General features: G+C 50.6%; 4 protein-coding genes across 7 annotated transcripts; 1 reads left to right on the top strand and 3 right to left on the bottom strand.

The window, feature by feature from the left end:
- Positions 1-24,645: 24,645 nt before the first annotated feature.
- Positions 24,646-37,186, bottom strand: CRYGS (crystallin gamma S). The gene is made up of 3 exons (XM_024206367.2): positions 37,104-37,186; positions 29,261-29,503; positions 24,646-24,975 (listed from the first exon to the last, which is right to left on the bottom strand). The coding sequence occupies exons 1-3, from the start codon at positions 37,116-37,118 to the stop codon at positions 24,703-24,705; spliced, it is 531 nt and encodes a 176-aa protein (XP_024062135.1). The 5' UTR covers positions 37,119-37,186; the 3' UTR covers positions 24,646-24,702.
- Positions 37,187-37,265: 79 nt separating this feature from the next.
- Positions 37,266-58,228, bottom strand: TBCCD1 (TBCC domain containing 1). Of its 4 annotated transcripts, none has more exons than XM_024206365.3 (8): positions 57,919-58,228; positions 56,879-57,269; positions 54,576-54,731; positions 52,441-52,807; positions 51,033-51,219; positions 50,377-50,874; positions 47,341-47,501; positions 37,266-37,348 (listed from the first exon to the last, which is right to left on the bottom strand). In XM_024206365.3, exons 2-7 carry the CDS (start codon positions 57,212-57,214, stop codon positions 47,372-47,374), a joined length of 1,674 nt encoding a protein of 557 aa, XP_024062133.1. In that variant the 5' UTR covers positions 57,215-57,269; positions 57,919-58,228; the 3' UTR covers positions 37,266-37,348; positions 47,341-47,371. The 4 variants fall into 4 exon arrangements, with proteins under 4 accessions (XP_024062133.1, XP_024062131.1, XP_024062132.1 ...); XM_024206363.3 differs by having other exon boundaries at positions 58,066-58,228; XM_024206364.3 differs by lacking the exon at positions 57,919-58,228 and adding an exon at positions 57,818-57,909.
- Positions 58,229-58,570: 342 nt separating this feature from the next.
- DNAJB11 (DnaJ heat shock protein family (Hsp40) member B11) lies at positions 58,571-79,549 on the top strand. The gene is made up of 10 exons (XM_024206362.3): positions 58,571-58,842; positions 59,968-60,124; positions 65,547-65,644; positions 67,023-67,155; positions 69,817-69,959; positions 70,551-70,633; positions 72,515-72,572; positions 74,160-74,271; positions 74,670-74,829; positions 79,170-79,549. The coding sequence occupies exons 1-10, from the start codon at positions 58,775-58,777 to the stop codon at positions 79,232-79,234; spliced, it is 1,077 nt and encodes a 358-aa protein (XP_024062130.2). The 5' UTR covers positions 58,571-58,774; the 3' UTR covers positions 79,235-79,549.
- Positions 79,550-89,345: 9,796 nt separating this feature from the next.
- Positions 89,346-92,733, bottom strand: PROCR (protein C receptor). The gene is made up of 4 exons (XM_024206361.3): positions 92,550-92,733; positions 91,577-91,816; positions 90,254-90,535; positions 89,346-89,958 (listed from the first exon to the last, which is right to left on the bottom strand). The coding sequence occupies exons 1-4, from the start codon at positions 92,602-92,604 to the stop codon at positions 89,798-89,800; spliced, it is 738 nt and encodes a 245-aa protein (XP_024062129.2). The 5' UTR covers positions 92,605-92,733; the 3' UTR covers positions 89,346-89,797.
- Positions 92,734-101,838: the final 9,105 nt, after the last annotated feature.

Genomic DNA, 101,838 nt, shown 5'->3' with positions numbered 1-101,838 from the left:
AGGTTGGCCACCACATTGGGTGGCAGCGGGATGACCTTGTCCAGGCCGTCCCTGGCCTGGGAGTACTGGGAGGCCAGCCAGAGTTGGAGGGGCCTCATCCTGAGTCTGGCGTGTCGCACCACGAAAGTGCATGCTGCCATATGGCCTAGGATTTGAAGGCACATTCGTGCTGTCGTCAGCAGGAAGGCCGTGACCAAGGCGATGAGACCTTTGAGCGTCTCGAACCTGTCCCGGGGGAGGGAGGCTGTGGCCACCAGCGTGTCTAACTGCGCCCCTATGAAATGTATGCGCTGAACCGGGACTAACGTGGATTTCTCCTCATTTACCACTAGGCCTAGACTCGTGCAGGTGTCTAGCAGGAATTCCATCTGCGCCTGCACCTAGGACCGAGACTTGCCCTTGAGCAGCCAGTTGTCCAGGTAGGGGAAGATCTGCAGCCCGTTCCTCCTGAGGTGGGCTGTGACCACCGCCGTGCATTTGGTGAAAACCCTGGGGGCCGTAGAAAGACCAAAGGGGAGGACCGTGAACTGGTAGTGGTCTGTTCCCACCAGGAAGCGAAGGAAGCGCCTGTGGCCCTCGAAAATATGGATATGTAAATAGGCATCCTGGAGGTCCAGGGCTGCGAACCAATCTCCCGGGTCCAGGGACGAGACAATAGAGGTCAGGGACACTATACGGAATTTGCAGCGAACCAGAAACTGGTTGAGATTCCGCAGGTCGAGGATGGGCCTGAGCCCACCTTTGGCCTTCGGGATCAGGAAGTACCGGGAATAGAACCCTTTGCCTTGGAATTCCTGAGGTACCCTCTCCACCGCACCTAGGGTGAGGAGGCATGTCACCTCCTGGTTTAGGAGGAGGGCGTGCTCCGGGTCCCCCGGGACATCCCGGGACGGAGGGTGGTGCGGTAGGGGTGAAACGAACTGCAGCCTGTACCCCTCGGAGACGGTACTGAGGACCCACCAGTCCGACGTTATACAGGACCAATGTACTCGGAAGGCTGATAAACGGTTGCCAAAAACCAACGTTATTAACTGGGGGGGGGTACACTGGCAACAGGCCGGGTGACCCCCCCGCAAATAGTCAAAAACGCCTCTTGCCCTGCCTCTTGCCCTTCAGGGGTCCGGGGCATGGGGCCGAGCGGGATTGACGTTGTGATCTGGCGCCTCTGGTCCCTAGGCCTTTTCGGTGGGGGCTCGTACCTGCCCCATGCAGGGCGAACCAAGGGCTGTGGTCTGGGCTTGTCCTTAGCTGGCGGGACATACAGACCAAGTGTCTGCAGGGTGGTGCGGGAGTCCTACATCCCGTGCAGACGGGTGTCTGTCTGGTCTGCAAATAATGCTTTGCCATCGAATGGCAGGTCCTGCATTAGAGACTGGGACTCTACCGACAGCCCCGACAGGGAAAGCCACGACGCCCGCCTCATGGAGATAGCCGTGGCCATCGAACAAGCCGCCATGTCAGCTGCGTCCGAGGCGGTCTGGAGAGCTGCTTTCGCTACTGTTGCACCCTCGTCAAGCAGCGCCCTAAACTCCTTCCTGTCCTGCTCTTGCAGGGATGGCTCGAACTTTGGCAAAGAGCCCCACAAGTTAAAGTCAAACCTCCTCAGGAGTGCTTGGTGGTTTGCCACCCTGAGCTGGAAACTGGCAGAAGAATAAACCTTTTTTCCAAAAGTGTCCAGTCTCCAAGAATTTTAGTTATAAGCTGGGGACGCATCGGTTGGAAGTAACGGAAGAGGAGAAGGACCTCGGAGTCCTGGTTGATCGCAGGATGACTATGAGTCGGCAATGTGACGTGGCCGTGAAAAAAGCTAATGCGGTCCTGGGATGCATTAGGCAAGGTATTTCTAGCAGAGATAAGGAGGTGCTGGTTCCGTTATACAAGGCACTGGTGAGACCTCATTTGGAGTACTGTGTGCAGTTCTGGTCTCCCATGTTTAAAAAGGATGAATACAAACTGGAACAGGTACAGAGAAGGGCCACTAGGATGATCCGAGGAATGGAAAACCTATCGTATAAAAGGAGACTCGAGGAGCTCGGTTTGTTCACCTTAACCAAAAGAAGGCTGAGGGGGGATATGATTGCTCTCTTTAAATATATCAGAGGGATAAATACCAGGGAGGGAGAGGAATTATTTCAGCTCAGTACTAATGTGGACACGAGAACAAATGGATATAAACTGGCCGTCGGGAAGTTTAGGCTTGAAATTAGACGAAGGTTTCTAACCATCAGAGGGGTGAAGTTCTGGAACAGCCTTCCGAGGGAAACAGTGGGGGCGAAAGACCTCTCTGGCTTTAAGATTAAGCTTGATAAGTTTATGGAGGGGATGGTTTGATGGGATAACGTGATTTTAGTCAATAGGTCAATAACGTGCCATCGCTGGTAATTAGTAACAATGGTCAATGATGGGATATTAAAAGTTACTACAGAGAACTTTTTTCCGGAGGGTCTGGCTGGAGAATCTTGCCCGCATGCTCGGGGTTCAGCTGATCGCCATATTTGGGGTCGGGAAGGAATTTTCCTCCAGGGTAGATTGGCAGAGGCCCTGGAGGTTTTTCGCCTTCCTCCGCAGCATGGGGCAGGGGTCGCTTGCTGGAGGATTCTCTGCGACTTGAAGTCTTTAAATCATGATTTGGGGACTTCAACAGCTGAGTCAAGGGAGAGAATTATTCCAGGAGTGGGTGGGTCAGCTTTTGTGGCCTGCATCATGCGGGAGGTCAGACTAGATGATCATAATGGTCCCTTCTGACCTTAAAGTCTATGAGTCTATGAGTCTCCTGGCCTCCCTGTCCTTAGGGGTTGGGGCGGGCTGACCGTGCCGTTCCCGGTGGTTAACTGACTCTACCACCACCGAGTTCAGGGTAGGGTGAGTATAAAGGTACTCATGCCCCTTTGTTGGCACGAAGTACTTCCTTTCCGCCTTTTTAGAGATGGGCGGTAGTGAGGACGGGCTTTGCCATAGACCAGTTGAGATGTTGGCCACCCTTGGTGAAGCGGCAGTGCCACCTGGCCCGGTGCCAAGGAGGAGAGGACGTTAAACAGATTGTCCGATGGCTCCTCCATCTCCTCCGCCTGCAGCTGGAGATTGGCAGCTACACGCCGGAGGAGCTCCTGGTGCGCCTTGAAATCCTCCTGAGAAGGAGGGGGCGGTGCCGCTATGGACTCATCCGGTGCCGATGGGACAACCGGGACGGCCAGGGCATCGGACGGTGATGGCAGGTCACACTCCGCGTCCGGGTCCGGGTGCGGTGCTGGTGGTGCGGCATCCGAGGACTGTTGTCGGTGCCGAGGCGGGGAAGCCGAGGGCGCTTGGGATGCCCCAGCTACGGAGCGGGGCCTCGTCGGAGCGGACGCCTGGGGCCACGGTGCCCACTGGCACCACTGGCCTTGCCATGGCGCCCCTTGCCACTGAGCTGCCTGGGGTCCTACCAGGGTTCTCTGCTCCTGGGGAACGGTGCGGCCCGGGGAAGGACGGCTGGGGTCCGAGGCAGAGGTGGCCGAGGAGCGCACGGTGCAGTAGGAACGGCTCGACCGGTGCTGTCCACGTCGGGTCCTGCCCTGGGATTTCGACCTCGATGACGACGAAAAGTAGACGTTGGAGGTCGTATCCCTGGAGCCCCGTCGGTGACTCTGGGCACGTGGCGCCGGTGACTGCCGGGATGCACTCCGAGCATGGCGCACGTCGTGATATGACCATCGGTGCCGGCGACGTCGAGACCTGCTATCACTGGACGCAGAGCGTCGACACTTTCCGTCCCGGCGCCTGCGGCCTCTATGGGTCGAGGAAGACTCAGGCGACTCGCTCCCAGGCGACCCCGACAACAGAGTGGATGTCTGTCAGGGGCTGCGGGAGAGCCCGGCGGATTGAATGGAGGCATCGATAACCGACCTGTCCGGTGAGGGCTGGTGAGCGCCCAACAGCGGCTTCCCTCGGGACCAGGGCCCCAGTTCTGGCGGCTCGCTCGGTACCGGCATGGCAAGGACATCGCACACCGCCTGGGCTGCCGCCGGTGTGGAAGGAACCCTTATCGGCGGGGATACATGCGTGGACGGGGCCGGACTACTCCGCTCCGCACGAGTCGGAGGTCTGGGCCCCGAGGGGGATCGCGGCCTGGCCAACTCCGGTCCGGCCTCACCCCTGTCCTTATCTCGACGTCGCTGGGACTTGCCCTGCTTCTTGGCTGGGGAGCGGTGCCGGCTGGTGGATGGGGCGTCGCTCCGCACCGAGGACGTGGTGCCCGGCGCCAGGTCGGGTCGGTGTGCCGGTGCCGGGGCCAATGTTGACTCCATAAGTAGGGCCCGGAGTCAGATCTCGCGTTCGCGTTTAGTCCGGGGTTTAAAAGACTTGCTGATTTTACACTGCTCACTTATGTGAGCCTCACCCAGACAGCGAAGACACTCGGAGTGTGGATCGCTTCTGGGCACGGAATTGCGACAGGAGTCGCATGACTTGAAGCCTGGGGCTCGGGGCATGCCCCGGGCCAGGCTACTGACTACAGAACTAGTAACGATCGAGGTACTACCAAGGATAGAAGCTACAGCAATTGCTGGAGCAGAAGTTCCAACTACCTTCACTGGCGGCAAGAAGGAACTGAGGGTAGGGGGAGCACGCAGCCTCCTTTATGGTGCGATATACAGGCATCACTCCAGGGGTCGCAGCAGGGCTCCCCCACTACGGGTACTGCTAAGGGAAAAACTTCTGGCACCGGTGCACGTGGCGAGCACGCACACCTCTAGTGGAATACACCTGAGCAATCACTCGAAGAACTTGAAATGCTCAGCACTAGCAAAGCCCAGGAAATATGCACACTACTATCCCAAATCTTTAACCAATGCCTCCCTAATCTACCTCTCCACCCGATCTCTCCACATCTGTTCAGACTCGCATCTGGCAAGCACCCGCTTTCTAAGACATTTTCTCTGGCTTTTCAGTCACCTGCCTCACAACCTTCCAGTCTGTCCAAAATGCAGCCCACATGGAAAAACTTACCTTCCTTGCCTGCTGCTCTGACCACATCACAACCCTTTCCAAGTCCCTTCACTAACTCTGGATCCGAATCTGCATTGACTACACAGCAGAGAAAACCCCCATGGCAGGCCCGTTCCAACAGACTCGGGCTCGTAGGGCTCGGGCTGCAGGGCTGTTTCACTGCTGTGTAGACTTCCGGGGTCGGGGTGGAGGCCGGGCTCTGGGATCCTAGGGGGAGCTGTGGCAAGCAGCCAGGGAGCTTGCTATCTGCCTTAATCTCTCTAATTAGAGTCAGTTCTCAAGGCAGTGTGTGAGTGGAGATGTCAGGGACAGGGGCTTACCTGCATGCTGCTTGTGACCACCTCTGTTCAAGGACTGGTGTGTACAGTGACAAATATACAAGTTGCACAAAGTAAATAGCCAGATCCCACATCAATGATTTCTTCTCTAACGAGACACCGACCAGCAAGGCCCCAACATCTGCAACTGCCCGGTAGAGGGAGACAATAGAACAACAACAAACCTGACTATGCTATTGCTAACAGCATGCACCCTGAAAGGGTGAGGAGAAGGGAAAACGGGCTGAGAAAGGCCTCTGCTTGCTGGTGCCACAAAGGAACTGAGCGGTCCTGTCCAGCCAGGGGAAAGTTGGGGACAGACCCCAAAAAGAGAGAGTTCTGTACTTCATCACCCTAAATACCTGAGATCTCAAGGAGCCTAACCAAGCCTTAGCTGTGGAAATATTCCCCCTCTCTGGAGTTTTCAGAGGAGTCTAATTAATAGGGCAACCAATTCCAGGGGTCAGAGAGCTGTCCAGGGAGCAGACAATCCAGCCACTTACCCCCATGAGCATGCCCATGTTCTGGCACTGTTGGCCATGTGCTCACCTGTACCACACAGTTTAGGCCAGGCGTTCAGACCATTCTCACGAGCACTACGCTACTGACCAGTGCCATCTGGTAGCTGCCCCATTGGTGCAGGCAGGCAGCTAGGACCTGATAGCTGTTTAAAGGTTCTTAAGGAAAAAGAAATTGTGAATGTCCCACTGGGGCCACGAAGCAATATCTAACAGTCCAGGCAGAAACCCAGAGCTATGATGCTCTGGCTCAGAGATAACCATGCCCCTTGCTGAGCTGCCACCAGCCATGAGAAGTAACAAATTGACAACATTCAGAGGAATATTCTTCATTTCCAACCATATCACTCATACCCTCTGGCATAAAGCGCCTGCTGTCTTATTAACGTCTTTTACAGTTTTTTAGTGCTGAATCCAAGGTGAGACAGGGGAGGGGGAAGAAGAGTGAGTGGAGACCAGTTTCTTTTAGGAACTGGGAGAACACAATGGCAGCAATTTATTGTAGTCTCAGAAACAGGATTTCTTTGTTTCATTATTTTTATTTTATGCAGGTAATCACAAGGGCTGATCATACCTATTTACCATCCCACTCCCTCCTGCATGGGCCCCACATAATACAGGAAAACCCATTTACAAGTTCTAACAAAAATAGGCTGGGACAATGTTTGGGATCCACTTTTGGCCCCGATCCTACAAGCTGTTCTGCATAGGCAGAACCCTGTAGTGGCACGGAGGCCCTTGGATGTCAGTGAGGCTCTGCATGGTACAGGGTTCTGCTCACAGGGAGTAGCTTGTAGGATCGGGGCCTTACTTACCATGAGTCCAACTGCACAGGGCTTAGAGGGAGCCATAAAAACCACTACAGCTGACGTTCAAGAGTGCTTATATGCATAACAATATCACAGTATAAATGGGAATCGCAGGACGTTACGTGGGTCCCATCAGGAAGCTGGGACTCTCCCCAGCCCAGCGCCATGCAGCTGACATTTCTAAACCTGACAGGTCGCCAGTGAGATTCATAGGTGTTAAGGCTAGAACCACTCCCGTGGCCTAGTTTGACCTCCTGCCAACCACAAATCTGTCCCTGGTCCAGGACTGAATATTGCCCATGCTGGGACTCAGAACAATGTGTGGTTTATAGGGAAATTCCAGATTTGGGAGCAAAAAGGAACTGTTTTGTAAGATTACTTTGTTTAAACGGCAGCTCTTTGTGGCTGTTGAGATGTTTAGTAGGTGATCCGTAGTCCCGGTGGAGGCAGATTAGTGGGCAGGGCAGATGAGGTGGCCAGAAGTCCAAATGCTCATTTATCCCACGGTGCTGCAGTTTGACACATGAATGCCACCTCTGTATTTATAACTACGAGAAGGGGAGGTGCGGGACAAGCTCTTTGTCCTGAGTCTGGGATTAGCTATGTTCTCAGTTATGCTAATTGTCCCAAATGAGAATCCATCACACTTCTACTCCACTCTCCCAACACCCTATATGCTGTATGTACTGCCTGTGGTGCACAAAAAAATTCACAGGGTTTCAGAGTTTTTAAAAGTGTTATTAAGACTATTTTTTGTGTCCCACCACCTGTCTAGTCAGGCTTCTTTCGTTACAACGAGTCCAGCTGCACAGGGCTCAGATGGAGCCATAACAATGTCTGAGAATGATGTAAAATAGCTTTTCTCTGTTCTGAAAATGTCACAATTCTAAGGGCTGCTGTCTCCGACCTTTCAGAGCTAGAATCAATGCTATGTGTTCCAGGGGGAGATGGGAATCTGCTCTTTATGGCAGTATAAATTTCACACACACACACACACACACACACACACACACACTACATTGGCCTAAGATTTAGGACGGGCAATAGTCAGTCCTGGAACAGTGACAGGTTTCAAGGCTGGGATCTCACAATCAGGACTAGAAATGGGAGCTGGGAAGGCAGGAGCCCCCTGCATCCCTTTTAATGGTAAAAACATGTTTGTAGCCCTACTCAATTAAAAGACATTACAGTGTTCTTAGGACCATAGGAGTTGCCATAATGGACCGGACCTGAGGTTTATCTAACCCAGTCTCCCATCTCTGAGAGTGGGCCAGGACCAGATGCGTCCGAGGAAGGTGTAGGAAACCTGCGATGGCAGAAGTGGGACTGTCTGCCTCCCACATTAGGTCCCATCCTGATCTCGAATAGCCAGAGATTGGCTTAAGCCGTGAAGCCGAGGGTTAGGCATAGAACAGCTTGTGTACACAACAGCTATGTCAGGCCATTTGCAATGTAATTATAGTTGGTCCTTTTGGAGAACAGAGCAGTTAGACTCCAGGTATTAAGGTAATCTGACCTTACAAATGGAGAGATGAGAAGTATCAGTATGCTATCCCATGTGAAGGTCATAAGGGCCCATTATGACCATCCAACCTCACTTCCTGCATAACACACGGCAGAGAACTTCACCCAGAGGAGGCTGCAATGGTGGGAGTTATTCTTCTCTGCCATGTAAGTGAAGCAGTTTTAGAAAGAGGGCCAGTCTCAATTTAAGAATCCCCGTCATGTCAAACGTACTGTAAAATGCCTGGCCTGGACAGAATGGCAGGGTGATGGGGTGGGGTGGAAAGGTTTTACTAACACTTATTTCACAAGATTTGATTGTGTGACTTTTGTCACTCGTACAGAGGTAATGCAATTAATCCTGATCATGCCATGAAAACCTTCCCCGCCGCCCAGGGTATGGCATATTAGCGGCAGACAGACGTGTTCTTGACAAGTCTGGTATTGTTCTCCTAAATATCAGAGGGCCAGGTTCAGGTTGTACTTTGGTGTGTGCTGCTGAGAAATCGGAGGTGTGCATTGTGCTGAATTGTCCAGTGGACTGACTACCTTTGCTTTCACAAAGATTAGGCAGCTATCAAAATAACCAAATTAGTCACTGACTGGGGCACACCTACACTGCAATGTAAGCCCAGGGTTTGAACTCAGGTTCAAGCCTAACCTACGTTCCATCTACACACAAATCACTCTAACCCAGGGCTTGGACCCAGGGTCCCAGGACCCACAAAGGTCTGAGCCTGAGTCAAGCCAGGACCCAGGGTTCAAGGCCTATTGCTTTGCAGTAGACGCAGCCCCACTGGACTCATGCTCTGGGAGTCCACCAAAAGTATCCCACAATCCCACAGGCCAACTTTCTTTGTCCGCTGGACAGTCCAGTTTGGTGGTTAGTCAAGCTTTCCCACACTGCACCATGAACAAAGGGCTAGAGTGGCCACTTTTTGGGAGGGCAGTAGGAAGTCAGGGATATAGGTAGTTGGACTCGAGCCCACATAATGCAGTGTAGACGCTGGAGCCCCAGGTTGGGTTCAACAATTCCTACTCAGCTGAGTGATGGAAACAAAGACTACTCTCACTTCTCAAAGTTCTCTGCCCTCCAAGGGGATATTGAGTGACAACCCACTCAGCTAATGGCATGCAAGATCAAACCATCAGAACAATTTTCACTGGCTGATCAGTGATCTTGAAAACAAGATGTTGTTTCCTAGCAACCCCTGAGATCAACTTAACCCTTTATTGATGTGATGGTGTAGCTGGAGATCATCAGCATTCTAGTGTGAATTTTAGCTGTGGTAATGTGCACACTGCACACACACACACGCGCGCTGCATGGAGACTCCATGAAACAGCTTGGTTTGTTCTAGTATCTGGCTATTGCACATATGTATAGCCCGGGGAGGCGGGGGGGACACTCCAGCTGTGTTCCAAGGGGAGAAGAGTTGATGCCTGTGGCTGACATATACATGACCTAAGCCAATGAGAGTTATCATTTAAGAACACACAGGAACAATAACAATTTAGACCAAACAGAGGCAACAAAGATGTGTTATGATTTCTGCCAGGCTATCAGAATGTCTCACATGCCCAGTGGATTAAGGATGATGGAAGAGAGAAATGCCTCATGCCAATTAATTCCAGAAGTGTAATTAACATGTGGGCCAGTTCTGGATGATCCCAAACTGTTAATGAACCATGGCACCACTTTAATTTCTACAATGCCCCACCATCTTATTATTAAAGCCAAGAGTGGGTTCTGTCAAAAATATCCCTTAAAGGGAAAAAAGGAAAGAGAGAGAGAAACAGGGATGGATTCATCTCAATGAAATATGCTAGATTAGAGTTTGTAGGATAAAGAAAGTAGGAGAGGGGAGAGGGTATGAAATATGAAATATATATATGTGCGTGTGAGTGTGAGTGTGTGCATGCATATATATATATATTCTCTTTTGAAATGACCTCCTTATGCCCCATCCATCAGCCTGGGGTTGGCTTATTCTAACTAGCAGATTCCTTTCTTCTGTATAACAGGCCCATCAGACACAATCTGCATGCCAATTATTGGAACAGACCCCCTGATACTGAAAAATGGAAATTAGCTGTCAAGTGAAGGCATCAGCAGCCCAGGTTTGGATTGCCTGCTCGCTTTCTTTCCCTCGGTCTGTGGCTCATATACATATGCACTCTGTTCTGTGGGCAGCCTTGACAAGGGAGCCCCCTGTGGAAAAAGTAATCTAAAATAAAATAATAACAAAAAAACCCTGAGCACATTTTATTGTTCTTGGTATGAGTTGCCAACATTTGGGGCACAATGCAAAATTCACCAGAGGGCAAGAGCCGTTCAGGGAAGGGGGGGGAAAGGCATTCTGATAATTGCATTTTGGTGGTGGGCAGACCAAGCGCTCCAATAAAAGGACATGCAAAGGAAATGTTAACGTAAGGGCAAATGGATGAGGCAAGCAAATGGTTTGCACACTGGAATCGGAGTCACCACATTCCCACTCAGCCATGCGAGAATCTCAGATCGTTCGGCATGCGTGGCGGGGAGCAGCTCTTGGGTGTTACAGGGGTGGCTTGTTACAGGCTGGCACTAGCCTGTTGGAACAGATTGCCACGGTCCTGGCTGCTCTGTCCCAATCAGCGGAACCATGGAGTGGCTCAAGCTGACTTGTTCGCAGTGTAGAGCAACGCCCTTGGAACGTTCTCTCTCCTGAGCGTGGGCTTCTGTCTAGGGGCATTTAACATCCACATCTCTGCTCCCAGACTCTCGGAAGGGCTCCCAAACATGGAGAAAAGATGAGACATCCCACTAGATTTGTATCAAGCCCTTCCCCCTCCCCTGCCTCCAGTTGCAGCAATCCTCCAGCACAAGAAGGCTGCCAACAGCTACTGTGTTGATTCCTATCTTGGCCAGAAGGGGGTGCTCCTTCAAGTGATTGGGCGTCCACCCCCCACTGGCAGAGAAGGGGTTAATCGAGCCCTAGGGAGGCTGTGCAGAAAGCAGCCAATAGGAGAGGGGCTGTGAGGAGCAGCCAATCAGGACCCAGCAGGCCCATATAAAAAGAGCTGCAGGGCCAGAAGCAGTCAGTCACTGTCTGGAGCTCAAGAAGTGAGGACTGTGTTTTCAGTAGGCTGAGAGACCTGCAGCATCTTGGACAGAGACCAGGGGAGTGAGAGGAGTTCCTGGCTGGCTGTTGGGAACAGGTAGTTGCAGGCCCTGAGGAAGGGTGAAGAAGGTGCTGGAGCCATGGGAAAGTGGCCCAGGGAGACATAGCAACGGTCAGAGGAATTTGAGGTGAAGCAGAAGGCTACAATCCTCAGGGTCCCTGGGCAGGGACCTGGAGTAGTGGATGGGCCTGGATCCCCACACACTCACCACTGGGCAAGTGGCAGGATAACTGACTACAGTCACCATTGGGAAGCGGCAGGACTACCCCCGGAAGGGGGGACATGGACAGTGACATGGTTCCTGAGGCTGCGAGAGGGGCTGCAGGCGGATGGCAGAGACACGACTGTGACACTTCCCCTGCACAACCCCCACAGCACTCCTTACTGTCCTGAGAGCAGCACAGTACCACACTTACAATGGCACAGTGGGGCCAGGCCCACACTCAGAAGGGGCCCTGGCGCCTGGACCCTGGCCCTGCCCCTGCTCGGCCTCTTCCCACTGAGGCCCTGCCTGTCACTCACTATTCTCTGCTCCCTCCTTGCCTTGCACGCTGCTCACTCCTCTCTGCCCTCTTCCTCCCCACCCACCTGCGGCTTGCTCCTCTCTGCCCCCTCCCCATCCATGCAAACCGCAGGCAGGGCCTTAGGGGGAAGAGGCTGAGCGGGGGCAGGGCCTCGGGGTGGAGCCGTGGGCGGGGCCACAGTCCATGCACCAGGGCAAGGTTAATCTGGCCCAGGAGAAGAAGTCGGGCAAACAACCAAAACTTAGACTCAGACACATGAGAACACATTGGTCTGTCCCTCTTGTGCTCTGAGCAAGGTCACAGTGAAGGAGCAGGGAAGTCAAACAGAATCCCCCCCATCCCCACTGGAGGAGCTGGAGTCTATCATTGATCAACCTGATAAACCAAATTCCAGCTTGGATTTGCACTGATTTTTAATGCTGTAAATCGATGGCTCTTTTATGATGTCTTAAACATATTGTGTTAGTGTCATGTAGGACAATGAGCTGCCATCATCATATCAACCAATGGGACAGATGTCCGCATCTGGAATACAGTGATCAGCTCTTCTCAAAAAGGATATGACACAAAAGGGGGTGAAAAGACAGGAGCCAAAACTGAGAGCTCTGGAATAATTCCCATATGAAGAAAGTAGGAGGGGCTCCGCAGATTATGTCTACGATTTTGAAAGGGGTCCGCACCTCTATTCAAAATTTTTTAGGTGTCTGCAAATAAAAAAAGGTTGAAATCCACTGGTGTAGCCTAAATCCCTTCCCATGCAACATGAGCTCAAGCCAAAAAAACAATCCAGTCTTGTACCAGAATAAAAGCGTTTAAATGAGGGGATTAGTCTGGTAGAACTGCATCAGTGTGAATTTAAATTAAAAAAAACTTCCCTATGTGGATGAGATCTAATAAGAATAAGCTGTCCCAACTAATGACTAGGAGGCAGGTTGGGCTCTGCTATGTACCCTTTCTTTTAAAACAAGGACACTCAATGAAAGTTAAAGGCAACTCATTTAAAATTGATACAAGGAAATACTTTTTTGCACAGTGCCCAAGTAGCCTCTGGAACTCATTGCCACCAGATTCCATTTGGGCCAAGAGCCTAATAGGATTCGTGAAAGAATTAGATATTTGGTATGGACACTGAGAACACCCACAGTCATGTTAGGATAACGAGGTGTTTTTTTAAGGAGGGGGTATATATATATATATTATATGCTAGGGGAATTTTAAATCCCATGCACTCTGCAATGCCAGATGCCATGTTTCCCAATGTGTGGGGCCCACCTTATTGATGGGTGCAAAGATCTAGCCAAGACTGGGAGACACAAACAGACTTTTCAATCGTTTTCCAGAGTCTTCCCTTTCACAACTAGATGATCTCCTTAGGTCCCTTCCAACCCTGATATTCTATGATTCTATGATTTTTAATAAAGTATGTCTCTAGCTATATCGGTTGCAAAGGAAACCTCCAAACCGTGAAACAAATGTAATGGATGTAGTTACGTCTGCTGAGTTTGCAGGGAGCCTGAAACTATAGCTCTGAGCTGCGAGCTGTCCTTTCCATCTCAGCGGCCCCTAACTCAGCTGCCAGTGATAGTACTTTTAGTGTCAACACTGTTAATTATCTGGCTGCTCACCTAACCACGTAAGAAAGGAGAGGAAGGGGCATATTATGAAGATCTGCACCATCTGCTCTGATTTGGCCACTCATTTCTGGTGCTGTTTGGGGCTAAAGTGGGGAAATGACTGGTTTCTTTTGCTGCAGAGAAAACCCAGCTTTCAAACTAGTGTTTAGGCATTTAAAATATTAACACAATACTATGTTTCCACAGGAGCTGTTCTCTTAATAATCATTCATGTCATCAGTTAGCAATGCAACATTTACATCATGGACTATTATCTGTAAGTAGGGCGAGCAACTGAAGAACAAGCTTTTAAAGAACTCTGTACATGCATCATTTTCTCAGCCCCCTGTTCAAGCAGTTTCAATGCTCTGTGATTACTTAGCTGAAAACTGGGCTTGAAAATGTGTCCCACAGCTCTTTCTCAAGTCTGAAAATAACCACTAAATATCACAACTAAAAAGAAAACTAAAGTATGATCTGCAATGTCCACATTTGGGTGATGAAAGGAAGGAGATAAATTGTGTGTGAAAAGCTAAAACGGTATTGCTGATTGTCCAGAGTCACAGGGAAGAGATTCCTAGAAGGGACTGTTGTGATCATCTCATCTGATCTCCTGTATGACACGGGCCAGATACCTGTCCCAAAATAATTCTTAGAGCAGAGCTTTTAGAAAAACAGCTCATCTGGATTTGAAAAGGATTTTTGGGCTGGGTATTGACATAGGGGCCAACTTTCTCCGGCGCCAGTGGGTGCGCGCGCCCCCCTGCCCCTTTCCCCGCCCCCCTGCTCCTTTCCCCACCCCTGGCCCAGCCCCCATTCCAACCTCATCCCAAAGTCCCTGCCCTAACTCCGCCCCCTCCCTGCCCCTATTGGATCCCTTCCCCAAATCCCCATCTCGGACCCGCCTCTTCCCCCAGCGCGCTGCGTTTCCCCTCCTCCCCCGTCCCTCCCTGCCCTGCGAATCAGCTGTTTCGCGGCGCAAGCACTGGGAGGGAGGGGGGAGAAGCAGGACATGGTGGCGCGCTCGTGGAGGAGGCAGAGGCAGAGGTAAGCTGGAGCAGGGGAGGCAGGGAGCTGCCGGTGGGTGCTGAACACCCATCAATTTTTTTCCATTGCTCCAGCCCCGGAGCACCCACGAAGTCGGCACCTATGGGTATGGAGGCACCTAACTGCCTCTTTCAGCACCTAAGTCCAATATTCAGGTGCCACTGACCCTCTCAAAAGCCCATTCAGCTGCTGCCTAGCCCTGGAGCCCAACTTCCCAGAGGTGCCTACGTTTCCGCCGGTGGGTGTTCACAAAGGTGTCAAAGTCCTGATGCCGCCCCACAGCTAGCGAGCATGTGCGAGAGCCCCAAAGGGATTCTCCAACCCAGTGTTCCCCTGCCTGCCTCAGCAGCGGGGCCCGATCCAGTAGGAGTGCTCAGAGCATGCCTTCAGACTTGGGCCTGACGCAACACAGGTTAGCACACCTGATAGCCCAGCGGTTAGGGCACTCGCAGGCACCCCAGCTGTGAAGCCCCACTCTGCCTGATGTGGAGCAGTGACTTGACCCCAGGTCTGCCACTCCCATGTGAGTGCACTACCACCAAGCTACTGGCTCCGCTGAGGGGAGGGACACCCTCAATCTCTCCTGTTGGTGCTCATCCACTTTGGATAGATAATTACATCTTGGAGAAAGGAGTTGACCCCGGTTCTCTCCCATCTCAGCTGAGTGCCCTGAAAGTTGCTCTCTCTCTCTCTCTCTCGGGCCCAGTCTCCCTCTGGCCCAATGTATAGCAGCAGTTGTGCAGGATGTGCGCTGGGCGAGGAGAGGGGTCATCCCGAGCTTCCAAGAAACGGACTTTGGCTGGCTAACAAAGTTTGGGCTCAGTGAAGGAAAAGGGCTTTGACTTGGGGTCAAGGAGCTGCTTCTTGCTCCCCCAACTGAAAATCCTGCACTGTGCATGATATGAAGATCGCTACGGCAAAGTTCAACTGGACAAGAGCTGCCGTCATACAGGCCTAGTGGGGCTGGCAGGATGGAGCAGACCTGGCCGCTGCGATACTGAGCCAGCTTTCCAGTGCTTTGGACTGCTGGATGCAGACCTGAAATCCCTGAACTGGCCCAACCAGCTGCACCTCAGAATAGGCCCTAGCGGAGCCATTCTGTCAGGACCAGGGCAGACCGGAGATGCCCCTTGCCTACCTGGGCAGACTGACTGGGTCAGTCATTGGGGATTTTGATTGGGGTGGGGGGAAGTTTGTGATGAGACAGCATTCTGGACAGTTTGCCACCTGTCTCAAATGCTATGATCAAACCCCTCCTGGAGGGATCTGGGTTGCTCAATTTCATACCTATATATAAAGGGTTTCCCCCACAGTTCTTTGGAGTGTTCACCTTTGTCCCTAAACAAAGAATATTCCGGTGTCCCATGTGCCCAAAGGACTTTGAATGCTTGCAGGGTGTGTGGGGGAGGGAACCGCCGGCAGAGGTAACCAGGAAAGTTGTATTTTTATTCCCCAAAGCCAGTGTGAGATTGGGGCTGTCAAGTGATTTAAAAAATTAATTGCAATTAATCGCACTGTTAAACAATAATAGAATACCATTTATTTAAATAGTTTTGGATGTTTTCTACATTTTCAAATATACTGATTTCAATTACACAGAATACAAAGTGTACAGTGCTCACTTTATTTTTGATTACAAGGGGAAAAAAACAAGAAATAGTATTTTTCAATTTACCTCATACAAGTACTGTAGTGCAATCTCTGTCATGACAGTTGAATTTACAAATGAAGAATTATGTACAGAAAAATAACTGCATTCAAAAATAAAACAATGCAAAACTTTAGAACCTACAAGTCCACTCAGTCCTACTTCTTGTTCAGCCAATCGCTCAGACAAACAAGGTTGATTACAGTTTGCAAGAGATAATGCTACCCACTTCTTGTTTACAATGTCACTTGAAAGTGAGAACAGCCATTCGCATGGCACTGTTGTAGCCGGCATCACAAGATATTTATGTGCCAGATGCACTAAAGATTCATATGTCCCTGCATGCTTCAACCACCATTCGAGAGGAGATGCGTCCATGCTTATAATGGGTTCTGCTCGATAACCATCCAAAGCAGTGTGGACCAACGCATGTTCATTTTCATCATCTGTGTCAGTCAGATGCCACCAGCAGAAGGTTGATTTTCTTTTTTGGCGGTTCAGTTTCTGTAATTTCCACATCAGAGTGTTGCTCTTTTAAGACTTCTGAAAGCATGCTCCACACCTCATCCCTCTCAAATTTTGGAAGGCACTTCAGATTCTTAAACCTTGGGTCAAGTGCTGTAGCTATCTTTAGAAATCTCACATTGGTGTTAAGTGTTCTTAAAACAAACATGTGCTGGGTCATCATCCAAGACTGCTATAACATGAAATATATGGCAGAATGCAGGTAAAACACAGTAGGAGACATACAATTCTCCCCCAAGAAGTTTAACCACAAATTTAATTAATGCATTAAATAACGAGCATCATCAGCATGGAAGTATGTCCTCTGGAATGGTGGCTGAAGCGTGAAGGGGCATACAAATGTTTAGCATATCTGGCATGTAAAGACATTGTAATGCTGGCTACAAAAGCGCCATGCTAACACTTGTTCTTGTTTTCAGGTGACATTATAATCAAGAAGCAGGCAGCATTATCTCCCGTAAATGTAAACAAACTTGTTTGTCTGAGCAATTGGCTGAACAAAAAGAGTGGACTTGTAGGCTCTAAAGTTTTACACTGTTTTGTTTTTGAGTGCAGTTATGTAACAAAAAAAATCTACATTTGTAAGTTGCACTTTCATGATAAAGAGATTGCACTTCAGTACTTGTATGAGGTGAATTGAAAAATACTATTTCTTTTGTTTGCCATTTTTACAGTGCAAATATTTGTAATCAAAAACAACAATATAAAGTGAGCGTTGTCTACTTTGTATACTGTGTTGTAATTGAAATCACTATATTTGAAAATGCAGAAAAACATCCAAAAATATTTAATACATTTCAGTTGGTATTGTATTGTTTAACAGTGCGATTAAAACTGCGATTAACCATGATTAATTTTTTAAATCACGATTATTTTTTTTAGTTCATTGCATGAGTTAACTGTGATTAATTGATAGGCCTACGTGAGATGTTTTATTTATTTTTCAGGAAGGTCCCCTACACATTTCAAACCGGCCCTTGTGGCTGGTCTTAGCACCTGGCAGAAGAGTTACACTCAAATCCACCCAGCCACCTCTCTCAGCTCTCCTGGTTCCCAGTTCTCTATCTGTGAAATGGGCTTAAGCGTGCTACTTTGCACGTGTTCATTTGTACATGCTCCAATGCTCTACAGAGGAGAGAATGGCTGGCTGGCCTCTTTTCAGACACAGGGTGACTGAGGCCCAGGAAGAATAAGCCACTTGCACAGAGCTAAGTGTGACGCTCCCATGTATAGGGCTGCCAACCCCCAGGATTGCAATGGAGTCTCCAGGAATTAAGATGTTGTCATGTGACGAAGCCTCCAGGAATATGTCCAACCAAAACTGGCAACCTTATCGATTTGCCCTGCACAGCATTCAGCACCATCACCATGAACACTGGTCAGAGATGCTAAAAAAAAATAAAAATAAAACCACACCAAATAAGGGACAGATCTGAGAGCTGATCACAGGTCTGTAGATTAAACAGCCAGCGCTTAACCTACTAGACAACACTGCCTCTAAGCCAGTTCATTGAACTTTTCTTTAGTTGCTCCATATGAAAAATGTGCCTAATAATGCTCTGTTATTGATTATGGTCACTGGATTAGGCCTGCTGTTTTAAACAGGGAGGAGGATTACAATTTTTTTTTCCTTTTCAATTTTGAAATGGGACATTTCAAATCAAAATTTTGACCAGCTCAGCAACTGGTGGAAAAATGAAAGAGGAGGGGGAAATCTGTGCAAACTTTGCCAAAGTCTTTTTTCTTTTTTTCCAATTTCAAAATTTCAGTGCAGCTTTCTGATTCCAAAATCTTTTGCCGAGCTCTATTTGAATGGTGCCCCCCAAGCATGGTAGGCGACTGACAAATCTAAAAAGATAGGTCTTTCCCTCAGTAATCAAAAGGGGGAAAGGAGAGGACACACCACTTTTAAAAATATATATTTCTGTTGATTTGCAAACTCAAAAGGTCTCTGCCTGTGGTGCACATGTTAGTCTCCTGAGGATTGAAATGCTTTAGTCAAAGTAGGTGTGTGTGGCCATCCCTCCCTGTCAATCTCCAAGGGAGGCCACACCTCCTCGCTGTCACACACTCAGAACGGTAATCTGTAAAAGGGGAAAACTAGCTGTCTCTAGAGCTCAGGCTCTCTCAACAGGGCCAAGCATTAATCTGCCATCGGGGCCCAGGCCTTCAGGCAGGGCAGAGTACCAGAGAAGTCTAAGGCTCCTGCCCTCAGGCAGGGCAGAGCAGTGACTGGTCTAGCAACCTAGCTCTGGTAGAAGGTAGACTAACACAGGCCTCCTGGCCTATGGTGGGGAGGCAAAGGTTAGGGGGACCCGGGCCCACCTGACTCCACCGGGTCCCAGCCCAAGGCAGAAAGTTCCACCACTGGGTCAGCAGGGAATCCAGCCACAACATGCTGTCCTGTGTTCAGGCAGCAACACAGCCAGACTAGAGTCAGCCATCCCTGAGCTACTTCCTCCCCTCCCCTCAGGGTGTACCTGAGTCCCAGGGTCATCCTCCATCTCCCTGGGGTACATCACCATTGGCAATCCCAGCAGCTCCTCAGCATCAGGCATGTCTGGCAGCTCTAGTAAGTCCTCAGGACAGCAGAGGTCTTCTGCAGGCTCCTGCTCCAGCAGCAGGTTGGAAGCATCTGTCTCCCTCAGCAGCTCCAGCTCAACTGAGTTGCAGGGACCACCTTTTGTATTTCCTGTTCCTGTCCTGCCCCTCTGCATTCGGAGGGGCGGACAAGGCCTCACAGGTTCCACCCACCAGGGGGCGTCCGGCCGTTCCTACCTCTCAATCTCCAAGGGAGGCCACACCTTCTTGCTACAATCGAACTCAATCATTGGGCTCAACCCAGGGGTGTTTGGGGTGGAATGCAATGGCCTGTGATGTGAAGGAGGTCAGACTAGATCAGGGGTGGGCAAACTTTTTGGCCCTAGGGCCACATCTGGGTGGGGAAATTGCATGCAGGGCTATGAATGTAGGGCTGGGCAGGAGGTTGGGGTGCAGGAGGGAGTGCGGGGTGTGGGAGGGGGTATGGTGTGCAGGAAGGGGCTCAGGGCAAGGGGTTGGGGTGCAGGAGGTGTGCAGGGTGTATGAGGGGGCTCAGGGCAGGGGGCTGGGGTGCAGAAGGGATGCAGGGTGCAGCAGGGGGCTCAGGGCAGGGGGTTGGGGGCTCAGGGCAGAGGATTGAGGTGCAGGAGGGGTGCAGAGGGCTCAAGGCAGCAGGTTGGAGTGTGGGGTGCAGGAGGGTTTCGGGGTGCAGGCTCCTGCCCAGTGCCACTTACCTTGAGCGCCTCCGGGGTGGCAGCGGTGCACAGCGGGACTAAGGCAGGTTCCCTCCCTGCCTTGGCCCCGCGCCACTCCTGGAAGCAGCCGGCACCATGTTCCTGCGGCCCCTGGGAGAGGGGGGGCAAAGGGCTTCTCGTGCTGCCCTTGCCTGTGGTTACTTCCCCCGAAGCTCCCATTGGCTGCAGTTCCCCGTTCCCGGCCAATGGGAGCTGCGGGGGGCAGTGCCTGCAGGCGAGGGCAGCGCACGGAGCCCTCTGCCTCCCCCAGGGGCCGCAGGGACATGGTGCTGGCTGCTTCTGGGAGCGGCACAGGGCCAGGGCAGGCAGGGAGCCTGCCTTAGCTGCGCTGCGCCGCGCCATGGGGCTGGTAATCCCGCAGGCCGGATCCAAAGCCCTGACAGGCTGGATCCAGCCCGTGGGCCGTAGTTTGCCCACCCCTGGACTAGATGATCTAATCATCCCTAAAATATCCTCAAATCTGCCTCAGTGGTTGCTGTTGTGCCAGGGTGAGGGACATCAGGTTGTGGGAACACACAGTGAGGGGGAGCCCCAACAAAGGTATTGAAAGCTGCCATCTGTGTGCACAGGAAGTGAGCTGCACTATGTGTGTGTTGAGGAGACAGCATACGTACAGGCTGGACCCTGCTGAGTGCATGGGAAGGGGATCGCACTGTGTGCATGGCAGGGCATCCTGTGCCTAGAGGCGAGTGTGCATAGAATGGACAGCACAGTGCTCCACTGCAGGGCCACGCTGCCTTTCTGGACCCACAAGCCCAGCTTGTCCTGGGGTGTTGGTGAAGAGGAATATGTGCTCCACCCCATGCACACAATGGTCCCCTTTCTGCACAAGGCGGAGCTCCACCACCACCTGCAAAGAGCCATGAGAGTGGCTGGGCAGAGAAGCCAAGGGACCAGGGCTGCTCTAGCTGTGTTTCTTGTCCTGTGAGAGAGATTGCCAGCCCCAAGGGAAGTATGCGCACTGCCTATGCCATAGCAGTGACCCAGGGAGGCCTGTGGGCAGGCAGTGGTGACAGAGGAGGGTGAGAGCAAAGGAGTACAGGATGGGAAGAGAATGAAAGGGGAGAGAAGATGGGGGTTGATGGGGAAGAGTGGACTGAAGGGCCGATGGCGTGGAAGGGGGAGACAACACAGGGGGAGAAGGGGACAGAGAAATGGAGAGAGGAGGAGAAATGAGACTGAATAGGAACACACTGGAAAAGCTGAGTGCAAAGGAGGAAAGCAGCAAAGGACTGTGCCAGAGGGACGGGGAATGTGCCACCCTTCCCTGGGAGCAACCCGCAGGAATTGTCCATGCAGCTGGCGAGGAGCAGCCCACAGAGCTCAGCAACCACTGGGCCCCCTCTGCATCCAGCACTCTGGGTTAAGGCTAAGGGCAGTGGATTGCGTGGCTTGGGCCTAGCTGGGCAGGACGTGTGAGCCGGAGGAAGCCCTGTACACTCCTGCTCCAGGACAGGGAGGAGGGGTTTCTTCGGCTCCCTTGCTGTCCAGGTGGGGGAAGAGGCTGTAGCTGCTTTGGGCAGCTGATTACTTTTCCAGCTGCAGCAGCTTCTCCCCACAGCCGCCTCTCTAAACACATTGTGCCCACGGCCGGGGCCATGCCACAGGCCTCCTTCCTCAGTTAAACTTGCCCACCAGGCCCTTCCCCTTACATCCAGCCCCTTACAACCAGGGCATGCAGCCTCCCCGCCCACCCCACCCCACCCCCACTTCCCTGTCTGTGCTGCAGCAGAGCCCCTCTCCTCTGGAGCAGGACCCTTTCCCACACGCCCCACCCCCAATTACTAATATACTCACAGGGGGCCGTATCCCTGCAGCGCCTGACAAGCATCACTTAACCTGCCTCACTGCCATGTAATAACCTCATCTATCAACCTGGACGAGACTGCAGGGCCATTGCAGGGAGGGGCTCTCTTTAAGCAGCAAATGTCATTATCCAAAGTCCCTGGTCCCCTTGCTTGATATGCAAAAAACTCGCTGGCTCCCCAGAGTCCCGTGCAGAGAAAATGCCCCGCAAAATGGACATTTGTCATGTTCTGCACGCTGATGCATTGCCCAGGAAATGGGAATGATTACACCAGCGGTGGTGGGCCCAGCAGAGCCAGCCTGACACCTGGTGGCACAGCGAGAAAACACACCTCTTCAGGAGAGAGGCCCAGACCAGGAACCAGGGAAAGCTGGACCCTCTGGCTGGGGAAAACCTGCTGCATCTGACAATTGTCCCTCGGGGGCTATTGGGTTTATTTACCTTCCAAGGAACAGTTCACTCTTCCCCCGTGGAGGCATTCACTGGGGTCGGCCTTACCCGCACGGCCGCTCTAGGCCGAGAATATTTCTATACCACCCCCAAAGGGTGGAAAGGCAAAATGCTGACAAGCGAATGCAAGTGTCGCCGGCAACTCTGGCCGCATAGGCTGCAATGTAAGTACATGGCCCCAGGCCTACAGAGATGGAGGGCATGTGCTCAGCTTTAAGGACGCGAGCAGGCCCATTTGGTCCGGGCACCCCTGGAGATCAGAGATAGGCGCTCCAGCAGTCGGCAGAGGCAGGGCCTAACGCTTATTGGGGGTGAGACTCTCTCAGTGCGTGTACGTGCAGCGCCCAGCACGATGGGGCCCTGATTTCGTTTGGGGCCTTTTGACACCATTGGAACACGGACCATTAACCATGAGCCATACGAATGATTTCCCACCACAGGCTCTGCATGGGCAGGCCCTTGCTTCCACCTGAGCTATGTCCTTTTCCTGCCATCCCCCCATTTCTTCCTTCCTTCCTCTTCCCATATTGTTCGTTTCTCTCACCCGTTTGCTCTCTCGCCTTCATCTCCCTCTTCCTCCAGCCCCTGTGCCTGTTTCCCCAACCCCACCTCTGTCTGGCTCTCCCTGGAGCCTGTCTCTCAGCTGAGTCTCCCTTCCTCTCGCCCCGGTGAGCAACAGCCACGTCTGCACAGAGCTGGGGGTGTTCTGAAAAGCAGGTACAAGGCGTCTCTTGGTCACAAAGAGGCTGAGCTACCAAAACTCCCTGGCTGCCCCCACAGAAAGTGGGGCGGCAGCTCTCTATCCCTTATTGGGATCCTTCCCCTCTTGCTCTCCCTTTCTCGGGTTCGCCTTGACTTCCCTCTCCTAGTTCCTCCACACTTCTCTGTCCCCTGTGGGCAGCTCTCTGCTTTAGCATGGCTGGCGCTGTAGTGAGGGCCCAATCCCAGCAGGTACCTGCTGGCGGGACGGGTGCACAGCGCTGGAGGAGGCTGGCACGACAGGCACAAGGCCCCACATGCTATCACTTTTGGTAGGTGGCCAGTCACCACTCTTTGGAAGCAGGGCAGGTGACTGAGGCCAGGACCTGAATACACAGGCCCCCAAAGGCCACCCCAAGGTGCATGGCCATGGAGAATCAGTCCTGGGGCACTGGGGGCCAGGGCTCCCAGCAGGGCTAGCCAGGCAGGGGCTGGGAAAGGCAGGGAATGGCACAGGGCAGAGAGGGGAGCACTGGTGCTATGGGGAGGGGAGGGGCTGGCACAGAGCAGGGAGGGGAGCACTGGTGCCATGGGGAGGGGAGAAGCTGGCACAGGGCATAGGGTTGCCAACTTTCTAATTGCACAAAACCGAACACCCTTGCCCCGCCCCCTGCCCTGCCCCTTCTCTGAGGCCCCACTCCTACTCACTCCAGCCCCCTCCCTCCGTCGCTTGCTCTCTCCCACCCTCAATCACTTTCACTGGGCTGGGGCAGGGGTGAAGGCTCTGGGGTGGGACCAGGGATAAGAGATTTGGGGTGCAGGAGGGGGCTCCAGGCTGGGGCCGAGGGATTTGGAGTACAGAAGGGGGAGCCAGGGGGTTGGGGTGCAGGAGGGGGGTCAGGGCTGGGGCAGGGGGTTGGGGTGCAGGAGGGGGCTTGGGGTGCAGGCTCTGGGAGTGGGGACGAGGTGCAGGCTCCAGGAGGGAGTTTGGGTGCGGGTTTCGACCTGGGGCAGGGGGTTGGGTTGCAGGTGGAGGTGCGGGGTCTGGGAGGGAGTTAGGGTGCAGGAGAGGGTTCCAATCTGGGGCAAGGAGGTTGGGGTGCAGGCTCTGGGCAGGTGGCGCTTACCTCAGGCGGCTCCCAGTTGGCAGCGCAGCGGGGCAAAGGCAGGCTCCCTGCCTGCCCTAGCCCTACACTGCTCCCGGAAGCGTCCAGCGTATCTGGCTCCTAGGCAGAGGCGCGGCCAGTCGGCCCTGTGCAGTGCCCGTGTGGCAGCTCCCATTGGATGCAATTCCCGGACAATGGGAGCTATGGAGCTGGCGCTTGAGGCAGGGGCAGCACGCTGAGCTTCCCTGGCTGTGCCTCTGCCTAGGGGTCATAGGGACATGCCGGCTGCTTCCAGGAGCTGCGTGAAGCCAGGGCAGGCAGGGAGCCTGCCTTAGCCCCGCTGCATCAGCGACCGGACTTTTAACAGCCTGGTCAGCAGTGCTGACTGGAGCTGCCAGGGTCCCTTTTAGACCAGGCATTCCGTTCGAAAGCCAGACACCTGGCAATGCTAACAGGGTGAGGAGGGGAGCACTGGTGCCATGGGGAGGGGAGGGGCTGGCACAGGGCAGGGAAGGGTGAATGGTAGCAAAGGTCTAGCCCCTAGCGTGAGTGAGGGGTGGCTGCGGGGTGCAGCCAGCCAGGGCCTGACCACCAGAGCGGAAATAAGCAGGACAGGCAGCATTGCATCAGCCACTTGCTTTATTCACAGACTCCACGCGGTTTCCCTGGCAAAGGGGGAGCTGCCCCACCCCTCACTCTACAATGCAGCGGAAGGACTGGACAGTGGGGGACACAGCCCCCCAGTCAACGGGCTTACGGTACTCCCCCTTCTCCAAGAGGTACTGCCTGCCCCGGAAGTTGGGGTGCTCATAGAATACCCAGGCCCCCTCCAGCACTTTGCAGGCATGGATTTCCCGGATGTGGAACTCGTCCATGACCGAAGGGCAGTCCTCCGTAGATTCGTACATCTGGCCACCAAAGTCCCCCTTCTCAAAGATCTGAATGCGGTGCTGGTCTCCACTGGACTGGAACAGGAGACAGAGAATCACACGTTGCTGGGCACAGCAGCACAGTTCAGGCTCATTCTCTCACTATACACAGGGAGCATAGGAACTGCCGGGCTGGATCAGACCTGAGTCCAGCTCATCCAGGATCCTGCCTCTGGCAATTGCCAGATGCTCCAGAGGAAGGTAAAGGACCCCACAACAGGCAGATGTACAGTAATCTACCTCCCACGGTTTTGTCCTAACCCCTGGTAGCTAGGGGTTGATTTACACAGTGGAGCAAGAGGTTTTGTTTCCCTCCCAGAACTCCGAGTAGCATCAGCTGTTATGCTACAAAACCCCTCGCTCATTGCGCTCCTGTGCAAGCGCCTTCATGTCCCAGTGGCTTTGGATGGTGGCTGCAGGAGGCCGCTGGCCATGGAGACCCTGGGTTTGCATGGGACTGTGCTGTTTATGAGCATCACAGGTGGACAATTAAAGTGGCCTCATTACTCTTGAGAGGTAAGAAACCTCCCCTTTCCCCCCAACCCTGGGGAATGCACTGATGATGGGAACATAGGGACTAGGAGAGGTTTGGGGGGAAGAGGTAGCTCCCAGGCGTATAAAAGGACAGGCCCGACCAAAACAATCGGCTGGCTTTCCAGTTCACCTGGGTTAGTTTGTTGCACCTCAAGGTGCCCTTAGGCTCCCCCAACCCCTGTCTGGATTTTTTTTTTTTTTTTTTTTTTTTTTGCTGTACCAGTATCGGCTCCTCCACTGCCCAGAGGCTTTAACACTTGAGCACACCCTGCAGGCTTAGAGGTCTGATTCTCCCCTGCTTTACACCTCATGTAGTCACTGGCCCATCTCCAGATGGTGCCAGATGCTGCCATCCTGCTATGCCAGCGTTAGGATCCCGGGGTGGAAAAGACTGGATGAGGGGCCGGGTAGGGCAAACCCAGGCTCAAGCGGGGAGAGGCCAGGGCACTGCTGGTGACGGATAAGAGATGCACTTTGGCTGGCTGCGCTTCAGTGTTTTAAACTGATTCCCATTGCTTTAACCCTTCGGTTGCTGCAGGTTTCAGAACTGGAGCCGCAGTGTGCCCCAGGGCAGTAAGGGGTCAATGAGATGGTGACAGCCTGTACTCACATTTCACATGTGCAAAACATTATATTGGCTGAGATTTCAAGCACTGAATAGCCATAAGCACTGCAAGGGTGTTAATCTGCAGCTTCCTGTGCAGCCTGGCCCACCTCATCCCTACCTCCCTGGTCTGTTACCACCACCAGCTCCAAGCTGAATGCCACTGTTTCCCTTCCTCAGGGCAGCTTGTTCCTCTTGCCCACCACACCAGAAAGGAACGCTTCACTGCTGCCCTGGATGAGCTGGAGTCCCATATGCCCACGGGGGGGAAGTTTCCCATAACTCACATTCATCTAATGACGCCCTAGCTGAGTGCCCCCATCAGTTGGCTCTTTCAAGCACTTATCACAGCTGAAGGCAGTCACATACCACTACGAGGCCTTGGCATTGGTGAAGGCAGCACGGGAGGCAAAAGACTCTAAACCAGGCACCAGCTGACTGGGTTAATAGTCAGAATTACAAGTTAAATACTTCCACCCACTGTTTAATTATAGAATATTAGCAGGGCTCCACCACTGTTAAAGCAACCAGAAGGGGCAGCTCTTTGAGACCAGTGGCAGGGGAGGTGGTGTCCTCAGAGGAAAGTCCTGCTGTTCCAGAGCCCCCTATGGGAAGGTATGCTCTGGCTGGAGGATGCTGGAGCAGCTGCTCATGCCCCAGGCCTGCCTCTGGAATATGGAGGCATGCAGTATTTAATGCGTTGGATTTCCCTCCTCTGGCAGGGGCAATGCTCTGGGCACTAGCTGGCTGGACACTGGTTTATCACCTCTTAGTTTACACTCCTTGGTTGCCACAGGCATCACTGTTAAGCACATTGATTGCCTCCAGCATTACACTGAGACTTGCCCCCCCCCTCCTTCCGCATGACCTGCATTTTTAGGGATGTTCTTTATTCCATATTTAATAGTTCATGGGGCAGCTGCACTACAGAGATACAAAAGCATTTGATCAGATAAAAACATTTCCAACCAACACATGAAGGACGATGCACAGGGTGCTGTATACCATCAGTGAAACACTGCTGAGCTGCATCCCTTTCAAAATCAGCTTTGGCCTGTACTTTTGATGCACCTGGCTTTTATTCCCTGCCAGTGGAGAGGGTCACATGAATGCCAGCAGCGGATGAAAGCTTCCCTGCTCTTCACAGCCTAGTCATGGCAACGGGTTCCTCACGCTGGCAGGCTGAGCACAAGCAGCAAAGCCTTCCTTTGAAAGAAGGGCAAAGAAAGCCAGCCAAGCACTGTGTTCTCCTTTGATAGCCACGGGAACTCCCAGCATAGACTAAGGAAGGGGGATGCCCTGGGAAAACTGCCTGCACTTCGCTCAGGGTCCCCTTTGCCTGTACTCAGGGATACACGCCTTGGTTACCCTGTCACACCCTGCCAGCCTCAATGCCAGGCTGCCCTACATTCCCTTCCTCTAAATTTTTGGAAGGGAACCAGCCTTCCCATCCACCTTATGCATCAGCTGTTTCTTTCACACCACTATTGAGCATTCGCTGCCCCTTGCTCACTCAGCAGGTTGCCCACGGGGTGAGCTGGTTGCCAGCGCAAGCTGCAGGACAGATCCAGATCCACTCCTGTGTAAGAGCAGGTAAGCATGGATTCCTCAGTGAAGCAGGTACACAGCCAGTATTTCTAAAGGCCAGGCCCTGCGCTCTGCGAGTGCTGGCAGGAGCTACTGAAATGCTTGAACGGAGCGATTTGCAACCATGGCAGAATGAGAAACCTTAGATCCAATGTTCCTGCACTTGGGGCAGGTGCCTGAAGTGATACGGGGCTTAAAATTCCCCTTTTGTGCTCTCTAGTCTTGGGCAGTTGAGGGATCTATCTGGCTCAGGGCTGCTCCCCCTCACGCTGCTCCCCGTACTCTGCTAATGATCCTGAGAAGCAAGAACAGCCCTCCATGAGTTGGGGTTGTTCTCACACACTTCACTGCCAGCATATGGCAAAGAGCCCTCTACTAAAGGTCTTGTATCAAAACGCCATTGGCTTTATTTAACATCCTCACTGTCCTTCCCAGCCCCTGCTGCAGACAGCGAGCAACTTCCACGCAGGCCGCACGCGTACAGTGAAGCAGCTGGAAGTTTGAGTGAAAGGGATGGAGCCTGTGGCCAGTTGAGTCAATGGGAAAAGCAGGCAGCACGCTGTCTCGCGTCTCCAACCATACTTGGAATCCCAGGGAAGAGGGGGCAAGTGGTTTTATTTTTAATTAACTTTAACTAGGCACCAGAGTACGCCTAGGGGAACCATCCCCCTACCTACACCCCACCTCTGGGGGTTGGGGGCTGAGCTACTGCCTGGCAGCCATCTCCTCTCTCTAGTGCCAGTTGCACTGAAACTGAACGACCGGGAGATCGGTTCTAGCAGGGAGCAGAGTGGGAAACAAGCTACAGAGGGTCAGACAAACCCAGGCTGGCACAGGCCATGCAGGGAAGATTCTCCAAAGCAACTGAGTGGGGAGTACAAATCCCAGGGATGGAAATTCCCAGGGGGCTTCTGCCCCTAACTGACATAGGTGCTTAGGGAAATGTCACCATGTGTACACACCAGCTGCTGCAAACTGCGTCTGCCAGGAAGAGGAGCAAAGAGAGTAGATGAGCAAACTAAGGAAAACAGGGTACAGAGTAACCACCTCCCCGTATAAATTCCAAACCCCAGCTGCCTAGAAGCGAACTGCAGCAATGTTATTTCCAAACAAAACTACACTGACACCCCAATTGTTAGAGGTACCCACTGAAACTTACCTACAACCTGCCCAAAGCAAACTGCTTTTCTCACTGAAATCAGTGGGGGAGTTTCTCTCTATCTGTTGACATCACATTTCTTTGCACCACTTCACCGGGTCATGGGGAAGCTCAGAGCATTTCCCTCTGTTGTGGGTTAGACTGAGCTGCAGCAGCGTTTCAATAGAACTACCGCCACGTTCTACGTGAAAACACTGAAGCTTTCCTGGGAAGATTTTCTTACTCTCTCTGCCTTCCCAGGGTTGTGGTTTGTTCACTTGCCCCTTAGATTGCAACCTTCTGATGATGCAGAAATTGTCCCATGTGACCTGTTGGGATTCTCTTAACCTCGTTCTCAAGTATATCTGGGAATATCCCAACCGTTGTGTTATGGAGGAGAAGCAGCAACACGTGTGCTTTGGGGGAGACTGGGGAGAGGAAGGGAAAGTCAGACTTACTAAGTGAATGGCTTTGCATGAGCTGAGGCGGTCATTAAGGCCCATCCAGCGCTGGTACTCGGGGTACTCGCCGTGGGTTAGAACGTACATGTTCCCTGCAAAGTTAGGCCGCTCATAGACAACCCAGGCACCCCCCTCCACTCGGATGGAGTTGCAGCGGCTTAGGTAGGTGTGAAAATCAGGGCAGTCACTGTCACACTCATAGCGACGGCCCTGGAAATGCTTGTCTTCGTAGAAAGTGATCTGAAACACAAGCAAAGCAGAGAGAGGGGAGGTTCCTTCTTTCAAACAGATGGTGACGGCTCAGTCGATGACTCTTGGGCAAAAGCAGCGAAGAGTCAGGCTGAGGGGGTGAGAACTGCAAGTGCTGTCACTGAAGTAAGCATGCGTTAGTTAAAACCGTACCATTTGAACAAGGCTGACTCCTTAGCTACTGCCTTTAACATAAAGGCACATCATTAACCGTGAGCAGTTAAAGGGACTGCCCTGGGAAGAAATGACAAAACCTAATATTATTAGAATGGTTTGAATGACATTCAAAGAAAGATGCAATAAAAAAAATTGGGGTGGGGGAGAGGGTTGCTTTGGTTTAAATTGCTTGCAGTGGGCCCAATCCTGTGAAGCCTCATACCAACCAATAGTCCCTAGAGGAGCGAGTAGCCCGAGGGAAAGCCAGTTTTGCAACAAGAACGGCAGGGTTGGCACCGCTGTTTGCAACCCAAACACCACAGTTCTGTTCTAATTTTGAAGAATGAAACTGTCTGTTTTCATTGGCCACGCTAAGGGAAATGCAAAAAGTAAACAAACCATCGAGAGGGAAAAGGCTAGTTTGGTTCACATCTCTTGTCATTTTAATTATTTCAGGAATGGTTTGTAACAGAGGTAAAGACATTTAGGCTCCAGTCCTCTAAATACTGTGTGAGAGAGCTACTCGCGTGCTTTAAAACTAAGTACGTGAATGTTTGCATGATCGGGCCTTATCTATTAACTGCATGATTTTCCCTTTCATAGTTCTCGGAGTCTCTATGTATAACATACATCAGCCTGTTTCCACTTCCTAAGCTATGATGCCTTAACATGACCATTTTGTTTTACCAGTGAAAAAAAGTTTCAAAAGTGAAATTTGTAAAATACATTTGACTTCCCTCCCCCATCCTCAATTTGCTTTAACCAAGCAAATCAAAGTTTTGTAGTCACAGAGAACAATTCGCTGCTCCTGTTTTCAGGCTGCTTCCCGTCCCCCTTTAAACATGACCACAAAGAGAACTGAGAACCCGTGAAGTTTATGTCCACAGAGCAAAGAATGGACTAACAATAAAGATCAGTATGTCTAGCCTTAGTGAGAAGAGCTCATGGGAATGTGTAAGGAACATGCTCCTCCCCACCAGCCCTCCACTAAGCTCCTTTCACACACACAGACTTCACTGCAGGTGGGCACAGATCCTTAGTTCAAGTGAGATGGCTCAGCTCAAACCCGCAGGGAAGTGACAGGTGAATTCTGGATTGCAGTTCTAAACTCCCGGCCCATCTCTGCAATGGCCTGACAACACACACAGTGCTTGGAGCTCAGCAGCCTGAAATAGCCGTCACATGTGACATTCCAACCCCTCAGTCAAACAACCAACCTCCTAGTATAACTCTACCCCATTAACTGCCAGAATGCCAAGGTAGGGGCTCCACAGCACATAATGCATTTGGGGTAATAGGTGCTTGTGTGGGCCCCATTACCATAGCATCTGAGCTTCTTACAATCAGTAACAACAGCCCATGAGGCAGGGCAGTGCTGGCGTCACTATTATACAGGTGCCAAGCTGAGGCAGAGAGAGGCTAAGTGACTTGCCCAAGGTCACACAGCAAGTCTGTGGGACAGCAGGTCTCCCGAGTCCTAGGCTAGTGCCCTAACCACTGGACCATCCTGCCTCTCGGAGGACACTGGAGCCTCCTGCTCCCCACAATTTAAGTTACATCAGCAACAAGAAAAGAAGTTAGTGAAGCAGCGAATGAACCTTTGTCCTTGATCTTTAGTCAGTTACTGTCCGCCAGCAGGCTCAGCCCCAACACCACCAGCTGTCAGACAAAGCACCTTTCCCCCTGCTTAGAAGATCTTAGGTCCCAGTAGTGAAGTAAGTTCTACATGAGCAGACCCTTGTGCCCACCTGATACTGGGGCAGGTCTCTGTCTGCCTGCAGCGCCCTGTTCTCATGCTGCGATGGGACTCGGAGACAGGAGCGGATGACAAGAATATTTTGCACGGCATGCCTGTGCAGTGTCATTGTGCCCATTTTACATACGGGCACACAGAGCAATGAAGGGTCACTCCAGTGTGTCCCCCAGTGGGAGTAGGAAGTTCAGAATTTGGCTGTATCTGCCCAGGGTCACTCAGCAAAGCAGCACCCGACTGGGAACCAGCACCTAGGCTCTCAGTCTCATGCACTTTGATCCATAGGCAGAATGTAGGGTTGTGAGCTATATCCCTGTCTGCTTTAAACCTGCTAGGAGTCCAAAGTGTAGGGCCTGCTCCCAGCCCCACTGAAGTCAGTGGGAAAGCTGCTCTCAACACCCCTGGGTACAGCCCTGGAGTCTGAGGGTATGTCTACCCAGCATTTTGGAGCACCAGACTTGGGCTTGCGGGGCTCACGTTGGTGCTCTAGAAATAGTGGTGTAGACAGCACTTTGAAGCCGCAGCTTGGGCTCTGAAGGCTAGGGAAGGGTGTGGGCTTCAGAGCCCTAGCTCCAGCCCAAGCAGCACCTTCAAAGCGCTGTCTGCACAGGTATTTTTAGAGTGCTGGCACAAGCCCTGCTAGCCCAAGTCTGTCACCCCAGGCTGGGAGGCTCACTCCAAAACGTTGGAGTAAACATATCCTGAAGCAGCTCAGGTGTCTGGGCAGTGCCCTCTTTGGCAGTATGATACACTTCACACAACTGGTCTCCCCCCCGCCTGTGATCAGAGAGTCAGGCATCAGCATCCCAGCAGTCACGCTGTACTTTCTCCTCGACAGCCTAACTATGGAGCATACACTGGTGCTGGCTGCTAGCTTTGGAACTCAGATGCTTTGCAGACAGACCGCGCATCTTCCCGCAAGCTTGCCACGCTCTCCATGGCACAGCAGTCCTCCCCAGTAAGACACCGAGGAGAGCATGAGGCACTAGGCACATTTGAAAGTCTCCCCAACAGCCACAGCATTCACCTCCCACCTCCGCTCTCCTGATGTACCATAGCAGAAAGAGAAATATCCAGTGTGAAGAAAAAGGGAGGAGAGACCATCTTTGTCACTCAAAATACAGCCCTGTATTTTAAAGTCATTTTATCTGCCTGAGGGAGCTTTCGGTTTGAAAAGCTCCTGTCCCCAGTGGAAAAGCCACGTACATTTTTGAAACACTTGCTTTTTATTAATTGATCTTCTTTCAGAGAAATAGACTCTCCTACCACTGTGCTAAATTCTGCTCCATTACCCTAAGCTCTTTCTGCACTTCTGCCATATTTGTAAACAAGAGCAGCTTCCTAAGTTGCATCTCTTCCCCTCGGAAAGATACACACACAAACTTACCCTGGTTCCTGTTTTGGACATTGTCCGTTCTAGGCACTACACCCTAGCTGCTGCAGGAATTCCAGGAGCACCTGCAAAGACCCAGAATCTGGGGGCCCCTTTTTATAAGGCTCCTTTTGTACCAGACATTCGCTTTGTCATGAGAATGGGATCCAAGAATTGAGTCAGTGATTCTAGGGCTAGGGATTGTTTCTAGAAAAGCAAACAGGATTAGGGAATAAAGGGAGGCTTCGCTATGCTCTTTATTTTTTTGCTGTTGCATCATCAGAGCTGAATGGTCTGCTGAGTCAGAACACCAAAACTCGGTCAAAAACATTCCAACTAAGAAGCCCCCTGCCTGGGGGGATGACACAGTTTGGTTGCTCTCTCTGCTTTGAACATGCTAAAAAAGATTGATCACCGACTAGAATCCAAGAATCTTAGGCCCTACACCCCTCTGTAAAAAGGGACCAAGCCTTGTGAGAGGACATTTTCCAACTGTTGCAAGGTGCTGTGGTGACAGGTTTCATAAACACACGCTCAGCAGAAGGGTGGGAAGAGAGCTGGAGAGAATGGCCTCTGCTTAGAGGAATGTTTGTGCAGCAGTGATAACACTGAACCGGGCAGTGTAGCCTAGTGGATAGTGCATTGGACTCTGACTCAGTAGACCTGCATTCTATACCTGGCTCTGCCAATAGTCTGCTGGGTGACCTTGGGCCAGTCACTTCTCTGTGCCTCAGTTTCTCCATCTATAAAATGGGGATAGCAATATTGACCTATGTAGAGTGCTTTGAGATCTAGGGCTCTCTAGATAAGACCTAGTTATTTCTATAGCACCCTCCATCTGAGGGGCTCAAACTGCTGTTAAGAACATTAACAGACATACCCGGGGAGGGATTTTTACCCCCATTTTACGATGAGGAACGTGAAGCACAGAGGGATTAAGTAAGCTGTCCACAGTCCCACAGGAAGTCCATGTCAGAGTCAGGGACAGAACTAAGATCACCTGTGATTTAACCATAAGACCATCTTTCTTAGGAACACCCTTATACTGACTCGATGCACTGGGCGAGGTAAATACTTAACACAATCAAAGCAGGGCACAAAACAAGGAACACAGGGGTGTAGATGTCTGTGCCCCCAGAAGTCACTCTGTTATAAACACCTCTCCAGCTATTGCCGGCACCACTCCAAAGGCTTAGAGAGACAAAGACAGCAGATGAATTTGGCAAGCAGCGCCTGAACCACTCAGCTGTTATTTCAAGTCTGTCAGAACGGATCCATTTCATCCCAATGATTCCGCATGCTTCTGTCTACACCAGCACACCTTTAAACCCTGCCAACTCCAGAGGCACCCTGAGGCCGATTGATCTAGATATCTGCCCAATGGCATCCCATTCTCCTTCCTGCCTAATCCTTTAAGTATCAGGGTCTGTGGCTTACACACACTGGTTTTCTACTAGATGTGAGGCCACTCACCACCATTAATCCAAGAGCTGTTTATGAAGATCCCAGCATCCAGCCTAGGACCCAGCTCCCACTGAAGGGTGCTATAGTGGCTCGGTATATTAATCCCAGAACTGGATTCCCTTTTGCTATCCCACGTCCCCTTTTAAATGCTGGGTAGGTGCAAGTCAGAGCCAACACCTCCATTTCTTCCCTGGGCCTAGGACAGACAGCCACTTGTGGAGGTCCGGGGGGGCAGGGGATGGGGGAAGAGGAGTTTGCATGAGTAAGTTGTCCTGTGGGGGGCAAAATTGTTACATTACAAAGCTATGAGGGTGTGTTGCCAAATTAGATTTTTATCATCATCCTGCAAATATGTAAGACAGATTCATCATCATCCACTTTGGATTGGGTAGTAACCCGAGGGTGTAGCTGGGTTTGTCCCACACCTCTAAGAGCCACGTCCAAGTCTTACCTTCACTTGTTACTCAGGCAAAACAAACACTCACTGTAACTTCAAAGTTACAAAAACAGGAATAAACCTCCCTCTTAGCATAGGGAAAATTCACAAGCTAAAACAAAAGAATCTAATGCATTTCCTTGCTATTATTTACAATTTCTGTAATTTTTAGATGTATCAGTTCAGGATCTTTTTAGAAGCTGGGTTACCTGCTTGGTCTCTCTCTTTGTCCTAAGAGGGAACCAACAAAGAGAACAAACCCAACCCCCCCCCCCAGATTTGAAAGTATCTTCTTTCCCCATTGGTCCTTCTGGTCAGGTGCCAACTAGATTAATTGAACTGATTAACCCCTTACAGGTAAGTGATTCTGTACCTCTGGCCAGGAGGGATTTCTGTTACTGCATACATAAACCTTATTACCCTTCCCTTTATATTTATGACACCCACTGATGGCTAGGAGAGTTTTGGCTGAACACCAGAAGACTAGATCACCAGCTGCTGTCAATCAGATGTCACTCCTCCACTGAAGTCAATGGAGCTATACCAATTTGCACTAGCTGAGCATGTGGCCCCACTGTCTCTCCTCAGACCATACCTCAACCCCCTTCTCTCTCCCACTTACTGGCTCCAGGAGCCCGCTGGAAATGCTGACTCATGCATGCATAGGTCCAGAAGATGTTGAGGCTAGAGCATCAGATCCCGTTATTTTCCTTGTGCTCCACACGTTTGGTTTCTCTGTTTCACATTTGCCAGTTGGGTGGTTCAAATAAACATCTCACTATGTTGTATGTAATCAACCACGCAGCAGCTTGCCTCACTAATTGTGAACTGGTCAATCAGATGTACCCCACGAGCCCTGCTCATGCCCTGGGTCAGCTGGCTCAAACTTGAGGGGCATCAGCTGAGGAGCTAAAAATTGCAGCGTAGACATTCAAGCTCAGGCTGGAGCCCAGGTTCTGGGACCCTCCACCCTCGCAGGGTCCCAGAGCTCAGGCTTCAGCCCAAGCCCAAATGCCAAGCTGACTCAGGCCAGCCGTGGGTAGTTTTTATCCCAATGTGGACATACACTTGGAGACTGGTTGTCTTGAGAGCAGATATTGAGGGTGAGACCCATTCCCGCTGATTTTCAACTGTGGGAAGCTGAAATATTGATGACAGGAAAAGCTGCTCAGATCAAACTACTGTTGTGACAGGGATGCCACAGCTGATACTAAACTCACTGACCTCCAGGACTGAGAGGTCTCACCCACTGTTCCTAAGGGAACTAATGTTCCCCCCCACATGGAATATGACCACATATTCCACACCGCAGGAGCTAGAACCGTAGGTGGCTGGTGAAAATATTCTTTGTGGTGGGAAGAAATGAGTCAAAACAGTCAGACACTGCTCTCCAGTGCACGTGTGCGGGTTGCTCTCTCCATCCCAGCCTGTGTGCAGGGGAGGGCAATAGGAGAGTGAGCCCACCTCACCCGCACAGGGCTGAGCCCAACTCTCCACTCTGGCCTGTTGACTCTCAGAATTCAGAGATTTACTGTGGCCGGCTCTTCTAAATGTGAGGGGGATGAGTGAGGGGCTGTAACAGGAGGTGGTTTTGTGAGGGTTGGGTTTATTTGGGGGCAGTAGGACGACATTGGGTGAGGGGTTATTTGGGGGCTGGATGGCGGTGTCTGGCTCCTTTCTCTGCAGCCCCTTCCCTCTGGCCCACTCCCTCCCTGTGTGGCACCAACCCCAGAGCCAGATCTGCTCCCAGGCAACAGCAGAGAAGGCCTTGCCCCCACCACACCAGCACGGGGCATGGCTGCACTTTGGAGGGACTCTGCACCATGCAGGGGCCTGGCACCCCCCTCTTGCGACTCTCCCTGCTTGTCCTGCTACTTGGCAGCCAGGCAGCTCTGTGCCAAGCCAGCCTTGGAACTGCCAGAGGCAGAGTTTCACCCACTGAGCTGGGCTGTTGCTCAGATCTGGGGGGCTGAGCCCCCCAATCCTTGGCCACCTCATTACTGAGAATTTTTTTCCTAGGAAAGATGCTTGACTTGGCTTAAAATTCCATTTATTGACATTTCACAGAAGCAAGGAGGAGGCAAAGAAAAAGACCTAGGCAATTTCATGAAACTTCATCCTTTAAGTGCTAACGCCATCTCCACATAGAAAAATACCTGAAGTTCATTTTACACACGGGAGAGGGGGGGGGGGAAAATAAATCAAACATTTTCTTTTCATTTATGAAAGGGAGCAACAAGCTCTTCCCCAGACAGGTACACATAACAGCCCCATGACCCTGCAGCCAGTGTCACACCAGCGAGAGTGCCTTCGCAGGATACATACATGCCCAGAATTTTAACTAGGCACCCACCCTGCCTAAGAGGCCCACAGCAAGGCGCAGGCTTGTCTTTGCACCACCTTTCCTTACCACGTAATCCTTCATCTGGTTTCCTCCTGAAGCCGGCTGGAGAGTTGATGTACCCCAAGTCCTGGAAAGGAGCAAGGTGATGCAGTGATGTCTTGAACAGGACAAAAAAAAGAGTCCAGCTCATGCTGATGCCGAGGTCCAGATATCCTAATTAATTTGCAACACCACAGGAGTGTCTAACCAGCATGGCCCCAAAGTATTCACTGGAAACCACCGTCAGTTTGTCACCATCCATCTTCACAACGCTGTAACAAAACACAACTTCACTCCAACCATGCAATCACCAACAATTCAGTGACTTCCCCTCCCCAGGCCAACAGCTTGTGGAGAAAAACCCAGAGCATGATCAGTTTGACCTAGCAAACTATTCCTCACCCTTTGAAATGTGTGGTGATTGTACCCATACCAGGGGCAAGTGTCTGGCTCCTTGTGCACCACCACTAGGAAATTCAAAAGATTATATGGGAAAGAATTCTTTGAGGCATCAAGGAAGTGGCCACTAAGGGCTTGTCTATAGAGGGATTAACCCGCAGAATTAACGCACAATACACCTCTACCCCGATATAATGCTGTCCTTGGGAGCCAAAAAAAAAATCTTACCGCGTTATAGGTGAAACCGCGTTATATCGAACTTGCTTTGATCCGCTGGAGCCCCCTCCCCCCCCCCGAGCACTGCTTTACTGCGTTATATCCGAATTAGTGTTATATCGGGTCGTGTTATATCGGGGTAGAGGTGTATTAACTCAATAATTAACCCAAGCTGCACTAATAGTGTACACATGGGCTGGCTGTGCCTTCTTTCAGTTTGCATCTCTGTGTCCAGGCGGCAAGGGCTTGCTGTGCACTAAGTGCATGGCATTCTCGGAGGGTATCCCATGGTCCTTTGCTTCAATGCTAAGCAGTGTGCATGCTGGGGTGGTTCTCGCTGCATGCGGTGGGATGCAATGAAGAAGCCAGTGGAATTCCAGGACTTGGAGTAAATACAAAAACATCCCATGCTTCAGCTCTCTCCAGCCCATCATTCCTCTCTTTCTGGAGAGGCAAGTGCCGTTTGCAAATTGCTGTCAGCCAGCATGGACCCAGCAATGCTCCACACCACTATGCTGGCAACTGCACATAGGTAGAGGCTGTTTGGGATGTAGTTCAGCTCTCGAAGCTGAGCGACTTGGCTTTGTCTTTGGACTTCGCCCACCGCATTACCAAGCGGATATGGCGGCTCCAGCAGCAGCTCCTTCAGCAGCAGGTTGGGCAGTGGTGGAGGAACAATGAAAGATGAGGATGAGGAAGACAAGGACAACACAGAGCAACTGCTACTACCAGAGCTGTTCCTGAAGCAGGGTCACACCGTGCAACACCTTTTCAGGGCTTGGGAAACGCCCCAGTGGGGATTGGTGGGAAAGGATTGTTCCATAGACCTGGGACGACCAGCAGTGATGAGAGAATTTCAGGATGGCAAGCCCCAGAGCTGCAGTGGTGGCATACCAACATGCGGTGCCCAAACCCAGAGAGACACTGGTCGCCAATGCCACGTGCAAGCCGGTCACCTCCTAATGCTACTGGTTCATAACCAGCCAATTCGTAATATTCAGGAGAAAGTTGATGGCTTTGCACGTGTGGGGTTCCCACATAGCACTGGGGCAACTGATGGGACCCACATGCCAACTGCTTGTCCCCCGCACCATGGCTCAGAGTGTATAACCACAGGGATATTTCTCCATGGTGTTCCAAGGGCTGGTTGACCACCGTGGCAGGTTCACAAACATAGGGTGGTCTGGAAAGACCCACAATGCTAGGCTCTTTCAACACTCAGCTCTAATTATCTGAATGAATAAAGGAGAATTTGCCCCCAGCATCATTCTGGACATTAATGATGTGGCAATTGCTCCAGTTATCGAGCGAGACTGCTGCTGCTGCCCTGGTTCATGATCCCATCGCCTCAGTAGCTGCAGAATGACAGCAGAGTGTGCATTTGGCCATCTGCAAGGAAGGTGGCACTGTTTGTGGAATAGGTTAGAAGCTGGAAAAAAAAACCCATGCTGTAGGTTACATTCTGCACAATATTTGAGATAGTAAGTGAGAAAGCCTTTCCGATGGGTGGGAGGCTGTGGTGCAGAGACTTGCTCAGGGGTTTGAGCAGCCAGCAAAATGTCCAATGGAAACAGCCAGTGCAGTATTGTCAGGGATGTCTATGGCTCCTGGAGTTTCAGGCCTGAAAATGCGCAGCTATACATCCAGCTGTTATCCCAACTGGGAATGGATTGTGAGCTGTGCAGTCTCTTTGATAGGTGGTAGATGTGGCAATCCTTATTTTATCTTGTCTGTGCCTTTACCCTTTTGTAAAAACCTCTGACTTAGTCAAAATGAATGGACTGCCTGTATAAAGTGCATCGCTGACTCTTTCTGAATGGATTTTTAAACCAGCAGAAATGAAGCTTTAAAGCTTTGCTTCATTGTTTAATTAAAGTGACAGTGCAGTGGACGGCAGACTACAACAAGGGATGAGTACACGCCTCGTTGTTGCCTCTTGTTCTTGGGGCGTCTGGTATTGAGTGGCAGGGCTCGAAGTTATCAGGTGCACTGGATGGCTCAAAAGCGCTGCGTTCCCAGGTGCAATTGCTCTCTCTGCCCTGAGCTTGGGCCAGTGAATGGCCTCTGAGAGCATGACTGCAGGGGTACAGCGGGGAACATATGCTGGTGTTCCCAGTACCCTGTGTTGTCCAGGGGCTGCAGAAAAAACGGTTACTCACCTCTCGTAACTGTTGTTCTTCGAGATGCGTTGCTCATATCCATTCCAATTAGGTGTGCGCGCACCACGTGCACAGTCATTTGAAAGTTTTTCCCCTAGCAGCACCGTCGGGTCAGCTGTGGAGCCCCCTGGAGTGGCACCTTCATGGAGCTCAATATATGACCCTGCCGACACGGCGCCTCCTCAGTTCCTTCTTGCCAGCTAGTCCGACAGAGAGGAAGGCCGGTGGGTTTGGAATGGATATGAGCAACACATTCCGAACAACAACAATTACGAGAGGTGAGTAACCAATTTTTCTTCGAGTGATTGCTCATATCGATTCCAATTAGGTGACTGCCCAACCTTACCTAGGTGGTGGGGTCAGAGTTAAGGAATGCTGATTGGCGCACCGCTCTGCTGAACGCCGCATTGTCTCTGGCATGCCGGACGATGGCATAGTGAGAGGTGAAGGTATGTACCGAGGACCAAGTCACTGCCCTGCAGATTTCTTGGATCAGGACCTGGGCCAGGAATGCTGCTGACGAGGCCTGGGCCCTAGTGGAGTATGCCGTGAGAGCCGGGATCGGCACTCTGGCCAGTTCATAGCACGTGCGGATGCAGGAGGATATTCTTTGAGATGAGACCGGGAGGCCTTTCATCTGGTCCGCCACCGCTATGAACTGGTTTGATTTTCTGAACAGCTTAGTGCGCTTGATGTAGAAAGCTAGTGCTCTTCGAACATCGCAGGAGTGCAGCCGCTGCTCGTGGTTACTGGCATGAGGCTTAGGGTAAAAGACAGGCAGGAAAATGTCCTGGTTGGTGTGGAAGTGCGACACCACCTTGGGGAGAAAGGCCGAGTGTGGCCTGAGTTGCACCTTATCCCTGTGGAAAACCGTGTAAGGTGGTTCAGAAGTGAGGGCCTTTAGAGCTCAGACACCCTCCTCGCAGAAGTAATGGCAACCAGAAAAGCTACCTTCCATGACAGATACAGGAGGGAGCAGGTCGCCAGTGGTTCAAATGGAGGCCCCATGAGCCTGGAGAGGACCAGGTTAAGGTCCCATGCAGGGACAGACTGCCTGATCTGGGGATGTAGGCAGTACAGACCTTTGAGGAAGCCACCAACCATAGGATTGGCGAAGACGTATCGACCAGACGCTCCAAGGTGGAAGTCCGAGATAACAGTGAGGTGTACCCTTATGGAGGACGCCACCAGGCCTTGCTGTTTCAGGTGTAGGAGGTACTCCAAGATGAAAGGTACCAGCGCCTCTAGAGGGGGTGTATGACACTGGTCACACCAGCACAAGAATCTCTTCTACTTCGCCAGATACGTGGCTCTAGTGGAGGGCTTTCTGCGGCCGAGGAGGACCTTCCTTACTTGTTCTGAGTACAGAAGTTCCATGGGGTTCAGCCATGAAGCTTCCAAGACGTGAGGTAGAGGGACCGTAGGTCAGGGTGACAGAGGCGACTGTAGCCCTGAGTGAGTGAGTAAGTCGAGGAGGAGAGGTAACGTGACCGGTGCGTCCACTGACTGCTCCAGTAGAGTAGTGCACTAGTGTTGTCGAGGCCACGCTGGAGCTATAAGAATTACCTTTGTCCCCTCCCTGCAGACCTTGAGCAGGACCTTGTGCACGAGAGGGAACAGGGGAAAGGCATAGAGCAGGTGACGTCTCCAGTGTAGCAGGAATACGTCCGTGAGGGAGCCTGGGCTGTGACTCTGGAAGGAGCAGAAGGTTGGGCACTTCCTGTTGCGTCAGGTGGCAAACAGGTTGATCTGGGAAACCTACACCTTTGGAAAATGAGGTGTATGACATCCGGTCGGAGAGACCACTCGTGTGCGCGGAAGGACCTACTGAGGCCGTCCACCAGCGTGTTCTGAACTCCTAGTAAAAAGGATGCTTCCAGGTGAATGGAGTGGGCTATGCAGAACTCCCACAGCTGGAGGGCCTCCTGGCATAGGGGAGAGGAACGGCTTCCCCTTGCTTGTTGATGTAAAACATGGTGGTGGTGTTCTCTGTTAGAACTGCTACACACTGGCCTTGTAGTCAGGCCCGAAAGGCCTGGCAGGCTAGGCACACCGCCCTCAGTTCCTTGATCTTGCTATGTAGGGACAGCTCATCCTGGGACCACAGGGCCTGTGTCTGGAGATCTCCCAGATGCACCCCCATCCCAGAGCTGGCGCGTCCGTGACCAGGGACAAGGAAGGTTGAGGGCTGTGGAAGGGGACTCCTTCGCACACAGCTTGAGGATTGAGCCACCAGAGGAGGGATGTAAGGACCTGCCCTGGCATCGTGACCACTGAATTCAAGCTGTTGTGCCCCAGGCGGTAGGCCGAAGCGAGCCATGCCTGCAAAAGTCTGAGCCGAATCATGCAAGTACAAGCAGCCATGTGGCTGAGGAGACTCAGGCACCCCCTTGCTGTTGTGGTTGGGAATTGCTGGAGGCTTTGAATTATGTCCGTGATGGCTTGGAATCAGGTCTCCAGCAGAAGGGCTCGCGCATGAACCGAGTAACACTGCCCCAATGAATTCTATTCTCTGGGTCGGTTCCAAGGTCAACTTCCCCATGTTGAGGAGAAGGAAGATCCAGTTGCTCAAACATGTACCTGACCAAACGGATTTGGGACTGCACCTGTCCCTTGGTGTGGCCCCTGAGCAGCCATTCGTCGAGGTAGGGGTATACCTGCACCTGCTGTCGATGGAGGAAAGCAGCCACGACCAGCATGCACTTGGTGAACACTTGGGGGGCTGTTGAGAGGCCTAATGGTAGGGCAGGCAGTGAATTAGTAATGCTTGTGGTTGACCACGAAGCGTAGGATGTGCCGATGTGCGGGACGAATCGCTGTATGGAAATACGCATCCTTCATCTCAAGGGCTGGAGAGCAGTGCCCCGACCTGGAGCAGTGCCCCGATCTGGAGCTGCGCGGGGTCACTAAGCGGCATTGGGACCAGAACCTGCTGCGTAATGGGGATTGACACGAGGATTGATGTCGCGAGCAGGAGCGCTGGCGCAATCTAGAGCAGCACCGGGACTTTATCAGCGGTGCCGAGGGCTGGAGCATCGCTAGTTTGCCTCGAAACAGTGCCATACGATGTGGTACTGGAGGCTTGGTGCAAGGAGTGGGTGACCTGGGCACTGTCATGGCAGTGAGGTCCCTCACGGTCTCAAAGGTGTCCGGGGTGAATGGAAGCTCCACCTCCTTGATGACCTGGGCCAGGGAGTCCAACGGCACCGGACTCGACGGTCCCCTTGCGGGAGGAAAGTCGACGGTGCCATCTCCGCATACTTCGGCATCGGGTGCTCCTCGTGAGGATGCGCCCCATTGGCCAGCCCCATTGGCGGACCCCTGGGACAGAGAGCTGCTCCTCCCTTGCTTCTGGTGCCGCTTCTGCACTGGGGAGTGGGAGCAGTGCTGGGTCAATCCAGACGGTTTCAGAGCTGGGGAGCGGCGGTGCTGCAGGTCTCTGCCAGAGTCCGTCCAGGGTGCCGCTTCCACCACTGCGCTATGCACCATATGAACTCAGCGCCAGGTCCCGCCGCGCCGGCAGAGGTCTAAGTGCCGCCTCCATAAGGAGTTGCTTGAGGCGAAAGTCTCGCTCCTTTTTGGTTCTGAGGCAAAACCCCTTGCAAATCCTGCACCAACTGGCTTGGTGAGCCTCCCCCAGACACTTTAGACAAGCGTTGTGGGGGTCACCCATTGGCATGGGCTTGCTACAGGACTTGCAGGGCTTGAACCCCTGGGACTTGGGCATGTAAGCCCTCCTAAGAAAAAGCGGTCAGGATAGAGGATAAACCCCCCCATCCCAACTGCTAACTACTAATACTAACTAACAATTAAACTAACTAATATGTATAGAGAACAAACAAAACAAACAAAGGTAGGGAAACGTGGCAGAACTTGCTGAGCAAGACGCCACAGTTCCAACAACCGTCACTGGCCGTAAGAAAGAACTGAGGAGGTGCCGGGTTGGCAGGGTCATATATTGAGCGCCATGAAGGCACCGCTCCAGGGGGCTCCACAGCCGACCCGATGGGTGCTCCTAAGGGAAAAACTTTCCAACAACTAAACACACCTAATTGGAATCAATATGAGCAATCACTCGAAGAAGAACATGGCTGGGTCCTGGCTGACGGCACTGGATTGTCTGTGTGCCCACTCGCAGCATGCGTTGCAGCAGAGCATTCTGAGCTTGTACAACCTCCTTGAGTCACCTACGCATGTGTCTTTCTTCCTCCACAGTGCCTTTTGCCATGGCAACGCTGTCCCTAGCCACTGTGACACTGTTTCTAGCCACTTCAACTCTCTTGTTCAATAGCTCCCTGTCTTCTTCCATCTCTGACCTCAAATACAACTACCAGCTCTTCACAGGTTTCTTTTTATTTGGGGGGAGGGGGTCTACAATGAAAGCTGGATATTTCATCCCAAATTCTCTGTTTCTTCCCCATCAGCCATGGATAAAGCCCCTGTCCTTGAAGGTCTGGCCACTGCAGGTGCCATTGCTGAGGGAGTAGGGAAAAAAAACCTAGCCAAGCAGATGTTAGTGGTATTCCAGACAGGCTAGGATATCCTTTTTAATATGTGTCTCTCATTCCCACCCCACCACCCCCGAGATTCTTGGGTCTTAGTGTGCCCACACAGCCAGTAGGTGGTGTATGCTCAGGAGGGCTAGATTGGCTTGAGTTGCAGCTGTGCCTCAGAGGCTGGGGGTGGGATTCGGAATTATATTCCCGCTCTGGCTTTGCAATTTGGCTGTGCCTTGGAGCTGTTTCTATGGTGTCAGAGGAGTTGGCGGGGAGCATATGGAATGAGCAGGATAGTAATCCGTGTCCTGACTCTCAGTGATGTTACACTGAGGTGGGTGACTAGGCGACAGAGAACGGCCTTATTAACAATGGCAAAGGGCAGACCAGTGAGATACACTGTGAAGTTCTTCACCAAGCTGGTCCCCCAGAAGTGTGGCAGGAGTGGAGGGCATGCCAGAGCAATGACTGTGCACCTATCCCAGATAAAGTGCAGATGGGGGGGTGGGGGGAGGGGGAAAATCAAGCAATTTCTCTGATTCTACTTTATCTCCCCTGCAGACATGCTTAAAGTGCAGAGAAAAACAGATCAGGTTCTTCACTGACTGTCCGAAGCATGAACTGCTCCAACCCTCTCTCTATGCAAGTCTGTGGAAAGACATTAAAAGCTGTATGCTATCCATAAGGTTGACCTCTTTCCGTGTATAAATGCATGTTTATACCTCAGCAGAGAGCTGTAGGCTTAGTGCTTTACAGGCATGCAATGCCCCTGTCATCTGAGACTACTAACCAAACCCTTTTTCCCAGAGCCACTGTCCCAAATGGCTTAAAGTTGCACAACTGAGTGTTTTCATTATTCAAATATGCTGCGGGAGGGGAGCGAGGGAGCGAGAGATGGAGTTGCAGGGGTCAGCAACCTTTCAGAAGTGGTGTGCCAAAGCGTCATTTATTCACTCTAATTTAAGGTTTTGCATGCCAGTAATACATTTTAACATTTTTAGAAGGTCTCTTTCTATAAGTCTATATATACTATTGTTGTATGTAAAGTAAATAAGGTTTTTAAAATGTTTAAGAAGCTACATTTAAAATTAAATTAAAATGCAGAGCCCCCCGGACTGGTGGCCAGGACCCGGGCAGTGTGAGTGCCACTGAAAATCAGCTCACGTGCTGCCTTCAGCATGCGTGCCATAGGTTGCTTACCCCTGGAGTAGAGATTGCAGCTGTGCCATGCTGCCAGCCACTATTTTGAGCAGATGGACAGGGGTTTTTGGGGGGTGGGGGGGAGAAGGGGGAGCTCACATTTGCCAGACAGGACAGATGCAGAAAGGAGAAAAGAAAATAAGGTAGATGGATACATGTCTTCCGTAGCATATGCTTGTAAAGAGTTGATGGTCGAGGTTTTCGCCTGAGACAGAAGCCAATTGCTCGGCTGGAGTAGACGCCATTTTGAAAACGTGGGCTAATAAAGGGAGGCAGGTGCTGGAGACTCAAAGGCTCCCAGCTCTCACCCGCCAAAAAAGGCTGTGGCCATGGGGCACTTGGCTCAGAAGCTAGCACAGTGGTGTCATAGAACAATAATACATTGTAAAGATAAATCCTATATGAAGGGCATGTAATCTGCCTCTCAGTCTCAGCCTGGTTTCTGGCTCACCCACATAGCCAGAATCAAGGTCCGGATTCCTGAGGAGATCCTGACTTTCTGGGGAGATCCCCTCACTGCCCTCCTCATGTTCCTCCTCTGATGACTCTTGCCACTTGTCTGCAGTCTACAGGGGGAGTATCAGGGTCCACAAGCTCCTCAGGCTTGGTAACGATGTAATTGATCAAAAGCCCATCCAGCTCCTCAAGAAATAGGTAGGATACAATTCCACTGCTGGACTTTTTCCTGGCACTCCTGGCTTTAATCTAAGTCCTCCTGAGCTGTTTGATCTTTATCCCACACTGGTCAGCATCCTGGTTGTGGCCCCTTATGGATCACTACTTAGCAATGTCCAAAAAGAGATCCTTCATCTGGTGGCTGGCCACAAGAACTTGCTGCACTGACCACCGGGTGGCGATGAGATCTGGGGCACAGCAAGACTCCAAGTGGGTGCTCAAGGCATGTTGTAAAGGCTGCTGGAGCCGTGAAGGAATGCCAATATATTCGAATCCAGGAGCAAATGGGCAAACTCTGTTCCCATGACAATTTTTAAACAGGGGAAGGAACATCCAGTCAACTTGATCCCAGAGTAGTGGAAGGCACACAGATGAAGAGACAGATCAATAATGGACACATGCACAGCAATGTGGGATACCAGCTGAATAACTGCCCAAGTACTGCATGGCAGCACTGTGTTCACACAGTCAACTGCACTAACACAATTTGCATCAAACATAATACACTTTGAAAAAGGATTCCAGAGTTTGCGGTATAACTGCGCTCTAATGAATTGCATCGTGAGTGCACAGGCATTTTCACACTAGTCTGACTCAAGCTACTGTGGATTAAATCCCCATGTAGACAAGCCCTCGGGTACATGGTGAGCAGCAGGAGATGAGGGCAAGTAAGGGCATCAGAACAACTAGACTGTTCTAACTGATTTGGTTTCAGATTATACCTGAAGCGCACATCTTGTCTATGCAGACACATGCAGGCTGGTTTGTCAGAGACAGATACTATATACAGACCAGAGGCGTAAGTGAAGCACTTCAACCTCATTTCAAAATTATTCCGTCAGAAACTGAAATCAGAGATCCATACAGAGCTCTTCAGCCAGAAAGGCCACAGGGACGGAAGGAAGAATTGGAGTGCACAAGGGAGTAGATAGAAGCTCAGAGGAGGTTTTGGCTCCAAACTGAAAACCAAAGCCAGATCTGAAGCTGTTGGGAGGAGGCCCACGGACACAATTTCACACTCATTGTTTCCATCTAGACACTATGTGCACACAAATGTATGTAAAGTAGTATGACAATTTCTCTATCATGCAGCAGGAGAGAAACTGTCCCAGTACTCACCCTTCCTTTCCTTCTGTTAAAGAAGAGCATCCTATCCTGCTGCTTGCTTGGAGCCTGCTGCAGGAGGCACAAGGCTGTCCAGCTGCTGACGATGTCCTGTGTGAATTAGCCATTCATAGAATTTGTTCTCCACCAGCACCTGGAACTGCTTCCTCTGATCCCTGAAACCCATCAGGACATCAGCAACGTAGCAAGTGAAATAGTCTTGTAAGCATTCACACCACACTTCCAAACATCTCTCTTTGGCTACTCAAATGAGTAGCCTTTTCCATCCTCACTGAAAATAAGCAACAGATCTACACTTACCATGCCTAACAAAGCCATTGGATTTGCTTCCCATATTGCCCACATGGGAAAGATTGAATTCACCTAATCAAAACCATTAGTTAGAATACCCCTGAAAGAGAGACTGCTGGTGTTGAAATAAGCCACGCAGACTTCCCCACACTGCTGTTACTGTACCTCTGCCCTGTAGGACTTCTGCCCTAGGATTCTCAGAGCACAAACAGACAATTATACATACCTAAGGCTACGAGTCTGTCACGGAGGTCAGGGATTTGGTGATTTTATGTGACCTCAGCCCCGGGTGGCGGAGCTCTGGTTTCCATGATTTATTGTTCATTGCCCACGTCCTGTGACTTTTACTAAAAAACCTACATCACATAAAACTTAAGTCTATACATAGCTGCCATTTATAACCCAGGCAAAAATTAAATAGTCGTCTCCAGAGGAGAGAGTGACACATTAACCCCATGCTACTTACCCAACCCCTCACGTCAATGGTATTAAATCACTCACGTCTGAAGTGCTGCCTTTACTCAACAAGACATATACACACACGGGCACTGGAGGAGTCAGGATTCAAGATAGACAAATGTAATGCAGTGCAACAGAAATTCTGAATCAGAAGACTGTCAGATACCAAGGCCATTTTCCAATCTATTCAAGTCTTGAAATCTGCACTGAGTGCAAAGAGCACCTTGATCAAATGTAGTATTCATGACAAGGGACTCTTCAGGCCCTAAACAAAAGAAGGTGGTCTGGAAGGACTTGACAAATCACAGACCAATGATACTACTCAGTCTCATTGGAACCCTGGCTTCATCTAACTAAACTGAGGACTGAGACCATCCAAAATTAAACAATTCAGAGAAGCTATGGACTCTCTCCATGACTTGGCTTACTGACCCCCAAATATAGAAGACACAGGCTGAGCCCAGAACAGGGAAACAAAAAACAGCTGAAACACAAGCTATTGCTGCTTCCTTCTATTCTAGCCTTTAAAATTGAAGACCAGAGTTCTACCCCTATTGTGGGTTTGTAAAGGAGGTTATAAGAACATAAGAATGGACATACTGGGTCAGACCAAAGGTCCATCTAGCCCACTATCCTGTCTTCTGACAGTGGCCTAAAGCCAGGTGGCCCCAAGCCAGGTGGCCCCAGAGGGTATGAACAGAACAGGTAATCATCAAGTGATCCATCCCGTCGTCCATTCCCCGTTTCTGGCAAACAGAGGCTAGGGACACCATCCCTGCCTAACCTCCATGAATTTATCTAGTTCTTTTTTGAACTCTGTTATAGTCTTGGCCTTCACAGCATCCTTTGGCAAGGAGTTCCACAGGTTGACTGTGCGTTGTGTGAAGAAATACTTCAGTTTGTTTTAAACCTGCTGCCTATTAATTTCATTTGGTGGCCCCTAGTTCTTGTATTATGAGAAGGAGTAAATAACACTTCCTTATTTACTTTCTCCACACCAGTCATGATTTTATAGACCTCTATCATATCCCCCCTTAGTCGTCTCTTTTCCAAGCTGAAAAATCCCAGTCTTTTTAATCTCTCCTCATATGGCAGCCGTTCCATACCCCTAATAATTTTTGTTGCCCTTTTCTGAACCTTTTCCAATTCCAATATATCTTTTTTTGAGATGGGGCAACCACATCTGCATGCACTATTCAAGATGTGGGCGTACCATGGGTTTATATAGAGGGAATATGATATTTTCTGTCTTATTATCTATCCCTTTCTTAATGATTCCCAACATTCTGTTTGCTTTTTTGACTGCCAATGCATATTGAGTGGATGTTTTCTGAGAACTATCAACAATGACTCCAAGATCTCTTTCTTGAGTGGTACCAGCTAATTTAGACCCCATCATTTTATATGTATAGTTGGGATTATGTTTTCCAATGTGCATTACTTTGCATTTATCAACACTGGGAGACAGTTTGTTGCAGTTTGTTTGCATCAAAATGACACCAAGAGTAAAATCCTGAAAACAGGACCAGCTAAATTCAGAACTGTCAATATCTGGAGTCCTGCACTCCTATACAGTGGCCGGTAATGGGGCACTGTGGCCAATGGGAGCTGCAAAGGCGGTGCCTTCAGAGAGGGGCAGCGCGTGGCACCACATCCCCTCCCCCAGGGGCCACAGGGGCATGTTGGCCCCTTCCGGGAACAGCATGGGACCAGGGCAGACAGGGAGCCTGCCTTAGCCCCGCTGCGCCGCAGACCGGGACCTGCCCGAGGTAAGTGCTGCCCAGAGGAAGCCCACACCCCTACCCCCCTCCCAGAGCCAGCACCCCATACCCCTTCTTTTACCCAAAACCCCCAGCCCTGAGCCCCCTCCCAGAGCCAGCACCCCACACTCCCTCCTGCACCCCAACACTCTGCCCCAGCCTGGAGCCCCCTCCTGCACCCAAACTTTCTCCCAGAGCTTGCACCCCTCACCCCCTCCCAATCCCCAAACCCCTACCCCAACCTGATGAAAGTGAGTGAGGGTGGGGGAGAGCAAGCGACGGGGGCGGGGGTGGAGTGAGCGGGGCAGGGCTTCGGGGAAGGGGCAGGGTAGATCCTAGGTTGCTCTTAAATTCAAAAAAAGTGATCTTGGGTATAAAAAGGTTGGAGACCACTGGACTAGATAAACAGACCTCATGCAAGGGCATTTTTGTTCAGTGATGTCAAGTCAAAGAGATTTGTACCTGTATGGACAAGTTGAGTTTCAGAGCATTAAATATCTGGAGGAAGCCAATTACTCACTTGGTTAGTCCTGCCTCCTTCACAGTTTTTTGCCAAACCTGTATCTTCTGCTCTCGTTGACTCAGTGCCTTCTGGTATGCATGTGGCAGCCCCCCAGGTGTTTCTGTCGTGTCTCCTTCCATCTCAAAAGGAATAACAAAGGTATAAAACTCACTGGGGGGTAAGAGTTGGAAGACACTGGCATCACTGTTCTCTTTGCACACCAGCATTGGACTGTCCCAGTAGTTAGGCACTGTAGCCAGGCCCATCCGGGCCATGTGGTCCTCAAGCATTGGGTAATGGGTGTGATAAGGGGCAAAAGTTACTGCGTGGTTACCCAAGAGAATGAGAGGGTGTGTAGGTGTGAGAATGTTGAAGGTGCAGCCTGTTGTAGAAGAGATAGACAGACGGTGGCAGATGCCAATGACTTTGACATTATCACAGCTGTGGAGGTGAATGGCTGTCTGCACAGGGCCCAGGACAAAAGTGCTATTCCTGCACTTCTCAATGGTCACAGATCTGAAAGAGAGAAAGATCGCAAGTAAGCCAGGATGCCCAAGAACAGGACAAGGCCACACACTGTTAAAATGGGGTTGCCATGTCTAATGGGAACCAGGAAATACCTATGCAACCCACCCAGAGACGTTTTACTGCATCCCAGGAAAACATAAACTCACCGTAAAGGGGAGAGCAGATATATGAAGGACTCATTGCAGCGATGGATCTTCACATGAGCACCCACCAGGGTATCCGAGCTCTTGGCCAGCGTCTGTTTGTAGACTTGGCTCATCACCACCATGCGGTGAACCTCAGGAACCATATGGGCATTGCAGGCAATCTTTGCTCTCTTGGTTGTTCCTTCAACTGCAAGGCAAAAGTTACATACATTAGCACAAAAAAGTCTGAACGTATTTCCTAAGCAGGCCGACCATGACATCACATTTCACCAGGCAGCCACAGAGTAAATATCCCATCAAAAAAACAGTCACCCTGATGCTTGGGATTTAGATCCCAACTCTCTTTGTAAAATTCCTCCTGAACATAAGGGCTCTTTCTGCCAAACTGAGAATTACAGCAGTCTGCAGATTTTCACCACTGTGCTGATGGAATAGGAGCATTTCTGTTCCAATGTATTCTTACCAAGTGGTGTGCTCCCTGTAGGCATACAGCCCTCAGGGTACTTATTACCATAGGATGTTCTTCCATTCTGTCTGATGGAATGGATTTCTCTCCCTCTGAAAACCTATAATCGTATGTTAAATGAGATCAGGAGTCTTCATTCTGATGCCCACAGACAGAAGATCAAATATAGCTTGGGTACGTCAACATGTGCTGCAGTCACACCTCCCAGCTGCAGTGTAATACTTTCACAGACTGCCCTCTGCAACTTTGGGCAAGTCACTTAATCTACACTGTGCCTCAATTCCCATTTGTCAAATGGGAGTAAGAATACTGACCCACCGCAGAGGAGTGTTTGAAGGTAAATCCATTAATGTTTGTGAGGCACTCAGATACAACAGTGACTGAGGCCATGAAAGTACCTGAACAGCTAGAGGACCACCCCATTCATCTGTTAGTCCCCACTTAGGAACAGAAGAGTAGTAACATTAGTCGGGACTAAATTACATTGACAGAGCTATATGGAGCAGCTTATACAGCAATTCCACCTAACCCTGGGTTTAACTTGTGCAATCAATCATTTGCTTTCTTGGGCATTAACGTTCACTATGCAGCAGAATGCACCTTGCAAACAAATATGTATCTTTAAGAATAAGAAAGCCTGCTAGCAACAGCCAATATACACCACACAATATCTGGATATCAACTTGAAGCAGGGAGGGGGACACATGCAAGCTAGAGAACAGAGAGGGAGTAATGAGTGTTAAATAGGAGAGTTTGGAAACAGGAGGTGAAGGCATTTTACATGACCAGCTCTTTAGCTGTGAACTCCCCCTTTTCTCCTGTAAACAAGAGGACAGGCAGGAGAGCACCAATGCCCACAAACCAGACTCCTGATCAACAGGAACAGAGGAGAGTGGAAAGTTGATCCTAAAACTAAAGAGCAAAGCCAAGGCTTTCAAATACCTTGCTGTGCCCACGCAAGTTTCTTCCCAGACTTGAGGCAGGCAGATGTCCCAAACGGGCTCCCAGTCAGGCAGGCCCTCAGCCAGACCTCTAGCTTGGGGAAAGAGAAGGCTTTGGTAATCTTCGAGTAGCCATTCTTCACATGCAAGGGCTGCCAGAGAGCAAGCTCATGAAGAGGATGGACAGTCCTGGTTTTGTTCACAGTCCCCTCAATGAGAAAGCTGAGAGCTCGAACAGCTTCAGGGGAGACCAGGCTACCGTGAGTGGAATGGGAAGAGGCCGTGAGCTGGTCCGGGTCCAGTAGCAGTTCCAGCAGATCCAACAGGTGGTTCTGCACAAACGCTTGGTGGGTGTAATCATTCCAGTTCTTAGAAATCAAAACAAAAACAAACAGAGGAGCTCTTACTGGGCTGAGACACTTTCTCAATGCAATATCCATTGCATCCTGCTCAGATCCCACCCACAGCAGCTCTAAATGGAGAAATCAGTAGAAGTAGAATACAGACTCCTTCCCCCGAACCATTGATTCTGCAGGCCTTCTCTTACCCCCACAACAGACTCCCCCAGCAAATAAAGGACACTGGATCCACTAGCCATCTTCAGAGTGGAAGAGGTTCAATAGTTCTACTTGCTGTGGCCATGACCAACCAGTCATTCTATTAGTTAGAGTGAGAGAAGGAAATGGATTCCCACTCCACTCTTCATGAAAAGGTTCAGCACACAGGTGCTTGGAAACGAGGGTGGGAATGAACTGTACGAACACCTGACAGTCTAAGCCTCCATGAAGGCAATTATGGTTCCTATTGAACCTGGATGCTTAGAATAGATGCAATCAAGTACTAACTCAGGAGGAGTTGTGGGAAAAACCTCAGATAATCCATTATGAGGAAAAATCCCATTAAACATTCATCTCAAAGGATCATTATAGTTCAAGTGCTGAAGGTCTCCATAGCAAGGGAAGACCAGAATATGAGACAGCCGATGATGAAAACTCCAACAGACATCAGCTTATGCTGGACAGGCCTCACTGGACCACACCAAGGAGTTACAATCACCTGGAGTGCCCATTCCAGATACCTAGAAAATTAGCGTCAAGCAGGGGCATTTCCTCAATAATTCACAAAAGGATAAGCACAATGAATATAATCCCCCAACCTGTGGGGGAATGAAGCTTCTGAAATAGATATGGCAGATCCATTATCTACTCATGAAGCTTCACAAGATGGGCCAGTCTAGTTTTGAACTTGAACTGCAGTTAACAAAAATCATCCACTATAGAATGATGCTGAATGCACTGAACAGTATGTGTAAAGAGGACCATTCAGCACAAAGCCCTGGATAAGCACTTTCCCCCTCTTGTCGATTATAAGTCTTTGTGTTTAAAGTCCGCTAATCCCTATTTTTAGTTTCAGATGCTCTTGAGTTGCAGTTCAACAGTTCTTGTTCCACTTGACACTACAACATGTATAGTATTGATGTCACATTCCTGACAAAAATCCTGCTGACACTAACAACTGGCCTTTTTTCAAGGTGTGGGTCAGCTAAGTGTCTCTATTGTGCTGCCCTCAGTTTGTAATTCACTTTCGAATATGGTAGTGCAGCAGGATTGGCTTACCTGGCTAATTTCAGATACTTCTGAATGTGAGATACAAGACGTAACCACCTACATTTGATTATATTTGACTAATCTATTTCTCACAGCTTTGTGTAACTTATTCAGACATTGCTCTAAGAATGGCTACCCTAGAAGCCTGAACATGTAATTATGGAGGAGCAGCCTCTGAAATAAATGAACATTTTCTGCTTTGTTACACTCCTCTATTTTAAACGGCAAAGATTTGGGGGGGGGGGGGGGTTTTTAAAAAAACCTATCACAGATTGAGACTGGATGTGAAAGTTCAGTCTGCTGCAAGTTTTTATGGGCAAGTTAGATTTTTGAAAATTAATGTTAGAGTAACCATCTCATTTATTATTTAGCTCAATTGATTAAGTGCACCCCTAGGTGCATACACAAGCCTTGGGCAGGAGTTCACTTCCCCCACAAAGCAGATCTGCTCCCCACCCCACTTTAAGGTGAAGGTTTTGCAGCCCCTCCCTCACAGTAACCTCTGTGGGGACAGGGTTACAAACAATACCTTATTTTGACAGGTGGATTTTCCAGTCAGGTTGTCAGACTGAGATTTGTCCCTGGGACTTGGCCACTCTTCTCCAATCAGAGATGTCCGCAAGGAAATCTTGTTTAGCTGCTGAATGTACAAGAACAGCAGGAACTGCAAAGTGTCTACTGACAGCTGGCCAAGAGGGGAACACAATGTTAACACATACCAGAACATGACTAATGCATGCAATAATTCAACCAAAGAGCCTATTATTTTAGAATGTAGATAACAGGGTAGCTACAATATCACAACTGATTGTGGCTCCCCTACACAAATAGGTGTGTGGTGTTACTATCAGCTATTAAGCAAGCCTCAAGAAAGCTCTAGCTCACACACACACACACACACACACACACTACGTTTATGGGCTTGACAGGTACTTGCTTGGTTCCTACGGGGGTTTCTGTTTCTTTAACTCTACACCCCTCCTTTACAAGCCTCACTGGTAGCCATGTTACACCATGCAAAAAGCTCCGCCTCTCTCACGGTCTACATCACAATATTTGCCACTGCACATGCCATTGGTAACCTTGGGAAGACACTCGTTCTCAAACCTTTTTTCCACTTGCCCATAATTTCCTAAAAACACTTCTCCTTGGGCTCAATATGCACAGTTTGGGACACCATCAAACAAAAGCACTAGGCCCTCCAATGAAAAATGGCCATTATCAAGCGTCAAATTAAAAAAAAAAAAAAAAACACAATTAAGTGTAGTCTTTAATGAGTGTGTTAGAATGGTTTTCAAATGGATATAGTTTTTCACCCTCTAGCTCAAATGGCTGACCTGTGTTCAAATCGTGCCCCCTAAATGCTGTACATTTCAAAGATCAGTGTGCAAAAAAGTGGTTATAAACATACCTGTTTTGCAATCTTGACTACTGCAAGCGCTACCAAAACCCCACTAGATAATAGCACATAGACTTTGTGAATGAACACAAGACCCAAAGGACCAGTGCAAATGACTAATGGACAGCTACTCCTGGCTTAGGGAGCTTGCTGTTTAAGCTCAACTGATTTCAGGACAATCACATGGATCTTTTATACGTACACTCCTTAGCATGCCTTTTTGCACCACACACGAGTTTGTCAGAGAACAGCATTACAATTTCAGAAGACCACTGGCTTTTCCAGTACAGACCAAAGGAAGTGAGGTCAGGTTCCTCCCACAAGAATAAGCCTTGATCCAGACCCTTCCACAAAGGCCACAATCAACAAACGCTGAAAGTGTTAAAAGTTTATCAAAAAGTGTGGAAAGAGTTCTTTAACAGTGACATGCAAAGGAAAAATATTGGACTTGTGCCAGAGGACAAAAGTTTTCTTCTGCTTTCCGCCATGCCCCATTACAAATTCTGGTCCTGTCTAGCCTTACAATGACTAGAGAATAAGCAAAATGACATTGCAAGAGGCAAGAAAAAGAGGAGTGGATTTTTAAATCAGACTGTTTAAATCTCATTTCTGGTAAGACCAACTAACACGTTAAAGGATGACTTTTCTGAATAGTCCCACCTTTTGTGGGAGAACATACATTCTGAGACCTTTCTTTTTTTTCCTCCTTCTCCCTACAAGTCAGTCAGCAAAACCAGGGGAAACAATAGCTGACAAGCCTGATAAAGGAAAACAAACAGAGAAAAAAAAATGTAGATGTTCAAATCTATTTTATACATACATCATAAAGCAGAAAAAAAGGAATAGGCTAATTGAAATCGTTTGCAGGTCACCTTTACAGAAGTCTCCTTTGTGCACATCTTCCTATATTGTGTAGAAAAATAGTAGTGTGTTAGGAATAAACCACACTTGGAATTTCTCTGCTTTTAAGGGTTTAAGCAAGACCCTGTTATTTTTTATGTCAAATGTTTTACTCTAGAAAGGTGTCTGTTAGTTATATCAACCATATGCAATCTTGCTGAACAACATTTGTTCTGTAATGCTACCTTGTCTTTTAAAGTGGAAAAGTAGCAATGTGGCTCTGAAGGTCAGATCTGGTTGCTGGTATTTACCCCAGTCAAACAGAAAACAACTAACAACTTGAATGGTAGCGTGATCTGCATTCACAGACACAGTTAGCAGAATGATTAGGGCTTCACTGCCATGAAGAGTGCGAGAAAAAGGCTGTTGGAGATGTGATTGTACAACCCTTCAGATCAAAAGGCTGGATGTGATCCCAAATGACTGTGCATGAGTAGCAAAAGGCCCTAACCATACAATCTTGATTGGCATAGCCCATGCTCCAGTGCCTAAAACAGTTCACCAGAGAAAGATTACAACATTATATTTCATGCCTTATTCCTCTGCTTCTCTAGTTCCTCTTCTGACGTGCAGCTGGACACCACCTCTGCCCATTCCAGACGTTCCTCTGGAGTCCGTTCCACTAGACTGTCAAATATCTCAAAGTAGAGCCAGGCCAAATCCTTGGCTAACTGCAGCTTCCCACAGGCAATGTGTCGCCACATAGGCCAGAAAAGGCGTGGATAACAGCCCTCGCTGGCCCGCGTCCGGACATACGTGGACATCTTCCGGAGATAGTGCATGCTGAACTTGGATGGAGGGGGGATCTGCAAAGCCCCCACTATGAAGGGTTCCGTTTTCACCCAGAGGTGCACCATGGACTGATCCATTTTAACCAGCTCTGGGAACTCCACAACTAGGAGTGGAACTGCCTTCCCTGCAGATCTGACAAACAAAACAAAACACCAGACATTGATCCAAAAACACTCAGCACATTTGCGCCAAGGCCAGAGTGAGCAATATGGGACAAGGGCTAGCATTTTGTACCGAGTTTGTACAGCACCTAGCACAGGGGGGCCGGGCCAGGCTTGGGGGTCACAGGCCCGACCAGGCCACAAACGACCAACAACGGAACCATGCTTGGAAAGCCTCTGCTATGGGGGGCAACCCGACATAACGCGTGTTTATAACCCACTCCCACAGACCCGGGAGCTACGGCCTGTTGGGGACAGACATGAGCGCTACAAAGGAAGGCCAGGCCATCCCGCACCCAGGGGCGGGTCTGAGGCGAGAATGAGTCCCCTCCTCCCCCTCACAGGGAAGCCGGCCCGGGTGGGAAGGCTCCCCACACCCCGCGGGCAGGGAGCCCCAGGAGCTGCATTGGGGGCGGCGGCGGGCCGGGCAAGCTCCAGGGCAGAGACCAGACCCCACATATATATATATATACACACACACGGCGGAGCCCGGCCGCCGCGCCCCGAGCCTGCGCTTACCGCGCCTGCCCCTAGGCAGGGCCAGGGGGCTCCGCTCCGCGTAGCGTCTGAATCCCCGCTCGCTCACCATCCGCACGTAGCACCCACGCATGCGCACTGACCCGCCGCTGCTGGCAGACCAGCGAGACGTTGCCTAGCTAGGCCCCACCAACACTATCGAGCCAATGGCTAGACGTGCCCCGCCCAGGCCCTTTCCGGACCACCGGCAGGACAGGCTCCGTCCCACGATACCCGTAAGGCCCACGTGCCTTCTGTTCTTCCTCGTGGGCTGGCCGCTCTTGCAGGCAAGGTAATGCCTCAGTGCCCCGGTACGACAACGTCCATCCGAGTTGCAGCCGGCCTGGCCTCTCGCGCTGCTCCGCCCCCTAATTTACATATTACCGTTATCAGTTATTGGTATGATCCTACCAACGCCGGGGAGATTGGGGGTGGAGAGGGCGGGAACACAGGGGCCCTGGGACATAGCAGCGCCTGCGCTTTCTGTCACAGTAACGAGATTCTGATTGGTGTGTTTGACTAGCGTGGAGGCGGGTCGTATTTTCCGCTCCGTGATTGGCCGGGAGGCACGAGCAGCCTGTGATTGGCTACCCTCCAGACCAGCAATCTCTGAGAGGTCCCTTTTAGTTGGTTTTTGGTAGTGATGTCACTGTCCTCCCTGGTATTCTGATTGGACACTGGGGTAGGTGATGTAGAGAGATGTGATTGGCCAGTCCGGCCGGGAGGTTGGTGAAGTGTGCGACTGTGATTGGTGAGGTGTCACTGGGGCCGCGTGCTGTGCCACAGTGTGATTGGCCCACTCTCTTCGCCGGGCTCTGTTTCATATCTATGGTTACCGGCGACTGAGTCTCCGCCGCTGCAGGACCCGGCCGAAGACCCCCCCCCCCCCCCCCGCCAGGCGAAGTGAGCCGTGTCCCGGCCCCGTGCAGGCTCGGCGGGGAGTGAGGCCTCGCCGCCGTCATGGTCCCTCGTTCTCTCGGCCGTCTCTGCCTGCTGCTGCTCTACCTCCTCGGGGAGGCCAGTGCCGGGTGAGTGCGGCCGCGGTGGGCGGGGATTCCGGGGGAGCGGGGCCTGTGGGGGCGCGATCCCTCAGACCGACTCCGAGCCCCTGACTCCGGCCCTTTAGGCAGCGACCAACCCCCACCCATCGTGGGCCTCCCAGATCTCCGCCCACGCCATTCCCCTCCTCCGCTCACACTCACCCCGCCCACCCCAACCAGCGACCAACCTCCGCCCATCCCCCAGCCCCCGTCTATTCCGGGCCCCATTCCCCACACCTGGCCTCTGGCCATTCCCCCCCCCCATACACAGCCCCCGTCTATTCCGCCCACCCGCCCATCCCCCACCCACAGCCTCCGACTATCCCGGGCCCCATTCCCTACACTCGGTCCTTGCCCACCCACCCCCAACACAGCCTCCGACAATGCCATACCCGGCCCCTGGCCAGCCCCCACACTCAGCCCCCGAGGCCCCATTCCCTACACCTGGTGCCTGCCCATCCCCCCCCAACACAGTCTCTGACTATCCTGGCCCCCCAACCCCCACACACAGCCCCTGACTATCCTGGCCCTCATCCACCCCCCCCACACACACACAGCCTCCAACTAGCCCAATGCCCCTATCCCCCACACCTGGCCCTTTCCCAGACCCCAACTATTCTGGCCCCTGTGCTCCCCCACCTGGTCCCCCGTCTATCCTCTACACATAGCCCCTGACAATCCCAGCCCCCCGCTCCCACAGCTGACCCCTGCCCATCCCCCATACACAGCTCCCAACTATCCTGGTCCTCCCATCTTCCAAACTTGGCCCATGCCCATCCCCTACACACAGCCTCTGACTATGCTGTTACAGACACACACACACGCACCCCTGCACGCACAGCCCGCAGTCAGTGTCACCATCACCCCACACATACACATTGTCTTGAGCTAGTCACTGAATGTCTCTGTGCTTCAATTCCTCCTGTGTAAAAGGGTGTTAATAGCATTTATTGAAACTCTCAGGTGTGCAAGGAGGATGCATTCATTATTGTTTGTTGTTTGGATGCTGCAGTGGTGGTGGTATCATATGAGTGATAGATGTGCTGCACACGTGGAATAGTTCTATGTGGCAGAGGCCACAACTAGATGCTTATTTTGCTCTGTATTTCTCAGGAGGGATTTCTATAAGATTCTGGGGGTGTCCCGCAGTGCATCAGTAAAAGACATTAAAAAGGCCTATCGGAAACTGGCTTTGCAGCTTCATCCGGACCGAAACCCTGACGATCCGAGAGCACAAGAAAAGTTCCAGGATCTGGGTGCTGCCTATGAGGTCAGTGAGTTAATCAGGTATCTGCTCCCAGCACTAACACAAACATGGTTTTCCTGTATTGTTGGCATCTCTGCCCATCTCATCATTTCGGTGATGGTTGAACAAGTTCTCTTTCCCAGTGATGTCCTTGGAGCTGGCATTAATCAGGAGGAGTCAGCAATGATTACGTTGCACTGTTGGTAATGAATTGCTGCAACAAAAGTGAAAAATCAGACAGGTTTATTGACCACAAACTGCAGTGGAGGTGATAGCGAAAAATCATAAAGAGTCTGGTAAATAACCTGATTGCTGTCACTCTAAGGTTTCTAGCAGTGGTCACAGGCCAATTTTGGGATTCCAATTTTCTAATTTTCAGAGTTAAGTTATCCTCTCTTGCATGTTGTGGGAAAGAGGGAATGTTTCCTTTGATGGAGTTTGCAGATTCCTATATAGGGATCTGAACATTTTGTTTCATTTTGCAGGAGATATTGCAGTAGTTGGCTTTCTGGGACCAAAGGCAGCTTGATTGCTGTGGATGCTCAGGATGTATGAGGACAGCGATGGCTAAATTTTCTTCTCTGGAAAACAATAGCTTATTCTTTCAAAGCACCAAAACTTTGGTGTAAAGTTCTCTCGCTGGGGAAGGGAAGCTAGTGCACGATTAATAAAATGGACATCTCGATGCATTCTTTTGGAATCTTCAGACAGGATATGCTATTCTGGGATTTCATAGTTGTACCTGAAATAGATCATTTAAAATTACACCTCTACCCCGATATAACGCTGTCCTCGGGAGCCAAAAAATCTTACCACGTTATAGGTGAAACCGCGTTATATCGAACTTGCTTTGATCCACCGGAGTGCGCAGCCCCGCCCCCCCGGAGCGCTGCTTTACCGCGTTGTATCCGAATTCGTGTTATATCGGGTCGCATTATATCGGTAGAGGTGTATTTGTAGTTCCTCGGCCCTCTCCCATCCCTAGCATTTGTTCCTAGGCTAATAGGATATAGGTTTGAAATTTGATTCCTGGTTGTCCTTAAGTCTGGAGCTGAAGCATACTTCTAAGTCTTCAGACCTGCCAGTGTGTAATGGAAATTGTCAGAATATGTGACAAATGACCAAACCCTGTGATACCTGGCTTTTGTTATCTGTTGCTTATGGCACAATGTTTTCAGTCTTAAACTGGTTTAAGGGTGTTCTCACTATGTGAGTTAATTGACTTAAGAAATTTAAAGAGAACATTAAGAGATTATTTGATTGTGGTGTATATATATAAATACCTAGTTGGGGAGAAGATCTGTTTCACTAATCTGGGAGACAAAGGTATTGACAAAATCCCTTGGCTGAAAACTAAAATTAGATTAACTCGGGTTAGATATAGAATCAAACTAATAGTGAAGGCAAGATGTTTCAATGGTTAATTATCAACAAATATGATGCTTTCTCACTTAAAGCCTTTACATTGACTGATTGTCTTTCTAAAAATATGCTCCACTTCAGCCACAAAATATGGGCTTGATTCAGGCTTAATTACTGGCTGAAATTCTGTGCCCTGTGCTACACAGGAGGTCAGACTACATGATTGTAATGGTCCCTTCTGGCTTTCACATCTATTAAACCCATTTTGCAATCTGTATTTAATTCACGGAGTGAGAGAACATCCTTAAAAATTATTGTCTGGCACTTATGGTGCGACAACACAGATAGTCCTCTTTTTGGCTGTTGGTGGCCCAGGAGAAGGGAATGAAGTGGGGGGGGCCTGCCCAGGCCACTGAAGAGTTTAGTGAAGGGCTACCTGCCTGGGTTTTTTGTGGAATGCCAGGGAGAAGGAGAGGTGGGCCCTGCCATCCCAAATTCACTTCATGCAACTCTCACATTCGTACTACCCTCCGTGTTTAATATTGGACACACCTCAAATTAATGCAGGCTGGAACCTCATATCTTAGGTGACTATCCAGAGACTATCCAGCTGCTGTCCTTCTTCCTCCTGTGCTCTTGTGATTGGTGCTGTTTCTCTGTCCCTTTCCATTCAAGCCTCAAGGGAGCAGAGAGAGGTCCCTGAGGAGGAACTGACAGTAATTTTCAGGTAGAGGAGGAGTGAGCAGCTGTCCTGGGCTAGCAGATTATTTAGGTGTAAGAATCTATTTATTTGGGGTATGTATGTCTGTAAAACTTCTGGAGTAGATACTGTGCTGGAGAACAGATACGGATCACACTTATGCTTCTGCAGTGGTGGCCCTAATGCTTTGCAACTGACTAAGATCTGCAATTGTAGCCATTGCACATCTGGTGCTTTCCTCACTGTAGAATCACTGTTGCACAAGTACATAGTTGTGAGTGCATGAAAGGAGATGATGTAACTTTTGGTCAGATAATACAGGGAAGTTTTCTACTGGTCTTGCTGAGTTTGGACCTCTTTTTAAAGCAAATTATTTACTCACTTTGAATGGAAATCCTTAAATTATCCTGGGAAGTGGGGGGTTTTCTGTCTCTCTTGCAAACAGGAAATAGTGAAATTCAGCACTTCTTCTATGTGAAAAATATTTACCTGTTTTCTTTCCAACATAAAGTTCCAGATCTCTGAAAACTTATGCACATGCTTAGCTTTACATTCATGACTAGTCCAATTTAAAATCAATGGGACTACTAGCATGTGTAAGGCTTTGCAGGATGTGGGTCCTGACACTTTTGATGCCACTTTGTACTGTTAATTTTACTGTTTTCCCTCTTTCTGTGCATCTCTGTCACAATAGCTTTAAAAAAATTGGAAAAGTGTGATTGTAAAATCACAAAAATCAGCAGGGAGACTCGGGCACATGTAGTCTTTGAAACATTAAACTCATTAATTTATTTTTTAAGTTGACTAGATTTCAAGTTAACCATATCTCTTTAAGGTACCATAGTGACACAACTAAACCCATTAAGGGAACATAAAAATTCAGGTTCCATCACCAATATTGACTCTTACATGTCCATTGTATTCTTAAATATTTTTGCAGAACTAAAATTAGAAAATGTTGTATGTGCAATGCAGCAGATTTAATGTTGCTGTTGGGCTCTTAGTTCTTGCACTTCCTGCCTGTGCAATCTTAGTATTGCATCAATGCAGTGTTTCTTGTGGGTGTTTCCAAAAGGTGATGTGGGGACATCTGAATGGTATACACAATTTACAAACTCACTCGCATTGGACCTTGTTGTAAGTGCCTTCAACCAAGCAGTGTATACTTGTTAGCTGTGCATGTATGCACAGCCCATCTTCCCTCACTGTACATGTAGAATAAGGACCATTTGAAAATCTCCTATTTAATTAAAATGAAATCACACAAAGCAGTAGCCCTCATTGAGAAGTATGGCCTTGCCATGTTTCATATACCAGCCATTTTTACTATAGCGATGTCTTAAAAAAATAAAATTGTAGGAAAGGTATGGTTCTTGCCTCCTCCCCCTAATTTAAAACAGCTTAACCAGTAGTGTTCCAACTTTACAAACTACTTCAGCTCTGGGCAGACCAAGCATGGAACACTCCAGTCTGTAAGGTTTCTATTTTGGAAAGTATCAGAGGGGTAGCCATGTTAGTCTGTATCCGCAAAAACGATCCCTCACTCTCACAGACCTTGGGAGGCAGGCCAGTCCTCGCTTACAGACAGCCCCACAACCTGAAGCAAATACTCACCAGCAACTACACACCACACAACAGAAACACTAACCCAGGAACCAATCCCTGTAACAAACCCCGTTGCCTACTCTGTCCCCATATCTACTCTAGCGACACCATCAGAGGACCCTACCACATAAGCCACACCATCAGGGGCTCATTCAGCAGGGGCACATCTACTAATGTGATATATGCCATCATGTGCCAGCAATGCCATGTACATTGGCCAAACCGGACAGTCTCTACGTAAAAGAATAAATGGACGCAAATCCGACATCAGGAATGGTAACATACAAAAGTCAGTAGGAGAACACTTCAATCTCCCTGGACATTCAATAACAGATTTAAACTTCATCCTTCAACAAAAAAAACCTTCAGAAACAGACTTCAAAGAGAAACTGTGGAGCTACAATTCATTTGCAAACTTAACACCATTAATTTGGGCTTGAATAGGGACTGGGAGTGGTTGGCTCACTACAAAAACAATTTTCCTTCTCTTGGTATTGACACCTCATCAATTATTGGGAGTGGACCACATCCAGCCTGACTGAATTGGCCTTGTCAACACTGGTTCTCCACTTGTACACTCCCTTCTCTTCATGTGCCGGTATATTTATGCCTGTATCTGTAATTTTCACTCCATGCATCGGAAGAAGTGGGTTTTTTACCCACGAAAGCTTATGCCCAGATACATTTGTTAGTCTTTAAGGTGCCACTGGACTCCTCGTTATTTTGGAAAGTTATGAACGTGCTCCAACAGGTGTAGTAAAGATTTATTTGTTTAACAGCCCAGCTATAGCTATTGCTGCTGATAATTGTCCTAATACCAAGATAAATTAGCAATCAAAAGCTACATTTAGTGGCAGTTAAGGTTGCATCAGGGTGTATGCTACCCCCTTGAAACCTGAAAAGCATGGAAATATGAAGTTAAGAGGAAATACTGGTGCCTTCCTTTTCAACTTTATATTGAGTATAACACTGTCAATAACACACTCCAGTACTCCATAAGGCTTTTGCTTCCATCTCCAACAGATACCCAAAAGCTGTATGTATCCCAGCTTCATCAAAGCCCCCCTCTGATGCAAAACTTTAACAGCCACCTCACATGCTTTTGGATCAATGGATCAGTACATCTGATTGTCACACATTCCATGAATTTGGGAAGTTATTCCGCCTTAACTCGGCTGAGGTTGCTGCTCTCATACTCTCTCTTCCTTCCCCTCCCTCGCCCCATGTTGTCCCGGAAGTGAGTGCCAATGTTTGTGCCGCGGCAGATTTATCGTCCTATTTGGTGGCTTCACATTGGTGCTCAAACTTGAGATTTTGGCTAAAGATTATGAAATGTTCTCTAGACAAATGCTCCTTCTGTATGACTGATATTGGAGCAGGAGGAGCAGCAGTGTAGTTTACAAAGAAGGGTGACACACTTCAGTGAAAGACTGCCAAAAGGGCTGTATTTTTCGACTCTTATTGTTCTATCAATTCATTTTCCATTGGACCACCATGAAAAATTTGAAATAGTGTTGAATTATATTGTGTCTTGGCTTTGCTGTTTCAATTAGATGAATACAAAATAAAGGTTTATAGCTCTTGTTAAACTGAAAACTTTTGACTTAATGGTAATTACGGAGTCATGACCAGCACCATCATAATAGTCTTCTCTCGATGCCTCCATTGTCTCTTGTTCCTCATTTAGGAATAACGGCAGGGTTAATTTCAAAATTTGTCTAAATAACCTAGTTCACTTACGCACTAGTGTTTATTGTCCCACATCCTCTGCCCTTCCAGGTGCTCTCAGACGAGGAGAAGAGAAAGCAGTACGACACATATGGTGAGGAGGGATTGAAGGATGGTCACCAGGGTTCCCATGGAGACATCTTCTCACAGTAAGCTTTCATCTAGGCAAACTACTCTGCAGGCAGGGAAGACTAATTTTGTCTATAATATAAAGACACCAATACTACTTCACGGACTCCAGCACCGACCAGATGCTTTGTTAGTAGTAGCCTCAATCTCCTCATTTTTTCCTGGTCAAAGATAAATGAATCAGCACTGTGTATTCAACACTCCTATCCTAGCTGCTGCTTTCACGTACATGCCACCCCTTCTTCCACTGAGTAATGGGCATGAAGACCATGTTTGTTCTCTCTCCCCCACAAACCAGCATTGTTCACTTGGCAGATTTGCTAGTGTGAGTGATGTATAATAGATTGTAATTGCATTAAATATGCAGAATCTTTCTTGCATCCTCTGGGATGTGCCTGGTGTTTATTACACTGCCACAGATAATGGTTTAGGGGTTCTTGTGTGTTTTTTTTTTTTTTTTTTTTTAAGGAAAACGGTACAGCATCTTTTCCCGTTTTTTACTGGTTTAAATACAGCAAAATCTGACCTCTTCATTCACTAGCACTTCAAACAGCACCTCTTGCTTCAGGGTAAACCTGTGGATTATTCATTTATGATAGAGATATCTTTGCTACAGTTGTCCTTTAGGGTGTCAATATCTGCTGGTGTGTGGTCTGCTTGGAGGATGAGAGCAGCCCCTATTGACTAGTTTGACTGAATAAAAAGAAAGGCCATGCTTGGTTTCTGTCTCTTCCTCCACTAAACACTCTGTCTGCTAGGGCTGGATTCCCCTGAAGCTAGTTGATGCATTCTTGAAGAAGACCCCTCAGTGTCCACCCTCAAATAGTGTCCTTGTCTGAACATTGGTACTGCACAGAAGGATATCCCAGTGGTTAGGGCTTTAGCCTAGGATTTAGGAGACCTGCGTTCAATTTCCTACTTCACCACAGACTTCCTTTGTGAGGATGCAAGTCTCTTAGCCTCTCAGGGCTTCAGTCCCCATCTGTAAATGAGATTAATAGCACTTCCTGCTTCACAGGAGATAAATATGTTAGACTGTGAAGAACTCAGATACTACGGTTATCGGGGCCATATAAGCACCTCAGATGTGGTCCCAAAAATTTATTCCTAGCTGTGATGACTTTAAATAAGGAAATCTCTCCCAAAATAACTGATTTCTGTTTGTTTTTGAAAGCATGCAACTTGTATTTGAAGGAATATCAGCCAAGAATAGGCATTTGGTTTGACAATGTTCAATTTGCCGTACAGTGCATCTTATATGGTGGTGAGAAGAGGCTTCAAGGAAGCCTATTGCTGCATTCGATCTCTGTGTTCTAACAGAGATCCTGTTTATGAAGCCACATAGCTGGAGTGAACTTAAACTTCTTACTGAACTAATGAACGTCCATTACTCTGTAGCTTCTTTGGGGATTTTGGTTTCATGTTTGGAGGAAGTCCTCGTCAGCAAGACAGGAATATTCCACGAGGAAGTGACATCATTGTGGACCTGGAAGTTACACTGGAGGAAGTGTATTCAGGAAACTTTGTGGAAGTAAGTATAACAGTCTATTTCTAGGAGCCCCTCCCCGTTGAACCCTTGAGCTTGCTGATGACTGCTGGCCTAACTGTTGGTGAATAGTGCATTCTTAGAAAGAAATGGAAATGGGTTACTTCCTAATAGTGTGTCTGAGGATGGGTGAGGTACAAAACAGACGTGGGTGAGAGGCAATGCTGGAATTTCTTATGCTCTACATCAGGGGTCTCAAACAAGCGGGGCTCTTGCGTGTGGCCCGCAAAGCTCCCCGTGCACCCCCACCCCTCTGCCTACCCGCGGGATTGCCCCCTGTGGCATTGCCAGCCCCGTGCCGCTCTCTGAAGCAGCTGGCAGAACACCCCTTCGGGCCGGGGGAGGAGGGGGAAGGAGGCAGAGGGCTCCTGCATTGCCTCCTTCCAGGCACCTCCCCCCGCAGTTCCCATTGGCCGGGAACAGGGAACCGCGGCCAATGGGAGCTTCGTGGGAGGTACCTAGAGGGAGCGGCAAGAGCAGCGCACGCACAGAACCCTGAGCCCCCCTTCTCCCCCATGGGCTGCAGGGACACGGTTCCAGCTGCTTCCTGGAACGGAGCGGCATGGGGCCAGGGCAGGCAGGCAGGGAGCCTGCCCTGGCCCCGGTGCGCGCCGCTGCCACACCGGAGCCACTCTAGGTAAGCGGCGCCGGGCTGGAGCTCGCACCCTGAACCCCTTCTGCACCCCACACCCTGCCTTGAGCCCCCTGCCACATCCCACACCCCTCCTGCACCCCAACCCCCTGCCACATCCTGCACCCCTCCTGCACTCCCTGCCCTGAGCCACGTACCGCACCCCTCACTCTCTTGCACCCCACCCACCAACTCCCTGCCTTGAGCCCCCTGCTGCACCCTGCACACCACCTGCACCTCAACTTCCTGCCCTGAGCCCCCGCCACACCCTGCACCCTTTCTGCACCCCCTGGGGGCAGCGTTGGGGTGGGGACTTCGGGGAAGGGGTTGGAATGGGGCAGGGAAGGGGTGGAAAGAGGTGGGGCATGGGCCGGGCCTAATGGAAGGGGTGGAGTGGGGGCGGGGCCAGAGGCAGCGAGGGGGGGTGTCAGTGATGCGGCCCTCGGTTCAATGCACTAGTCCTCATGTGGCCCTCGTGGTCATTTGAGTTTGAGACCCCTGCTCTACATCCTCCTGTTGCTGCCAAGTACCTGGTACTGTTCTGGGAACCAAAAGCACTGTGGAGAAAGGGATGTTCCCAAGTAGGTCACTTTGAAACCCAATGGAAAGCTGCAGCAAAGAGATGAAACGTTAAATAAGATGTAAGCTTATTTAGTCTCTTGAAGTCAGGTCCTCTCATATCAAACCCTGCCTCTTTCAGCAAAGTAGTTGCCACCATATTAATCTAACTTAATTTTTACATGGCCAAGCATCTCTGTCACAACAGACGCCTAACACTCTGTGTTTAGCAAATATACGGTGCTTTCATTTAACTAGTTATGTCTCTGATGCTGGCAATCCCCAATACTGAATTAAATGCAAAAAAGCTGTATTAGTCAAGCATTATAGTTGAGGGTTCAAGTGTATAAATCAGGCAACTGAAAATTATGGTTCCCAAAGCAATTAACCATTAACTTAAAGGGTATGTGTGTCTACACTGCAGTCAGGTATGATTGCAGCACATGTAGATATACCAAAGCTAGCCATTGAAGTATGCCTTGGGTGGGCATGGCTATCTTCACTGCTAATGTTACTTGAGCTACCTTTGATCTACCTAGATTACACATGCTGTGATCACACCTTCCAGCTGCAGTGTAGATATACCCAGTGTGTGTGAACAGCAATATACAATATTATATATGCACTGTATACCTTAATATATAAAATATGACCAAATTGTGGTAGATTTAGGAACTATAACTTTAATTTCCTGAATCTCAACATTGTATTAACAGTTTTCATGTTTCATTTCCTCGGGTTCTTCAGTATAAAACATTATTTGATTTCCCATCCAAATAATATGGAAATGGACACACATGCACATCAGAAGTATTTGCATCTGGACATAGAAATCCTGCTAGACCTTGAACCCAGTAAAAAACAGGTATAAAGACATGTTTTGAAATAAAGCCAGGAGCTTAGCACTATGGCATACCCCTGTTAAAAAGAAGAATCACCATGTACTGCACTTGCACAGCTTGCAGTCTTCAATTGTTGACTTCAGTGACAAGTGCCTCAGCCAGATTTAAATCTTTAAAATAAGCTTGTTCAGAGATGTGAATATGGGGGGGGGGGGGGGAGTCTAAAAGTATCTTTAGAGAAAAAACTCTTTCCTAGTCACTGTAAAAGGAATGGAATTTTAGCCAGCTTCCCAAAATAATTCATCAAAGGCATCAGATGTTTCAGCCTAATGTTACCTTTTTTTATTTAGAAAGGTGGATAAGCATTGGGAAGCAGGCTTAAAAGGAACATGACTATAACAGTGACACAGTGGGTTCTCAGGTAGTGAACTGAAGACTGTATTCAGGAAGGCATTTCCAAGATCAAAGGCAATTATTGTTTTGGGTGCAGCACAGATATCTTGGAGCTCGTTGTCTAGAATATGTTTCTTGAAAGAACCCTTCTATTTGCAAAGCCTCGAGATCATTATACAGTGTGACTGGTTGATATGAAACTGCTGGATGTGTTTCTTGCAGGTTGTTAGGAACAAGCCAGTAGCCAGGCAGGCTCCTGGCAAACGGAAATGCAACTGCCGGCAGGAGATGAGGACCACCCAGCTAGGCCCTGGGCGTTTCCAGATGACTCAAGAAGTTGTCTGTGATGAGTGTCCCAATGTCAAGTGAGTGTTGTGTTTCTGCCTTGTACTGCGATATGGATAGCTAATCACAACTGGCCACTAGATGGGGGAAGGACATGCATGTGTGACCAGTATGACCCATGTGGCGGGGTGGCTTATTGGGAAAGAGCAGCTGGTTTTATCATATACTTTGCAGTCGTGGCAGAAATGAGAAGCTGGATTAAGTGAAAGGTTTTTTAATTTGCATTTTTAGCTCCACTCTCCTTGACTTTACACCCATCTAAAGAGGTGATTCTGCACTGCTATGAAAGGGGCTAAAGTAGAATAGGAGTACAGTTCCCCATTGGGATGTGTGAAGGTGGGGACTGCTGCAGTAGTGGTGTACATGGGATCTTGGGATGGTTTCAGTAGCTTAGCTCTTTGCTGTCTATAATGGTTGACCAGTGGAGACAGAGCAAGAGACACCTTTTGCCCTCCACTCTGGGTAGTGAGCAGTAAATGATACAAGCAGCAGGAGAAAAGCAGCAGTCCACTGTGGGAGTAGCCTGTGCTAGTCCAATAAAATGAGTAAAACCTGCCTTCTTGCTGAGCACAGCATCCACTCTTCTACTTTGTTTCTCTTTATCTCCCCAGGCTTGTGAATGAAGAGCGAACACTAGAGGTAGAGATAGAGCCAGGTGTGAGGGATGGCATGGAGTACCCCTTCATCGGGGAAGGTATGGCACTATCACCATAAAGATCAGCTTTGGTAACACTAGGATGATTATGATGAGGGCAGCATTAAGGAATCTCACTGCTTGCTGTGGGACATTGTTTTGAACTTGCCCCTTTTTAAGCAGTTGGTTTGTCCTATGCATTCTCTCAATCTAGAGACTGCATCCTACAGTCAATTTTAGTAATGCCCTGCTTAAAGAGTTCAGCCCCCTTGCTTTTATATTAGACATCTGGCAACAGAAAGGGAAAGCATTCCTATCAGAAAGAGGACCTATGACATATGTCTGCCATAACGCTCAGCTCTATTTGAAGTGTGTATGTAAGTCCCCTGGCCCAAGCATGCGGAGTCTTTCTCCATTATCACTTGTTCAGATCTGACAGAGTGAAAGCAGGAAGCCGAAAGGGAAAACAGAGCAGAATGCTAAATCCTACATCACTGTACCCTATGCCTGAGCTCACCCTTGACGTTCCATGGGGCCTGAAAGGTACGTGCTTCGGAAACTGACCCAGTTTCTGCCTTGAACCTGCTTTGTCAGCAAGTCTCCATTATGCAAAAATTCTTCTTCTAGCCATTTAACAGAATTAACTAGTATCATGACTTCATGTCCCAATAAACCCTTGGTTGCCTTTAGTCATCAATGTGAGCTGTAGTGCTACACAGTATCTCAACTATAGCTGTGTAGGTTTTGGATAATCCACATTGTCACAGTTCATGGCAGTGGCTCCTGTGCTCCTCCAGTGTGGTCCCTCAACAGCACCCACTTAGAGGTTTCCAGCTTCTCAAAAGTCATCTCTCTTGGGCAGAGGCCCGCATCTCACTCCCTCCTGACTGAGGGATCTTCAAGGCTGCACAGTTCCCAGTCTACACTCTGATGTCCGCAGCAAGCCAGACTGCCCAAAAGACCAGCGTCTGCGCTTTGCTTTCTCTCCAGAGGTTATGACTAGTCTGTTCCCCACAGTAATAAGCTACCACACAGCAATTTCTAAGCAAGCACATTTATTGTTAAGGTGAAAGTATTACAGAGAAAACATTAAAACAATAAAAGAACCTACCCAGATGCTAAAAAACTTACCAGGAGTCACCCCAGTTCCAGCCTCTGGCTCTGGTAGGTGTCAGTCCTTCAATACCCACAACTGGGTTTTCTCTGCGGTTACAAGTTCATAACTCTCAGATTCAGAACCAGAACCCAGGCTGAGTAGTTCAGCTGTTTTTGTACAGTTCAGGCCTTTGATCTCATCTCTGGGAACAGGTAATCGGCAGACAATGACCTGCTCCTCAGGGCATAGCTTCAGAAGGCTGGGTTTTCACATAACCAGAGGGGAGGAATTTGCATCAACCTCTCCCTAGGTATTCCCAGGAAATCCACTTAACATTTATTGTCCCTCCATATCCGTTCATCTGGCACATTTTTAATATAGTCCTTTGAACTTCAAGGTATCACATCTGTCTGCTCTCTCCCCCATCCCCCCCATCCAGAGAGGTTACATATAATTGCAGCTGACAACCACAATAATACATAAATCATTCATTTAATACAATGGACCTCAAAGATATTTAAATTTTATTCAATAAAGAGTCCCAAGGATGTGACAGGACGTTGCCATATCGGTCGCACGCACAGTCTGTAGGTGAGTCTTCTGCACTAATTTCATGCTCCAATGTTCATTGAGACATGACTCCAAAAGCCTGGGGTCTTCCATCTAAGAAGTTGCATGTAGGCAGGGAGTCGTTCGTAAAAATGGCGTGGATTTTTTTCAGCTTAGAAGAAGAATATAAGATCAAGTGAGCTGAGTCTCTCTGATGTCAGACAAGTTGGCTAATTGCTGGTGAAGCACCAATTGATGATTTAGTGTAACACACCATCTCTAACCTACTTCCACAGGTGAACCCCATGTAGACGGGGAGCCAGGTGACTTACGCTTCCGAATAAAAGTTCTCAAGTAAGTAACCTGCCTGCCTAACCCACGTCTCTCCTGGCTACTAGACAGAAAACTTACCAGTGTCTTTTGTATCAATTTTGCAGTTCAAATGGCACCTCTGTTACCCATCAGCAGCATCAGTGAGGCGAGAGAGCCAATCCTCTGATGGTTTTGATAGAGAGCTGGAGGCAGGACTCTGCAGAGCAGAGTGTCATATGTTAAGGGAGTTGGAATACTTTGAGATTACTGCCAGCTGTTCAGAGGATGCTTCCCTTTTGCTTTGTTTGGCCCAAAATCTAAGATTAGATGGTAGCTGCTGGATGAATCACATGGTACTTTGGCACTCCTCTCCACCTCTTGCCCTGTGAATGGAAAGGTTCTTAGTAATACACGTCGCTAGAACAGGAAAAAGGAAGCTGCTGAATGAGTCATGTGGGACTGTTTGACACAGCTCTTGTGTCCCAGGTCCCTCTTTGTGCCAACTGTCAAAGGTCACAGGGGTGCATAAGGGTTGCAGGGATCCCCTCATCTGTGATCTACATATTCGTTCACTAGAGAATGTAATGGACGGTCTCAAATGAAAGCCAGTGTCGCACTGGTCATTATAACCATTGTGAGATGTATGTTTGACAAATATGTGAGAAGTTAGGTATGTATGAGACAGTGCGGAGTGCAATCCAGACCAGTGAGGGGTTGTCACCACTTGCCCTTCAACCCTGGCTGCCTTACAGTGCTTTACCGCTGTAGCTCCCAGCCTGGGATGCTCACAAGCAGCTACCTGCATGCAGGTCGCACCCTGAGTTTCTATGTGCTAAACAGCCCTGGGTCAGCAGCTCTGATCCCAGCAGCCTGTCTACAGCCCCACTGTGCCTTCCACCAGCCTTGGTTACACTTGCTTTCTCTGTTGTATGTTACATGGAGCTGTGTTCTACGGTGTAAGTAGTAAGCGACAGTGAACTGTTCCTTTGGGATCAGCAGGCCTGGTAATTCTGTGAGTGTCCAATGGATATGGGGCTGGACACTGCAGGGGGACACTTGGAGTATGCGGAGGCTGGAGTGTGCCTATCACACCTCTCCACTCCTTTCAGTTCAGAGGGCAAGATTCTTAGTAATGCACTTCCCCTAGCACAGGAAAAGGAAGCTGAATCAGACTTATGAATGTCTTTTCCATTCTTCTGAGATTTATGTGAATTCTCCAAGCCTTTTCATAAATGGAGGGAAGCAAGTAACCTAGAGGTCCTGAATAATTGATTTTTCAGTTCTGTGCCTGAATGGAAATATTAAAAAAACAAAATCGGTTCCTTTTGAACTGATTCTGAATTTTTCTCACCAAAATGAAAAATTGAAAAGCTTTGTTCAGGTTGAAATGAAACATTTCAAATGTCAAATTGAAACAACATCTTTGACATTTTTATTCTCAGTTCTTTTTCAGCCAAAGCCATTTGTTGAATTCAACCTGAACTCATTCATTGTTTCAGTGCCATGAAAAATGCATATTTCTGTGACTTTACTATTTCCCAAAACAATTTTGCTCAGCTCTAGTCCTGACTTTTGCAGAAGAGGTGGGGAGAGAGGTCAATGGTTCAAGTTCCTCTGCTCTGTTCACAGGCACCCAGTCTTCGAAAGAAGAGGAGATGATTTGTATACAAACGTCACTATCTCGCTGGTCGAGGCACTGATAGGCTTTGAAATGGATATTGCCCATTTAGATGGGCACAAGGTGAGGCAAGAGTTTACTTTCATGTTCTCTACAAGCAAAATTATTTCAGTAATGATTTCTCTGTGCTCCACAGGGACTTGTCCACTCCTGGTTGCAGCTGTTGACCATAAACAATCTTGTTTCATCCAGAGATTAAAAAAAAGACCCATTTTGACTATCTGGAGTCTGCTCCAGAAGCTACAAGTGAGGACACAGTCCCTGATTAGCCTCCAGGCTAGAGGGCACGTGCTGGCATATGTTATCCTAAGCTCTGTGTCAGTGCTCTTACATATCCTGGCACTGAATATTACTGGCTTTGTGGCAGATTCAGTATTGAGCATGCCTTTCTAGTATTGCTGTAAAGGAAATTTAGGATAACAGGATACTAACACTGTTCTCAAATTTCCCTTGCTTTGTAGGTTCATGTTGCCCGGGATAAAATCACAAAACCTGGGGCCAAACTGTGGAAAAAAGGAGAAGGTCTTCCAAACTTTGATAACAACAACATCAAAGGCTCACTAATCATTACTTTTGATGTGGACTTCCCCAAAGAGCAGCTGACAGACGAACAGCGGGAAGGTTTGTGCTTTAAAAACCTACCACAACATCTCACAATTTTCTGAACAATGATAGAGCTTTGTCATGTGATTTTAAGATAACCGCCTGCAGGGATCAGGAAGGAATTCTCTCCCCCACCGCTGCATACAGCATAATATAATTGGCTAGGTGTACTGTGGGCAATTTCTTCTTTCCTCTGAAGCATCTGGTTTCAGTTGCTGTACTTGGAAGGCTACCAGATTAGATGAACCACTGGTCTGATATTTGTATAGCATTGACAAATCTGGAGCTGCTTCAAAGCTCCCATCCAAGGGACTGATTGCACCCTTGTTGGAGATGGGTTAGAACTGGACTTAGCCCTGCACTGGCTTCACCCTTGTTAGAATGGTAGCTCAGACTTAACAGCACAGTTTCCCAGCATCTGCCTCCACTTCTCTTTGGAGTTGGGTATTGCTCTGATGTTAAGGTGGAAGCTGCTCTGCTGCATCAGGAAATAGATGCTTTCTCCCCGCCACTCCTTACCCTAAGCACATAGGCCAAGTCTACGCAGGAATGCTCAGGAAATTTAAGGAAAATCTGCTAACACTATGAAATCGACGTGCATAAATTATAGCCCATTAACCCCCACCCCTGAGATGCTCTCACACAGGAGTAAAGTGGACTTAGTTTGCTGCAACTTAATCCTCTTTAGAGGGTGAATGTCTGAGCTAAATTGAGGGTGGTGATTGGCAAGTCAGGTAGCTCTCATAAAGTTGGGGGCAGGACAGAGAAGCATCATCTATAGCCCCCACTTCTTCACAGCTTCTGAACCACTGCTAGAAGGACCTCCCCACCACCCCCTCCCCCAGCACCTGTGGTAGGCGTTGCTCCTGTACTCCAGGCAGCAGCAAACAGGATCTCCTCTTCCACATATCCCTCTAGCAGGGATGATGGAAACCACGTTCTGCCACTAACAGGAAGGAATTGGATCCTGGCACAGTTGAGTATGGATGCTCAAGGAGAGACTCTCTCTTCTCCCATTTCCAAAGCAGCATAGAGGGAAGCATCTGGACTACCTTTGGGCTTGCTCAAGGCCACCATGCACATTTTCCGAAGATACTGTCTGCCAGGAATCTCCCTCCTGGGTATCTGCCTCCTAGTGTGAGAATGGCAGAACTGCATCTTCCAGAGTTTGTAGAGTGGAAGCCAGCTCCTTAGGGCTGGTCTATACTTAGCCGCTAGTTCGGCGGCTGGAAATCGAACTTCCTGGTTCGATTTATCGCGTCTGGTCTGGACGCGATAAATCGAACCAGGAAGTGCTCGTCGTCGACTGCGATACTCCAGCTCAACGAGAGGAGTACCGCGGAGTCGACGGGGAGCCTGCCTGCCGCGTGTGGACCGCGTCTGAACCGCGGTAAGTTCGAAGTAAGGTATGTCGAATTCAGCTACGTTATTCACGTAGCTGAATTTGCGTACCTTACTTCGACTTGGGGGGTAAGTGTAGACCAAGCCTTAGTGGTGTTATGTGCCACCATCAGAGTGTAAAAATGCTGCCTTCAGAATATTCCAGTTGCTTCCTTCTTGACTAGTCAGTGGGGGAGCTCCTGACAGCTGCAGCACCAGCATCCTTTCAGTCCTGATTTTAAAAGTGTGAGGTCTCTGCCTCATGCTCTCCATCACTTTTTTGGGTGTGTGCTGCAGCTTTGGCTCTCTGTCCAGGTGTCTTGCTGTTTTCCCCAGGAGCCTTGTCTCCAGTGCATTGATGCTTGCTCTGGTCTGTGCTGGGCTTTCAGGGCCCCTCTTTCTCTTTGGCGTATATGTCAGAGGAGGAAGAAAGGCTGCTGTGTCAGTGTAGCAGAGCGATGTCCCTGACCAGGATTTGGGTCACAATGCGCAGGGACATGAAGAATGCTTGCAAATGTCACTCCACACTAAAAAAGCATGGGGATGGGAATTCAATCCAACCCCTCCTGGAGAGAGAGATTCTGTTGGTTTGGCACAAGGTTGGTGCAGAATGCCCTGCAGAATAAATCCTGAGTCAATGAAGACTGGGTGCTGAGACTTGGTACTAGTGCACACTCTGCTGCCTGCCACGAAGTCTTGTAGGGCAGTTCCCATCTAGAATGCATGGTACATCTCCCCCATAGCAAAGAGATCCTCCAAGTGTCAGCCCCATCTCACGTATAGCACTTGAAGGCAGTGGCATTGCATTCCAGCCTAAGGAGGTGGAGCCTTCACTAAAGAGACGAAGGCAGGAGAGGCCATTACGTCTCCATCAAGAGCCCTGGATTTCCCTCTCCTGTATTAGTGCACTGGAAGCAGGGGGGGTGATGGTGCTTTTTGGTTACCAGTTGTGCTTGCCAACCTTGCCTGGACACTGTCCTATGCAAGGCTGCCACAGAGCACTCAGTGGCACTTCTCCTGTCCTCCAGTGAGGGTGGCTGACTGTGCAGGCTGGATCTCTCTGCTCATAGGAACTCTAGGATACTTCCCTACCACCACAGGGTCTGATTTGTTGGAGGGAACAGCAGTACCAATGTTGTCTTTTGGGCTGGTGTCAGTGCTGCATGGTTGAGCAAGATATGTGGAGGTAGTTGTAGCGTAACTGCACTGGCTGGGGCTTCGTGTTCTCAGATGACTGACAATGGACACCACTCTGGAGGACATCAGGAGATCAACCCATGTCTCCCCTGGGCTACTGGAGTCATTCGGGGATCGACGACATAAATTGACTGTCTGAATGGCAGCTGTGCTGCCTAAATATTCAAGAAATACTTAGTCCTGTACTTTTCTGTTTATCTAGCGAGGGAAAAAATTCCTTCCTTTTCTCATTCTTGGCCACTGGCCCTGCTGTTTGTAATGTTAAGTGCACCTTCTTTTGAGGTGTCTCATGAGCTTCTTTTGCTCCAGCAGTGAGAATCCTGCCAGAGGGTCTCTCTAAAGATGGGAAAACTATCTCCTTGTTCTGCTTCTCTGATGTCCCTTTGACCAGATTCTCTGCCACCTGCCAGCCAGAGATTACTTTCTAGAGGGTTCCTATGCTTACACCTGAGCTCTATACTTATATTGCTTCTCTTAGGCCTGGTCTACACTAACCCCCCAAGTCGAACTAAGGTATGCAACTTCAGCTACGTGAATAACGTAGCTGAAGTCGACATACCTTAGTTCGAACTTACCGCGGTTCAGACGCGGTCCACACGCGGCAGGCAGGCTCCCCGTCGACTCCGCGGTACTCCTCTCGCCGAGCTGGAGTACCGCAGTCGACGGCGAGCACTTCCTGGTTCGACTTATCGCGTCCAGACCAGACGCGATAAGTCGAACCCAGAACTTCGATCCCCAGCCGCCGAACTAGCGGCTGGGTGTAGACCAGCCCTTTGAATTGGTTTTATTACTATTTTGGAGCTTTAATTCCCGTGCAGCTGAAGGAGCAGGCTGGAATGTTCAGAGGGGAGCAAGCAACGTGGAGCACTACACAAGGTTAAAAGTCTAAGTGAAGTAGCATTTCCGCTGCTGTTGTACCAGGAAGCTGAGCTTCAGACCAGCAGAACTGTACACACTCTTTCCTGTCTCTCCCGCTCCCACCCATGTCTTGCAGCCTAGGCCACTAAGTGGAGGAGATGTGGGTGGGTCTATCTTTCCCTTAATACAGTGACCCAAGTAGGTGCGATATTGTGTTGCGAGTGCTAACCAGTGCATCTGACACCCCATGCCAGCCAATCAGATCCCTGCCCTCACTTTCAGACAAGACGTGGATATAGACAGGACATCAGAATACAACTTCAAAATAATTCATTGAAATAGTCTTAAACATGGCTTTACTACGTGTGATATCAATATTAACACATAAAGAAAACACCCAGTAAAATGCTAGACTAAGTGGATTGTTCTAGCAACACAGAAGGCCAGAGAATGTATCCTGGGCTCGACTTTTCTCCCAGGCCAGTAGGATCTCAGGGTGGTGTGTTAAGTAGTATGTGTGGGAGAATCTTGAGCATCTCCTCTAGCTGCCTCTTTTTTGTCTCCACCCCACCCCCATCTGCTGCCTTGCTTAGTTTGTAGCAGAGGTGACTATCTCATTGGATCCCAGCCCTTTTGTGTTTCAGCCTATCCTGTGTTGTGGGAGGATGTGTAAGAAGGCTTTAATATAACAGCATTATCCACTTAGCGCCACCTCTCCTTGTGAGAGTGCAAGATTAGCTGAAATGGACTTGTACAGCCCTTCTGTTTAACTGTCCAGTGAGATAGTTGGACTGCCAGATGTTTGTGTTCCATTGCTCAGATGTGCCATCTGGGGTGCCCAAGTGGCTTCTGTGTCAAGTCAGATATGTAAATATTGTGGGGGTCTTTCATGCTGTGTGATAACTGTTCCTTTTCTCTTGTAGGTCTCAAACAGCTATTGAAACAAGGATCTGTGCAGAAGGTGTACAATGGACTGCAGGGATACTAACACAACAAATTGGACTTGATTGCAAATGAAAAGTGAAATCAGTGATATTTATCTGCAGTCTTCTTCTGCCCATTGTAGAACGAAAAGGAGGGAGGGTGGAGCGATGGTTCAAGCAGATTTTTGCAAATGGTGAAGGTGGTCAGATGGCTTAAGGAAAATATTTCCTTTTTCAGGGCATAACTGGTGCTGCCTATAGAGTTCCCGGTAGTGGAGCAGTGAGCAAAGCCCCTGACCAAAGAAAATGGGGGCAGGGGGGTGTTAAACTCGGTGCAAATTGGAAATTCTGGTTTTTAAATATATTTTGATGTTACTTTTCTTGACCCTCTCAATGTATTTTCCTCGTTTCTCTTTGTGTGTCTCTCACATTGATCTTCCCCTAACATTTCCTCTCATTCTCAGCTCCTCCCCACAGAGCCTAATGGGCCGTATTCTTTCAGAACACACAACTCCACTGAAAGAGGTCAGTTTCTATTAGAAGTGAACTGAGTGAGGGTCTTGGGAGTGGCTATAGAGCCATCGGATGGAGTTCTGGAGGTGGTGGTGAAGATGGCCTCTTCAGTCCTCTTCTGACTTTCTTAATGCCAAAAATAGTCTTTTGCCCGCAACATTCACACAAAGTTTCAAGCCAGAACTGAGTCTGGTCTTTGAAAATATCCACTATCAGCTTGCCCTTTCTTCACTTTATAGAGCTCTAAAAAAAAAAACCCCGTCTCTTCCTGTGACTGGTCTAGAACTCTGTGTTAGGAATTCTTCCCACTCCCCCATCTCTTTGCACACAAAGGCTTGGTTGGAATAGTTCGGTATCCCCTGCACTTAATCCTCCAAGAGAACAGGAGCAGCGGGGAGCACTGTAATAAAACTGCTCAAAGTTTAATGGCAATTGACTGGCTATGCATCTAAGTAGAACTGGCTGTATTGTAGCTGCAAGCACTTGGTCTCTAAAGAAGGCTCTGTCCTAATGAAAATAGGTGTGTGACCTACAAGCTATGCTACATCTGACAGCTAATACAGGCAACAGCTCTGCAGCTCTCTTCGCTGGAGAGGAGGGCTGTGCTGCTCGGCTGGGATAGGTTTCTCAGGCCCTTTCTGGTGTCCTCCGTGAGGCTGCCCATGGGGTTGTGCCATTGTGTGTTCCAGCACACTGGGAAGCCATAGCTGAAAAAGCCTTGAAGCACATCCAGATGGAGAAACTGGCTGTGTGGTACTTCATTCCATGCAGGTAAAGGGTGAGAAATGGCAACCAGCTATTCCCACCTGTGGGCAACTGCCCCCTCCTTTCCTCTGCTCTGCTGAGGCTAGTGCTGACCCTTACTTTGGGAGCATGGCAGAGACCGAGCAGCAGAGCAGAACGTACATACACACTTTTGCAGTGCTGCTTTCCTCTCCCCTGAAAAGCCAACACCCTCCACCCCTCTCTGCACTGTAGCCCTGTGTGTGAGACTTTGGGGGCTTCTTGCTAGAGGCAGAAGAGTTGGGAGAATTCAAGTTTAGTTTTCTTAAATATATCCTGAGTAGCACAAACATAAAGCGCTTGGGAGGAGCTCAGTGCCCCTGTCCTGCTCCTTTCCAGTCCTCTCTGTGGTGTTTAGACAACAGCAGCGTGAAATGCTGTTTCTCCCACCTGCTGCTCTGGGATCTGTTGCAACTAGGTTTTTCCTTGCCATCTTCCAGTCATAGAGGCATCTCTGTTTTTGCTCTCTCTAGTGCAGCATTTCTCAAATGTAGCCACCAGGGGCTTTTTGTGTGGCCACAACAACCTTCTGGACAGTGATGGGGGAGAAAGGGGGGCAAAGTATCCGGCTCTCCCCCTCCCTCCCTGTTGCTCCTGGATGCATTGCCCTGCAGTGCCTCTAGAGACAGGTGGAGCACAATGTTGTAGGACCAAGTTGAGCTCTAAGTCTACCTTGGGGGCGAGGCTCAGGCTTCAGCCCAGCGGGACTTTGGGAGCCAGGCTGTGGGACTTCAGGCACCCTCTGGCCCCTGGCTCTGTCCACTGGTCCCAGGCTCCTGCCGCTATGTGATGGGAGCCAGCCCTGGGTGCTGACCCCTGCTGCCGGCTGCGCAGCAGTGGGATCCCAACACCTGGCTTCAGCTGCGCAGCCCCTGGCTCTGACCACACAGCAGCATGTGCTGACTCCTGGCTCCGGCCGTGCAGGCTCCCCACACACCCCATCGCCCTGGGGCCCCACTGCCTTCTCTTCCTCCCCCCCCCCCCCCCCCACCCTTTCAGGGCTTAATTTGTCCTGGGGCTTGCTGAGAAAAGTGATATTAACAAACATACAAGTATCACTTTTCCCAGCAGACTTACTAGCTAGCTGGGAGGCTGTGATGCGTGATTAGTATTAGTATCACAGCCTCCCAGCTAGCTACTAAGTGTGCTGTGAAAAGTGATATTAACGAACATACACCTATCACTTTTCACAGCATTATTTTTATTATTGAGTCTGCAAAAAAGACAAACCTACATAAATAATTACAATGATGTGGATGTGTATATGAGCATATTTATCTGGTTTTCCTAAACTTAATGAAGTATTTTAGGAAAGTGTCAGTGTGGCCACGTGCAAAAGTTGGTGGCCACACACTGAGGTCAAGTGCACAGTATAGTGACAGATGGTGAAGCTATGCAGAGACCTGCCAACCTCACTAATTCCCCTGCATGACCCCTCCACTGGAAGTGGCAGGCAGTTCCACTGGGCCTTTCCACACTCTGTTTCCAGGCAGGCACTTTCTCCATTGTGTGCACTGATTTTTTTCTTCTCAGTGCCCCCTGACAGGGCCAGGGCTTCTGAGCTGCTGCAGGCTCCTGCACATGGCCTAGCTGCATAATGCCAGCACCAGTACCAGCAGCCTGGACCTGTTGGGCAGAAATTCAGCAGCAGGAGTTTTGGAAGCAGGAAGCCAGAGCTCCTTGCCTGGGTTTTTCCTGTTCTGAGTGGGACGAAATACGGCATCCAGGAGTCTCTCTGAAAGACTGTTAAGTCAGAGAGGCAGGAAAAATTCAAGGTGCAGGACCCCAACCACTGCCCCCTTTCAAACTTCTATGGTAACCAGGGTTTGGGCATTTTGTTGGTTGGCCCAAATTGTTCCAGGAAGGTCCTTAGCCAGGCCTGGTAGTGGGTGTTATCCTGAACTCCAGCCCCCTTGACAGCAGCTCTGAAACCAAAGAGTAAATAAAATACCAACCCCAAGCCTTCCAAACTATATTTAAAAAAAAAATCCACATCAGACAATGGGCTCTCAACATGATCTGAGTTAATCTTCCCACAAATTTAAGTCCCCCTCTTTCATCTATCCAGGTGCCCCTCGTTCCACTGGACTCAGGCAGTGCAAACCTCATTTCGCCAGAAACGGTTACCCCTTTTCCTGGGGGATGGGGATGGTTGTTCATTCAAGACCGGTTTTGCCCACACTCAGGGACAGTATGTTAGACCCATTTCTGACAGATTTCACCTCGGGATTTTTCACTGTCCTACAGGGAAGCCTGTTTCCATGTGCAATTTATCTCTGCCACCAATGCTACCCACCCGCTGCAACATTGTGTTCCAGGGCACTCAATATTGCTGGAATGTTTTGCCTATGGGGTACTGCAATGCACCCACGATATTCCATGCTGCTGGGAGAAGTATGTTGGGAAAAGGAGGATTGTTGCAAAGGGGAAAGATAGTTCAGTAGGTGGATGAGATCTTGATAGTAAGTGAAACTGAAGAAGAGCATGAAGGGTTAGTGCAGCAGTTACTGGGTTGCTGCCAAGCACACACCTTGAAACCTAACCCTTCTAAAGCCCAGATCAAACGGAGAAGTGCAGTATCGGAAATAGACTCAGGCTACGTCTCACTACGGGGGGGGGGGGGGGGGTCAATTTAAGATACGCAAATTCAGCTACGCGAATAGCGTAGCTGAATTCGACGTATCGGAGCCGACTTACCCCGCTGTGAGGACAGCGGCAAATCGACCTCCGCTGGTGGAGTAGAAGTGTTGATTCGGGGATCGATTGTCACGTCCCAACGAGATGTGATAATTCGATCCCCGAGAGATCGATTTCTACCCGCCGATTCAGGCGGGTAGTGTAGACCTGCCCTCAGGGAGATCAGTAGATAAGGAGAGAGTGAAGTGTAACCTTCCACTGCCAGTGGATACTAAATACTTGCAGTCCTGTTGGGGGCTGAGAATTTATGGTGGGATATGCAGAAAAAGCAGGACCCTTGTATGAGGTGCTTAAAAAGCTGCAATGGATCTGGACAGAAGAAGCAACTAGTTCATGGGAAAGCTTGACAAGGGTTAATGGAAGCATCTGCTTTGGCTGCCCCCAACAAAGACTTGTTGCGTACTATAGCAGAGCACTAACAGTTCCAGAAAGCTAACTGGGAATCTGTGAGCAAACTGCTCTTGCTGCTTACTGGACACGACAGAAAGCCCAGGGAACTATCGGCGCAAGTAAAGTAATTGTTAAAAGCCATCATGCTCTGGGAAAACTACTAAGACAGGAAAATTTATTCAAAGGGCATGTGAGTGGATAAGGCTGTACAATTGGTCTTTGCTCTCATGACAGAAAATGTCCAATTCCTCACCCTGAAAGAACCTGAAATATCTGTATGGTTCTTTCAGAGCCCCAGGAGGAATCTAAAGCACACGCTGTCTTTACGACAACTCCGGTTGAACAGGTAATTGGGAAAACAATCTGTCTTGTGGATGGTAGCTTATATTATAAAGAAGGAAAGTGAATTACAGGATTCAGAGACAGGAGACAGGCAAATACTTAAATCCTTTCAATATAAGCTAGAGAAGGGAGGAACACAGTCCCCAGATGTCAGCAGTTGTAGAAGTGTTGGAGAGAATGAAAAACAAACTGAAATAATTATTGGAACTGATTCCGATTAGATTATGTTTATAAAGGTACCACCATTTATCTTCCACGGTGGAAAACTATGACTTTTACAGGCATTGATGGATCTTAAACACAAGATCCTTTGGCAATGAATGGAAGAATTGGCAGCCAATTTTAATAAGTTCAGACTGGTTAAAATAAAATCACATAAAGGAAAAAGTCCATTACAATGGGGAAATGAACAGGCAGATAAGCTTGCAAAGGAAGCAGCGATCGCCGATACAATATTGGAAGCTGTGCCAGTGGCAGTAACCACCCAGGCACAAGCAAAACAAGAACAAAAAAATGATGAAAACAACCAGGAAGGGTTGCTATTATTACAGGACATTCAGACAAAAGTTGAGTTGGTACAGCAATAGATTGTAGAATGCCCCTCAAAGTGGCAGGGCATTCAGTTGAAAAAAGAACAAAGCTTAATTATGGCAAAACCAAACAATTAATGGGTTTTAGCAATCTTAGCAAATGCAACACCTCCCTTTGGGATGGATACATGGTTCTGTTGTGGGGGGACATCTGAAATTCGAAGAGGCATTGGAGAAACTTAAAAAGATGAGCTGGTGGCCTGGAATGAAAGAGGATTTGAATGTCCATATTCATACTTGTTTAACATGTGCAAAACAAGACCTTGCTAGAAGGAAAAGGCAAGGAGAATTAATGCATCAGGCTTTAAAGGGTCCCTTACAGCGCTTGCAGGTGGTTTTTGTGGGACCTTTGCCCACCACACCTAGGAAGAATAGTTTTATGTTTGTAATTGTAGATAGCTTCAGGAAATGGGTGGAAAGAGAGTAGTCTGGTAGCTGCAAAAGTGTTGTTAATAGAAATCTTTCCTAAATGGAGTTTACCACACAGTATTGACTCTGATAATGGGCCAGCTTTCATCAGACAAATGTACCAAAGTGAGGGTACATGGGCTGGTATTCCCCTACCGTTACACATCCCCTTCCACCCTCAAGCTGGAGGGCAGATGGAAAGAATGAACAAGTCCCATAAAATTGAATTATCCAAACTGTGCAATGAATTGGGAACAAACTGGGACATGGTGCTCCTATTGTATTTTAAATCTTGGCCAGAACATTTACATTTCCCAAAGGAGTCACTCCTCTCTCCTTTAGAATCACAGTTAAAGTAACAGTGAAATCTTTGCTGATCTTAAACGCAAAAAAGAAGCTTACAAGAAGTGCAAGATTGGACAAATGACCAGGGAGGAGTATAAAAATATTGCTCAGACATGCAGAAGTGAAATCAGGAAGGCCAAATCACACTTGGAGTTACAGCTAGCAAGAGATATTAAGAGTAACAAGAAAGGTTTCTTCAGGTATGTTAGCAACAAGAAGAAAGTCAAGGAAAGTGGGGGCCCCTTACTGAATGAGAGAGGCAACCTAGTGACAGAGGATGTGGAAAAAGCTAATGTACTCAATGCTTTTTTTGCATCTGTCTTCACAAACAAGATCAGCCCCCAGACTGCTGCACTGGGCAGCACAGCCTGGGGAGGAGGTGACCAGCCCTTTGTGGAGAAAGAAGTGGTTTGGGACTATTTAGAAAAACTGGACGAGCACAAGTCCATGGGGCCGGCTGCGCTGCATCCAAGGATGCTAAAGGAGTTGGCGGATGTGATTGCAGAGCCATTGGCCATTAACTTTGAAAACTCATGGCGATCGGGGGAGGTCCCGGATGACTGGAAAAAGGCTAATGTAGTGCCCATCTTTAAAAAAGGGAAGGAGGAGGATCCGGGGGACTACAGGCCAGTCAGCCTCACCTCAGTCCCTGGAAAAATCATGGAGCAGGTCCTCAAGGAATCAATTCTGAACAGGTCCTCAAGGAATCAATTCTGAAGCATTTAGAGGAGAGGAAAGTGATCAGGAACAGTCAGCATGGATTCACCAAGGGCAAGTTATGCCTGACTAACCTAATTGCCTTCTATGAGGAGATAATTGGCTCTGTGGATGAGGGGAAAGCAGTGGATGTGTTATTCCTTGACTTTAGCAAAGCTTTTGATATGGTCTCCCACAGTATTCTTGCCAGCAAGTTAAAGAAGTATGGCTGGATGAATGGACTATAAGGTGGATAGAAAGCTGGCTAGATCGTCGGGCTCAACGGGTAGTGATCAACGGCTCCATGTCTAGTTGGCACCTGGTTTCAAGTGGAGTGCCCCAAGGGTCGGTCCTGGGGCCAGTTTTGTTCAATATCTTCATTAATGATCTGGAGGATGGCGTGGACTGCACTCTCAGCAAGTTTGCAGATGACACTAAACTGGGAGGAGTGGTAGATACGCTGGAGGGTAGGGATAGGATACAGAGGGACCTAGACAAATTAGAGGATTGGGCCAAAAGAAACCTGATGAGGTTCAACAAGGAAAAGTGCAGAGTCCTGCACTTAGGACGGAAGAATCCCATTCACTGTTACAAACTAGGGACCGAATGGCTAGGAAGCAGTTCTGCAGAAAAGGACCTAGGGGTTACAGTGGATGAGAAGCTGGATATGAGTCGACAGTGTGCCCTTGTTGCCAAGAAGGCTAACGGCATTTTGGGCTGTATAAGTAGGGGCATTGCTAGCAGATTGAGGGACGTGATTATTCCCCTCTATTCGACATTGGTGAGGCCTCATCTGGAGTACTGTGTCCAGTTTTGGGCCCCACACTACAAGAAGGATGTGGAAAAATTGGAAAGAGTCCAGCGGAGGGCAACAAAAATGATTAGGGGCCTGGAGCACATGACATATGAGGAGAGGCTGAGGGAACGGGGATTGTTTAGTCTGCAGAAGAGAAGAATGAGGGGGGATTTTGTAGTTGCTTTCAACTACCTGAAAGGGGGTTCCAAAGAGGATGGATCTAGACTGTTCTCAGTGGTAGCAGATGACAGAACCAGGAGTAATGGTCTCAAGTTGCAGTGGGGGAGGTTTAGGTTGGATATTAGGAAAAACTTTTTCACGAAGAGGGTGGTGAAGCACTGGAATGGGTTACCTAGGGAGGTGGTGGAATCTTCTTCCTTAGAGGTTTTTAAGGTCTGGCTTGACAAAGCCCTGGCTGGGATGATTTAGTTGGGGATTGGTCCTGCTTTGAGCAGGGGGTTGGACTAGATGACCTCCTGAGGTCCCTTCCAACCCTAATATTCTATGATTCTATCATTCTAACTGCAGTGTAACAAACATACAACCCCCGTGTTGCCAAGTCTTATGGTTTCATTGGTAGCCTCGCGAGACCTGGTGTTTTTCCTAACTCCCCTCTTCACCCCTGGAATCCAGAGATTGTGTGAGAGCCCAGTTTTCATTTGAAAAATGGAAGGTTCAAGATCACATGGTTGCAGGGACCCACTTGAAAACATGACCACACGTGCACCTCTTAGAGAAATGAGACAAGTCAAACGAATCCAGCATTTATTAGAGTTTTAGATCCTGTGCCTTTTTTGCAGCCTGACTCGTGCTTTTTAGGGTTCCTACTTTTGGTTGGACATAGGGTGACCAGATCACCCAAGTCAAATATCGGGACACGGGGGGGGGGGGGGCGGGGGGGGGGGGGGCAGGGCAAAAAAAAAACCACACACACACACCCTTCCTCCACAAGCGCTGGAGGGAGGCCCGGGAGACGCAGGGGAAGCTCGGGGCTGGGGTGAGTGAGAGTCCGGCCTGGCCCCAGTGCAGGCAGGACTCAGTCGGGCGGTAGGGAGAATAGGGGGGCAGCCCGCAGGGCCAGGCGGCGGCTGTTCTCCCCCCCGGGCAGCGGGACTCGGGAGCAGCCGCTGCTGCAGCTCCCACTGCCGCGGGGGGAGGAAGCGGCCGATGGCCAAGCTGGGCAGCTGCGGCTCTGGCGCCTGGGCCTGAACCCCCCGAGCCTGGGCCTGCTGCGGGGACCTAGCAGCGCGCACGCTGCGCCCAGCCCCTGGCCAGTCGCGTCTGGGCAGCTGCCCAGCTGGTGCAATCCCGTGGCGGCCCCGGAGTGGGGGCAGCAGGCCCCAGCCCCCCCGTCCCCCTCGGGTCCCGCAGGGGAACTGGACTGCCGATGCCTCCCCCCGCGGCAGTGGGAGCTGCAGCAGCGGCTTCTCCCAAGTTCCGCTGCCCGGGGGGGAGAACAGCCGCCGCCTGGCCCCGCGGGCCGCCCCCTACTCTCCCTACCGCCTGACTGAGTCCTGCCTGCACTGGGGCCAGGCCGGACTCTCACTCACCCCGGCCCGGTGCTTTCCCTGCGTCTCCCGGGCCTCCCTCCACAAGCGCTGGAGGGAGGAGGAATGGCGAGCCTGGGGAAGAGGCGGGGATTCGGGGAGGGAGCCAATGGGGGAAGGAGGGGATGGAGGCGGGGCGGGCGGGGGGGCGCGAGCACTTCCGAGCTCCAGAGTATTTGCTTGTTTGTCCTGTGTCCCGACCTAACATTGGTCGGGACAAACAAGGAAATATCGGGACAGTCCCGATAAAATCGGGACGTCTGGTCACCCTAGTTGGACGTATTCCTGGAGGTTTCTTCACATGACATAATCTTTAATTAGATTAATCTTTCATTCCTGGAGACTCCAGGCCAATCTTGAAGGGTTGGCAACCCTGTTTTTTGACCCCTGGGGATGTGGAATCCTGCATGTCTTCATCCAGCAGGTTCACTGAGCTGCATGGCCTCAATGTGGTTCCTCCAAACAATTGAATCCTCTCTTTGTATGGCAGAACCGCTCTCTGGCTGGCAAGGGGGCAGGTGGGCTCCTGAGCTGACTCAGGGCCACCCCCAGGCGGTGCCAAGAAATTGTTAGCTGTTCACACAGCCCCCTTCGGATGCACAGCACCAGATTTAGACTAATAGATCACAGACTGAACCATCCCTGACCAGGCTGAGCGCCAACAGTGCCAGGGCCCAGGCACACCGGCACCCAGATGGCCACGCCCAGCGCCACTGGTTGCAACCACCCGCCCCGTGCCCTCGCCCAGTCAAAGGAGAAGCACTGGGAGCGTCTGTGAGGCCTTGCCTATGAGTCAGGCATGACTCTCCCCGGCCACCAAAGGGGAGGGGCTGGCTGATGTTCCAGCTGCCCCCTCCTCACCCAGCACTAGTGCCTGAGCTTGCCCCTCCTGGCTGGGTGATGCCAGGTTTGCCCCTGGGAGTGGGTTGGCTTCCTCTCTGGCATGGTCAGACCTGCTCCTTCGCAGCTCAGCCTTAACTGGCCTGGGTGCTGAGATGCCCCCATGCCATGCCACCCTCCCCATTTCTGGCCCAGAATGGGCAGCTCCCCCGCCCCCCACCAGAAATCTCTGTGTCAGTGGAACAGCCCTCACCCCAGACCATGCAAAGGTCGTGGCCGCGTCTCCAACCACATCTCCTGCCCCAGAAGGACTGAGGCCCGCACTGGGAACATTCCAAACCAGGGCTGGGCAAAGCCCCCCAAGGATGGACAAAGGGCCCAATCCTGCCGTGGCCCTAGGAGGGCTACTTGGTATCTGAGTCACTGCTCGGGGCCCTGAGTTCCCCTGTAGGGACAGGCGGGGAATGGGAGAGGGCAGCCGGACGGCAACTGGCGGGGGCTGGGGGTGGCTACAAGAACAGGGTGTGGTAGGAGCTGTGGACGGATGCTGCCCCATGTCTGGCACATAGCTGGGGAGCTGGTACTTTAGGGGCAGTGATCCACACGCAGAGCTGATCAGCTGTGGGGACTGAGCAGCGTCCCCCTCCCCTTGCCAGGGGGCGGCAGCTGCCGAGCCCCCCGTCACACTGCACCGTGAAGGCTGGCTGGGGCATGACCTCCTCCGGTGCCACTACTCCGCCCTCCCGTGCAGAAGAAGACTCCTACGGCCAAGGCTGCCAGGGCGATGGCTCCCAAGGTGATGCCCAGAGCCAGAAGGGTGTGCGAGCGCCTTTGCTGTCTTTCTGCAAGACAAGAGGAACGGGCTCAGAGCCGGGCTTCGCTCTCAGGGGCCACGCGCGGTGGGCACCGGGCCTGGTGCATGAGACTGATCCAGGTTCCATTCCCATGTTCCCTCCATTTCCCCTGGGCTGGGGGCCCAAAGGGAGCCACTGCCAGTGTCGTAGGGGGTTTGTATTCCTGCTGCTGGGCAGAGGGTCCTAGTGCCAGCATGGGCTGGCGCAGGGATTGCTGGGCTACAGTGCCCTCCCTACGCAGCACCCCTGGTAAACCCAAGCCTGGTGGTCCCCCCTCACGTACCGATCCTGGCGCCATCCATCTTGCTGTGCCGCCTCACGAACTCCACACACGTCGTACCCAGGAAGGACTGCAGCTCGGAGGTGGTCTGTGGGTACCTGCTCACCTGGGCATGGGTGAATGTGGCCAGCTTGTCGTCCTCCTTGTTTCCCGGTAGTGCCCAGCTGGCATTGGCCGCCCGGAAGCTCAGGAAGTCGTCTCCGTTGAGTGCCACCTCGTAGAAGCTGTGGGAGGCGCCATCAGGGGACAGCTGGCAGCCCAGCTTGCAGCGCAAGTGCAGGGGGTCTGTGAGGGGGCAGAGCTGGAGGGGTCAGGAGGGCACATGGAAGGAGGGGTCATGGGGGAGCACCCCAACCCCTCCTTGTTTTGCCAGAGCAACCCTCGGGCAGATGGGGGGCAGTCAGCAGCACCCTCCTCACTGCTATCTGCTCCCTGGGCTCAGCCCCATCTCCCCATTTCCTCACTTCTTTCCCCTGATCCCACCCCCACTCCCTTTGCGCTCCCCAGATCTGTCCCTCACGCAATCTCCTTTACCCTTTTTCTCTCCCTTGACCTGATCCCTCTACCCTCCTCCTTCCCTTCTCATTCCCCACTGCCATCCCCACGCCCCCATACCTACTCTCTCTGCTTCCCTACCCCAGCCGGTGCCACACACTGCCAGGTAACTGATGTGTCTCTGTTCCCCTTTCGTGATACTCTCAGAGTTCCCGGGAAAGCTGGGTGGCAGCTACCATTTTGTTCGCCGAGTGGGCGCAGTCTGGAGCCAGGAGACGCACACAGCACTCGCTCACAGAGACTTGACTCTGGGCCACCTGGCTGTTTCCTTTTGGCCAAGATCTAAGTCACTGCTGTTGATAGGCTATGGCAGCCCCTGGGGGGCTGAGCAGGGAATAGGGCCAAGCTGAAAATTGTGGCAAAGAATCTGGTTCAATCTGAACCAAAACCAATTTGCTTGTGGAATCAAACAATGCAGGGGAAAAGATTGTTTCAAAAGGGATTGAGTTGGCTCGAAACCAATGCATTTTTCAACCAAAAACAATTAGTTGAAAAACATTTGCCTAGCAATCCTGGTAAAGCATAACACCCTCGCCCCCGCTGCACCTCCCTGTCCTCACGTTACACACAGCACCCGGGAGGTGGGGGCAGCGCAGCACCCTGCCTGGCTGACCCATCTATGGGTGGCAAACACCATGCATGCCCCCCTGTGCCATCCAGCTGATGCAAACGCTGTTTCTTCCACTTTGCTGCCACCCCCCAAGCCATGTCACCAGCGCCAGGTGTCAGAGGGGCCCATGTCCCCAGCGCCGCTCCCGCTCTGGTACTCACACTGCACCTGCCTCTCCTTGGTGATCACCTGCACAAAGGCATGGAAGGTCTTTAAGTAAGTCTGCAGGCTGCGCTCCATCTTCTGCCACTGTGCCGGGGGCTCCAGCGGGAGCAGCTGGCTGGCATTGAAGCCCTGCAGGCTGTGGGCCAGTACCCCGTTCAGAGTGGCATTCCCCCAAAATTCAATGGTGCTGTTGTTCGGGAGGTGGGCGAGCTGAATCATGGTGAAGGTGTGCAGGGCTGGGAGGGACAGACACCCAGAGAATCAGAGAGTCGGAGGGCACTGGGCCAACCACATCTCCCGGACAGCTGACTTTGGGCTTCCTACCACACAAAGCCCTCCCTTCCAGAGGGCATTCCTCCATCACTGCAGCAAGCCCCCAGCCTCACCTGCTGGCGCACTGGCCAGCTGCTCGGGCTCGCCCGCACTCAGCCATGCATGGGAAAGAAAAGCCCGCAGGTAATTCCTGCAGGAGGGCTCAGCAGATGCTGGGATTTCCCTGCCTTGCTTCACTCATTGCGGGGTTTCCCTGCCCACCTCCCCCCTCAGGGGATCCTGTTCCCCTTCTCCCCCCGACCCCAGCACTGCCAGTCCCTCAGTCATGCTAGCACCGCTGGTATCTCCTTGCGAGAGCCATTTCAGACTGGCCGGCACCAGCCTTTCCGGTGGTGCTTCGAGTGCAGGAAAAGCATTTAAGCTGGGAAGGGACCTACCACTTCCCCATGTCACAGGGGCTGGAGGGGTAATGGGGGCTGTTACAGTCTCTGCAGGGGGAACCCTGGCCTGAGACCCCATCCCATCCCTCGGCCACACCACTGGGAATCACACTCTCTCTCTCTCTCTCTCAGCTGGGTTGATCAGAGTGAGGGGTTGTCTCCATGGCTAAGCCCTCAGAGCCGCTCAGGATCCGGTGGCTCTGCAGCTCTCACAGGGTGCAAGAGCCCTGCCTGGGGTGCTGGGGACCCCTCTTACCTGCCCCGTCTCCCTGGTGGCAGAGAGCACCGACAAGGAGCAGAAGTAGCAGCATTCCCGCAGGCTGGCTGGGGGGCCCAGTCACGGCTCTGTTCTAGCCTGGTGCCCTTGATGGAGGAGTTGGGGGGTCCTGGAGTCTGGCAGAGCAATGGCAGGGGCCCCGTGCCTTACGCCTCTGTGCCGAGCTGTGCAGGGGATGTGAATGCAGGGGCAGTGCTGTGGAGCAGTCAGGGCTGTGGGAGGGAGCTGGGGCTGGCAGGGAGGAAGAGGGCGGGAATGTTAGTCCAGCTCTGTTATTGCAGCTCTGTTCCATTTCCGCAGCTGCTGACACGCCTTCTCTGCGAGCCCAGGGCCTGGCTCCCCTCTGCTGTCCCCACAATGTGGCTGGGCTGGACCCTGGAGCTCACATACCCAGGGCTGATGCAAAGGGGGGAGGAAGTATTCCGGGGCCCCGAGCTCTGGAGACCCCTGGAACATATATAATGAGTGAAAAGGGGCCCCAGCAAACATGATGTACCAGCTCCCACCCAGCACCTTCCCCTGCAGGGGGAGTGTTTGTTAACCCCAGCTGCCAGGCCAAGCTCTGATAGGCTGAACAGTGGGCTGGGAGTCAGGACTCCTGGATTCCACTCCCAGGCTCACATTGGGGTGATTGACAAAGGCAGGACTCCTGGGTTCAGCTCCAAGATGTGATGGGGAGTGTGGACTAATGGGTTAGAGCAGGGGGACTGGCAGGCAGGACTCCTGGGTTCTATGCCCACCACGGCTGCTGACTCCTTGTGTGATCTTGGGCAAGTCACTCACCTCTGTGCCTCAGTTTCCCCCTTTGTAGAATGGCTATGGACCCTCCAAGGGGATGTGAGGCACAGGGGTGGGCGCGTGGGCTGGCTATGAACTGCACAGTGATCCCTGGATGGCCTTCTCCAGAGAGGATGGAGAAGTCTGCTCCGTGCTTGAATCTTGGCCATGCTCTGGCTCTGTGCGGAGCACCATGGAGCTGGCTGGCTCAGGAGTCATCCCCTGGAGCAGCCCAGCCCCTCCCTGCCTGTGTCAGGCTGTGTCAGCACAGCTGCTCAGCTCCCTGCGGGCCCCCATCTCCTTTCTGGCCTGGGCCGGGCATTACATTGTTAACCCCTCTGGCACTGAAGGGACAACACAGCCCCTCCTGCAAGGGCAGGGCACGCGGCTGCAGACCCCCGCCCTGGGCACATACAGTTATCCACACACAGGGGGTGACCGGACAAACCGAGGCGCTGCAAGCCGGGTCATTTATGCTGAGCCCTGGGAGAGGACACCGGCTCCCCCTGACCTGGGACAATCGGGATCTTCCCCACATGGTCATTCGGCCCCCTCCCCCCCAATACAGGAGGAGCTGAGGCTGCAGTGCAGGAGGCTGTGGAAACCATTCTCAGCTGCTGGCCACAGGGCTTTAACCCCTACTGCTCCACAGCCCAGGCCTGCTCCTCTCCAAAGGGCCCCGTCATTCCCAGTGGGCTACAAGAAGGGGAGCAATCGGTGAGGACTGGGCTCTGCCCTGGGCTCGCCTCTCTCCCTGGTGATCCTGCTGCTGGCTGGCCCGTTACCGTTTGCTGTGCCATGGGCAGCGCCTGCTCAGAGCTCTGTCAAGATGTGTCATTGCAGCTGGGCCTACAGCATGACTGGTTTTCTGGCCTCGCTCTCCCTGGCTCCCACTCAGCTGTGACCTCCATGGGGATCCCCCTGCCCACCCCACCATTCCAGCAGCCCCTTGCCTGGGGCTAGACCTCCCAGCACTGGTGGGTCAGAAGGAGCCAGCGTCAGCTTTCAGTTACAAAAGCTAAGTTTCTAGCCCTCTGTCATAAACATACAGCTACGGGTAGCATAAAATCCCTCTTTACCCTGTAAAGGGTTAATTCCTCTTTTACCTGTAAAGGTTAAGAAGCTCAGATAACCTGGGTGACACCTGACCAAAAGGACCAATAAGGGGAGAAGATACTTTCAAATCTGTGGGGGAAGGTTTTGGCCTGGGTCTCTCGGAGCCAGCCAAAAGACACGGCAGGGAAATTCCATCTTCTTAAGTATATCTGAACTAAGCATCTAGTCTTGCAGAAATAGTAAATAATAGCAGAAAAGAAATGTGTTAGATTACCTTTTGTTTTAGCTTGTGAATTTCCCTGTGCTAAGAGGGAGGTTTATCCCTGTTTTTGTAACTTTAAGGTTTTACCTAGAGGGGAAATCCTCTGTGTTCTTGAGTCTTTTGTTATTCTGTAAAGTACTTACCATCCTGATTTTACAGAGGTGATTCTTTTACCTTTTCTTTAATTAAAATTCTTCTTTTAAGAACCTGATTGATTTTTCATTGTTCTTAAGATCCAAGGGTTTGGGTCTGTGTTCACCTGTACCAATTGGTGAGGCTATTATTCTCAAGCCTCCACAGGAAAGGGGGTGTAGGGGCTTGGGGGGATATTTGGGGAAGGTAGGGCTCTAAGTGGCCCTCCGTGAATGTTTGTTTAAATCACTTGGTGGTGGCAGCGATACTAAGGCAAGGAAGAATTTGTGCCTTAGGGAAGTTTTTAATCTAAGGCGGTAAAAATAAGCTTAGGGGGTCTTTCATACGGGTCCCCACATCTGTCAGGGTTCCTTCCCCACTCTGAACTCTGGGGTACAGATGTGGGGACCCGCATGAAAGACCCCTTCCCCCCACAGATTTGAAAGTATCTTCTCCCCTTATTGGTCCTTTTGGTCAGGTGTCACCCAGGTTATCTGAGCTTCTTAACCCTTTACAGGTAAAAGAGGAATTAACCCTTTACAGGGTAAAGAGGGATTTTATGCTACCTTTAGCTGTATGTTTATGACACCCTCATAGTTAGGAGAAGAGCCTGAGCATGTGACCCACACGCCCCTCGAGACTCAGCAGCCAGAAGGCAAAGGGAAAGGACACTGTTTATTATTTTGAAGCCAGTCTCATGACTTTGAAGCCTGATTTGTGCTTTGGGAACGCCTGGGATTAGCAATAGAGCTGTCTCCACGGCTGGGGAATGGGGGATTCTGGGGCAGGTTCTACTACCTCTGCGAGGGGGCTTCAAGCTCGCCAGGGAGCTGGGGGGCTGTGACGTCCCCCTCTGGTGTTATCTGGATGGGTGATCTGCTAGGTCACTCCAGTCCTTGACTCTGGGAGCCAGCCTTACCCTGCTCTGCTGTGAGAGCCCCCACTCCTGGGCTGTTCACGCACAGCCTCTGGCACGTAAGCTGCTCCCAGCTACTTGCAAGCGAATGGCACTAGCCAATATCTCCGGTCCCAGACACAACCCTAAGAACCTCCGTCTTGCAGCGTCCAGTTATGCACTGGACGCTGCAAGTTTATATGAGTTTGTCAATTTAACAAAGAAATTGATGTGTACCAGGCTTGTTATCCCGAGGGGAGTCTCTGATACGCTTCAAACCAAACACACTGCTTCAGGTAGAATAAACAAACACATTTATTAACTATGAAAGATAGATTTTAAGTGGTTATAAGTCAAAGCATAACAAGTCGGATTTGGTCAAATGAAATAAAAGAAAAACGCATTCTAAACTGATCTTAATACCTTCAATGCCCTTACAAACTTAGATGCGTCTCACCATAGGCTGGCTGGTTGTGCTTCAGCCAGTCTCTCCCCTTTGATCAGCGCTTCAGTCGCTTGGTGTGGTGTCTGTAGATGTAGGTGGAAGAGAGAGAAAGCATGGCAAACATCTCTCCCTTTTATCATGTCCTTTCTTCCCTCTTGGCTTTGCCCCCCCCCCTTCAGAATCAGGTGAGCATTACCTCATTGCAGTTCCAAACTGACCAAAGAAAGGGGGCTAACTCCCTCTTTTGTTGCTGCCTAGGCCAGTGTCCTTTGTTCCTGTGAGGCTGGGCTGGGTTTGTCCCATACCTGCCCTGATGAGGTGTGAACTGCCTCTCTGTTCTTGGAGAGTATTTCCCTGGGCTTACTTTAAGCCATGAGGATACATTTTCAGCCTTGTAACTATATACATGAAATTATAACCTATAACATTATTGTAACAATTACTATAACATCACTATAACAGCAATGCTCAGTGCATCACGAACCTTCCAAAGACACCTGACATGACAAACTTTGCATTGGATACCCACAATCATTTTACAGGGATGAACATGGCGGGGGGGGGAGGGCTGGGTGTTCCCCCGAGGTACAGAGCGTCACAGGGGCAGAACGGATGTGGGTGCAGAATTGACGGGGAACTGGGGGCCGGACAGATGTGGGAGAAGAACTGACAGGGAGCTGGGGTAGAACAGATGTGGGAGCAGAACTCACGGGGAGCTGTGGGGCAAGACTGATGTGGGTGCAGAACGGACAGGGAGCTGGGGGGCAGAACGAATGTGGGTGCAGAACTGACAGGGAGCTGGGGGGCAGGACAGATGTGGGTGCAGAACTGATGGGGAACTGGGGGGCAGAACGGATGTGGGTGCAGAACAGCTGTGCTATCTCTTTCATATCTGTAGAAAATGGCAGTCACCCCCACTTTTTTCAGACCAGGTCCAGCCCCATGTGGTAGTGCTGAGCCCCAGTGGGAAGAGCTGTATGAAGGAATCCTGGCAAAGCAAAGCAGACAAAGGAAACCCCTAACAGACAGACATGTAGGGGCAGTATGACCAACCCCAAACATTCAAAACCAGGAGACCCCAGGCTGTTCCAGCCACTAAAGCAGAGGTGGGCAAACTACGGCCCGTGGGCCATGTCCAGTCCATCAGACCTTTTAATCTGGCCCTTGAGCTCCCCCTGGGAAGCGGGTTCGGGGGCTTTCTGCGTGGCTCCCGGAAGCAGCGGCATGTACTCCCTCTGGCTCCTACAGGTAAGGTAGGGGCAGCCAGGGGGCTCTGCACGCTGCCCTAGCCCCAAACGCCGCCCCCCACAGCTCTCACTGGCCGGGAACCACGGCCAATGGGAGCTGCAGGGGCGGCGCCCAGGGCCGTCCTTAGGCATACGCAGCATACGCAAATGCATAGGGCATCAAGGAATTTGGGGCACCAAATTGCCCCAAATTTCATGGTGCCCTAGGCAGCTGCATGCTGCATACATGGTAGCACCAGCCCCGGCGACCAGCCCTATCCCTCGGCCGGCCCGCCCTGCAAGGGGCAGGGCCGTCCCTGGGGGGGACCCAGACAACTCCCTCTGCCCTGCCTCTTACCCTTCCCCCCTGCTCCACCCCCAGCCCACCCCCATTCCACCTCTTCCCCTGACCTTGCACTCACCTGCAGCTGCGGGAAGCAGAGCAGCCCGGCCCTAGCCCGCTCTACTCCGCCAGCTCCCAGCTGCCGCACTCCGCTTCCTGCCGCCGGTGAGTGCGGGGAAAGGATCGGCCCCCGCACTCACCGGCGGCGGGAAGCGGAGAGATGCGGCCTCAGCCCGCTCCGCTTCCCTTGCCCTGGCCCCAGCCATGTTGCTCGGGTTGGGGAAGGACTACTCCCGGCTCTCACTGGCAGCAGGAAGCGGAGCACCACGGCTGGGAGCTGGCGGAGTAGAGCGGGCTGGGGCCGAGCTGTTCCACTTCCTGCCTCTGCCAGTGGGGGAGATCCCTTCCCCCAAGCCCCTTCCCCTGAGCGACACAGCTGGGGCCGGGGCGAGGGAAGCGGAGCGGGCTGCTCCCATCCCCCCGCTAATCCTCCAGGCCACTCTGGGCCTGTGGGGCCCCCAAAAGTGGCCCCACACAGCTCCTGCCTCCCTGACCCTGGGGGGGGCAAGGCCTGGGGCCCCCCACACCCTCCCCACAGGGGGGCTGCGTAGGGCACCCAAATGGCTAAGGACGGCCCTGGCAGCGCCTGCAGACAGGGCAGCACGCAAAGCCGCCTGGCGGCACCTCCGCATAGAAGCCAGAGGGGGGACATGCCTCTGCTTCTGGGAGCTGCTTGACGTAAGCGCTGCCCGGAGCCTGTACCCCTGAGCCCTGCACCATGCCCCAACCCCCTGCCCCAGCTCAGAGTAGCCTCCTTCATCCTAAACCCCTCATCCCCAGCCCCAGCACAGACCCTGCACCCCCACCCAGAGCCCTCAACCCTCCCTGAACCCCAGCCCCTGCCCCACTCCTGATCCCCCTCCCACCCTCTGAACCCCTTTGTCCCAGTCCGGAGCACCTTCCTGCACCCCAAACCCCTCATCCTCAGCCCACACCACTGAGCCCGCACCTCCAGCCAGAGCCCGCACCCCCTCACACACACCCCAACCCCCTGCCCCAGCCCGGAGCCCCCTCCCACATCCTGAACTCCTTATTTCTGGCCTCGCCCCAGAGCCCGCTCCCCCAGCCAGAGCCCTCACCTCCCGCACCCCAACCCCCAATTTTGTGAGCATTCATGGCCCACAATATAATTTCCATACCCAGATGTGGCCCTTGGGCCAAAAGGTTTCCCACCCCTGCACTAAAGGGTGAACAGGGAGCCATGCTGCCTTTTCAGCTGGGGTTGAGTGGTAGCCCTGCAGCAGCTGGGGAGATAGGTCAGCAGGGCAGGGCTGCTGGAGAAGCTGCAGAGCCAGGGAGAGCGGGGGCCTTCAGCAATGGGCCGGCAGGGAGGATCACACAGCGTGAATCTGGGAAGCAGAGAGGCATTGTGGGAAGCAGGGTGGGATTGGGATTGGCTGCTTTCAGCTGTTCACACAGGGCCCCTGGATCAGAGCCCAGAGGAGGGAGCAGGCCTGGGGTCCCTTTCCAGCCCCAGCCCAGGGGGTAGGAGAGCCTGCAGAGCAAAGGGGTCTAAACCCCAAGAGGTCAGAGACTGCTGACCCTGTCCTAGGGTTACCAGCTAGGGTGACCAGATGTCCCGATTTTAGGGTCTTTTTCTTATATAGGCTCCTGCTCCTATTCCCCCCCCCCCCGCCCCATCCTTTCACATTTGCTGTCTGGTCACGCTATTACCAGCCCACTGGACTTTTTACTGCCCTGAGCGGGGAGAGACTATTAGCGATCTGGCTGGAGTCATAGTGAGGAACTGCCAGACATGGGCTAAACGGTGATTGGCTGAGCAAAGGGGAAACTGAGGCAGACTCAGCACTACACCTGCTTGACTGCGGGGCAGGGGCAGGTGAAAGCAGATGTATCCCCTCCCCCATTCAGCTCTCCAGCCCCATTTGAAGGCAGGAGTTGGAATATGCCCATCCTCAGGCTGGACACCTTCCGCTGCTGTTTCATCTGCCACGATGAGGAGGTTGCCTCATTGAGGGTTCCTGGGCCAGCATCCGAGGTTGGCACAAAGCCCCCAACCCACCCGTCACAGACGCTTGGCAGTTGGATAAGGTCCGGCCAATGCCAAGGCACTCCTTGGCTCGCCCCATCAGACACGGTGTAACCATGTCTTAGTGGGTCATAACTGAGAATGCCAAATTTGAGACAAACTGCTGAGAAATGGGGCAAACACAACCCAAAATTGGTGGTTATTCTTTTATAAGATATACCAAACCAACCACAAAAATAAACTCCTGTTTCACCACACTGGCTAACAAGAAAACATAAAGGCAGTTTCCTTAGGCATTTCAGTTCTTATATCACCACCAAAAACACTGGAGTCAGAGATGAGTGGTTCTTTACAACCCATCTCATCAAATAATAGGTTCTTCTGATCCCAAAGGACCAGCCACACACTCAGGTCAATTTAAAACTTAGATCTTACCCAAAAATCACGCTGATGCCAATCCTTTAGTATCTAAAATCTAAAGGTTTATTTATAGAAAAAGAAAGAAAGAAAGAAAAAGGTGAGAGTTAAAATTGCTTAAAGGAATCAATTACATCCATCCAGTAATGGCAAAGTTCTTGGTTCAGGCTTGTAGCAGTGATGGTATAAGCTGCTGGCTTAAGTCAAGTCTCTGGAGTATATCCACAGCTTGGATGGGTCATTCAGTCCTTTGTTTGTAGCGAAGTTCCTCTAGAGGTAAGAAGCAGGATTGAAAACAAAATGGAGAAGTTGCAGCTGCCTTTTATAGTCTCTTGCCATGCGTCCTGTGTCTCCTTTGTTTTAAACACAAGCTGCCCAGCACATGGATGGGAAGCCTTAGGCCTTGGCTACACTTGTGAGTTACAGCGCTGTAAAGCCGCCCCCAGCGCTGTAACTCACTCCCCGTCCACACTGGCAAGGCATGTACAGCGCTGTATCTCCGTGGTTGCAGCGCTGCATGTACTCCACCTCCCCGAGAGGAATAGTGAGTATTGCGCTGCCGCTGCAGCGCCAGTGTGGCCGCCCAATGCGCTGTGAATGGCCTCCAGAATTATTCGGCAGTATCCCACAATGCCTGTTCTAGCCACTCTGGTCATCAGTTCAAACTCTACTACCCTGGCCTCAGGTAACCAACCATGTGACCCACCCTTTACATTCCCCGGGAATTTTAAAAATCCCCTTCCTGTTTGCTCAGCCTGGCGTGGTGTGGCGTGCTATCAGCGAATCTTTCCAGGTGACCATGCCTCCACGCACCAAGCGAGCCCCAGCATGGAGCAATGGCGAGTTGCTGGACCTCATCAGTGTTGTGGGGAGGAAGCTGTACAGTCCCAGCTGTGCTCCAGCCGTAGGAATTACGATACCTTCGGGAAGGTATCAAAGGACATGATGGAAAGAGGCCATGACCGGGACGCCCTGCAGTGCAGGATTAAAGTGAAGGAGCTGCAGAGTGCCTACCGCAAAGCCCGCGACGCAAACGGCCACTCGGGTGCTCCCCCCGCGACCTGCTGATTCTACAAAGAGCTGGATGTGATACTTGGGGTTAACCCCACCTCCACTCCGAGCACCACCATGGACACTTCAGAGCTGGTGGGGGGCGGGGAGGAAGAGGAGGAGGAGGAGGAAAACGGGAGTGATGGTGGTGGGCCGGATGGAGACACCCCGGAATCCCTGGAGCCATGCAGCCAGGAGCTCTTCTCGAGCCAGGAGGAAGGTAGCCAGTTGCAGCGGCCGGTACTTGGTGGAGGACAAACAGAAGAGCAGGTTCCCGGTAAGCGGGTTTTTTTCGGGAAGGAATTTTTTTGGTGCGGGCTCTTTGGGAGAGGAGGGTTAGGCATGCATGCCTAGATGCGGAATAGTGCATTGATGTGGTTTATCACATCGCGGTAATCGGCCTCGGTAATCTCCTCGAATGTCTCATCCAGAACGTGTGCAATACGCTTGCGCAGGTTTATCGGGAGAGCCACCGTGGTCCTTGTCCCAGCCGGGCTAACATGTTCGCGCCACTGTGCCACGAGGGGCGGGGGGACCATTGCTGCACACAGGCAAGCTGCATATGGGCCAGGGCGGAAGCCGCATTGCAGTAGAAGACCCTCCCTTGCTTCCCAC

The sequence above is a fragment of the Terrapene carolina genome, unplaced genomic scaffold (assembly GCF_002925995.2).
Source record: "Terrapene carolina triunguis isolate 2854851 unplaced genomic scaffold, T_m_triunguis-2.0 Scaffold837, whole genome shotgun sequence".
Taxonomy (NCBI): Eukaryota; Metazoa; Chordata; order Testudines; family Emydidae; genus Terrapene; species Terrapene triunguis.
Note: the sequence above shows the minus strand (reverse complement) of the source record. Positions and strands in the feature narration are given on the sequence as shown.

What these genes read in the sequence shown, in the direction of transcription:
- CRYGS (XM_024206367.2), bottom strand. An exon ending in CATGCAAAGCCATTCACTTA is followed by an intron (nt 24,976 to 29,260) that starts GTAAGTCTGACT and finishes CTCCTGTTCCAG; the next exon opens with TCCAGTGGAGACCAGCACCG.
- DNAJB11 (XM_024206362.3), top strand. Translation starts at nt 58,775, where the DNA reads ATGGTCCCTCGTTCTCTCGGCCGTCTCTGCCTGCTGCTGCTCTACCTC. An exon ending in CCCATTTAGATGGGCACAAG is followed by an intron (nt 74,272 to 74,669) that starts GTGAGGCAAGAG and finishes CTTGCTTTGTAG; the next exon opens with GTTCATGTTGCCCGGGATAA. An exon ending in GACAGACGAACAGCGGGAAG is followed by an intron (nt 74,830 to 79,169) that starts GTTTGTGCTTTA and finishes TTTCTCTTGTAG; the next exon opens with GTCTCAAACAGCTATTGAAA.
- PROCR (XM_024206361.3), bottom strand. Translation starts at nt 92,604, where the DNA reads ATGCTGCTACTTCTGCTCCTTGTCGGTGCTCTCTGCCACCAGGGAGAC. An exon ending in CCACCAGGGAGACGGGGCAG is followed by an intron (nt 91,817 to 92,549) that starts GTAAGAGGGGTC and finishes TGTCCCTCCCAG; the next exon opens with CCCTGCACACCTTCACCATG. An exon ending in CAAGGAGAGGCAGGTGCAGT is followed by an intron (nt 90,536 to 91,576) that starts GTGAGTACCAGA and finishes GCCCCCTCACAG; the next exon opens with ACCCCCTGCACTTGCGCTGC.
- TBCCD1 (XM_024206365.3), bottom strand. Translation starts at nt 57,214, where the DNA reads ATGGATCAGTCCATGGTGCACCTCTGGGTGAAAACGGAACCCTTCATA. An exon ending in TAGAGAAGCAGAGGAATAAG is followed by an intron (nt 54,732 to 56,878) that starts GCATGAAATATA and finishes CCTCTTGGCCAG; the next exon opens with CTGTCAGTAGACACTTTGCA. An exon ending in AAGGAGGCAGGACTAACCAA is followed by an intron (nt 47,502 to 50,376) that starts GTGAGTAATTGG and finishes GATGGGTTTCAG; the next exon opens with GGATCAGAGGAAGCAGTTCC.